This window comes from Pogona vitticeps, chromosome 1, assembly GCF_051106095.1.
Source record: "Pogona vitticeps strain Pit_001003342236 chromosome 1, PviZW2.1, whole genome shotgun sequence".
Lineage (NCBI taxonomy): Eukaryota > Metazoa > Chordata > Lepidosauria > Squamata > Agamidae > Pogona > Pogona vitticeps.
The window spans coordinates 98,206,363-98,333,390 of record NC_135783.1 but is presented as its reverse complement, the minus strand read 5'-3'; the positions used below and the strand labels follow the sequence as shown (position 1 = coordinate 98,333,390).

Here is a 127,028-nt window from a genome sequence, read left to right as displayed (position 1 = left end):
CTGTTGCTTGTTCAGCACACCTTGTGTACAGTATATATGTGTATTCATGCAACATTTACCTCCAGTCAAGAGTGGAAACTCTTTTTGTTTTTCTGCTTAGGATAGAACCATACACTGAACTATAGCTCAGGGATAGAGCTCATGCTTTGCCACTGTAGAAGGCTCCAGGTTCCTTGCATCTCTAGGGAAAAGGACAATGTAGTAAGTGATGGGAAGACCTTTGACTGGAATCCTTTAACGGTCACCTCTTGTCAGTGAATACAGTACTGGGATAGAGGGGCAAATAGTCAGAACTTGTAATGAGACAATACAAAATTGGCAATGGCATTTTGCTGCCTAGGGCAGAGAGGGAGATGGTGCCCCTGCAGACGAGTTGTGTCTTATGGAAGCCAGACATTTGACACAGAAAATTTCATGAATGTTTCCTCGCATACCAAGTATTAAAGACACATTAGTAACAAGTTAAACATTTAGTGATTTGTTGCCATGACATCCCAAATTTGCTGTCTGAGGCACTGATCTCAGTCTCCTTAATGTTAGGGTCAGCTCCGAGGGGCAGCTTTGTATGTGTCTTGTGCTCATGTCGACCAACTTGTTTTTGAAATGCCTGTCAGGGAATCCTGTTTGCCATTCAGAATAAATCATGAATACACAACAAAAGACTTAAACAAGAATGGGAATGTGATTAGACTTAACGTGGGTATTGGCAGCCTACCCTTAGAGCGCACTTCTTTGGCTGAAACTTTGGCGTACTCTCTGCAGGGAGAGAGAAGAAGCTCAATCAGATCAACCAGCTTGAAAAGACAATCAGACCCCCTGGTATCTCTCAGGCATGCACATCGTCACACCCTTTGACAGCCATCAAACATGTGCCTGAAAGAGATTGTTCTGAATGGCTTGATTGTGCACAGAATCTTCTGCAGAAGAGAGGAAAAAGTAGGAAGTTCTTGGTCCCCATGGTTACCCTATCTCCAAAGGCAGGGCTGGGAGAGAGGACTGCATTGGAAGAATTTCTAAGAATTCCAGTGTCAAAGAACTAACTCATTTTCATTTCAAAATTTGGGGTCATGGGAGGACAATAGTCCTGTGCAGGCAACGGCAGCCAATGCCCACAGGGACTGGGGGAGCAGGAGACTGACAGAGGCTGGGCAAAGGTCAGTATCCCCACTCTCATTCACTCACTCACCCACACAGAACACAATCGGGCCAGCAAAGATGTAGCCACATATATAGAGAGTGAGAGTGTGAGGAGATAAATGTACAAATGCCGTGTAGCTCTTTGCGTGTTGAGAGCAAAGAACTGATGGGGGTCTCTGTAACAGCTGCGCTTTTGTGACCAATATCCTGCTTTGATTTGACCAGAGCGTCCAGTAATGGGAAGTCTGATTTCATTCAGTCAAATGTTACAGAGTCTATTTAAATCTCTGGGCTAAGATCTTTGGGCAAAGATCTAAACAGCAGTTCCCCACATAGGGATGGGGAAGCTCACACATGCTCCCATGCCGTACTCACCACATTTGCATGGTGCTTATATAGCCAAACATCTACCTTGAATCTGTGCAGGCAACAAGAGGCTTCCCAAACTGGGACTGCAGTGTCACAAATGATGCTCATCTCCCACTTTTTTTGAGCACTGCTGGAATATCAAAGGGGGTGCCCCTGTGTTAATTGTCTTTGACAGCTGACATGGAGAAGTATGTATGTTAAACAGGAAAGCCTTCACAATTTTTAAGTGTTGTTCATGCACACCAAGCTGCATCCATGTAACAACGATACAAGGAAGGCCTAAAACAAAGGATTCCAATGGGTGTCACCACCATTTTGTGTGAACTTGACAATAAGTTAAATGTGTCTACCTTTTGTTTTTGAAACAGCAGCCAGGAACACAGGCTGTGTGATCAAGACAGGATCCCTTCCACTTAGCCCTGCAGCCCTAACAAAAATCAGTTTTCTTCACAGAGACTTTTCTTTCTAGCAGAAAAGATTTGGGGCATGCCACTTTCCCCCTGGTACTACAGTAAAGTGACACAATTAGCACCTGCCTTCTGTTGAAAAGTTTCACACAGTTAACAAAGTTGTCCATAAATGCTCATATCCACTACTAACCTCGACACCTATAATTGTTATTGTTGTGATTTTAGCATTCTCTTCAGAGTTAAAACTTAATATGAATTTTTCTACACAATAAAGATATCTACAGCAACAGAAATATAAAGAACTACTCCTCTTGAAGAGTTTCTTAGAATTTTATATATTGAGGAAATTAGGTATGTTTATTCTGTTATGGAGTGGGCCAAGTTACAATAATTCCTGAGAAAATAAGGCTGTCATGATTGTTCTGTTCAAATGTCTTAATCCCTATTTTTATCACAGTTGTAATATTTCTTACAGCTAACAGTACAATAATAAAATTGCTGAATTCTCTAATTCAGTTATACACTGTTAAATCTACCTACAGCACTGCATTTTGTTACTTGCCCTCAATATGGACAAGATGTCATCTCCCACTCAGGAGTAATGTCAAAGTTTAATGGAGTAGAAAGAATGGTTTACTTAAATGCTACCATCTGACCAACCAAAAAAAGAAGAAAAGCGGGGGGGGGGGGGGGGGAGAGAAAGGAAAGAAAGGAAAGAACAAAGAAAGGGGGGGGAAGGGAGTTCCACCAATATGAGGAAAGTAGCAGGAAAAAATAGCTAAGAATACTCTTCACAGTTGGCTAGCCCCTAGGTAGAAAATGACCATTTATCAAATTACTTCAGAGAAGATCTATTAAGCCCATACAAGATCAAAGGAGCTCAGGCTGAACTCTCTTACCTACTGCAACAGAGTCTTTGTCTCTGAAGATTAAAAATCAAACCCCAACCAAACCACATATTGACAAAGATTATGTTACTACACAGTGGGGCAAATATGTAGTAGCACTTGTGGTGGAATGGAGTTTAAAACAAGTGTGTGTGGGCTGCACAGCAACACCATTAACATAATTAATAGGCTATATTGTGACCATATGGTTCTTGAGAGGTCTAATGATTGACCTGGATATTCCAGCAAAGGAAAGACATTATTTTTTAAAGGATGCAGATACCCATGGATCCTTTGTCAGATTCTGCTGTGACAAAATATTATATTCATTTCTCCTTGGAGATAATCATCTGTGATTTTGAAAGAAAAGGGTCATGTCAATATATAAAAACAAAATCATTTAAAAACTATTGTGGCATTGTTGTTGGCTTTAAATGGAGCAATCCTACCATCAATTTTCTGCAACATTACTGTATCTATTGTACAGTATGCAGTAAATGCATAATCATTACTCGAGTAACAAAGAAGCCCTATTTCTATTTCTTAGATGGAAATTAGAAGATAATGGGCAGATCAATCCTATATTCCAATATACTATGAGAGAAAGACATAACTAGTGTTTGTCAGTTGGATATAGGAGAAGTAAGTCCATTCACACAGACAAGATAAATGAACCCCCCTCCTAAAGTCCTCCCCTGCCACTAGTATCCCCATTCAGAACTTGGAAAAGTTACCTTTTCGGCTACAGTTCTTGGAATGGCCTTGCTGGCTCTAGAATTTGAGTTGTATAGTAGTGCAAAAAACCTTCTGTAAGCTTTGTCCACACACATTATTAAGAATTCTATCTATTTAAGCACCACTTTCCAGGCAGATTTCAGAAAGTTTAGATAAGATGCTTAAAAATCGTAAAAAAAAAAAATCAGTGGGAAAATATGTGTTGAAAAGTAGAACAGACAGAAAGCCACGTGCCTCAAAGGAGGGACCACTGGCTCCAGTTGCTTCAAGCTCCCCATCCTCCATCCGCCCAAATTAGCATCCCATCCTGAGATCGGATGTTAAGCAGTGAGAGGGAAAAGGATCTATGTGGCAAGATCAAATGCCTCATTCTGGCAACCCAACAGGCAAACAGGAAAAATGGGTGCACTGTAGCTCCATCCCCTGCCTCACAGGTCCATAGGGAGTGTCAGCAACATCCTGTGAATCCTCTCTGTGTTCTGGAGGTGGTTGGTTTAGGCAAATTGCAAATTACTCACCTTCTGTGCAAAGTAACCTTTCTTTCTCCATCGCTTCCCATCATCAATTATTCCTTAGGTTAACAATCTGATGCCAGGGAGATACAGCCATGTGCCATATATGCTTATGATCGTGTCATTGGTGGCTTTATAGGCTGGAGGGGTTGTGCTGTGAATGAATACTTACTTGTTTGCCCTGTGTATCCTTTACCCTGCTGTGGGAACATGGGCAGAATGGCATGTGTGTCCAGGAGTTTTCTTTTTGGTGACAGGTAGGAGAGCCGATCACTTGTTCTGTGATCAGTGTAAAGTTCCATCACATAATAATAACATAATTTATTGTCATTTAATGGATATACACTGTATACACATACAACGAAAGTCACAAAGAACAGCCAGAAAACACACACACACTCATAACAATCCTAAAACCCAGAACCCCACCTACGAGCACACAGTATCCACATTGGGGGGAATCTTCAGGGTCTGACCAGAAGAGAGGCCTATAGTCCAGAGGTATCATCCTAAAATGGCTCAGTGAGGTGTGCCAACTGCGGGCCCCTGGGCCGCCAGTACTGAAGGGGCATAGGACTTAGATTTAAATCTACTTCGCCTATGTCCCAAAACAATGCCCAGAAAGGATGTGTTTTATTAGAGTACTTGTGAGTATTAAGCTTGTTCCATGTGGTTCAGAAACTCTTTCACCAAGGGCAATCTGAGCAATGGGTCTGCTTATTGCTGAAAATGATTTGAAGCAACCAGGTTTCTTAAAGTTTTTTCCAGCGTGGTTGAAATGCATAGGGGAAGTTTTAATGAACAATGGGAAAAAGAACAAAGAAAAGACCCATTTTGTTTGTTTCTAGTGCCAATGTTCTTCTTTACTTTTCATCAGTAGTTGTGTTTCAAGTCGTTGCTATTTTCTATCAGTAGTATATACATACATATCTGAAATACAGTATCTGACATTTTTTCCTCTGACATTTATTCCTACACTCTAATCCTGCTTTCCATATAATATGCATATAAACTGAGCAGACGGGGAGATAGAGTGCATCACTGTCAGGCATTTTCGCAATGGGAAACCACTGTTTCTCTATATTCTAACACTACCTTGTTCAGAGTACAAATTCACAGCCAGACAATCAAATTTTGTGGCACATCCATTTCTTTTGTAATGACCCCTTTTTTTGATTCACAGTTAAGTTTCATTGTCATCTGTAAAGCATGGGGAGGTTTTCTGAAATTCTTTTTCTGCACTTTTTACTTTTGCCTCCCGTTTTAAAAGTTTAACCAAATGTCCTCTGAGGTTTTTATTTTCTTTTGATTACAACCATCGTTTCTTTCACTGACAGTGTCTTTTGGTCCTTCCGCAAGCAGGTGAAGACCTTTCTCTTCAAGTAGGTTTTCCCTGAGTGGCTGGCTGGCTGCCTGAGTGGAGAATTTAAATGTGTTACTGCTTTGAAAGTGCTTTGGTGTTGCTTATGTTTTTGCATGTTATCTGTTTGATTTTTTTTTAGTATTTTTATACTCATTGTTGTTAGCTTTAATACTGTCTTTTAATGATGTAAGTCACTATGGGTCCTTTTAATGAGAAAGGTGGAGTAAAACTATTTTAAATACACACATACACACTGTTCTTCTAGCTCATGGTCAATTGGGTTTAGTAATACAAACATGTTCTTCACATAGTTTTTGAGTTCTTCAGGAAATCTTATTGGAATTGTTTTTGTTTTGTTTTTTCAGTTTATGCTGCCCACACTACCCAAAGGTCTCTGGGCGGCTTACAACACAACAAAAAGACAAAACAATTAAAATGAAATTGCCATCAGGACCCACAGCTGATATTATTTCAATTAAAAGCCTTCTGGAACAGGAAGGTTTTGACCTGGTGCCGAAATGTCATCAGCGTCGGCGCCAGACAAATCTCAGTCGGGAGGGCATTCCATAGTCTGGGGGCAGCTGCCGAAAAGGCCCTTTCTCTACAAGCCATCCCTCTCACCTCCTTGAGGGACGGCTTTTTCAAAAGGGCCCCCTGGCTAGATCTTAACTGCCAGGTAGGTTCATATGGAAGGAGGCGGTCCTTCAGGTATCCAGGGCCCAAGCCGTTTAGGGCTTTATATATCAAAACAAGCACTTTGAATTGGGCCCAGGCAGCAAGTGGTACCAATATAATTTAAAGAGAATTGGCTTGGTATGTTCCCTATTGGCCCCACCACTCACCATCCACGCAGCTCGATTCTGGACCAGCTGCAGTCGCCGGACCATCTTCAAAGGCAGCCCCACGCAGAGCACTGCATTACAGTACATTTTGGCACTATAATTATTTTAGTGTTCTTCATCTATTTCCACGTTAACATTGATGGCCTGCACCACCACCTGCTCCTGATCTTGTTTTTGCAGAGAGAGTATAGCTTCTCTAACTTCTGCTTATGATGTTGATTTCAGTATTGGCCATTTGGTGATATCAATGTGTACAATCACCTGTTAGGTTTCTTGAAACATACTACATCTGCAATAAACAAATTGATGGTTTCATGGCACTCTTTTGCTTCATTTCTAACTTCCATGCTGAATTGCTGATGTTTAGTTTGGCTTTATTTCTTACTTTTGTACTTTCCAACTTCTGTGATTATCAACATACCCTGTTTTGGTGTGCAACTGGTTTCCTTCTAGACACTTGCATAACAACTTTCGATTTCTTCTTCAGCATCTCTAACAGGAGCGTAGACTTGAATAATAGTTAGGCTGATAGGCTTCCCGTGAAAGAAAAACCGCTCCTTCTGAGTTTCTTGCCTGCAAAGTGTGTTATGTGCTGTTAAATTGCACCTGACTTCTAGTAACCCTAATAGGATTTTCAAGGCACATGAGATATTTAAGGAGTTGCTTGTCTAGTTCCATCTCCAGTGGGTTTCCATGAATGAGTGCGGATTCGAACCCGTCTTCTGAGTCCCAGTCTATCACTCTGCTCAATATAACATATTGGCTGTCTCCCTGATGGAACAATTCGTAATTGTCTGACTGAAAATATCCTACTCCAGTCCGCTTCAGTCCATTCGCCTTAATTATTATAAAACTTCTCACCACAGAAAGGGAAAAATATAGAACACTTCATGAAAATAAAAAGTTTGTGACTCTAATCAAGATATATTATCAGAGATTGATAATAATTCACATTATTAACATGAAACCCTGGTCTCCTTGGACATTTTCAAGCTTATTTTAAAAATAGTGCATTTGAGGGGAAAAATGGAACAATGAATCTGAGAGAAACATGGGTCCTTTCAGTTGGATCCTCCTTTTGTATTTCATTGCTCATTAAATACACCATTTAATTTAATCCCAGTATACACTTCTACCAAGCTACAGCGGAAGTATAAAAGTCTATTAGTGGCACTTTTAAAATGTATGTCAAGATGGTGGGTGTGCACATGCATGTACCTATAACATACTGCTTTGTTGCCTACTGATCTAAAGCAGGGCTGTAGAAAATCCTGAGCTTTGAAAAGAATGAAAACACAATCTGAAATTACTCAGCATTTGTAATATAGATTCTTTAATGGGGAAGTATTGGCAATAGTCCCAACACTTCTTGTGGCTGTAAAGAAAACACAACTTGACAAATTATACTGGAACAGTACTTACATTTAATTACATGTGAGCCAGATATGTCTGCAAGGAGAAATATTACATTAAAATTGTGTTGCATGATATAATCACCACCACCAACTGTGACTCTAACAATGCACATAACAGCATCATCTGTAATCCGCCTATTTATCGGAACATGCTATTTTAAACATATGCCAGAAACTAAAATGAGGAGCAAAGTAAACACTGAATTGAAACAGAAAGTTCATGGGGAGCTGGGAGTGGCCGTTCTTAAATGTAAGTACTACACCGAGTGCTCCTGTTGTTTTAAAATGGTGGTTAAAGCCCTTGATTTCTAATTCGGAGAGTAAAGAGCTATTCTATCCATTCAAGACTTAGGCATCTTGCTATAAAGGCATACATGTCAGATGCCTCCTCTATAACTTTGGCTGTTGGCTTTCCAGCACCATGGCCAGCCTTGGTGTCAACGTGAATTAGTAGCGGGTTGGTCTGTTTGGGGCTTCGTCCGACAACGTACTGCAGAGTAGCAATGAACTTTAGGGAATGAAGAGGCACCACACGGTCATCATGATCAGCTGTAAGGAGTAATGTGGCTGGATACTGGACTCCATCTCCTTCTGGCACTTTGATATTATGGAGAGGGGAATATCTGCAAGAGAGAGAGAGAGAGACACTTTTGTTTGGCTTGTGAAGCTGCCTTAGAGACTCACTTTGAAAAACTGCTACTGTTCCATCAGCAGAAGCAGAATTCTAGACTTGCGACATCTTAAGGAGGGGGTTAAGATACATGGGATGAAGAGGCTGGATCTAGAAACAGGAGATCTACATAGTCTTCTGCACCATACCACAGCTGTTAGCTCCACTATGTTGCCACCTAAGATGGGGTAGGCAAGCCTCTGGGGATCTGGGGTCTACTTTTTCAGTCCAGTGGACATTTCAAATCAAACTATAAGTGACTGGACATCTGATTTTGAAGGTGGGGGTGGGGAATGGCACCTTGTTTTAAAGGAGAATAAATAATCCCAGAAGGATTCCAGAAGTAGCAATTCTCCCTATATGCCAAACAAGTTTTGGGCAGTGGGGAAATGAATAGTGGTGCTGGGGCCATATTATATAAATGGTGGGAGGGCATCTGTGCCATGGGCCACATGATTCCCACCCCAGCTGATAAAGGGGGAAAGGGTGACAAGGACACTTTCATCCTGTGGAGATTTATCTTCCTCTTGTGTGCTCAGGCTGAGAATGGAAGGAGGATGAAAACGAGAACTCGGTGTAAACATGGCAAATTCTTTGCTGCAGATGATCAGGAAATGGGGGAGGGGAAAGGCCAGTACTAAAATACCCTTTAAAAATATGTGGTGGAGATAAATTCAGAATGAACACTGTTTTGGTTGTCACAGCTCACAAAAAGTTATAGAGTTGGAGAAGGTACAGAAAAGGATAATTAAACGAGTCAGGGAATTTGAACATATTTTATGCAAAGATAAACCACTTCAGGGCTGCTTGTTCATGGCCCAAATGACTAAGATGGACTTGTGGTAAAGCTTTATAACATTACACAAGATATGCAGAAACTAGAGTGAGAGAAGAGAGTGAGAAAGGTTTTCATAATGCTAGAGCAAATGTGGGAATTATGCCAGTCAGGATCCCTGCACCTCTCTAAATAAAGAGCAAAAGTGGCCAAACACACTGCCAGAGCTTTCGAGGGGGCGTAACTGGCCACTGAAAGATTACTCCAACTCATGTAGGCCACAAACAGCCCTTTAAGAAAGCAAAAACCACCTGAACATTTACAATTTTTGCAAAAGGGGAGAGTGTGGACTGATCAGTACTGGCTAGTACATTGGCTGACAAGATGTGCAACAGGTAATGCTTATTGCAATTTCCTAATTTCCTTCCAAAAGTTACTCCTTTTGCAAAACAGCACAACAGGATTATAGCCACTGCTTTGTACAGCCTACTGGATTTCTTAAAATAAGATGGCTTATTTGGGAAATGTACGATTATAACCATATTTTTAAAACACTTTGTTGTCTTTTACAGTTACTTAATATTACAGCTTTTATTACTTATTTATTGTTTTCAAAAATATTTTTACCCTGCATTTCTCCTTAAAAGGGACCCAAGGCTACTCAAATCATTCAAAGACAATATTAACAACCGTGAGAATACAAATACTAAAAAGGATGAAACAAATACCATATATAAGCAATACCAAAAAACCTCCAAAGCAATAAGGTACCATAATCCAATTAAAAACTCACTCAGGCTGCCAGCTACTCAGCAGAAAGCTTGCCTGAAGAGAAAGTGGTTTAGCTTTTATTTGCCTGTTTGTGGAAGGACAGTAAAGATGGAGCTAGCCTAGCTTCCTGTGGGAGGGAGTTCCAAAGTCTAGGAGCAGCAACAGAGGTGTACCCTTCTCTTCTGTACCCACCCAAAGCAGTCGTGAAAGTGGTAGAAACAAGATAAAAGCTTCTCTTGATGATCTTAACTCTCAAGCAGGCTTATAAAGGGGGACGAAGTCCTTGAGATAGCTCGGGCTATTTAGAAATACAGTGGTGCCCCGCTTGACGACGTTAATCTGTTCCGTTAAAATCGCTGTTAAGCTATATCGTCATCAAGCGAAATAAAAAAAAAAATTGAAATGCATTGAAAACCGCTTCAATGCGTTCCAGTGGGTGAAATACCTCATTTTTCAGCAAAGATCCTCCATAGGGGAAGCCATTTTTGATTGTTATCTTCCGGAAATAGGTCCGGAAAACAGCGGGCAGGCATTTTGAAAACCCGACGACCAGCTGTAAAGGTTGTCGTGAAGCGAAAAATTGGTTCCCGAAGCAAGGAACCGATCGTCATGAAGCGGATTTTCCCCATTGAAACATCATTTTGCAACCACAATAGCGATCACAAAGACCTCATTGTTAAGCAGTTTCGTTGTCTGCTGGGGTAATCGTCAAGCGGGGCACCACTGTATTCTTCCACTCAAAAGATCAGATAATAGAAATCTCAGTAGAATTCTGCTACTGACTGTTTTCCTAGAAACCACAAGAGCTGGCTGGGAGACGTACATTTGCTAGTCATACTTGTATGGGCTTGGAAAAAAAAAAAAACATTCAGCCTGAGATGCCTATGTGCAAGAAATAAGTAATGATGATGATTATGATGATGCATAAGTGAATGGCCTCTGGATCTCTAGTGTGACTTGAAAGACGGATGATTTTCATTTTTTTGCAGTCAGGTTCCCTATTATCGTCATCGGGCATCCAAGGACAATCCAATGTGTATAAACAAACAAGAGCACACTCTCCACTTACTTGTATAGCCATTCAAATTGTTCTTTATAATCAGAGCAGCCAAAGTCTGTTGTCCAGGCATGACCAATGGTGAATTTGTGGAACTTCAGCATGTCCATCACTCCGACTTGAGCAATCACGCAGCCAAATAGATCTGGACGCTGATTGGCGCAAGCAGCTTCACAAGGAGGGAAACCAACAAACCCACGTATTAATACTGATGTCTTAAATAGCTATTAGTACTGCAAATAGCTCTCCCTGATATCTGCAAATAACTCTTTACCAGATCAGTTTCTTGTTTTAGTACCAAACCAAAAGTACCTTGAAAAAAGTAGGCTATGACCCAGAAGCTCTTGCATCAACACTGGAGAGAGAGAGAAAGAGTGCATGCGCGCGACGCAGTTGCCCTGGAGCCTAACTAGACACGACAAAACTCCACTTCTGAATTTGAGAACAGGGAACGCTACGGCAATAGATATTTTGCTGCCTGAAACAAAGGGCAAGCACTCCACCCTCTATTTCATCTCTGTAAGGTGATGTTCAACACTGGCACTGGGATGGCAGGCAAGTTTATGGATACACATAGAGCCACATGACACAAATAGCTTTGTCCCTTAAGAGAGGGAAACACCCCCGGGGCTCAGATCAGTGCTTTACTCTGTGCCTAGCAATAGGGCCAGCCTTGCTAAACAAATAGTATAAACCTTAGAACAGAAGATAATTTCATGGCAACAATAAGCATCTGGGAGCAAGGGGAGGAAGAACATTGGTTTATTTTCACTGGGATGGGCAACAGGGGCCCTGCAGATGTTGTTGGCCTACAATACCCAACAGCCCCAACAAGCATAGTCAATACTGATGGATTACGGGAGTTGCAAACCAAGATCTGGGCAGCCACAGTAATCCACACTTTGCCTGAAAAATCCTGCCCTCACCAGGCCTTCAAATTGGTTTCTGTGGAAGGGAAGGGGGGGGGGAATGTTAAGAAAAAGGATGTTGTGGGGTACACAAGCTCCCTCCTCCCACCCAATAAATAGAGTATACCCATAGAATTAATGAGACCTGGCAAGTCAATACTAATGCAAGTCCACTAGCACATTGGTGCCACTCTAGTTATGACCAGAAATTGGATACAGTTGACTGGGACTTAAGTATAACTAAATGTGGATGTAAACTAGTATGCCTTCCGGAGGGGCTGGTCTTCCCCTGGCTCCCTTCATTTGCTTGAGGAGAACAAAACGGAGGCTAAGATATTTAAGGCCATCTTTCCTCATGCAACATTTTTTTTAAAATTAACTGAAGTCAAGCACCTCTAAGGATCTTTTGTGAATTCAAGCTAAAGTAAGTGAAAGTCATTTCTTTTAGTACAAGTATTACACATGGGTATTCATACATTGCTTTGAAAAAACTGGAAGAGCAGACTGAAGTCCTGCGGAGAGCAAGAAGGCCAAGATGATTCGTTATTTTTTTTTTTGCTGGTATGCACAGGGATAATTTCAGTATTGAAGCTGAAGAATTTATTCAGTTTTGAGACATTTCATGGCATGCCTGCTGCTTTCCCTTCAAAATACAAGTAATGCTACTCACTTTAAATCAGTGGATTTGATGAAATATGAACACTGCCAATTCTCTGTAACGACAAAATGGCTGGCACAGATCTTTTCTTTACAAAAGAAAGACCATGAACATATGTTCTTCTTCCAAACCCTTGATCATTCTGCTTTGCTTATCTATATCTATAATCTACATCTATACCTACAAGCATCTCTCTCTCTCTCTCTGTCTCTCATCCTTGAGGTTTTTTTTAAATGGCTGCGAGAATCATTCCTTGCTAGCTGTGCTGACAATGAGCTAGACAGATTTCTGCCCTCTCACCAGACGCTCCAGATGTATCTGGAAGACTATATACTTAGGCCATACAACAACTAATGTTTTTGGAACTAGTAGGAACACTTACATAATAGCTGTTCTAACGAAAAGCACATTGTCTTTCTCCTTTGGAGTGTTCTTTTTAAATGAACACTGTACTGATTAATCTTGCATGATATCACCGGACATGCCATTGTGCATAAAAGGACTGAAAGTTGATCATCTCCTATCAATGTCTTAGAGAAACCTTTGTTTTTAAATTATGGGCCATCAAATTGCTTCCAACTTAGAGAGACTCTATGAATGACTGATCTTTAGAAAGATCCGTAATTAGCAGCAGTGCTCAGATCTTGCAAACTAAAAGTTGACTCAAGGCCATGAGCTCCTTCTTTTCAGTCAAGAGATATCTTTAGCCATAGTTGATTGGGAAGCTTAAGAAAGCTTCACTTAAAAGGGGACGGCTTAGAGAAAACAATTAACAGCATCCTGAAATCAGTGCTGACTAGTTATTGATATATGCTGGCCCTCCTATCCCAAACCACTTTTTTTTTCTTCCAGTTATCCTCCACCTGATACTCTCCAGAGCAGGGTTTGATGAGTGTTGCTGTTCAGCATGTTCATATTCACATCTGCCCAGAGGGGGAAAGCTGATATAGTTTGCATATAGCTAGTCTGACCTTTCAGGAAGAACAGACAGGTGCCTCAGACTAGCAGTAAATAATGCAGTTCATAAGGGCTCCCTGAACTGGATGCCTGGTATTCTCCAAGTCTAGAGCACATGCGGGTGTAGAGCTTACTACCTGATTCTGTACACAAGTGTTGTGATGGTAATTGCCCCTCCCCCATGAAGGTCTTTAGAAAACAACTGTTTGAGCCTTCTACCCAAGTAAGTCACAAAACTTAGGCAAAAGGCACAACTCTGTTCTTACCAACTAAGAGGCCTCCATTTGAACCTCCATTAATAGTCAGCTTCTTTGGCGATGTATATCCTTCTTTGATAAGATACTCAGCCGCATGCTGGAAGTCATCAAAGCAGTTTTGCTTGTGGACCAAGATACCACCTGAATACACACCCACAAATAACAAGAATCCAGTTAAACCCTTTACACATAGAGACAGACATTCAGAATGGGTGCCCTTGTGTGCATGTAGAGACAAAAAGCACTGCCTGGGATGGGTTTTCAGCTCCACAAGCATTTTAATAATTGATGCCGTTGGGAACACAAAAAAACAATGAAGATCTTTTTCCAACAGAGAATTTGGGAGACAGTTCTGCCAATAACTTTAATGCTTTCAGAAGCTCTGAATAATACATACCTTTGCTGAATATTAACACCACAACATCAGGTAATAGTCCTACTAACTAATCCTAGCTAAAAGCTTCGTACTGCAGATGAACTACCCACATGCATTTTTATAGATGTTTATCTAGCTTCTTAATTAAAAAATTTAGTATTCAATTTGTCTGTGATCTTTTAAGAAGTACAGCTTCATAAACTAGTTCTTGCAAAAAAAAAAGTAAATGTGTACTGTTCAAAATAGGAAAACAAAAACTTGGTATCAGATATAGAACCAGTATATGCTGAGTTTCATTTGAATTGACCTGTGCCTAATAAATGCCAGATCATAATATGGAGATTGAAGAGCATGGCTGTTTCTTTGAAATGTGTCTCCATTTCTCTTTTTCTTTTTCCCTCTCCCTCTCCCAATTAGCTTTGTTTGTTCTGTTGCAGGAAAAACAAAAGACGCATGGCATTTTTAGCACTAAGAAATATGTTACAGCATAAGCTTCTGTGGCTTATCACCCACTTCGTCAGATTCAAAAAGCGTTAACCAGAATGTCAGTTGTACCTACCCTACGTACGGTTGGGAAGGACAGGCTGCTTACCTGTAACAATGGTCATCTTTGAACTCACACATGGGTCAGAGTGCCTGTGTGAGGTCCTGTTCTAGAATAGAAAGTTCTCTCTCTCTCTCTGTGTCATGACCATACTGGAAGACTTCACAGTTGCCTTTTCATTCCTGATTCTCTGTAAGGCAGTCATAGCTGGCCATGACCCTCAGGAGATGAGTGGGTTGTGTTAGTGTCACAGATGACCATCTGAAGAACCACAGTTACAGGTAAGCGACCTATCCTTCTTTGGTGTCATCAGAGTCCTTCAATGGCGAGAAAATTTGTTGCCACCATTATGCTATCTTTTGACAGGGTTTTGCAAATCGGGTTCAAGGGTGTTTTCAGCTGAAGACAGGCTAAGTAGGCAGCCTGAAGGGATTGCTTCCAGAGAAAGAGTTTTAATTTGGAAACTATTCTGGCAGGGCTACCTTGCGGACAGGGCTCCGAGCAGTAGTGGTCCCGGCCCAGGCAACAGAGGTATGTTCGTTGCAGGCGGTGCGTTTCTTAAAGAGGTGGCTGGGGCCATAAAAAGGGATGGGTGCTTATACTGCAATATAACATTTTTAAGTTTAACACAGGATCCTTTGCCATTTTACACATAGTAACTAAACGAGTTGCGCAGAGACGTCTGTGTATTGTTGGGCAAGCTCTGCACTACGAGCAAACAAGGGCATGCCCAGTTACATACCCAACCACACAGCAGATGGCAAGAAAAAGGGGGAAAACTACTTGCATGGCTCTCCCCAATAAAATGCTGATCATGTATGTCTCGTATGCATGTTGTCTGCTACAACCCTTTCACAATTATGCTATTCTCTCAAAATGGCTTCCCAATGGTTTAAGCAGTTTGTTTGATCTGTACTGCTTTACCTTCAGTGTACCAGTCTGGAGTTCATTTAGACTACTTCCTATGATGATCAAGCACAGGTCTTTGTTTTGTCCAAGCACAGTCAATAGGCTGGTTCCTGGTTATTTTATGTCTGCATTCTATTTATATGCATTTACATGGGAATTCAATATATCTCAGCTTGGATCCGAAGGTTAGAAGCAGCAATCTTCATTATAGCTGCTTGTAACTCTCCAAATTTCTTCTAAGGGTTGGATGATGATGCCCTGGAACAGGATAGCACAGGAGAAGGGAAGCCCTTTATGTGGAAGTGTCTTCTGCTCACCACCCAGAAGCACGGTGGATCCAAGGCTCAGTGCAGAGATATTTTCTTTTGAAGATGCTATGACCTTTTGGATTACACATGACTAACCTAATAATAGAAAACTACTGTTCCCATAACACTCTGAATGTCTCCTTCATCCCTCTGATAACAAGGCAAATCTCTCGTGAATGAAGTAACTGTTTGGCTTGACTAAATACTCTGATTGCCACCTATACAATTGTCATATGTCTGGTCTGCCATTCCATGCTAGCATGTGAAATATTTTTAAAAAGATCAAAAGTAGCAAAGGCTATCGGGAAAGCCTTGACATGCGTGACATTATTTAGCATAACTGGTTCTGAAAAATGCAAATGTGCTATTAGAGGAGAAAAAGGAACAGAGAGGAGATACACCTTATGCTTTATATGAAGCATCAAACACTCTTTCAAAAATATAGGGTCAGGTGCTTTTCAAGTGAACCAAGACCACTGTGCCGAACTCACTTGGCACCAGAAATAACTGTCTATGAAATTAACAAACAGCAGACTTCTAGCTAATGCCAATTTACAGTCTGCGGTGCAAATTAAACTTGGAAATAGGAAAACAGTCCTCTGACATAAAAGTAAATTTTATTAAAAACTCATTAAAGCTCTTCAGCTAATTTCCTGTTACAGAAGAACACTTTGTCTTTGGCAATAATGCTACAGACATCTTGGCATGTATGCTTTATCTTTTTGAAAATCGGTGGATCCCGTCTCTGAATTACTGGGAAACACTCTATAGTACAGAGAAACCATTAAAATAATATGAAACCAAATTGTAAAAAGGCAACCTGGAAAATGCAAGAAATAATTAATGGGACATTATTTAAAGATTATTCAAAAAGGCCCTTAGAAAAGGTACAATGGAAAACAAAAAGTTTACAAAAGATCTTTGAATTAAAAGTTATAACACTTTCAAATAAATGGGTGATGGAGTTACATGAAATTCAAATTAAGGTCATAACAATCAGAGCTACTCATTTGTTCAGTTTAGGTACCTAAAAACATTTTAGAACACTTCCTTTTGGTTCCTGCACCAAGAAACCCTTACCTTTGTGCCAAGTCTCTCCATATTCACCACCTCCTCGGATATTAGCCACAGCTAGAATACCACCCAGGTGTCTTATAAAAATTAGCCTTGAAACACTGGGGAAGGGGGGAAAAAGCAAAAAGGCAAATGAATATCTGAATCTTCAGGATCTGGCCTCTAGTGCTTTTCAGTGACAAAAATACAGGAAAAGTACATTTCTATTCTGGTGTAGATCTATGCTGATGGAGCTTCTAATGGGTGTATTGGAGGAGGGAGTGGTGATGGATATACCCCCAACTCAACAGCTAACAGGAAAATACTTTCCTCACATCCAGCTCCCTTCTGGTCAGCCATCCTGCAGCTTTAGATTTCAGTACTCTTTGGGTACAGGAAGGTACAGAGGTCTAGGGAAGGTTTTGTCAGCATCATAATCATTTGTTAGCATTGTATTTACTTGCTTGCTACTCACCCATCTTTAATTTCTGCTACCTGATTGCTCAGTATGCTTTTACCACAGATCAAAGTTAACACAATAGAGCAAAAGATCTACCACTACTGACAAAAGATGTCTGAGTTACCGATCATCCCTAAACACTGTTATTAACTAGGACCTTTACAGTTAGAATTCATGTTCTTGAAGGGAAATTGCCTTGACGAAGAAGCCCTGCTATCAAATGATGCTGGCAAATTAATGGAGTATGACATACACAGAGAAAGAACAGGGGGTGCTGATAAGTACTGAGCCTTTCCCAGAAAAAACTGAGCTAGGAAGCTGTAACTGCCACACTATTCTACATACGTATTCCCCCAGGAAGTCAATGCACTTGCGACATCTGTCCTGCAGCTTAAGTCCCTGCAAATAAAATTCTTCCAACCGCTGGTGTAACCACTCATTTGCAGCATTGGTTACCTCCAGAACACTCCCAAATCATTGCCCCTTTAGGTGTTATTTGAGTTTGGGAAACAGATAATAGTCAGAAGGAGCCAGGTCGGGAGAATAGGGTGGATGGGGCATCACCTGAAAGCCTAAAGATGTCAGTTTTGCCATTGTTTCACTTGCAGTGTGTGACGAGGTGTTGTCATGCAACAGGATGACACCTTTGGAGAGCTTTCATCAATGTTTTTCCTTGATGTTTTGCCTCACTTTTGTCAATAAAGCACAGTAATATTTTGCATTGATGGTTGAACCCTGTTGGAGGTAATCCACCAGCAGAACTCCCTTCTTAACCCAAAAGTGTTGCCATTTGCTTCTGCACTGACCTTTGCACTCGGAACCTCTTTGGCCTGCAACCACTATGCCTCCATTCCTTAGACTGTTCCTTTGTCTCAGGATTATAACAATAGATCCATGTCTCATCACCAACTACTAGTTTGCCCAGGAAATCTGACTCATTTCTTGCAAAATGTTCCAAAACAGCCATCTTTTGTTCGGTTGTCAAAAGTTTGGGGATCCACTTTGCTGCCAGCTTTCTCATTTCCAAGTCGTTGTGGATAATGGCACAAACTCTCTCATGTGATATTCTCAGATATATAGCAATACTTTTGGCTGATATTTGGTTGTCCTCCATGATCATGTCCTGGATGGCTTTCACATTTGCAGGCACAGAGACAGAAACAGGCCTTCCACAGGGTTTCTCACTTTTAACACCGAAATGGCCAGTTTTAAAATTTAAAATAGATAACACAGCATTTGTTGCATATAAAGGGCCACTGTCACCCATAGTTTCTGACATTTCATCATGGAATTGCTTTGCACTTTTCCCTTGGAGAAACAGGAACTTGATTATGGTCCTATGCTCTTCCACATTGAACTTTTCTGGAGGTGCTGCCATGTTCATTTTGGACCGGAAAATGAAGTTAAGTTAAAATCATAGGTAGTTGATTTTTGCACCACTGAATATAGACAAATTGGCCAATACACCCTGCAATTTATAGCTTCCTAGCTCATTTTTTCTGGGAAAGGTTCAATACTTATCAGCACCCCCTTGTATAAGAAGAATTCAGTTCTTAAAAAAAAAACCAACGGTTTATGAATGTGGGATATTGTGATTGTGATCATGTCTCAAAAACCCAAGAAATGGCGCTATATTGCTACGTAATATCATGCTCACAATGCCAGCAGAAAAATGGATGCCAAGCTTTACATAGTGAAGGGCAGCCTGAATGTTGACAACACCAATGGCAGCAGTCAAGTTCATCTACACAACACGCTCTTGAGCTCACTACCATAGATACAGTGACACCACATAAGGGAAAATCCCAGAAGGTGACTCCTCATCGGTTAGCCACTTCTCACCCAAACTAAAATGTCAGGGCTGTTTTCCAACAAGTATGAATGTCAGAGCTATTGAGCTAGCCCTTAGTTCTATACCCTTAGGCTACTTGTTAGCTTAAGTGTTAATTGTAAATTACCAGGCTTTTGTGTGTGTGTGTGTGTGTGTGTGTGTGTGTGTGTGTGTGTGTGTGTGTGTGTGTGTGTGTGTGTGTGTGTGTGTGTGTGTGTGTGTGTGTGTGTATTAACCACCAGATATGTTGCTACTGCAACCTTATTAAATAAAATCTGTTTAATGAATTATTATTAAATAGATTAGCCTGAAGAAATAAATTTGATTTTCTCAGTTGAATAATCTTTTATGGGAGAAAATAAGGTTTAAAATCACATACATCTTGATCAAGTGCTGAAAAATTATAATGATAAAAAAAGTAAAAATATACAAAAAAAGAAGAAAATTAGTTAAGCAGGCATTTTGGCCTTGCCCCTTGATACTGGAGCACAGCCCCTGAGTAGCCAAGCATTTTTTTAAAAAATGGTCCTCAGTCTTATTGAGGCTACCCACACTACCTTGAAGAAACAAAACCAAATAATTATAGCTCCATATAATTACTCTGCATTTTATGATAACATTACACAAATGTAAAAGTGGGTGATACCTTTTATTGGACCACTAAAAAAATCAAACAAATTGCAAACTTTCATAGAGGAAGCCTACTTCTTCAGTCTAAGCACCATGGATAGTGTAGAAAAATTGTAGACAAGAGTCTAAAAATTGATGGTAGATGAGAGGTGATCCCAGACTTGGCTTCTCACAGACTTCTACCATCAATCTCATCAATTTTTGGATTCTTGCCTATAATTTTTGTGCACTTTCCATGGTGCTTAGCCTGGAGACGTAGGATTCCTCCATGAACATTTGTGATGTGTTTGACTTATTTACTGGTCCAATAAAAGGTATCACCCACACTTACAACTGAGTAATCTTGAGGACCACATGGTCTTTTCCTTGCTCTTAAAATAACATGACATTTTGTTTACAGAAGCTACTCCAATTGTCAGAATTCTGGAATATACTAACCATGAAACACTGAAGCCGAACCATTTAAATAAGGTATTAATTGATGGTACAATGCCACAAAGAGGCTTACAGCCTCCACTTTAAACTTGATATGATTTACACTCTAATTTACACAAGAGGAAACAAAAGCACAGATGGCAAACACTGTTTGCCATGGGTATCAGTATCTAAGGGGACAACATGCAATAATGTTTTCTGGTTCTCCAGCTGAGCTCAGCATGAAGTTTGGAAAGTCTGAAGCCTAAATATTATGCTGGCGTTTTGAAGTCCATTTTACCACCATCTACAAATGACATGGTTGTTCTTTGCTTCTGGACTGATGACTCACTCATTTGGGTTTTATTGTCAGGTTGAATTTATAAACGCATGGCTGAGCTGCTAGTTAAGAGACAGACCAACAAAAATGGAAAAAGACACCAAACAAAGACAAAATCACTTGGGATACGGATAAGATCAAACTTTTTTTTCCCTTCTGGTAATGTGGTTCCAGGAATATTCTAAGGACTTTTTTTTGGTTTTTCTTTTGGTTATCCATAATGTAAGCATGCAAGCCTGTAGTAATACTGAGACCCTATGACAACCTGCTGGAGGACAGTGCCATGCCTCATCTAGGAGAGTCTTTCTTGGAATATAAAGGCCAGGATGACATGACTCAGGTGGATGGATAAGGGGCAGAAGAGCTCAAAAGCCCTGCTGGCAGCCCATCCCCACAGTCACAGGAGGTGGAGCCCGGTACTTCCAGAGTGCACCCATCCCTTCCAGATGAGGATGCCGTAGCCCCAGAGAACAAACATCTCTCATCAGGACCGCCAGGCAACTCTAAGAAGAAATGCTCATTTACATCAAAGACATCACAACTGTAGAAATCAATCGAGTAGCTGTGGCTATGGAAGAGAAACACACATGCCATGGCTAGATAAATCCACAGCCCCAAGACCAGCCCAACTGCTGAAAACAGTAGTAGTTGGATGTAGTCCTCAATTGTCTGGTGCCTCAAACAATGTATGTGAAACATTTTAGGGAAAAGAAGGAAAGGGGCTGGGGGGAAAAGCATGTGTTTCCTTCTTCCCATTAGCTGATTCTCATCTTCCTGGCATCGAACCCCATACTAGTTTGGTAAACCAAACAGGGAGCAGCCGGAATTAAGGGAAGCAGACATTTTGCTTCTGGCCAACAGAATATCAGAGAAGGAAGCTGAAAACTGTGAGCAAGAAATAAAACAGGCAAAACATACATTGTTTGAAGCACCAGACTATCAAGGACTACATCCGACTACTAATCCCAGTAAGAGGAGATACCTGAGGCCAGAAAATACTATTAAAAAACAAGCAAAGGAAGCCCCAAGTCTGAACTTAAGAGTGATGCAAATTAAACAAAAGACTTTTAAATATAATCAGAATTGTACAGACAATTTGAGGTGGTAAAGGATTAAAGACAAGTGAACCTACGAGAGGGTCAAGTAGGTAGGTAGCAGTAAGAGAAGCTGTACTCCTAAAATTTGCTCTCCGAAGGACTGAGCAGTGGAAGCCTATCCTTGACAACCTGAATAGCTGAGAACCCAAGTACCACAACTGTATATGAAGGTCCAGGGAAGGATTCAATCAGATTTAAGGCAATTTCTCCAGGACATTTTGAGAATATACACTGAGAGTTTACAACAACATTCACTTGTTGTTGGTTGTTGTGGGTTTTTCGGGCTCTTTAGCCGTGTTCTGAAGGTTGTTCTTCCTAACATTTTGCCAGTCTCTGTGGCCAGCATCTTCAGAGGATAGCACTCTGTGCTCTGGTGTAGTTGGCTTGGGAGTGCAGTATTTATGGCTGTGAGAACGGCTTTTGTCTTTTTCTATAGATGGGTGATTAGTGTGTATTGTTGTGGGTGTATTGTTGTGCTAAGGAGAAGAGATTATCTGTTCCTGTGGTTGATGGGTGTCATTAGCTGGTCTTTTGTGTGTAGTGATCCCCTGTCCTTGTGGCTGAGTAGAGTTCGTTGACCTTTTGCACACTGTATTTTTGAGAGCTGTATGTTTAGAGCTGTTGCTTGGAAAAGTAAAGCAGGATATTTGTTGACTCCAGTTATTTACCTATTATAAAAAATTCAACTTGTCATACGGCTGGAAGCAGCTCTCAAGGTCTTTTAGGGTTGGATGTAGCCCTCAATTTAGGGACTTCGAGGATTGTCTCAGCTTTGAGACTTTCCCTCATAGTTACACAAAGATTCACTGGCCAGAATACTGTTTGTCTAGGTGCAGTGTTAACTTTAGGCCTATGTAAATGTGCTGGGTATTGCCTAATGAGAGTTGTGCAATCAGCTGTCTGTTTCCAGTTTCAACCAATGGTGCAATGCAACTGCTGAGGTGCTTGGAGAATGGCACTTCTGTCTTGGTGCAATGAGCACTGCAGCAAGCTACTTAAGTGGAAAATGAAAGCTTCTGTTTTGGCTAGCTATTTCTACACATAAGAAGAGTTGTGCTGGATGAGACCACAGGCCCAATGTAGCCCAGCATTTAGTCTCCCATAGTTGATGATACAGATAGGAAGCCACCAGCAGGATTAAGGCAATAGCTTTCTCTTCTGCTGTTATATCCCAGCAGCTGCTATTTGGAGGGATACTACCTCTAAGACTGGAATAAATACACAGCTGTCTGTGACCACTGATGGCCCTGACATGAATTCGTCTTAGTTGTCTTTTAAAGACACCTAAGTTGGTCCCCATCACATCTTGAAGAACCAGGCTCCTTGGTTTAACTATGCTCTCTGTAAAGAATTACCTACTTTTATTTGTTCCAAATCTTCCACCAATCAGCTTCAGTAGGTGGCCCCAGATCACAGTATTATCGAATAGTTGTGCTATTATATGTGTATAATACAAAAACATGGACATCTCTGATGTGTCTTTTTTCTCTCTAAACTGATTGGTGATTAGCCTGATTACTTTAGCTAACAATTTATGCCACTTTTCTAGTTCTGTAAAATCCCTTTTAATATATGGCAACCTGAGAATACTGAGCAGAACAAACAGCATGAAGTGAAATTCAATTTTCTTTGAGGCTTTACTGCAGTACTCCTTAGTTTTAAATTCAACTTACATAACAAAGCAGGCAATCTCCTAGCACAAGATCCTGTGCACTTTTATTAGTTTACATATTTCATGAGCTCCCAACTCTCTGCTTACCTGTAGCTTGGTGTGATAGATATGTTGAAGCCACCATAACCGTAAAGAAAGGCAGGAGAGGACCCATCTAATTTGATTCCTTTTTTGTGGACAATAAACATGGGGATCTTTGTACCATCTTTGCTGGGGTAGAAAACCTAGGACATAGAGGGGAAATATGGAATATCACTAGAAGGGAATGCATTTGCAAGAATATTAGTGCTAGACAGCCATCATCCTGTACAAAGGGAAGTAAGAATGGAAGACAGTGAAATTATGCTGCAAGAAATCTTAATGTAAGAATCACATTACCTGACATTTGACAGTTACATTGCTAGAAAACATACTACCCCAAGTAAAATGAAACTGTAGCAGTTTATTAACCTGAAAGAGCGTTAGATTCCATCTCCAAAAGGCTATTGTAAAATAAATTAGGAGAAAAAACATCTTTGGTAGACAAAAGACTGGTTTTTTTTAAATTCATAATCTTTATACACAAAAAAGCCCCCAGGTTCCTTGTGACCTTTGGGTTAAAGGCTGCAAGGCCACTAGTCCATAACAAGAAGAGGCAGTAAAAGAGGACTGTATTTTGGCTTCCTCTTTATTTTTCAGTGATCAGGAAACACGGTTTAGATGATGGAAGGTCACTTGCCAAAGCCTTGCTTAAAGGATGCCTCACTCCTGTTGCGCTCAGGTTGTGCAGTGATCAGAAAGAGGGAGCATGATGAGCAAAATGCAGACCTACTCCTGCTCTTCTGAACTACTTGTACTGACCACCTTTCCCTATTATAGCCGCAATAGGAGACCAAAGTCACATTTTCATGTGTGAGATAGGGTCCCAGTTCTTCAGTTCTAAGATATATTATATATTCACTGAATGCCTACAGGAAAAGGATGGGACAGGATTTGCTCTCCAAAGCAGCTGTGAACCCTCTATGACCAGGGCTCCCAATTGGACTCATTCACTGTCTTTCATATGTAGAGCTCTCTCGTGCATTCCACTGAATAGTTACTATGATGATGCTCTTGTTCCAGGGCTCAGTCTTCTTAGGACAATGTGTGTGGTTACAGACATAGGAAGGTGAAGATGCTGTCGCACTCTGGCTGAAAATCTTGCTGCTCAAGATAGGAAGTCACAATAGACTTCACTGAACCAGTGGGGTTTTGGTCAGACCACATCTTTGTAAGCTCCAATGGACCGTCTCTACTTACTACACTAAAGTAAGTCACAGTTAGAGTAGCCCGCTTGATTCAGTGGAACATATGGAGCAGCTAACTCACCAAATCGCCCACTGATCCAATGGGCCAATACTAAGCAGCAGGATTCCCCTTAACCAACTCAGTCACACCTTTTGCTAATCCTTTCTCTGCCTCTTTTAAGTCTTCTACCTGTGCAAGATTCATGTGTTTCCTCAGCGTGTTTGATTTGGCTTTGATTTCAATGGCCAGTGTCCTGTGCAATATTTTCACACATGTGGAATTCCAACTGCATAAGCTACCATGGTGCTCTGACAACATGTGAGTCATATGTGACCAGGCACACACAATCTGCACCTTGTCCGATCACCATCACAACTTCCACAGATGGGAGTTTCACATGCATAAATACTGAACACGGATACTAGACAAAATGTTAACATTCTGTTTTCGAACCAGATCTTCTCTTTACTTCTTCATTCTATTTAAGTTTAAAGCTGCAAGATTTTTTAGTGGAATAAGTAAATGACTGAAACAGATCATGTATAATTTCCTACAGGAGACCAAAACCTCTGCCTGAACAAAAGTTTTTTTGACTTGCGTCTACAATCTAAGAGAAATGTGAGCAGTGACGTCCTTTTTTTGGTAGGGCACATAAACAGACCAGCAGAGCCTTCAATGCCAAGACCCTGCTATGACTTGTGGAAGCGGTTGCTTGAGCAGAAGCTCCCCTATTTCTGCAAACATGTGGGAATGCACACATGGGGAAAGGAACTTGCCTAAAACAGGTTAAACTCAGACTATGTTGAGCAACTTGAATAGTCATCTAAAGTTTCACAACAAATAAGAAACAGAATGCATTTTAAATGAAACTTCTTGTGCTCCTTTTAAATGTCTTTTCCTATGGAAACGGAAACACCTTCTATCTTTACTGGAATACAGCACCCACTGGTTACTATGCAAAAGTTAGTATGAGCCAGAGCTATTTCTGTAGCCAGTTGATAACTCCAGGGGGACTGCAGCCCTCTCTCCCTCCCCCTTGTGATATGAAGTTAATATATTTATCCTCACACCCACGGTTTGTAAAACTGAGTGCCAAACATCACTACTACGTTACGAATTAGCTTTTGCTGAACTGCAGCTACACATTTTAGAACTGGGAGTGGGGAAAAGGAATGCAGTGGGAGTGAAGGGAATTGCTAAAGCTGCTATGGCACACATTCCAAAATCACTTGCTATTTCTGGTCACACTGCACGCAGCAGGTGACAAGAAAAACTTCCAGGCCCGTCTTGAAAGCACTTCGCTTTATCTGGCCTTTAACAGAAAGTCTTGTACACAGAGTAAGCTGCAACACAACTGAGGCGTTCTGAAACATGAAGAGAGAACAAGCAAGGAATACACTGCCATCACCCTCTCTGTTGTCAGTTCCATCACCCTCTCACCCAGGGAAGGTGTGAGTTATGAACAGAACTGTTCTGTTTACTGTAGGTTTTCTGTGTAATTCTGCATAGCCTTCTCATCAGAAATTCAACTACTGTATAGGACAATCTGGGAACTGAGGAACCCTACTGCTGTCAATTGTTAATTTACAAATATTTGCTAGTGCTCAGTAGGCAAGATAGTTTGTTTTAGGAAAAAAATGGTTTTAGGAAAAAAATGGAATGATGAACTAGAAACCTGTTTCTCCTAATCAATGGACAGAAATTTTGGCTGCGTATCTGCCATATCAATGGATTTAAAATCGCAACTCATACAGCAAAACGTTTAGCTTTCTTTATACTGGACTCCATAATGTTCACTCAGTGAAGATTTTACTATGCTAGCTAGCTGCTTCCCTCATGTGCCTTTTATAGGCTTTGATTGGGAGACGAGCAACGGTAGCATCACGTTAATTTTTAAATTAAACTTGTTTTGGAGCAATTGTTGGATTTTACTGATTAGCATGTGCTTTTAAATTATTTGCTTGCATCTTAAAATTTCTTTTGGTTTTAGTACCACTAGAACCTTCATTACTTTTTTCACAATCATAAGACTTTCCCCCCCAGTAACATTATAGATGTTTGTCCTGCATCTTTGCTAGCACTGATGTCCAAAGATAGTAAACTTCTCCACACTTGTCTATCAAGAGCCACAGACAAGGATGTCCTCCAGAACAGTGGCCCCAACCTTTCTTGAGCCGTGGGTCGGTTGGGGGGGGGCAAGGTCCATGCGGGGGGGCAAGGTCCATGCGAGAGGGGCAGGGTGTGCTTGCGGCGGGGTGGGGTTTGCTTGTGCGCATGCATGGAGGGGTGCGGCGCACTTGCGTGCATGCGCAAAGGGAAAGGGCGTGCTTGTGGAGGGGTCGGGCATGTGGGTGGGCGGGCTGTGTGTGCATGTGGGATGCGTGGGGGTAGTGCATGTGGGGGGTGGGAGATCTATCTCTGCAGCCTGGTCCTGCCACGGCCACAGACTGGCACCGGGCAGAGGACTGGGGGTTGGGGACCCCTGCTCCAGAAGTCTATCACTCATTGAATTTTCAACTTCAATTTATTCCTGACCCCTAATACATTTCTTGAGAGGAGAAAAATTTACATAACATTCTACATAACTGTTCAATAAGCCAGTGCTGAGGAATGCTGTTACACTACAAGTCAATTACCTCTGGTTAACATAGCCAATCTCCACCTCTTCCTCCTTCTCCACCAGATGTTGCATGACATCATGGCTGCAGGCTACAGTACTGCTAAACAGAGCTGTTGCATCCAAATCAGTCCCCTAGGTTTTTAAAAAATTTTCTTTCCTGCACTTGTTTCCCCATGTAATTCAACTTGAACAGCTATAACAGTCTGTAATTATCTGTATTAAGTGAACAACGTATTCTAGCTTCCTGCTTCTTATGAGTTCTATTATTTCTTGTTCTTTATTTATTCATCTTAGTACATCTGCGCTGGTGACCAATTCCAGCCAATTCTTACCATCTTATGCTACAAACACTTTCAAGTGCTTCTTCCTTATTTTTATAACAGCCTGTGTTTATATCCACAGTATTGTACCAAGCAACAGAAATGAGAATACATAGCACCGTGCAACATAAATTCTCAAATTCAGTTCTTTATTGAAACAAAGCTGCTCCACTCCATCTCTCTTGTGATTTATTTTGCTTCCGGTGTTCATCTTACCAAATTCCAAGGTGCTCATCATATTTGTTAAAATGTCCACACTTTCATTTTGAATTTTTAAGTGCACTTCTGGGCTGCTTATTTTTTTCACTGACCACCACCAACTTAGTTTTCTTAACATTCATTTTTAGACGATGTTCCTTTCTTAATTCTTTGACTTCAATGAGTTACCTTTGAAGACCATTTGGTGTTGTTTACAGTATCAACCCATTAGAGCTGGAATATGATGTGGTTAATGGCCCATGTTATATCTTACTTAACAGGCTCCATTGCATTTGCAATTTTTAAAAGCAATTTTTAAAAAGGTCCTTCCAAACTTAAGACCCTAAGCTATAGCTTATTTAGCTTGCATGTAAACCCAGCACTGCAAGCAGCCTATCCCCATGGCTTTGCTAGGACCGACATTTCAATAAAAGAACAGCAACCTGGGCTAATTAGGCCTTACAGCCAAATACTAAGGCTTCATGAATGTGAGACTGTTATGTGCAGAGATAAATAAAACAAAGCTATTTTGGAAAAATCACAATATCATTATAAATAATCAAGGAAGCCTTTAGGAGAGTTCACTTCACCAGGTACCCATGGGAAAAGAAGCAAAGTCATGTTGACGGAGGCTAAGTACTGTACCAGAAGGCAACCATTTTTTTTGGGGGGGGGGGGTCCCTTATTAGTGAGCCTGGCAGTCTAGTAACAAATGGTTGCTGGAAATAAACACACCAGGTGGCTGACAGAAAAAGAGAGAAAAGGAAGAAAATGTTAAGGTTGAAAAAGGTTCAGTCAGAAATCCTGCAGTGAAGGCACAGAGTAAGTTTCTTTTTATTCTTGCCTACCAAGTAAAGAAAAGAGTTTAATTTGCCCACACAAATATCAAATGTCAAAAGTGGGTTTTGATGCAAAGTGGGTTAATAGGATGCTTCAGAAGTTGTCTTTTCTTCTTTTATATTCTTTTTGAGCTTTTCCTCAGCACAGCGAAGTTTGGCGAGCATTTCTTAAAATTTTAACTTTAAAAGTGTACTTCCTCATTTTGTGTATTTACTAAGAAAACTGAGAAATTAAAGTCAATTTCTTTTCATTAGTGTCTGAAACTCCAGGATACAGCTGAGAACTGGATGCAGGGGGAGAGGAGGTTAAAAGGGAACACATAAAGTTTTTACAATACAATGATGGACACCATTTATACTGTGGGCTATAAACTTAATCCCCTATGTTCCTCTCTGCCCCGGCATCTGCCCTTCTGACACAGAGCTCTCTTAAAAGACACTTCAACTGGTACACAACCAATATGGTAACATCATCTTATTCAAGCTATCATCATTATCTTTATACTACAACAAATCAAATCATCCATTTGGATTGCCAACAGCTGGATTCCAGGCTTTGAATTACCAGTATCGTTTGGAATTGTCTTCTAATCCTTTTTCCCCCCAAGCAGTATACAGACATGCTTTTGACTAGAGAATCCAAGATAGTAACTTAACTTGCCCAGAGTTATACTTAGGTCCAAAGCTGAGGTTAGAGGAGTCAAGTTCATCCTGTTTGGAATACCCACTGGTAACATTTAAGCTTCCAGTCTAACATTCTGGGTTGAAACAGTCTTTGCCTATTTTGTCTAATTCACAATGGCCCATTTGTCTAATCTTCTGTGACTTCTTGCTTAAAGATTTTGGATCATGACATTAGAAGCTACCTTTATGCTTGCCATGCTCTTTTAGATAAATAATATAGCACAGGGGCATGGCATTCTGTCTAAAAGACATTTAGACTTTTGGACAACACAAAACAAAAGCCCTACTTGCCAGAACAACTAGGCATGCATGCATATTTAACAGAATTAAAATATAATTTAAATATCTAATTACTGATCAACCTTAAGTCATTTTAAATAATTTAATTTAAAAAAACAATGATAATTAATAATTTAATATAAAAAAGTTTTGATTTTTCTTCAGTGACACACACACAAAAAAACCACAACAGGCTTTCTATGTTCAGCTTTATGCTCGAAACATACACCTGTTCATTTTACTAAGGTGAGTGCAATGCTGACAACTGCCTTACTTAAGATTTAGAAATCATATTATTTAAAAAAAATAAAAAGAAGATAGCTGTATTGGCCATATGAAAAGTTCCAAAATCTACTGTTGTGATTAAGACAATTATAAACTTCTGTTTTCAGTTTCCTAAAATGAACTTCACATTATAGTTCAGGCTCCGTCATAGTTTCAGGCTCATGGCTGGATTTTTGTCATGAACTTTCAGTTGCTCATCACAAGAATTTTACAATATAAAGAACCGAGCTTTTGGAAAGCAACTTCAATTTAGTCTTCCCTGTTTTGAAAGCCAGTTACTTTTCTCCAAAAAGTAGTTTAGTCAGGCCATCTATTAGATTTACTTGCTGCTTGGAAGAACATCAGTCTTTGACAATGGAGGCCATTTACTGCTTAAGATCATTCGTCTTAACAGTACAAAAGGACTACCTTGAGAATATTAACAACCTTTTATTTGCAGGGTGATACTGCTTTCAAAATTCCATGGAAAACGCCTCAAGGATGGACAATTAGTTCAAAAATAGTGATCTACTCTGGATACATATCACATTTTTCATACAGTAAAGCTAGAATCTACCATCCCTCTAATGCAGGGGTGGGCAATGTTGGTAGGCCTGCAGAGCAAACTTTTGTCCCCAGACTCTGCAGCAGGTCATATGAGGCCCAGAAATGTATGGAATCAGTCACCTGAAGCAAACCAGCTAACTGGCTGGAGGGCGCTTCCAGTTGGTTAGTGATTTACTCACTCTGCTAAAGCAAGTCACAATCAGAGTGGGATCCATTTGGATGAATGGGACTTTTGGAAGAGTTGACTCATGAATCCCTACTGATTCAATGGGCCTACTATATTGTGGCATGTTACACTGAGCAACAGATTTTCATCCTATGACTGACTGAATCCCTTATTAACATCCAAGATGCACCTTCAGTTTGCCTGTCAACACATATTTAAAAAGTTATACTAACCAGTGTGATGAAGCGGATCGAGTGACAGACTAGAAGAGACCTGGGTTCAAATCTTGCTTGGCTATGGAATCTCATTGGAGGCATCACATTTACCTTGGAAACCCTATTCAGGTTGCTATAAGTCTATGCCAACTTGATGGCACATAACACAGTCTACCACACTGTTTGAAGGAAGACACCAGTGTTGGCCAGACTACCTAAAGAGCCATATCTCAACATATGAGTCTTCTCAGCACTTAAGATAATCAGAGGAGGCCCTCCTCTAGGTCCCATTGCCAGGCAGAAATGATTGACGGGTACACGAGAGAGGGCCTTCTCTGCGGCGGCTGCTCCCAGGTTACTGAATGCAATCCCTCAGGAAGTTACCATACATTCGTTACATGCCTCTTCTCATTTTACCTTTCCATGGACAGCTTTTCAGTCAGACCCATGACTGAGTCCCTGAATCACCTTTTTTAATTAAAATACCTGTAGTTTGTAATGTTTTACATGTTTCTTACCTACTCAATGTACAGTGGTGCCTCGCTTAACGATTGCTTCGTACAACGAAAAATTCACTTAACGATTGCTTTTTCAGAGCGATCTTGTGCTTCACTTAACGATTTTCCCTATGGGTGATTTTTGCTTAACGATTTCGGGACCATGCTTCACTTAACGATGACAGTTTTAGGTCCCCTTGTTTCGCTTAACGTTTTTTTTACAGCCCCGTTTTTGCTATTTTTAAAATATTCTAAAATGTTTAAAAAATGTTTAAAATGCTTGGAATCGTTAGTGCACCTAATAAAACCTTCGTTAACTTAATTTGGCTTTGTTCTGAGTCTTTTTCATTTTTTTGTGAATTTTTTCCCCCATTGAAATAGGCTTCAATGCATTTCAATGGGTTTCGCTTACGTTTTTTCCTATGGGGATTTTCGCTTAAGGATGGTAATTCGTTCCAATTGGAACGGATTATCCGGTTTTCAATGCAACTCTATGGGAAATGGTGTTTCGCTTAACAATGTTTTCACATAGCAATTTTTTTTGGAACCAATTAAAATCGTTAAGCGAGGCACCACTGTATTTTAATCAATTTTATAGTTTAATTGCTTTCCAATGTATACTTTATTATGTTTTTAATTCTATTCTTTTTAATATTGTGAGCCACCCTGAGTTGCCTTATTGGGAGAAAGGTGACTTATAAATAAGACAAATAAATTAAATAAACAACAAAATAAGCATTCCAAAATACATAGTACTGTATGAACCGGGGTTTCCTGCAAACGGTTTGGTGCTTGGATGGCTACAGTGATTTAATCCACAGAAATCCTACTTGAGAAAAATGTGGATCATACGGGATCCAAGAATATTAAACCTGGATAAATTGTTTACAAATGTTACAGCTTCTACGGTACATAAAATCTTTCTTGGAGGAAGCCATCGGAGACCTCCTGGGGGTCCCCCGCTGCCGCGAAGGCAAAAGGGCAGGGGGAAAGGACAGGAAATTCGAATCTCCCATCCTTTCCCCCTGCCTCTTTGCCTTCGGAGGACTGCAAGGGCTCCCTCCGATGTCAGGGGAAAGCCCTTGGAGACGTCCAGGGGGTCCGACTGCGGTGGCGGGGGACCCCCAGGAGGTATCTGATGGTTTGGAGGAAGCCATAGGATACCACCTGGGAGTCCCCCGCCACCGTGATCAGACCCCCAGGAGGCTTCCAAGGGCTTTCCCCTGACATCGGAGGGAGCCCTTGCAGAAGTGTATTCGCTCCGTAAGACACACACACTCCCCCCCTTATACGTCTTATGGAGCAAAAAAATACGGTATTGAATTCTCTGTTATCTGTATTTTTTAAAAGTATGAGTTCCATGGGTGTAATGCTATAGCTGTGTTCCTTCAAGTTTTCCCTGTTCAGTGGATAGTAGTCTATAAACACACTCTGCAGGAATTTGGGACAAATGCTAGAAATCTGAGTCATTTTGCCAAACAAAGACTGTTACTCTGCAACTGAGATCTTATTTCAAAGCCAAAAGCCTTCCTTCATTTACTGTATCATGAATAAACAACCAACTACCACTTCCACTTGATCAAGATAGTATTGCTATCAGTAGAATCCAATGTTACTATTGTTGAAACCGCATTACACTCCTGACCAAAGTTCAAAGATAGCTATCTATAATTTAACTTCCGTTAAAGACAGATGCCTAATAGGTCTTGTTACAGAATGTATCTCCTTTCCTATTTGGGTTGGAGAACAGGATTTTGCACATCTTTTGCCAGATGGCATGCCACAATGACCTGGGCAGCTGACACAATCTCACCCAAATGCCCTCTCTGCTGCTGATCCTGTCCTGCCCCACAGTACTTTCAAGAACTATGGGCAATGAAGCAAAATAGGAGAAAGCTAGACAGCATGTGGAGGTGGTTCCCAAGGGTATTTAATTTGTTATTGTTGTTGCTTAGTCGTGTCTGACTCCTCGTGACCCCACGAACCAGAGCACGCCAGGCCCTCCTGTCTTCCACTGCCTCCCAGAGCTGGGTCAAATTCATGTTGGTAGCTTCGATGACACTGTCCAACCATCTCATCCCCTTTTCCTCTGTACTTAAATTAAGAGTTGCAAAAATCCCAACAATGCCTACTGAGCATCAGGGAAAGCTGCTCAAAATCTTTTCACACTGTCCAGATAAGCAAAGAGGCACAAAACCATCAAGAAGGATTTTTCACATTGTTTGCAATTTATACGGAGCTGTTCAAGGTTTGCGTCATTTTTTTAAAAAGAAGAGGTTATCCACCAGAACCTAAACCACCATATTTTGGCAATAGATCAGGTTGAGATGTCCATTGCACCAGCTTGTCCAGTTATATTACCGTATGTTTCTGTGTACAGTGGTGCCCCGCATGATGATGATAATCCGTTCCGGAAAAATCACTGTTAAGAGAAATCGCTGTCATGTGAAAAACAATTCCCCATTGGAATGCACTGAAACCAATTTAATGTTTTCCAATGGGGAAATTACCTCATCATCCAGCAAAGATCACCCATAGAGGAAGCCATTTTCCGAGCACTGATCAGTTGTTAAAATGGCTGCCCTGTGAAGCATGGGTCCGGAAAACACAGGGCAACCATTTTAGGAACCCGACAATCAGCTGTAAAGATCGTCGTCTTGCGAATAAACAGTTCGCAAAGCACGGACCAAATTGTCGTCGAGCAGAATTCCCCCATAGGAATGTTTTGCGAATCGCTATAGGAATCCCGAAAAGTCACCGTCCTGCAGATTCGTCGTAAAGTGGGGTTGTCATCTAGGGGTTGTACCATTGTATAAGATGATACTTTTGACTAAAATCTTTAGACTAAAACTTGAGGGTCGTCTTATACATGGAAATAAGCTGAGGAGAGAACAAAACAGCCCATACTTTGCCTCTGCAAACAAGCTTCCTTCAGTCATGAGGCTCCGCTTTGTATAGTCAGGATCCTGCAGTGCTTTGATCCCTTTCCCCCTCCCTTCGTGCTAAGTCCCGCGGGATTGCTTTGATCCCTTTCCCCCTCCTTTTGCTAAGCCCTGTGGGGCTTAGAAAGAAGAGAGAAAGCGGGGATCAAAGTGATTGGAATACATCTCCTTGGAGGTGAAGCCTGTAGGCAGTGCTCAGATTCAACAGGGACTCATAATGTCCAAGCGTTCTGAGCCTGGAGGCTGAATATTCAAAGCTAAGTTAAGATTTCTTAATTTTGGTTTAGAAATGTGGGGGAGGGAATCTTATACATGGGGGAGTCTTATACATGGAAAATATAGTACATCAATAACAGCCTGTTTCATCATCGGAGGTTGACAAGGTGCCAGATTGTTGTAGGTCCACCACAACCTCCCTAGTCCCTTGGCTGGCCTGGCTTTTAAAAGTTGCCAAGCTGATAACAACAGAATGGGCCCCTTCTATCATCAATGTGCCTCTCCCCGAAGGTCGGGTTCCGGAAACCCTCAAGGAGACACTTATCAGACGATCTGAAAAACAAAACAAAACACTGGGCGGTGGATCATTGTAATAACTATCGTCCTGTTGCTGATGTTCCTTTTAAAATCCAGCTAGTGGAGAGAACAGTGGTCGACCAGCTTCAAGCGCTCTTGGAATAAACCAATGCCCTCAACCCATTCCAGTCTGGGTCCAGGCTGCGTCATGGTACGAGATGGCATTGGTCGCCCTGCACAATGGCCTTTTGAGAGAGGCCAAGAGGGGTAAAACGTCTTTGCTGGTCCTCCTCAACCTCCCAGTGGCTTTTGATACCATCAACCACTGTCTCCTCCTGGGGAGGCTCTCTGGATTGGGGACTGGCGGACTAGCTTTGTCATGACTTCAGTCCTCCCTGAGAGTGCAGTTTGGGGAGATGGTCTCTGTCCTTTGTACTCTTGATTGTGGAGTCCCTCAGGGGTCAATCATTTCCGCATTGCTGTTTAATGAGGCCGCTGGGGGAGGTCATCCGGAGATTTGGAGTGGCGTGTTACCAATATGCTGATGACACACAGCTCTATCTCTCCTTCTACCTTTCTGCAGTGGATGCTGTCCTATCCCCTGCACTGTTCAGAGATGTACCGTATTTTTTGCACCATAAGACGCACTTTTCCCCCTCCAAAATGTGGGTGGGGAAGTCAGTGCGTCTAATGGTGTGAATGCAGCAATTTCGTCGCTGCTGGCCCCATGGGGGGGAGCGTCGCAAGGGTCCGGGTGAGCCTTCCAGGACCCTTGCGAGGCTCCCCCACCCCCCCACGGGGCCAGCACCGGCGAAATCGCCAGCTTCCAGGTGGGGGGAACGTCGCAAGGGTCCTGGAAGCTCACTCAGTTCCTTGCGACACTCCTCCCACCCACGCACCCGCCAGCACTGGCAAAATCGCCAGGTTCTGGGAGTGTTTGGAGGCTTCCCAAGCCTCAAAACACTCCCAGAACCTGGCGATTTTACCCCCCCTGGTCCCATGGGGGGGTGGGTGGAGGGTGGCAAGGGTCCAAGGGAGCCTCCCAGGACCCTTGCCACCCTCCCCCCACCCCCCCACGGGGCCAGCCCTGGCGAAATCGCCAGGTTCTGGGAGTGTTTGGAAGCTTGATAAGCCTCCAAACACTCTCAGAAGCTGGCGATTTTAAAAACCCCCCGCTCCGTGGGGGGTGGGTGGAGGGTGGGTGGAGGGTGGCAAGGGTCCTGGGAGGCTCCCTTGGACCCATGTCACCCTCCCCCGACCCATCCCCACGGGGCCAGGGGGGGTAAAATCGCCAGCTTCTGGGAGTGTTTGGAGGCTTGGGGAGCCTCCAAACACTCCCAGAACCTGGCGAATTTACCCCCCCTGGTCCCATGGGGGGGTGGGTGGAGGGTGGCAAGGGTCCAAGGGAGCCTCCTAGGACCCTTGCCACCCTCCACCCCCCCCCACGGGGCTAGCCCTGGCGAAATCGCCAGGTTCTGGGAGTGTTTGGAAGCTTGATAAGCCTCCAAACACACTCAGAAGCTGGCGATTTTAAACCCCCCCGCTCCGTGGGGGGTGGGTGGACGGTGGCAAGGGTCCAAGGGACCCTCCCTTGGACCCATGCCACCCTCCCCCCACCCACCCCCACGTGGCTAGGGGGGGTAAAATCGCCAGCTTCTGGGAGTGTTTGGAGGCTTGGGGAGCCTCCAAACACTCCCAGAAGCTGGCAATTTTACCCCCCCCGGGTCCCATGGGGTGGGTGGGTGGAGGGTGGCAAGGGTCCAAGGGAGCCTCCCAGGACCCTTGCCACCCTCCCCCCACCCCCCCACGGGGCCAGCCCTGGCGAAATCGCCAGGTTCTGGGAGTGTTTGGAAGCTTGATAAGCCTCCAAACACTCTCAGAAGCTGGTGATTTTAAACCCCCCCCCGCTCCGTGGGGGGTGGGTGGAGGGTGGCAAGGGTCCAGGGGACCCTCCCTTGGACCCATGCCACCCTCCCCCCACCCACCCCCACGTGGCCAGGGGGGGTAAAATCGGGAGCTGGCGATTTTACCCCCCCTGGTCCCATGGGGGGGTGGGAGGCTCCCTTGGACCCTTGCCAGGCTCCCACCCACTCACCCCCACGGGGACAGCGGGGGCAAAATCGGGAGCTTCCAGGACCTTTTCTGAGCCTGGAAAGGCTCAGAAAAGATCCTGGAAGCTGCCTATTTTGCCCCCTCTGTCGCCCGGGGGAGGCAGGGTGAGTCTCCAAAGGGTCCTAGGGTGTGTTCTAGGACTCTTTGGAGACTGACCCTGCCTCCCCTGGGGGCCAGAGGGGATGAAATCACCACCTTTGGGGGCTCTTCTGAGGCTTGGGAAACTTCAGAAGAGCCCCAGAAGGTGGCGATTTCACCCCCTCTCGCCCCCGAGGGAGGCAGGGGGAGGCTCCAAAGGGTCCTGGAACACACCCTAGGACCCTAGGGTGTGTTCCATAAGATGGACCTCTCCATAAGGCTCACCAAATTTTAGGAGAAGAAAGCAGATACTTTTTTCCTGTTTTCTTCTCCTAAAAATTTGGTGCGTCTTATGGAAAGGTGCGTCTTATGGAGCGAAAAATACGGTAACTGTTTCAGCCTGCCTTTAAAATCTGTCCTCTCCAACTAGGAAAAAATCCACACGCTTCATAACGCTAAGCTAGTTTTACGTCCATTTTTGCACCATTTCAACCATTTCATCCGTGCCTTCAAACAAGCTAGAATTATATCTCCATGGAAGTAAGAGAGTATGATTAGAGCCATAATAAGAACGGATGCCAAAATCTTTAATGAAACACAACCTAATTCTGAATATAACCTTCTCATGCTTGACTTACTCAGTGGCACTACAAAGTTACTGTCACTTTCTTCAAACTTTCTGCCCCTCCTCTACCTCAGACCTTAACCCAAGCTAGTAATGGTGCACATCCCACTGCAGCTCTCGGATCCCTGGAATGCTACCATGGCAGCACCCCAAGTACTTGAGAATCCGTGGACACCCTTTCCAAGATGCCAAACTAACAGAGCTGGCCCATGACTAGGGAGAATGAGGCAACTGCTGCAAGCAGCAAAGGTCAAGGGGCAATGGGGTAATCTTTAGGCTATTTCCTTCTCTTGTCAGACAAAGCTGCGGCTCCCCTACAAACCTGTTTCAGTCCCTCAGCTGTGGAAAGTTACTTTTTCGGACTATTGCTCTCAGAATTACTGGCTGTTGTGGCTCAGAGATTCTGGGAGTTGCTGTACAGAAATGTATTTCTTTCAGTTGGTCCAAGCTCATCAAATTCATCTACTACCTCAGGTGTGGTAGTGGTGAACAAGTATTTGAACAAGTATTGCAAATATTGAAGCAAGTTCCAACTTCCAGCAATAACGTAAGAGGGACGCATATCTTGCAGTGAAGGCACATCACGTGGAGAGTAGAATTCTCCTTTCTGGAGGTTTCCAACAGTCTGACTATACTTCAAAACAACCCAGGCATTTGCCACACACATTGTTTCACTGACACGCATGGAAGCAGTGGGCTTGCACTGGAGGGCAATCATCATAAGCTCTGCACTCTTTACCACATATGACTGAATCTTGATGCCCCAACACCAAACCAATGGCAGTAACATCTTTAAAAAACAGTAAGCATCTCTTCTATTCTTTAATGATGAGATAGATAACAACTTCACACTGAAGGGGAAATAAGGCCACCTTAAAGCCATTTATTTTGCCAAAGAACAGAACAAGAGACAGTGCAGCTGATATACAAACCGTCTGAATTGTATTAAGTATAATGCTCCTTAACAGGATGACAGAGTCACTGAATACTTATTCTTATCACTGGGGAACCATTTATTTATGCTTGGGAAGATACAGAGGAAAAAATAAACCTTGGGAAGTCCTTCTCTAAAAGCATCATCTGAACTTTTTTACTTTGTTTTCTGCAAAACCAATCATAAGCTTTACTAGCACACCATTTTAAAAAGCAATTTTCATTTTTTTAAAAAATATTAATCAGTACATTAACGGATTATTTATTTATTTTATTCTATTTGTATCCTGCCTATCTGGTCGTTGCGACCACTCTAAGCGGCTTACAGCACATAACACAACAATAAACATGTAAAAAAAAATTAGTACACTAAATAGCAATTCTTCAAGATGGAAAAATAAAAAATAAATCATAAAAGAAGAAGAAAAAGAGGGAGAGTCAGGAATTAACTGGAGCAAAGGCCTGCCTAAACATCCATGTTTTTAGTTGGTTTTTGAAAATACACAACGAGGGAGCCGCGCGAATCTCAGGAGGCAGATTATTCCAGAGGCGAGGAGCCACCGCCGAGAAGGCCTGGTTTCTTGTTTTTTCCTTTGGGGCCTCCCTCGGCATCAGCCCCTCAGCCTCACCTCCTGACTCACTCAAGTGACATGGGTAGAGCTTAGTGGGAGTAGGCGTTCTGCCAAATATCGAGGCCCTAAACCGTTTAGGGCTTTATATGTAAGCATCAAGACTTTGAAGTCAAGGATTATCTAGATCCATTTCAGTCAGATTTTGATTCAGCCGGGTTATGAGATGGAGACTGCCTTGGTCACCCTGTCTGACGACCTTTGCCGGGAGAGAGACAGGGGAATGCGTCCCTGTTGACAATTCTCCTGGACCTCTCAGTGATTTTGACACCTTCTGGACAGAATGGCTTGAATGGGAATGGGAGGCACTGTTTTACGGTGGTTCTGCTCCTACCTGGCTGATTGGATCCAAAAGGTGGTGCTGGAAGACAGTAGCTCTGATCCCTGGCGGTTGCATCATGGGGTTCCTCAAGGCTCTATACTGTCCCGCATGCTATTCAATATCTACATGAAACCACTGGGGGAGGTCATTAGGAGATTTGGGCTGAGGAGTCAGCAATATGCTGACGACACCCAGCTCTACCTCTCATTTTCTACCAATCCAGGTGTGGCAGTCACTGTTCTCAACTCGTGCCTGGACGCGATAATGAACTGGATGAGGGTCAATAAACTGAGGCTCAATCCAGACAAGTCAGAAGTGGTGCTGGTAGGTGCTCCACCAGATAGGTTAAAGGGCTATTTCCCTGCCTTAGACGGGGTTACACTCCTCCTAAAGGACAGGGTCTGCAGCTTGGGGGTGCCCCTTGACCCGGGTCTGACCTTGGAAGCCCAGGTGGACTTGGTGTCCAGGGGTGCCTTCTTACAGCTGTGGAGACTACATCAACTTCACCCTTACCTGGATGAGCGTAGCCTGGCAACAGTCACACATGCACTGTTAACAACTAGACTGAACTATTGCACTATGCTATACGTGGGGCAGCCTTTGAAGACAGTCCGGCAACTGCAACTGGCACAGAACCTGGCTGCACAGCTGTTAAATGGTGCCGCTGCGTGGACTCATATCACGCCGGTTCTGAAAAATTTACATTGGCTGCTGGTTGCTGCTCGGGCCCAATTCAAAGTGCTTACTTTGGCTTACTTTAGCCGCCTAGAGTGGTCCTCTCGGACCAGATAGGCGGGGTATAAATCAAACAAATAAATAAATAAATATAAAGCCCTAAACGGCTTAGGACCTGCTTACCTAAAGGACCGCCTTCTTCTATACGAGCCTGCCCATCCTCTAAGATCAGGCCCGGAGGTCCTTCTGAAGGTGCCATCCCTGAAAGAAGTGAGGGGGATGGCATGCCAAAATAGGGCCTCCCCCCCCCACTTTGGAACGCCCTCCTTATACTGTAGAGATCCACCTGTCTCAAACACCTTTGGCTTTTTGGCGCCAGGCAAAGACCTTTCTGTTTAGCCGGCATTTCAATTAAATAGTATCCTTTAGCTGGCCGTATGAGCAGCAGGATTTATTAATATTAATGTTTAATATTGGGTATTATTATGATGTTGCCTATTTTTAATGTTTTTTTTCTAAAGTTTTAATATTGTTGTACGCTGCTCAGAGACCACTGGTAATGGTGCAGCTAAAAAATCTTATACAGCGGTACCTCGACTTGAGAACGGAGCCTCAACTTAAGAACAAAACAAAACAAAAAAACCCTTTCCTGCCCATTTTTTGACCTAAGGTAAAAAGAAGAAAAAAAAAAAAATTCACCTCCTAGTGATAGACACGGATTAACCAGTTTTGCATTAGTTCCTATGGGAACTAATGCTTCGACTTAAGAACAGTGCCTTGATTTAAGAATGAAAAACAGCAGATATGGATTAAATGGTTTTCAATGCATTCCTATGGGAAATGGTGCTTCGACTTAAGAACGTTTTGATTTAACGCAATCCCAATACGGATTAAGTTCTTAAATTGAGGTACCACTGTAAATAAAAAATAAATACATAAATTCACAGGCATGGGATTTTTGGAATTTGTGGTCTTTAGTTCCCAGAACTCATCAGGAATTTTTCCAGCCAGACTTCTGGAGGCTTTTACTTCTGTGGGTGTTGCAAACAATTAATGGTGCTGCAACGGATTATCTGTTCATCAGACTCTGTGCCGCAAGTCTCTGCAATTAATGACCAGACCCACAATCGCCTGCAGCTGTCATGGAGCTTAGCCCCACCTACCAATTTCCCCTGTCTTCTGCACAGCATCAAAATGGCTCCTGGAGTCTGAATTCATTAGCTTAAGAACATGAAAACACCTGCCAGGCTTTTGATGCTAGCTTAAAGCTCCAGAGGTCAGCTCAGGGAATTCCTGCAGACTGTTGTCCATAAACTCATCACTAAGCTTGTCAAGATCAGCATTACTGACGTTAACTATCCAATATAAGAAATTACCTGTAAGTCACTGGGCAGAGTGTCCCTATGGCAGGATTATATGTCATGAAAAGGCAGAAAACTGTTGGCCTGTTATTACTGCATTGTGAAGGAGGGAAGCCTTTGGGGACTGTCTTTTAGGACTTGGTCAGACTTTGTATTACAGACCTTGATTTGATTGAAAAAGTTCCCATCTTAGATTAAAATCCTATTTAGCAAAATGGTGAAAATATGATGAAGAATCAGAGGCACCTACAGATCAGTGCGATAATGTTCTAAAGCAGTGGTTCCCAACCTTGGGTGACCCAGGTGTTCTTGGACTGCAATTCCCAGAAGCCTTCACCACCAGTTGTGCTGGCCAGGGTTTCAGGGTTGAAGTCCAAGAACAACTGGGTTACACAAGGTTGGGAACCACTGCTCTAGTTAGTTATGGCAATATGACTCTGTGAAGACAGGGAGATAGCTGTGTGTAGGCAGTTTTACCTCTGCTCCCTGATTGCAGGAAGGCTACATAGGTTCGGCAGCCTCTTGCTGTTCTGTGATTAATCTATAGGAAATTGGCTAGTGCTCTCTCCTCAATGCCCATGGACTCCACATGCTTGAAAACCCACCTGAATAGAGCTATAGGCAAAAAAGAAAGGATTACTCCACCACCAAAAGGCATAGTCTTTGTAATAAATACATAAAACAAGGGTGAAGAGTTTGTGGCCCCCAGCTACTGTTGGGAGTGCAAGTTATATCAGCCTGAGCCAATACAGCCCATGGTGATGGATCATGGGACATGAAGTCCAAAACATCTGGCAAAACACACTCTCCCAACACCTGACATGAAGCATCATCTGGATACTTTACTTGTCAAGCATAAGATTCATATATGAAGAGTTGTTCAAAAGTTTTTCTTTCCACACTGATTTTACAAGTATTAGGATACATAGGATGGAGAAACAATGCTTAACTGTTTTATCTTTTACAATATATTAATTGAAAATATGTCAGTCTGTTAAATCTGGCAACAGCACTTTTTTTAAAAAAAAAAACTATTGGCAAAAATTGCAGCCAACAGACCTCTTCTTAGCCTATTCCTTCAAACACCATCAAGTAATTCCCAATCTAAAGGCTACCATACGCTGCAACTTGCATAGGTATACTATAAAAACAAATATAAAGATGCTTTGTTCTTGACAATTTTAATTCAAATTTTATTCACCATTAATCCAGTTATAAATCAATTATGAAGATATAAACCATTACAGTGTAATTGCTTCCTCTCAATCAAACTATAATTTAATCCACACTTAATCAGTATTTATACTTAAGTGTTATAATCTTAAATTTATTTAAGAATAAGGTCCACTAAAAACCATGCACAGAGTACACATAGAAAGAATTCTGCATAAACATAAATGGACTGGAAAAAAGCCTTAATAAATATGTATTTCACATACTGATTAAGTGTGGGTTAAATTATAGTATACCGCATTTTTCGCTCCATAAGACGCACCTTTCCATAAGACACACCAATTTTTTAGGAGAAGAAAACAGGAAAATATAATCTGTTTTCTTCGCTCCATAAGACGCACAGACTTTCCACCACCCCTGTTTTGTGGGAAAAAAGTGCGTCTTATGGTGTGAAAAATACGGTAATTGAAATGAAGCCATTACACCGTTTGGGGTTTCTCACTGCACAAAGGCTACACACCTAGGATTTCCATGAGTGCAGTTTACTGTTATTCTAAAGAGAAGGATCCAACCAGGTGCCTCTTATGCACAAACAGCAAGTAAACAACAAACCCATATAATGCCATTTTTATTTTCTTTAAAAAATTTAAAACAGAAATGCAATTACACCAAATTAGGATTTATATTTAATCATAAAAGCATTTTATATCACTTTTCAGGACTGATAAAGGCTCCCAAAAGACCTTTCAGCAACAAAACAAACACATCAAATAAAATTAAAATAAAATTAAAAGTACATTTAAGACTTTCAGGATTAATAATAATTAGAAAGCAAGCTTCAGACAGTGTTCAAATGATTCTGCTACTGAAATGAGTAACTCTTCAAGGAATATACTTATTTTGAATAAAAAACACCATTCCAGGAATGACATTTAATTGTATTTATCAGAAATATGATGGCATCTTAAGTAATTATCCAACACTAGAGGTCTGTCAGCAGAACAGTGGATTCTAGCAAAACTGGGGCAACTCTTCTCCCCCATAGACTCCCAGATTAGCTCTGAAGGAGACCATTTTCAGGTGATTCCAAGCACTGCATGGGGGAAGGAGTGGAAGAAAGTTCTCTGGCAACAGCCACTGTTATGCAAGATTTAGCTCAACATATTTATTTATTTCTCATCTATATCCTCATCCTATATTTGCCATGCTGGTCTGTTGCAACAAAAATAAAGTCCTCCATCATTATAAAGACCACCAGATTTATTACAGCATGAACCTGCATGCCACAAAATGATTTGCAGTCCATGAATAGATTTTGCAATAATAAATAATGTAATAGATAGACTTGTACATCATATTTGGACTACCTACTGTAATGCAGTAAAAGCAAATCATTAGCCAAAATCCCGATGAGTAAATTATGCCTCCATAAGGGTGATGTCACCAGCAACTGAAGACAATCAGTACCGTATTTGCCGGCGTACAAGATGACTTTTTGGCCCTGAAAAACATGCCTCCAAGGGGGGGATCGTCTTGTACGCCGGGTGCATGCCTAGCAAACCCTCCCTCTCTCCCAGCGAAGTCACTTACCCGGTAGTAAGACCGAGTAGAGCCCTGCTCCTAGCCTGGGAACAGCCTGACTCTAGCGCCGAACAGCTGACTGTCAGAACAGCAGAGAGGAGGCAGCCATTTTGAGATGCGACCACGTGGCTGCTGCCTCTCAAAATGGCTGCTGCCTCTCCAAAATGGCTGCCGCCTCTCTGCTGTTCCTTCTTCCAACAAACCCTGGCTCTCTCCAAAAAGGAACCAAAAGGGACAAAAGGAACTCTCCCCATGATGCAGCCAAAGCAGAATCACGCAGGCGGAAGAGGGGGTAGTCTTTTACAGCAAGTATATAACAAACTCTATATTCTGAGTGGGAATGTTGGGGGATGGTCTTATACACCCAATCGCCTTATACACCGGTAAATACGGTAATTAAATAATTCCTGCTTCAATCCTGGTAATCACCCAACTCGCTTGCAACCAGGCTTATTTCAGTGAAACATAGTTTCAACATGACTTAATGAAACGACAAAAGTGATCCTAGATTCCACAAGTATTTTAACTTATGATATCCACATTAGCTTTCTCCTTCGACTGAAACTCTTTAATTATTACATGGGTATTTGAATTCAGTTATTGTCACCTCACTGAACATAGTGCTTATTAAAATGACAAATCTCACCCTTTTAAAAGCACACACGATGGAAATTCCCTCACCTCTGAAGGAAACAGAAATGTATGTTTATGATTGATTTGCGTTAAGCTGGGTGAAACGGAAGTCTATTGAAAAATGTTACAGTGTGCCGTGTTTCTCTTCAGAGGTGACCTCCAGACTGCAAACTAAATTCTTTGTGGTGAGAGTCACCCCCCCCAAAAGAGAGGAAGTTCCCAAAACCACTGACATTGGGCCCACCCACTCGCAGGACCTCCATCTTGTCCGGTTCAACCTTAGTACATTTGACTGTATCCACTGCAAAACGGCCTCCAGGCAGCGCCCAAAGGACGGAACGGTGTCCACTGCAGATGGAAAAAAGGAGATGTAGAGCTGGGTGTCATCAGCATATTGGTGACACGAAGGTCCACATCCCTGGATGCCCCCCCCCCACGGCCTCATATAGATGTTAAACAGTATTGGGGATATGATCAAAACCTGCAGGACCCCACAACTGAGGGACCACAGGGCCGATACATTCTCCCCAAGCCGAACTCTCTGGGGACGGCCCTCCAAGAAGGACAGGAGCCAAGTGAGAGCAAGGCCACCAATCCCCAACTCGGAGAGCCTCCCCAGGAGGATACTGTGGTCGACGGTATCAAAGGCAGCTGAGATATCAAGAAGGACAAGCAAGGACATTTTGCCCCTGTTGGCCTCCCTAAGTAGGTCATCCAGCAGGGCGACCAATGCTGTTTCTGTGCTGTGGCGCGGCCTGAAGCCCAACTGAAACGGATCCAGGGCATTTAAAATATTTCTTTACTAGAATCATGTAATTATTTTTTAATTCTAAATGAAATTATCAATGGGAACCTTTGTTAAAAAGGTGCTAAGATGATGATAGAAAAGAGGTGGGAAAGGATGAGATTTTCTCAAAAATTGAAAAGGGTGTGTGATGCCTGTTGGGTGTCTGGGGACCCACACTGGTTTCTTTTTGTGAAAGTTTCACAGAACTTCTCTTGATAGCAACAGAATGGTAAGGATGCCACCATACTCTCCAAAGTTCACAGACCATACCATATAGTGAATGCCAGCTACGGATTGTTAAAAAAAAAACAGTATGGCAAACTACACATCAAAGATACAATTTCAGGTGCCACAATATGTTTTCACATCAGTTGCTACCAAAATAAAAACTGCAAATTCCCATCCTCCAACAGATTGCATCTTGAAACTTATCATGGTACAAAATTAACTGAGATGTTAATTCTTAACCAAGAATTTTAACCAAGCACATTTTTGTAGTTGTTACAGAGGTCTTATGAGAAAAGAACATTTAAAAAATACACTTACTTGCACTGTTTGGTAAGCTGAAGGATCAAATCCTTTTACTGTGACCTCTCGGAAAACTCTTGGCTCTAGTTCATCTTTGGTCAGATCACAGTGGTAAATAATACCTAAACACATAATTCAGGTTTGTTAATAAATTAAATCAGTATCTGGCCACAAGATTCTATACCCCAAGGACAGGAGTTGAGTAGACTTCTGGTTGGTAGGATCCATGTTTATGTATTTTATTAGAATACTGATTTCCACCAGAATCCCAAGTTCTATCTCTACAGGTATACCTCCATTGGTCAGTGTACCTTGAGATCTCCTCTGTGCCTGCTAGCTGAGGGTCCAGCCAATATCACCTGGAGCATGTATGACTGATGGCATTAACTGCCTTGCCACCTGTGTGGCCATGGGCAAGCTGTGTAGTCCCAAAGCATCACCAGGAAGAGGGATTAGTTGTTTCTAGGTATGTTATGCCTAGAAAACCCTGAGAGCATTGTCCGAGTCAGAATCAATTTGATACACTGTTGATTGTTGTTGATCAATTCTACCAATCAATGCCCAGCACTAAAATGGTGTCTCAGCGCCACAGGCAGTTACTAATTGCACCTTATAAAGTTCATAAGAGATATAAACAAATTAGGGATTCTAACACATCACTTTGAAACTGAATAGTAAAGCTGACATGGGTCCTTTTAAGAAGAAAGGACTGGTAAAAATATTTTAGATAAATAAATAAAGAAACCGAACAAAGACCTATCTGAGAGCAACCAACTAGCTGCCTTATTGTAAGAGAAGTACCACTGAGGATGAGAAATAGGCACTTAGCACAAAGCCAACATGACAGATGCGCCAGCATGTTAATTTTTAATCCCCTTGCTCTAAAGTCAGAAACTCAGAGGTCTACCAGTGGATCCTACTCTACATTTTGCTCCGCTCACCGCTACCATAGTCTATTTTCTTAGCTGTTATATGTGGCCCACTTAGAAAATGCATATTAATGTGACTGGAAAATAATTCATCAAGTCTTGTTTTCAATCACCATAAAGCCTTCCCGCCTTTATACAGCTGATGAATTTACAGCCTGCTCTAATGAAAATGGTTGAAATAGCAGTTAAAGTGTCTTCCCTTTCTTCATGGCAGCTGAAATCCTCATATCCTCTAGAAAAATCCAAAACATTACCAACCATAAAACATTAGCATTTCTTCCTTCTAATTAAATTATACTTCAAAAACCACTTTTGCTATTCTTACTATTTGACAATAGTCACTATTCAATCATACTAGGCTCCAAATCATGAAGGTCTATGGAAAAGTAGAAAATATTTAATTAGAGAACCTGTAACAAGCTAGTAAAGCACATATTCTAAACAAGCTGATATACCATGAAATGCATTTTCATCAAGTGGTGAGTTTATTTTTGTTAAACCAGTCCCAGATTATTTATCTTCTCCTATTCCTTTTCCCACAAACACTACCAACAACAAAACTTGGTCTGAACTGTTTGTTTCTTTAAATTATTTTTACCCCACTTTTCTCCTTAAAAAGGACCCAAAGTGGCTTACATCCTCAAAAGACAATATTTAAAGATAAAAAGAGTAAATATACAAATACCAAAAAGAATCGAACAAAGGCCACACTACAAAAAAACAATAAACAAAAGCAACACCAAATACACCTTCAAAGCAGTAAAGTACCACCATCCATTGAAAAACCCCACTCAGGCAGCCCATCATTAAGAGAAATCTTGCCTGAACAGAAAGGGCTTCACCTGCTTGTAGAAGGACAGCAAAGATGAAGCCAGCCTGGCCTCCTGTGGGAGGGAGTTCCAGAGTCCGGGAGCAGTCACAGAGAAGGCTCTTTCCCATGTCCCAACCAAACACACCTATGAGGGTGGCAGGGCCAAGAGAAAGGCCTCTCCTGATGATCTTAACACCCATGCAGGCTCATAAAAGTAGACACAGTCCTTGAGATAGCTTGAGCCTCAGCCATCTAAGGCTTTATAGGTTAGAACCAGCACTTTTGCCCGGAGTCAGTGGAGCCACTGTAACGGGGGGGGGGGGGGGGTTATGCGATTCATGTAACCGGCTGCTGTGTTTTGGACCTGCTGTAGTTTCCAGATACTATCTAGAGACTATTGTAAACAGGTAGAGCGTGTTACAGTAATCCAGCTGAGATGTAACTAAGGCATATGCCACTGTGGCCAGATCAGATCTCTCCAGGAACAGGCGCAGCTGGCATACTTGTTTTAATTGCTCAAATGCACTGTTCCATTTCAAATCACACAATTTCATTCCAGAACAAAATTCCCGCTATACATGCAAGAGTTGCTTATGCCAATCTCTCAGTGTTGCCCAGGCCACACTCAAAGCTGATGAACTAGATGAGGAGTGTGTGTGTGTGTGTGGGGGGATATCTCATATTGAATTTTGTCTACGTACATAATATGAATTTGTTCGACTGACTCCACTTACATCTGAGCATTTAAAATCATTCGCAATGTAATTACATGGTACCTACCATCCTGCCTTACACCTTGTTTAACTGCTTGGGCAGTGATGTCCACATTAATCAGAAAAAGCTAAGTATAGTGAGGGTTTTTTGTTGTTGCCATTCTTAGTGAAAAACTAAGCCAAATGCACTGTGCTGTGCAGATCACTGAGTCACTCATCAAAATACACCAAATTTAACTAGAGGGAGAAAAAAAGGCACCAGTTAGCAAACTAGTCATTCCATTTAAAAGTAGGTTCAAACGTACACAGATTTTATCACTTGATTGTTACTGACCAAAAAATTCTTCACTAAATCCTTGTACAACCTTTTAGGATTATTCATGGCAAATGTAATCTCAGGCTCCTACTCTTTTTTTCTTAGTAATTTTAAATTTGTTGTAGACAGACATCTACTGGATGTAAATTCCATTTGCTTTCAAGGCTTTTGAAATCCATATGCTTAATACCAACTGACAAGCAGAAAGCCTTTACAAGAAAAGAAGAAAGAATGACACATCATTTCAGAGCAAGGTCAACTTTCTTACTGCTTTCCTTATTACTGCTTCTTCCTTAAACCACAGCAGAAAAGGAGGAAAGAATAGGTTGTTGAATAAGGAATTCCCATCATATACATTTGTTCTACTCTCCCCAACCTGTATGAATGAGGGACAATAAGGAAATACCTGTATCTAAACAAACATTATGGGAAGCCTCCTTTCAGAAATAATTAGTGAGAATTTTAGTTCCAAAGAAGACCCCAAATTACTGTTTAGAAATTACAACACTATCTCTTTACTCTGCTATTTCTAAAAAGTAACAAAATTAGTTACTTCTAAAAAGTAATTTTTTTTTTGCTTTCTAAGAAAAACGTATGAGCTACTGCCCTGGCGTCCATTTCCTTTTTCCCCTCAGAATGCACAAGAGGATACAAGACAAGAGTACAAGCCAACGCCTAAACCATGTGATATTGTTCTTACAGTTAGTAAAGCCATACTCCTATAACCATGAAAGTAAATAAAATGTTACAGTTATATCACAAAATGAATGCCTTTAACTCTCCTACAACTGATTTCCCCCTAAAGTGTAACACAGATATAGAAAGGCAATCATGTTGGGCACATAAGCATGTTGGTGGTCACTGGTGTTCTGAAATAGTGTCAAACCTGTTCTTAATGGAGTTGTAGTCCCACTTTTGGGTCACTTCTGTAGCATGAAGTATGTTATTTTTTAGACCCAGTGGTGCCATAGGATGTGCAAAGGAAAAACAGCCACTTTGTTATAAGATTATGTGTGGCACAGGCTAGCCAGTAGGAGCTTTGTGAAATTAAATATTGTATACATCCATAGGAGGGAGGGAGATATTTAGAGAGAAAGGTCAAACAAACTGAAAAGATTTTCTTTAAGGAGTAACAAAGAACAAAACAAAAACAAAGCATCCTTGCTTTAAAGAAAGTAACAGAATGACAGTCCTCCAGAAAGGGGAATATTTTGCTATGTATCTTCAGTCAACATCTTCTTAAGATTTCTGAGATCAAATAGTTTCCAAAGGTACATTTTCAAAGAGGAAATCAGCAGAGCATGGGCTTGGAAACTGGAAGAGAGCTTTCTAGCCTGCATTCTGTAGAGCGGGAAGCCAATGTTAGTTTACCCGAGAGGTTAAAAGGTGTCTATATTTCTCTGTTGTGTGTGTTGCACTCACTCACACTTTTGCTTCACCACTACATTAACTCTAAAACAGCCCTTCAAAATATTTTGACATAGAGGGACTGTAACCACATCCCAGCTGTTTTTGGGTCTGTCTTCTCCTACCATTCCTGAAAATCTCAGAAACTTACTCCTTGTTTCATCAATTAACCACTTCTCAGACAAACACAAAGCAATTGTCAGATATGTTTTTCAACAAGTTCTGTAGGTATTAAAATGCTTAAAAGAAATGTTAATGAGCACAAGAAAGTATCCTATAGACCAGTGGTTCCCAATCTTGGGACCCCAGATGTTCTTGGACTAAAACTTCCAGAAGCCTTTACTAGCAGCCATGCTGGCCCGGATTTCTGGGAGTTGTAATCCAGAAACATCTGGGGACCCACAGTTGGCAACCACTGCTGCCACTGGTGTTGCCAATATTCAGGACACCCTTTTCAGAGGTATTTCCTGCTGGCAATGTGGGCATGATATTGTGCAGCACTTCATGGCTTTTGGATACAAAGCACAATATCCCAGATTCATAAACTGAAGGTTTTCTGAAGAACTGAATTTAACAGCATGTGTTAAACACTGCCCATTATTTTCTCTTGTTCTTTATCCTCACAGCAATTTCCGTTTGCCTTTTTCACATAGCCTTATCTGTATTAATATATTTGGGCTTTTATCATGCCTCACCAACTCTGGAGATTTTACAAAATTGTTTTTGATCAGCTAACAGATTTTGAATATAGCTATCTGGAGAACGGAAGACTTGAGTTTCTCGGGATGCTAAAGAACAAAAGCTTTTCCCCAACTCTATAACAAGAGCTGCTGGTACTACTCTGCTAAGAAGCCAACCAGCTGTTCCCAAAAGACTCGCCCTAGTAAAGTGTTTCAGATACTGTCACACCTAGACTTCATGTGAAAAGAAAGTTTATCTGGTCATGTTTAAGACTCCAAAGAAAGCACTATAATTATCTGGCTAAAACATTTATACCCAATACTGCCCAAGCTTTCAAAACAATTAAAATCAGTGTGGCACCATAAGCCATAATTCTGTGAAACAGAAGAAGCCTCTAAACAATAAAGCCTGTCATGTTTCTGCAGGTGCCGAAAGGAAAAGCAGAATTCTCTTTCTGTGTGTCCTGCTGTTGTCGCTGTTGGAAGCGATGAATTTGCAAATATGAATGTTGCCAGCACCCATTTGGCTATGAGCAATTCCAGGACTCTCTTCACTTAGAAAGACAAGGAAACCACAACTTAAGGCTATCAACAGGAAGCAAACCGGTTGTCTAACAACAGCAGAATAACAGCAGAATAATGAAGACGTGCCTGATCTCTCTCTACCAATCAACTCTGTTGGCATATCTACTGATTTGTAAATTACACTGTAAAAGAATAAAATGAATTTACTAATACTGCTGAAACATGCAGAACATCAGTAATCATTGCCGACTACTGAGCAATGAAAATTATGCTTAGGAGCAGAAGTGATGACCTTTCAAAAGCTAGGCTCTTCTGGTTACTATGTTGCAAATTACTCATTATAGCTTAATCCAAGCTACATTTATCCTAAATAATACGGAACTGCTCCTTTAATCACTTACACTTTTGTTCCAGCAAACATTTTAAAAGAATCACCTTATTCTCTGGTCTTTAAACTTTTGCAGAAGACAACTCGGAGCTCAAAAGTAGCTCAAAAAGCAAATGTAGTTCAGAGGACAGAATATTAGGTAGTACTGTAATTTGTACTTTCAGCAGCATCAAAAGCTCTGTTTGTTCATTCTTCAACAGACATCAGGGTGCAACTTCTGGAGAGGGATCTGCATACTGACTTCCACCAAATGAAGAAAGAATGTGTGCCATGCCCTGCCCCTTTCTTTCCTAGCCTCACCACATGGAGGCGGCAAGGTCAGAAGTAGAATTCTACTCATATCCAGTTGAACAGAAGTAGAATTCTACTTCAGATGTTATTGCTCTGCTGGACATCACAAGATGGGGAGAGATGGGAGAGGTTTGGCTACATAGGCCTACATACAACAGTCTCATGGCCATAAGGAATTTGAGGCCATGTAGTCCAAAAACTAAACATTTGCCCATCTCTGGCCCAGACAGGGAGAGGCCATGAACCGTCATGCAAGAAGGTATTAAGCTGGGGGAAGCTTATACAGTTGCATTCCCAGACTGGGCTTTCATATTCTGAGGAACACATACACTATGATCTGCCAGGATTGTACCCTTCAAATGACATACGTCTTGTTTCAGCAGTCCTATGCAAAAAAGCCGACCTGCTTATAGAAAATACAATTTCAGTAAAACTGCTGAATGCTTGTCCATGGAAAGAGAAGTTTCGGGTTCTGCTTTTTAGAAGGGGAACAATCCAACTTAGATTTTGGATAAAACAGTATAATTGAAGAGAAACTCTGGAATATGATTCAACAGACTAGCCTTTTCAAAATACCTTCTTCCTCCCAAGTGATAACAGGTCAGAACAGACTGGGCAACTGTTCTCTATTATTTAGTGTCTGTTCACCTGTAAAGCATCAGTTGGTATTATCAACTAATTATAGCTTTAAAAAGAAAAAAGAGCAGCAATGGGGAATGCCTTTTAAGAATGTTATTAAAATAAAAGTTACACAAGGCAATTATCAGGGAATACTTATGAGATAAATACTAGAGGGCAAGCACAAATTATACATGGTTTCGGCACTTATCCTTCAGACTGAAAACATAAACTGTTCACAGTATAATCATTATACAACAGACTTATGAAGAACATTTCTAAATAAGACAAAAAAAATCCTACATTTTAATATGCGATTAATTCACAGCTCACATTAATATGTAATTAATTCATATATAATAAATTTGATCTGCAAACCAGACTGAATGAGAAGCCTGTTTAAAGTACACGTCTTTCACAATACCATTCAGCCTTTTTAAAGCATGACTTTTAAAAGCAATACAGATGCACGCACAAATAGTCAAGACAATGATAATGCTTCCAAAGCTCATTTACACATTACTTAAAATAATTATTCAATGTTACATGGCATACATCAATTTTTATTATATATATACATACTTATGTATTTATGTATAAATTAATAGCAGTGTGCCATCAAATAAATTCTGACTCGTGACTACCTTTTTGGGAGGTTTTCTACGTAGAAAAAACTCTGATGTGGTTTACCATGGGGATATCCTGGGACTGCGCAGTTTGCCCAAGGTCACACAGGCTGACTCTTCTGGGTTGCATATTGCTGAATTCAACTCACAATTTTTGGCTCTGCAGCCACATATCTAACTCATGTCTTAAAAATACATAATAAATTGCTCTTCTGCATACCATGGCTCGATACATACTACAGACACAAACACACTGCTATGCACTGAGAAGCATGTGACTAGATTACTACAAATATAGGCTCTCTTTGCATCTGATGTTGCAGATGTATTATTTTTCCCAGTACCAAGCTCTTATGAACATGCTTATGTCAGAAAAGTGTCATGTATGAAGAATGCAGAACACACTACAAAGGAAAAACAGCCTTACCTGGTGATAAGAAGGAAGTAAACTGATAAAATATTTCAGTGTCTTTCTTTTGGCCACTGTATCCTACAATACTGCCAACATCTAATGGAAATGTCTTGAGATGGGCACCAGTTGCTAGGTCATGGAGTTGCAGAACATTCTTCACATCATGGAGATAACACAAGACAAGGAAATTGGATCTAACACAAGCGACCCATTCTGTAAATGGGAAGAAAAAGAACCATTTGCAGAACATTACCTTAAAATGAATATTTTTAACAGAATTTTTTAAAAAGTATAACTGATTTGTCAAATATAGTCGCTGGGATTCTGAAAGTCTCATAGATTCAGAAATATGTGTTAGATATATTTTGGTTATCAAGCTAGCAAGTAACAATTCTTCTGCAGTTGACACTGTTTTTAATGCGTTTTTTTAAATAACCTATCTGGATTTGGCAAAGCAAGCAAAACTGCTGAGAAGATTCCAGTGTGAGATAACAGAGAAATGTAATCTATTCTCCCTGAACAAATCAACTGCTAATGCACTGAGCTTATACAAACATAATGTTGACCATTCTTTTACCCAGCTGAAGAGTGCAAAGATAGGCTGCCTCCACTCTTATGTACAAAATGTCACCTGCTAGTCGCATAAGTGAGGAAGCCTATTCAGAGGAATTTATCCATGGATCATTCACTCTTGGTATTTATAGTGAAACTCCAGAGAAGATATTTAACAACTTATCAGCCAGAATCTACTCAGGAATTTCTGCTGGCATAAATGTAATTTCATAAATCGGTGGTGCTGGTGAATTGCTGCTAATAGTGGTGTTACCACTCACATTCCTGGCTGTGTACCAAGTCATGGGAATTGAACCTTACCAGGAATGTGAATAGCAACTCACTGGCTGAAGTGTAACTATGCTTGCAAAACTCAGTGTTAGGCAAGCAGCAGTGTTCATTTCACCAAGGTGGAAGTGCTGTTCATAAAGCACTTCTGCAAGTGTATTGTGCAGTCAGTTGAAATGGGAACCACACAACCAATTCCACAATCAAATTGTGCAATCTTTGTTGCCAGGACAGAATTCCTGGCAGATGTAATGCTACACTGCACCTAGACAGGTGGGATTCCAGCTATTAATTAATGTCAAGTTACCACCACCATTTCTGAAAATTCAATATCTCCAAATTCAAAGGCAAGGGTGAGTGACACCTCTCTTACCTCTCTGAAAATTAAAAGGTATGAGCTAAAACACAACTTTCAAATGCTATTTTAAGTGCCTTAACATTCCTGCATATTTATAATATTATAACTTTGTGTGTTTACCCTTTCATTTGAGAGAACTGATTCCTAAATTTATCTGAATTAAGGCGAAGCCCCCCCCCCCCTTTTTTTTGTAATCCCACTCTATTTTAGTGCTTTGGAGTAGAAACATAAATGAGGGAACCATTAGGTCCTATTTAACATCAACTCTCCGGTCCCAAGGGAGGTGGTGGCGCTGTGGGTTAAAGCACAGAAGCCTCTGTGCTGTAAGGTCTGTAGATCTTCAGTTGTAAGATCGAATGCACGTGACGGAGTGAGCACCCATCGCTTGTCCCAGCTCCCGCCAACCTAGCTGTTCGAAAGCATGCAAATGCGAGTAGATAAATAGGGACCACCTCGGTGGGAAGGTAACAGCATTCCGTGTCTAAGTCGGACTGGCTATGTGACCACGGAAGATTGTCTTCAGACAAAACGCTGGCTCTATGGCTTGGAAACGGGGATGAGCACTGCCCCCTAGAGTCAAACACGACTGGACAAAAATTGTCAAGGGGAACCTTTACCTTTACCTCCAGTCCCAGTGTGGTCCTGAGATTCCTTAAACAGCCATATCCCCTTCCCAGGATCTCACCATTTGGTGGCTTCCCAGCTTTCATATTGATTTTTTTCTCATTCTAAATGTATCATCTGTATCATCTAAGATTAGTGGCTGTATCATCTAAGATTAAACTGTACCATCTAAGATTAGTGGCTGGCTGGAAGCTAAAATGTGCTAGCATTTTTAGCCCTCCTCTGTTGACATTAATCTTGTTCTCTATTGGAATGTCTCATGCCCAGAAGCGTCACTGAAACTGAATTTGGTCCTTGGGTTGATGAAGGTTCCACTCTTTTGCCTTAAAGAAACCTTGACCAGAGGGTGGTAAGGCTAGCATGTTTTCTTTCTCACACATTTATTTTGACTCAGCTACTGAACATCTGGGTAGGGCAACCGTCTGAGCTCATAGCTGCTGCATGGGAGATGGAATTCACCCTTGTGTGCTAATCATGAAAAATGTCTTACTGCTGTGAGACAGTGAGATGGCATTTTTGCCTGTTGTTAGTCTCAGATAGATTTTGCTCATTTGTGAAACCAATTTTTGTGTGTTTTTGTAAAAAGGAAAAAAAAATTAAATTCCAGTAACTTCTGCACTGTTGCAGAAGCTATAAAAAAGTGGAAATACAGTACTTGAGCACTTGTTCACATTTTTATGAATAATCTGTCTGTCATTTTGTGCCTGATGTGTGTGTGTGTGTGTGTGTGTGTGTGTTTGTATGTGTGTGTGTGAGAGAAATTGGGTTTGACAGTTTGCACAAGATCAAAATAGTTTACACAGTTTTGATCTTGTACTGAAGGCAGAAGTCTTCTTATGAATCTCTGACAAGCTTTCTTGACCATGAGACTTTGATGAACATTTTCTATGTATCTTTCTGTATCTGCAGAATTAAAACTGCATTAAATGTGGATTAAAAAATATATACTGAAACCAGCCATAAATTCCAAGTTCCCATCAGCCAATAATGTTTGATCATTTGACATCAACCATTATTATTTGTCATTTCATCCATCTGTTCATAAAAGAGGTGAGTGTGACTTTCTCTGATCCTCCTACCTCGGCAGCCCATGTGCTTTTTCCTGAAATGTTCCAGAGGTTTGAGAAAAGAACTGGAACAATGTGAGATGTAGCATGGTAAATGCAAGATCTTGACTTAGGAAAACATTTTAAAGAAAAATAAGCATTAGGACAATTTCAAAATAGTCAAAACATATATATTGATATTATTGATATGTACTACAGTGGCATTTTTGGTATCACCACAAGATAAATATGCTGAATGGATAAAGAACTTTGTTTAAATATTTTAATTTTTTTAAAGGACAGCAGGATACGTACAATTATTATACTTAGAAGTAATGTACAATAGTATCAGAGGCAAATTATTCTAGAAGTGAATCACTTGATGCTAAGCAACCGTTTCCTCACTGAATTTCTACATATCTTGCTTTCACACAAGACACTTCATTAGAATGTCATCATTGTATCAGGCAAAATCAAAAGTTCAATTGAATGTAAAACTGTCAGAGTGATAAATCATTAACTACCTTCTGTTATAATAATGTCTTTCGAAACTTAACCTTGGAAGTGACTAAAGCAACATGATATAATGGCAAGTTGCTTTTAACAATAAGACACCATCATCTTTAGAATAGCAAGAATTATGATCAAATGAATATTAAAATTTCTATGTTTCTTCTCAAATGCAAAAAAGTAGCTATTTCAAAATCCATTAATAGATATTTCATTCTCATATTCCTATATTCAAAAGATACCTTTTTGTAAATAACTATGGACTACATCTAGTATTAGAGTAGACTCATGACATAAGTTAGACTTGTTTGTCATGAGCAATATCTTTTCCATTCTTGTGTGTTGAGTGTAAAGGTAAAGGTTCCCCTTGACAATTTTTGTCCAGTCGTGTTCGACTCTAGGGGGCGGTGCTCATCCCCATTTCCAAGACATAGAGCCAGCGTTTGTCCTAAGACAATCTTCCGTGGTCACATGGCCAGTGCGACTTAGACACAGAACGCTGTTACCTTCCCACCAAGGTGGTCCCTATTTATCTACTCACATTTGCATGCTTTCGAACTGCTAGGTTGGCGGGAGCTGGGACAAGCAACGGGAGCTCACTCTGTCACGTGGATTCGATCTTACAGCTGAAGATCTACAGACCTTACAGACAGAGGCTTCTGCGGTTTAACCCACAGCACAGCCATGAACAAATTTTAAAGCCATCTCCAAAAGACATCCATCAAATGTCTTATGTGCCTTCAGGGGGAATAAAAACCATGCAGTGCATTGCTCAGTTCTATATTACAGTATATATTACGCACCATGGCTGCATGAAAATGTAAATACATACCATGCCATTTGCCACACAGAATGTTTCTTAAGTTCAGATGCTTTAGCTGCTGCAAAGTGAATAATTCAAGGCCTTCTCAGTTAACATCACAGGTAAACAGCTTTCCCTTCTTTCTACACAGCAGATTATGACTATTTTTGTTCTTACCCAGAACGTCCCTTCCATGTTCAGGAACCAACACTTTCCACTTGGATTCCTCCGGATCATTAAAATCAATATTAATTAATCGATAGTTTGGAGCATGGCGATTCGTCTTGAAGGTAAATATAGTTCCCTCATTCGTGACATATTCATATTCTGCATCAAAGTTGTCTATCAATTTCACCCACTGCAAAATACCTATGCAGATATTAAAGAAAGAGAAGAAAGGTCACTTAATATGCTAGAGAAAGTGTGCATAATCAGGAGATCAAGCTGTGATGTCCTTCATAAAGTCCATGAGACTGCTTTTGTTACGAGTCCCAAACTTCAGATGGTAAGGTTGGAGAAGGACAGAACTGCATTATGCAAGCTACTGGAATTATGAAACTAATCCTGAAATTAAAATACATCTAAATAAACACAGTACCACAAAAGATAACCAGTACATTATTATTTTCACATAGTTTCAGCATCTTCACACATTTTAATTAGAAAAACTATTCAGGACATAAGTCTTCAAATCCCAAAAAATGTCCAGCAATACCTTTTTATCTCAAAAGATAATCTGGTTCCCATTTTGTTCATAACTGTCTTGAGTAAGGGTCTCTCTCTCTCTCTTATTCCCAACAATGATGCCCCCCCCCAACCCAGAATGATGCTCTTCTCTACACTCTATGCCTTTTAAAAATGAAACTTGGCTATAATGAAAGACTGAACAGGTGTTTCTTTTAAATCTACAAACAATTGTTGCTGTCTGCTATGAGTTTTAAACATTTCCATGCTAACAACAAAAGGGAAAGATGGGAAAGGGAAAATACAAATGGTTGTATTTATAAAAAATGTTTTATATGAGACGGTAAATTTTAAAGCAGATGCTTGTACAGATTTTGTCTCCTGTCATTAGCTGCATGTTTAACTGATATATCAATATGCTTCAACAAAATATATTATGTACTAGCTAAATAGTTAAATCAATCAGTACTTTGCTGGTAATAAGGAATTCTTCCCTCCCCCCCCCCGTCAAAACCAATCAATTAGATGTGCTACATGTAATAACATAGAATTTGCCCACGTAAATTGGCAGGCTGGAACACACACACACACACACACACACACACACACACACACACACACACACAAACACACACACACGCTAAATTGCCTAGTCTCTGACCAGAAAGCATCTTCCCCAGATTACTAGCTACAACTTCCTTTTTAACCAGAAGACAACGAAAAGCCCCCCCCCCAACCCGGTACCATAAGCAGCCCCATATAATGTGATCTGCAGTTACCTGTATTTCACACACTTTGCAAGGATCTGAGTCCTCTTGCCCAACATCACAGAGATTAGTACATACTGCACAATGCCCAGATTAACCCCCCCCCCCGATACAATGTTATGGGCAACTACTCAAATGCATATTAGGGGGAAAGTAACACAAGAAGCGAAGACCTATAGATTTCTGATACATCCACTGCATGCAATAGTGATTTTGAGCCACTTAAATTCTATTCACTTTTTCAGTAAAGAGTTGTCCTTAACTCATTAGCAGAGAGGGAGCTCTGCCACCTCCATGCTCGCTCTCAGGTAGAACAGGATGAAGGAAAACAGACGGAAACTCATGGAAACTATGGCTGGTTCACTTGTCTTACCCACCCCATTTCATTTGCCCTGCACACAGCCCTTAAAACAAGTACATCTGAAAAGTAAACTCCTTTTAAGCTGATCTTTATAATCTACCAAAAAATATAAATAAATAAACATCTTGTTCCATAATCTAAAATCCAGGGCTAATTCCTTTATTTGGGCCAATTACAATGCTACAAAACAGCCTAAAACTTCATGTCGTCCATAACCCTACATCAGGCTAAATGATTTTAAAAACGGGAAGAGAGAAAGGCATTGAAGTAAAAAACAAAACAAAGCCTATAGACACGGTGTCTGCAGCAAAACGTAGTCCAAAAAACGGACAATGCAGGTTTGGTAAATCTCCAGTAGGTTTGCAGGAATCAGATTACAGCAAGCAATGCTTGCTGGGATGGAGAGAAAATGGTAAATCCCCACCACTGAAAACATAACATTTTGAGTTTCACAATCTGCTTACTGATGAACTGCTTCTGTTAATGGCTTTAATAAAAGCTTGCATTTAAGGGCTGAATTAATCCTATAACAATATCACTTGCTTTTAAAGCCAGAGGGAGACATGTGTGGGAGTTGACAATTTACCTTATTTACTTTTTTAATTCATTATTTGAAATTATATACTGCCCCACAGTACAAACTGAGAATTGTGTTCCAAGTGACAAAAAGACTCCAGGAAAAATACTGAAAAATACTGTCTATTCCAGCCTCCTTAAGATGAAACACGTGCTTCGATACAAGTATCGAGGTCCTAAACGGTTTAGGACCTCGATACTTGGCGGAACGCCTGCTTCCAGCAAGGTCTACCCGGATCACCCGCGCGAGTCAGGAGGTGAGGCTGAGGAGCCTGGCGCCGAGAGAGGCCTGGAAGGAGAAGACACGAAACTGGGCCTTCTCGGCGGTGGCTCCTCGCCTCTGGAACAATCTCCCTCCGGAGATTCGCGCGGCCCCTACGCTGGGCATTTTTAAAACCCAAATAAAAACATGGTTGTTCATTCAGGCCTTCCCTTCAGCCAATTCTTGATTTTCTTTTTCTTATTTTTTCCTATTCTTTATTTTATTGTAGTTGTTTTGTATTATTATGTATTTGTTTGTGTTTTTATTGTCTGGTTTTATATTGGAAGCCGCCTACAGTGGTCCGGTGGTCCAGATAGGTGGGGTATAAATCAAATAAATCAAATAAATAAATAAATAAATAAATAAATAAATAAATAAATAAATAAATAAATAAATAAATAAATAAATAAATAAATAAATAAATAAATAAATAAATAAATAAATAAATAAATAAATAAGAATTGGCTGGCTGGATAGGTCAGTGCTTTAGGTTATCTGGCTGTAGAGCCAGAGATTGGGAGTTCGATGCCCTCACTGTGCCTCCAAGGAGAAGATCCAGCCTGCATGGCCTTGGGCAAGCTGCACAGTCCCAAGGCACTCCCAGAAGAAGGGAATAGTAAACCCCAAGTATTCTCTACCTGAAAAACCCTGAAAAGGGTTGCTATAAGTCAGAACTGAATTGATGGCACATCATTATGATTATACTTAAGAATACTCTATACTGTAGATTCCTCCCCATTCATTTAAGCCTATACTTTGTAGGAGATACCGATGGGGAGGGTGAAACAGCAAATTATTAGGAACAGAATTTTATCAAATTTATATAAATCACAACAGCCTAATTCACATTAAGGCACAGATGAGGTTTAAGAGCCTTCCTTCCTTCTTGTAACTCTACATCAGCTCATGTACCGAAAGACACTGCTTCTGAAGCATCTTACTCCCAAGGCTGGAGGTTAAGAAACTACTGCAGAGCAGCAATAAATCCTGGCCACAGTGATTTTGCTTCCTTAGGGAAGGGAATAAATTAGAGATTAACAGGATAATTCCTAATTCTTCAAAATCTTTGTTGACCCAGTTGGGGCAAAAAAAGTTTCCTCTGTGTTATTAAAGAATTATCCATTCTGTCCAACAGTGAAAAGCACAAAGGCTTTAAGGGAAGGCAAGTTGAGTTTTCAGCACCTTAGGAACTAAACTCACACTCAGTAAGTCTTTTTTTGTTTGTTTGTTTGTTTTTGCTTCTAAACTGTTGCAAGTCTTAACAATCTTTTGATGTTATCTGTTTCATAGAATGTTTAATGTTTTAACTCATTTATTTGTTGTTTCCCCTTCTTGCCATTTTGGGCTCCTGAACGGGAGAGCAATGAAATGAAGTAAACAAAGAAAGCAGATATCAAATATGTTTTGCTAGGAGCTCTCTTTTTTTGGAGAGACACCAGATAGTACTCTGTAGTGAAGACGGCACTGGTTTCGCCTCTTCCCTGTCCCTCCCATAGTTGGGAATGAGAAACAAAGAATCCCAGATAGATGTTACATCCTGCTCCCTGGAAGAAATTTGAAGCCTCTGTTCCCCATGCACAACAAACCACTGTTTGTTCTTGCATAATTTTTTCACATTCAAAGCAACAACTTAATTATAGCCCCCCCCCCCAACAAGACATCACTCCTGCCAGGGGGAAGCCAGGAACAGAGCTTGACAAGACAAGAGTTAATACAGTGGTGCCTTGCTAGACAATGATAATCCGTTCCACTGAAATTGCTGTTTAGCGAAATCATCATCTCGTGAAAAGCATTTCCCCATTGGAATGCATTGAAACCTGTTTAATGCATTCCAATGGGGAAGAATCGTCATTGTCTAGCAAAGATCGGCCATAGGAAAGCCACTTTGCAAACTGCCGATCAGCTGTTTAAATAGCTGTCTTGCGAAGCTTAGGTCCCGAAAACACCCGTTTTGCGAGCACGGAGGGAGCTGTCAAAATCGTTGTCTAGTGAAAATTGGTTTGCGAAGCACGGACCAAACATTGTCCAGTGCAATTCCCCCATAGGAATCACTGTTTCGCGAAACGCTATAGCGATTGCAAAAAGCCAATGTCTAGCGAAAAAACTGTCATGCGGGGTAACTGTCTAGTGAGGCACCACTGTATGTCCTTCTCCAAGCTCTCCTGCCAAAGCTATAAGAGTAGTTGTTTAAATATTAAAGAAAATCCTCTTTAACCAAGTCAACTGTGCCTGCAGGAATTCCCATACTGCTGATCAGCTATTTACCCTTGATCCCATCCTGATGGCATCATGGGTGAGAAAGCTAGAAGGCACAGCTTTGAGAACTCTCTTCTGTAATCCCATTGGAAGGATGAGGCACTCAAGGTGTATGGAGGACAACAGATCTACTGTATGAAAGGAAGGGGTCTTACACTACAAAAGAACTTTCTTCTTCCCTAGAATGTCTTTCACACACCACACGACACCTGCAAGAGCAGCTTTCCCCACAATTAGAAAGTTACTATGCTATAGTGTCCAAAAGGAAAACTTGTTTTTTTGTTTTTAAGAAAGCTTTAAAATCACAACAAAAGTCGTCAATGCCACAGTGCGTGTTCTACCTATTGGAATACAACTTCTCTCCTCCCTCTCAATCTCTCTCTCTCTCTCTCTCCCTCCCTCTCTCTCTCACTCACTCACTCACTCACTCACTCACACACAAACACACACCTCCAGTCCACAACCCTGCTACTGTTAAGGGAAAGAACAACAGGAAACCTCATGGGGAATGCCTCTCAGAAAGTTAACCAGATAAGATTGCTCTGCCTTATAGTAGAAATTGTTCCCTAGGTATCGTAATTCAGAAAGTTGCCAAGATAACTCTCTTAAATCTGTTCAAAGAGAAAACACAGGGGGCTCTTGTATTGGAAAACAGTTGCTGCTTTAGGATTTCTCTGTGACAGGAGAATAGGAAAATCAGCGACAAAAGTGCAAGAACTGTCAGAAGCTTATTATGATGGGCACTGATAACAGAAAAAATGAAATGAAGAATTCCACCACATCACACACTTCTCAGTTCTGGACTATATGGTTAAAATTAGTTTAGCCACCCCAGAAACCTTGTTACTCCAAGTCAAACAGGTAGCAATGCCACCCCATTTGGCACAAGCTCTTGAAGGATTTATTTTCTATTCTCCAGCTTCTGATTTGAAGGGCTGAGGTGTTTCCTCTTCACTGGACTACAATTCTCTGAAACAAAAAGAAAGCTGCAGGGCAGATAACTTGTCAGCAGCCACTACAAAAACACCACAATGACAATAAAAGCTTGGTAAAATTATATTTTTGGATTACTACTCCTAGTATCCCTCAGACAGCACGTTGTTTGTTGGTGGGGGGGGGGGTCTGAGACCCACAGCCCCCTTAGGCTGTAGGGCAAATTTACTTTGCTAATCCACCTAAGGTATCCTATTAGATGCACAGAATTAATTTTAACATATTCTGAGATGCATAGTCTGACTACTGCACTTCAGTAGTTCAGGGTTGGAAACCAAAGCTTCTTCTATTCTTTTTTTAAAGGCAGATATCCTCAAATATCTTGTATATGGTTGAATTTTTTTTAAAAAAATTAATTTCAACATGTTATGAGATTAAAAAATGATACTAGCACACACTCTTCTTTCAGAAGTAAAATCTATTTTCTACCAGCAACAGAATGAGTTAACTTTAGAAAAATCCACAGACATCAAGAGATTTAAGAACAGCTGCCTTCTCTGCAGTAGAACTAATAATGTGTCACACTTGCCTAGAGTCTTTAGTGATGGACATCCTTCCCTTCACTTACAATTTTCAAGAGCAGAACGGACAAGACAAGCTTTACAACGCAGGCAAAGCATTGCATACAAAGACTGCAACAATTAAGCTGAAGGATAAAGCTGAGACAGGCTACAGAGAGGAGAAAGTGGAAGTCAAGCACTGCAACCAAGTTCAATGATGCCATTAAAAGAAAGTAATGGAACATTTTTCAAGCTTTCTGTTCAACTTCTGCTTAAGAGAATAACAATTTAACCCTCTGCTGCAGAGAGAACGGGCAGGCAAAAACTTCCTGCAGCTGCTCCAGCTGGACTGCCATTCCCTCCTCCAACAGGGTTATGACCACAAACTGCCCTTTGGGCAGAAACCTTATGTTTTGATGCTGTTCACTATAACATACCAATGCATTTTGTGTGAGTTATTTGTACCCATCATGGAAGAAATAATGTTCCATGAGTCAGTACATAAATAACCCTGGAAAACTTGTGGCCTTCCAGCATTTGTCTACAGCACACATCATCTCTCCTTATGGCTCTTCTTTTACCAAGTCTTCCAATCTAACAATACTTGGAACACTTTTGTTGTTGTTTAGTCATTAAGTCATACCCGACTCTTCATTGACCCCATGGACCAGAGCACGCCAGGCCCTCCTATCTTCCAGTGCCTCCCGGAGTTGGGTCAAATTCATGTTGGTAGCTTTGCAGACACTGTCCAGCCACCTCATCCTCTGTCGTCCCCTTCTCCTCTTGCCGTCACACTTTCCTAACATCAAGGTCTTTTCTAAGGAGTCTTCTCATGAGATGGCCAAAGTACTGGAGCCTCAGCTTCCGGATCTGTCCTTCCAGTGAGCACTCAGGGTTGATTTCCTTCAGAATGGATAGGTTTGTTCTCCTTGCAGTCCAGGGGACTCTCAAGAGTCTCCTCCAGCACCATAATTCAAAAGCATCAATTCTTCGGCGGTCAGCCTTCTTTATGGTCCAGCTCTCACTTCCATACATCGCTACTGGAAAAACCATAGCTTTGACTATGCAGACCTTTGTTGGCAAGGTGATGTCTCTGCTTTTTAAGATGCTACCTAGGTTTGTCATCGCTTTCCTCCTAAGAAGCAGGTGTCTTTTAATTTCATGGCTGCTGTCACCATCTGCAGTGATCATGGAGCCCAAGAAGGTAAAATCTGTCACTCCTAGACTGCTACTTGGAAAGCTACAAACTCCCTATCCGAACTGAAACAAGCCATGGGAAGAGAGGGAATATCGGGTGGGCCTGAAATCAACAAATGCGGCTCAGAATCAAAAGAAAACATAGGCACATAGAGATGAAGCTGCTTTGCATGGAACCAACCGAATAGTCTTGTTCACCTATGCTAACATTGACCAGCCATAACTCTCCAGAGTTTCACACAATAGCTTTCACCTCTGCTGGGCATTCAACCTGGCACCTTCTGTATGTAAAGCATGTGCCCTGGCACTAAGCTACTGTGCGAACTGGAATAGGATACAACACACCATGCATTAGATAATTTTTAATGTCCAAAAGTTTAGAAAAGCAGATAAAATTATCAACTTGTTAAATGCCAGTGCAACAGCAAAAAGTCAATTAAAAACACTGAAAAGTCTGTTAAGCAGCTTAAGGGTTTGCAAGAACTGGATGTAACATCTAGAACAGGGCAAAGGTGATTTGTGTTTTAAGGAGCCAGTGCTGTAATTTCAGTAACAACAACATAAAGAGCCCCCTTTGCTCCTGCATAACCTTCAAGGGAAGAGATATCTCAGGAAGGGCTGGCAGCTAAGTATGAAATAAGGCACTGTCCCAGATGTTTATGTCCCAGATCATATAGGGCTTTAGTAACTATGAAAAATAGTTTGAATTTCACCCAGAAATGAGTTTAGCAAAGTGTGGAGATCTCTGGCATCAAAGTTAACTGGCATTTACTACTTAGAACAGTTGAGCAGTCAGATTATAGAATCGTAGAATAATTGAGTTGGAAGGGGCCTATAAGGTTATCAAGTCCAATCCCCTGCTCAATGCAGGAATCCAAATCAAAGCAGGTCTGACAGAAGGTTGACCAATTTTCTCTTGAAAATTACATGTCAACGTAAGTTTTTCTATGCTTTTCAGAAGTGCTTTTACATATAATACCAGAGATTATAATAATTTAAGATGGGTGTTACTAGAACACAGATAACTATGGTGAGACTGTCCCTCAACATAAATACCATGCCGGAAGCAGAACTTGGTAAAAGGTCCTACAAGCTACAGAGGCCACATACATATCCACTGGGTCGAAAAGTAAAGTACCTCATGCCACAGAACTGACCCTCAAGAGGGAGTACAACTCCATCAAGAACGGACTTGATGTCATTTACCTATAGTGAGAACATCAATGGCCACCATCTCATTTAGACTGAACTTCTATTTCACAGACCCGCCCACACACATTTTGCATATTTTGAGAATATCGATAACTATGCAAAAGCTTAAATATCTTATCATATGGTTGATGTAGCTCTTAATTTGAATTTAAAATTGCCCAACATTCTGTTAATTGATCCATGGTTATTTTTAAAGATCACCATTGTTCTTTGTTCTCTAAAAGGTAAAAACAATCCTAACCAAGTCATTATACTGATTAGATTTATGTCCCTTTCTTTGTTTTCTACCTTTATAACATATCCTTGCTTTTAATATGAACTTAATTTGCATAAGCCTTATATAAAGCAAAATACCTTAGGAATGACAAGATGCCATCAGTAATTACAAAGTTTTAACACATTGAAGGAAAATCAGGTCACTCTAGTGTACAAGAAAAATAATTACAGATTTTGTAATGGTTTGAAATTATTAGCATGCAACAAAGATTCTCCAATAAAGCTATATGTATTGCACACAATGGACTCCTTGATAAATGTAGATAAGCCCTGACAAAGAATGATATAAAGAAATTAGTGTTAATTATGGAACCGAAAATCCTTTTCACTTTCTTAGAATCATTGTAACATATACTTCTATTATTGCTGACTCTAAGAAATGGTGCAATGTGCAGAACTAAGATAACAATCTGGTATTTCCTTCAAAAATATGCAAGCTAACATGGGAGCAATTCAAATACAGTGGTGCCTCGCTTAACAATGTTAATTGGTTGCCCAATTAACAAACCCAGACCTACTGGGATCTATCACACAGTTACTAAGCTGCCACCAACCATTCCCTATAATAAGTCACACAGACCAGGGATGGATTTTTAACAATAAAAGAATAAGGTTTATTTTACATACAAACAGGGTAAATAAAACAATCAGGTGAATAAAATAAAGTAACGTGGCTTATTCTCACACACACAAGCATACAGTTTGGTTCACCTAGAACCTTTAACTTAAAGCACAGACCCTGAACCCATCAGTTCTGGCTAACCCACAGACACCTGAACTTATCAGGTTGGTACTCTGACACACAGTAGTACCCTGTCAGACACCCAGACTCCCACAACAGCTTCTTCTTCCCCAGCTGCTGCTTCGTCCCAACCCAGTGTCTCACAGTCTGTCTCAGCATCCCTCTTCACCACACAGGCATCACATATTTATACAGTACAGCCCCTCCTCCTGATGTCCCGCCTTCCACTCCCCATAGGATGGAACTTTCCCTCCAAACCCATGACAGACAGGTAACATCAGTGCTGTTATGTAACACCTCCCCTCTTTAAAAGTTGTTTTGTAGGGGGAAAGCTAAAAGTGCTTTTCACCAAAAAAACAACCTGCATAAAATACACAACAACATTTATACATACCAGATTATACTTACATAACCTTACACTCTAAGTTAACCATAGCAATTATGCATTTAAACATTTACCATTAACATTACATCAATTTACCTTTATTAATACAAACCAAATTCAAAACCAGGTACATTTAACTTTTTGTTTTCATTATATACATATAGTCCATGTTCTTTCGCCGTCTTCAGTCTTCAGGTCTTCTTGATAAGGCGTCAGCAACACAGTTCACTGACCCTCTGACCACCTTCACTTCAAAGTCATAGTCCTGTAAGTTCAAAGCCCACCTCATAAGTTTGCTATTGTGGGTTTTCATTGTCTTTAACCATTGCAATGGTGAATGGTCAGTACACAGAACAAAATGTCTTCCCCAGATGTAAGGCTTGGCCTTCTGGATCGCGTAGACTATGGCCAAACACTCCTTCTCCACGGTTGCCAAATGTCTCTCACCTTTTTGAAGTTTCCTACTCAGGTAGGACACCGGATGTTGGTCACCATTCTCATCCTCCTGGCACAGAACTGCTCCTACCCCGCTGTTAGACGCATCGGTGTAGATGATGAACTCCCGGTCGAAGTCTGGAGCACGCAGGACAGGATAGTTGATTAACGCCTCCTTCAACCTCTGGAACGCCGCCTCACAGTCGCTGGTCCACGGGATGCGGTCATCAGCCTTCTTCCTCGTCAGATCGGTCAGCGGAGCCGCAATCTCGCTAAACCTCGGGATGAACTTTCTGTAGTAGCCCACCAACCCAAGAAATGATTTGACTTTTCTCTTGGTGGTGGGTCTAGGCCAATCACGAACTGCTTCTATTTTGGCCTCCAGGGGTTTTATCACTCCTCCCCCTACTATGTGACCCAAGTCTTTTATTTTTGGGCTACCCAGCTGCAGTTTGTTCTCTTTGCAGGGCCTAGGCCAAAGCACTTCCTCCCCTGGGTTAAAGTGCCTCTCCCTGCCTTCCTGGTCATCCCAAGCTTTCTTTCTGACCTTTTGAGCTTGCAGGGTCTCTGCTGCTAGCTCTAGGTTTCTCTTTAGGTCATTCCTTAAAGAGTCTATGTATGTCACAACGTCTTGTGGGTCATCCTGGGTGATCTGCTCCCAATTTTGTTTGATCAAATCAAGGGGCCCTTTCACCCTTCTCCCAAATAAAAGTTCAAACGGACTGAACCCGGTACTGGCTTGTGGCACTGATCGATAAGCAAACAAAAGGGATTGCAGCTTCTGGTCCCAATTGTTTGGATTCTCTGCCAAGTAAGCCCTAATCATGCGCATTAGAGTCCCATTGAACTTCTCAGTTAACCCATTACTTTCCGGATGATAAGCAGTGGTTTCCTTGTGCTTAATTCCACAGATTTGCCATAAGCGTTTCATGAGCTTTGACGTGAACGATGCGCCCAAATCTGTGATTATCTCTGAGGCAAACCCCATCCTGGACATGTACCCCACCAAAGCATCGGCCACTGTGTTAGTTTCGATGTTAGTCAAGGGTATGGCTTCAGGATACCTTGTGGCATGGTCCACAATTGTTAGGATGAACCTATTCCCCCTCTTTGTGGCCTTGGGCAAAGGTCCCACAATATCCACCCCTATGCATTTGAACGGAGTGTCAATCACAGGCAAAGGGCACAACTTTGCTTTGGTCCTGTCGCGGTTATTCCCCTGCCTTTGACACACATCACACTGTTTACAGAATTCCCTGATCTGCTTCCCTATGTCAGGCCAGTAGAAATTCTGTGTGATTCTCTGCTGTGTTTTGTTCACTCCTAAGTGTGCAGCAAACATGTCAGAGTGACCCCTTTGTAAGATCATGGGGCGATACTTTTCAGGTACCACTAGCTGACTCCTGATCCCATCTCCCCCTTTTGAGATATTCCTCAGGGTCTCTCTATACAGAATCCCCTTTTTCTCCAGAAATCTCACTGGGGTTTCAGGTGTTAGCTGGGCGTCAGTCACCTGTTCAAAACACTTTTGGAGAGTGGCGTCTGCCTTTTGCTCCTGTCCAAATCTGCTGTCTGTGGTTAAGGTTTCCACCACAGCTTCTGAACTCCCCCCACCTGCTTCCGTCTCTGGCTCATCATTACCCCCCTGAACTGTCCCTGTGGTGGCTTGTGAGCGTGTAATCACTAGCACCCGTTTCACATGTTCAGCCAGGTCATTTCCCACGAGCACGGCTGCTGGCAGAGTCGATGAAATCGCTATCCGCCAATCTCCCCTCCAGCCTTGAAAGTTGACAGGTACCTCTGCTACTGGCAGAGAGATTATCTGCCCCTCAATCCCTGCCACCTTCATGCTCTCATTTGGGATTATAAACTCCCTAGGGATGATATCTGGATGGCACAGGGTTACCTGGGAACAAGTGTCCCGCAGCCCCCTATACTGACGGTCAAGTATTCCTACGTCCACCCCTGCTGTCTCAAACAACTGAGAATCTGTTTTTATCAGCAAGCAGCGCTTTACCTCCAGAAGAGGACCATTTTCCTCAGCCTGATCAGCAGAGGCAGCTGTCCCAGACTGAGTAGCCATGGCAACAGGCTCCCTCTGTGACACTGAGCCTTGCTCTTTCTGGACACAGAACACAGCTTTTGGCTTGGTCCCACTAGAATTCTGAGGCACCATTCCTTTTAGCTGCTTTAATTTTTCACACTCTGAGATTAGATGACCCTTTCCCTGACAGAAATAACATTTTCTAGTGTATTTGGATTCTCTCTCCTCTTGTTTCGGTTTTCCCTCCAAATTCTGAGGGCTTGGTTTCATGCCTGAGGGCTTCCCTTCACCATGGGCCCCTCCCCCTTGCTGGCTTTTCCCTGGTCCCTGAGAGTACTTGCTGTAGGTTTCTTTGGGTTTACCTACAGATTTCCCCTCACCCAAGGGCTTTCTTATTTGGGAGATAAAATCCGCGATTTCTGCGGCTGCTGCCACAGATTTCGGTTTCCTTTCCCTCACCTGGAATTTCAATTCCCCCTGCAGGACTGAATAGAACTGTTCCAGGGCTATCAAGTCTTTAAGCTGCTCATAGGTCTCTATTCCCTCCTGCGATAGCCATTTCTCAAGCAGCCTCACCAATTGGGCCCCCACTTGGGTAAAAGTCTGTTCTGGTTTCTTGGTGAGGGACCTGAATCTTTGTCTCAGCTGCTCTGCATTTATCCCATGTCTGGCAAACACCAGTTTTTTAAACTCTGCAAAATCTTTCATCAATTCCTCAGGCATCTCGGCATAAACCTCAGCCAGGCTACCACTGATTAAAGACCGCATGATGGTCATCTTCTCAGTTTCCCTCACTGAGAAGTCCACAAACGCTCTTTCCACTAAGGAAAAGAACACCTCAGGACAATCTCCCTTGTGGTACACAGGGAATTTCTTCAGGTCAGCCTTAGACAGTTGGCCTCCCTCAGAATCCCTATTATTATTATTGTTCTGGTTCATCAGTTCCAGTTTTCTTAATTCAAACGCCATCTTCTCTCTCTCCATTCTTTCTTCTCTCTCCATTCTCTCTCTCTCTCGCTCTAATTCAAATTGCCTTTGTTTCTCCCTTTCCTCCCTTCTTTCTCTCTCTAATCTTTCCTCCATTTCCCTCACCCTCAGTTCATGCTGTTGGGCTAGGAGTATTTTCCTGAGTTCTGGGTCCTGCTCTCCTGTGCTGTCACCCTGCACTGAGCCAAATTCATCCTCAGAACCTTGGTCAATCTGGGGGTCTTTCACTTCACTCATGTCTGCTACTTGGCTTCGAGTCAAGGGCATAACCCCCCTCAGAACAGGCTGCTTTAAAAAGTCAAGCCTCAAAATAAAACGACCACTTTTTTCCTTTTTGCCTCAGAACCAGCTCTCCCCAGAGATTGCTGCTGTTCTTCAGCACTAAATTTGCAACAGTATCGAGTCAGAGCCTACCCCCCTCTGCTGGGCCTCTCAGCTGGCAAGCTAGCTCACTGTTGCTACGCAGTTTTGCCTCAGCGTTTTCCCGCCAAAATCAGGCTGCCTCAGAGCACCTTAATCTAAGTCTCCCCAGTTGGCACGTTCTTCTACTAGTGCACCTCCCCGTGAGGTACACCTAGAAGATTACCTACGCGCCTCAGACTGTCCCTGACTAGACCCCCCTTGCTCTGGGCACACTTGCCAAGGCTTTGCTGGACCGCTGGACAACTGGACCAGTCGTATCCCACACGCTGGACACCAATCAATGTGACAAACCCAGACCTACTGGGATCTATCACACAGTTACTAAGCTGCCACCAACCATTCCCTATAATAAGTCACACAGACCAGGGATGGATTTTTAACAATAAAAGAATAAGGTTTATTTTACATACAAACAGGGTAAATAAAACAATCAGGTGAATAAAATAAAGTAACGTGGCTTATTCTCACACACACAAGCATACAGTTTGGTTCACCTAGAACCTTTAACTTAAAGCACAGACCCTGAACCCATCAGTTCTGGCTAACCCACAGACACCTGAACTTATCAGGTTGGTACTCTGACACACAGTAGTACCCTGTCAGACACCCAGACTCCCACAACAGCTTCTTCTTCCCCAGCTGCTGCTTCGTCCCAACCCAGTGTCTCACAGTCTGTCTCAGCATCCCTCTTCACCACACAGGCATCACATATTTATACAGTACAGCCCCTCCTCCTGATGTCCCGCCTTCCACTCCCCATAGGATGGAACTTTCCCTCCAAACCCATGACAGACAGGTAACATCAGTGCTGTTATGTAACATGGGAGCAATTCAAATACAGTGGTGCCTCGCTTAACAATGTTAATTGGTTGCCCAAAAAAATCACTATGAGAAAACATCGCTAAGCGAAACACCATTTCCCATAGGAATGCATTGAAAACCGGTTAATCCGTTCCAATGGGAATGGATTACAGTCCTTAAGCAAAAATCGCCATAGGAAACATCGCTAAGCTATACCATGTTTCCCCCATTGGAATGCATTGAAGCCTATTCAATGCATTCCAATAGTATTGCGATGTCCGTTTTCGCTATTTTTAAAGTGTCTTACAATGTTCAAAAACGGTTTTAAATGCTTGGGATCATTAGTGCACCTTGCAAAACCTGTGCAAACTTAATTTGGCTTTGTTCTGAGTCTTCGTTAATTTTTGGTGAATTTTTTTCTCCCCCATTGGAATGCATTGAACTGTCGGTTTGACAGCTGTTTTAAAAACAGCTGATCGGCAGTTCCAAAATGGCAGCCGGGAAAAAAAAGGCCACCCGCAGTGTTTTCGCGCCCTTTTCTCGCATACCGGGCAGCGAAAATGGCTGCCGCATGGAGGATTTCCGCATAACGGTGAGTTTTTTGCTTATAGGCTTTTTTGCCCCGCATAGTGACGAATCCACATAGGAACGATTTTTTCGGAACGGATTATCGTCGCTATGCGGGGCACCACTGTACATACATACCACTCTTGACACTATGAAGTCATCCATTCAAAGTAAACCTATTTATCTAGGTCGCTAATGACTGAATTCCCATTTACAAAGATAACACTCCCAGGGCTATATTCTGGGCGCATTCATGGCCCAAAAGATAAATTCTTTCCAAGAGATCATTCCCTACTGCCTCAATGCACTGACCTACTTCTCCAAAACTCTTTCTCCATATCAGTACTGGAACTGGCAGCATGGAAGTGGGAACTCATTACAGTGTCCCTGAAGGTCTCCTCTGGACACACTCTCAGCTTCCCTTGGCTTCTGCAGTTCAGCAACTTTGGCCTCCAGGGAATCTGCCTCCTGACAGCTGAGCGTTTAATGCACCAAGCATATTATGATAATGTCCTTCTAACAGCCAGACATGTACAGTACAAAAAGACTGGATACCCTCCGCCCTATAAAGAGAAGCACATCTACTGTCTTTCTCCTTTGTTTATGAAAGATTGGTTTGTTTGTTTTTAAACTACATCAGCAACTCTCTCTCTCTTTCTCTCTCTCATCTTAGCCTCCCCTCTACACAGCCAAACTCTCCCAGAGGACATGGCATATGGCATGTGTGCTCTTTATGATTGAAGTGGGAGGTTTGTAGATGCTGATTATGCACTACAGTGCTCAAACAGAGCACAGCATCATCATCTCCATTGTTTCAGGTCAAATCATATACCATGAGCACTGACAGCAACCGTGAAATCTTCAGCAAATCATCAGCAAACCACTGACTATAAAATCAAGCCTACCTACACTCACAGCCTATAGCACTTTTTACTGTAGAACCACCACTCAAAATGCTAAAATGAAGCTGAGAAAGTAGGTGCAAGGCACATACATTCTACACAGTGGCTCCCAACCTTTTTTTTTAGTTGTGACCCCCTTTTATAATAGCCAAGTAACCTGTGACACTGCCTTATTTGCATTAAAAGGGCATTTTAATGGGGCAAATATTCATCCCCTTTCAGAAAGCAGAAGTTTCTTTCTCTCCGAAAGGTCCTGTTTCTCATACACATGCATTAACTTTAATATCCCACTCTGAAAGGTCAAGGAAGAAATGATTTAACACGGGCTATACAGTAATGCATACAATGAGACCCATGACCCCTAGAAAACATTTCGCAACCCCCTGGATGGGAAACACCTGCTCTAGTGTGTTGCATTTCTCATACACAGTCCTCAGTGGGATTCACCCATGAATTTAGACATCAGCTCAAATCATGGGCATCATAGTGAGCTGCAATTAGGGAAACAGGGGAAGCAAAAGGTATTCAGACTTACACTGCACTCAAGCATAAATAAAATACACTTACAATCTTGGTATGAAGCTGCCAACAAATGAAAACTCTAGGGAGAAGGGCACAGAGAAGATAACAAAATATCTGACAGGCCCCGTTTCCCCAACTAGCACTCATGGCAAGGAGAGACAGAAATGAAACCTTATATTAGAAATGAATTTTAATCCCCCATTTAAAGAGGGGAAAGAGAAACAGATTGTGGAAATGGCTTGGATAATATCCCACATTCTCCTCCCACATCTTCTTCATGTAGTCCTATCGAAAGTTAGACATGTACTTAGGATGAAATCATATTAAGATATGAAAATATAGCGATGCAACAGAGGCTCACTAATTCTATGTCATATATCAAGCAAACTGTCTTATACTTTTCAAGACTAACATTCATATATGCTCTAAATATGATTTGTAAGATCATCAGAGTGGAAAAACATTTGGTCGTCCAGCTATCTTGGGCTACCACATGTTTCCGTTAGCCCTACCAGCTGAGATTTCCCACAGTTGTAACCCAAAGCAGCTGGAAGGCCCAAGGTTCTTTGACCTTGTCTTAGATGCTTCCCAGGAGTAGAGCCAGGCTGTGTAGCCTTGGTCAAGCTGCATAGTCCCAGGGCATCCACAGAAGAAGGGAATGGCAGACCATTTCTGAGTACTATAAACCTAGAAAACCCTGGAAAGAATTGGCATAAGACAAAACTGCACACCATTATTATTAATGTATAACGCTTCTATTTTTTACGCGACAAGCTGGTTTTAGTTGGTAAACCTTTTATCATAATTCAATGTGCATGCATACAAATCTGTTTTAATTTTGCTAATTTGTATGTGTGTTAAATTGGATAATGAAGTAATTAAAAACTAGAAAAAGTTCCTGAATAACATAGGCATTTTCATTTTGTTTAGTTTTTGTTTCAGCACAAGCCATACATATATATTACTCTGTCCACAGTGCCAAACTTCCTTCCTCCATACAAGACAAAAGATGTGGGCAGGGTACTCCATCCTTCAGGTTTTTAAAGGATATGTTTATTTTTCTAAAATCACCTGTTCTTTGTGTATATAGCACCAAAACTGGGCATGTAATTGCTTTGTGGGTCAAGTCACTGACAAAACTTCCATTTACACATCTAAAACTACAACCTAAACCATGCTGACAGGCACTACTGCCAAAGAAAGCCAGCTCAGATATCTCCACTCAGCCCTTTACTGTAAATGTGCCTCTACTTCTTGAGGAGACAAACACGCTTAAAGATTTTAAGTGCCAGTTCCGTATACTGAGAACAAATTGATGTATATTTCTCTTCAAAATTATATTTATTAATTGAAAGAGAAATTACATTTCTGAGGATCTGTATATAGTATATCCTATATAGTATCTTCAAATGCTCAATGAACTATTATTAGGGCAGGTTAATACTACCATCCTTCACATGAATCCTAAAAGAAACTGGTTTTCCTAAAGCTTAATAACAAATTCATGGAAACTGATGTTTGAACTATTGATTTCCTGATTTGTAATAAACAAATCAGTACAAATGCATGTCGACTCAGACGTTTATATCCCACTGAATTCACCAGAACAAGTGGGTAAAGAACAGTTACAGGATTGTACTCTTAGACTCCTCATCAACTCTGCTATGGAGATTTAGGCAAAGACTGAGATTTGATTAGCAGTAAAGAGATAATAATGTGTTTCTATTTAAGAACTGCTATCATCTATGCAAAGAAACTGGGCCTCATTGACTCATGCCTGAATCAAACTGTCAGAAAACTTTATTTTGATATACAAATGATCCAATATTACAAACAATTACAAACAATTATAAAGCCTGAAATGGTTTTATACAAACAATTATAAAGCCTGAAATTACAAACAATTATAAAGCCTGAAATGGGGCTTTTTGGCAGTCACAGAACAAAACAAGGCAACGGGCACAGCTGTTGTCATGGGCTACTTGAGTGACCCAGAGGAGGCTGGGAAACCATTGCACCGCTCCAGATTTTCCCAGCGCCCTTACCACAGACCCACCTGTCAAATAAGGCGTACCTCAGTTTACGTATGCCTTGGTTTACATACTTATCGGTTTATGAACCGAAATTCGTAAGAAATTATGCCTCGGTTTACATTTTTTACAGGTAGGGCCGCTGTACGAAAAGGAGGCATTGTATCTGGAGGTTTCTAGCATCGCCCCTGTTGTTACGGCAATCCGTGTTCTGGTTTACATCATTTCCGCATTATGTAAAGTCCCGGATGACGGATTAATTTCATAAACGGAGGTACTACTGTATCAAAAGGAATGAAAAAGCCTTAAGAAAGGCTTCCCCAGAAACATTTGTGACCATATCCTGGCTGCTCATCACAAGAACCTCAACCAGCCACTTTGTGCCTGTTACCAAAGCCTTTCATAGGACCTACTGCCCAAAAAGAACAAGCCAAACATCACATGGGACAGAATGCCAGTATGTACACATTTTTCTTTCCCACCTGAATGAGCTTTGCATCATGGAAGTGAAATTCAGGGTGGAAACCCAGAACATAACTAACCTTGGGGCAATGGACACAAATTCAACTTAACAGATGAATGCATGATTTTCCCTTCACTCCATTTAACAGAAATTGACTGGAGGAGAGAGAGAATCCATGAAGCAGCAAGGAAAGTATCACTCTTTAAAAAATACCAGGATTATACAAAATATACTGTTATATACGTATTTCAAGAATTTAGCCAAAGACCCATCCAACCTTTGAACACAAGCAGAGGTGCTTACCTGCAATACCATTTGATTCCTTCTGTAGATTACAGTACCACAATCTGTTCACAGGATCACATCCTTCCCGTATGGATAGCAGAGCATATTGGCCATCATCAGATATCTAAAATATAGCATAAATAGGAACTCAGATGTAAAAGTTAATAGAACTTAATGTGTCTCTTTATTTTTCAGAAAAGCATTTTTTTCCAGAACAAAACTAATCTGTAGATATGCTTGATCAAAGTACTGAACACTTAAGATTGCTAATGTCTGAATGACACATAGGAGTTGCCCCTTCTAACCCACCAGGTCATTTCCACTGTTCAGTTACAAGGAAAATATAATACAGAAACGTAAGGCAGTTGTGTATGCTGATAAGCCTTATTTGTCTGAAATTAAAATCAGTAATTCCACCCATCTAGACAGCTAACATTTTACAGATAGTCATGCCTAGCTGCAGTCATTAAGCTAAATACAAAGTGACAGTAAAGCGTGTCAGAAATTACACTAACAGGTCTTTACTGAATGTAATTAAAAGACAGAAAAGCATTCCAAATTTGCAATTTTCTCAAAGATCAGCCAAGTGCAGATATTTTAAAATTCTACTCTATAACCCCTGATCCAGGGTTTTTTTGGGGGGGGGGGCACACATGCACTTATATACATATATGTTTGTTTTTTTTAAAAAAATGGCTTACCCTGACTACTCAAGAGGTAAAGATTACATTTTCCTTCTCCTCCTACTGTTATCCCCATAATGATCACTCAGCCCACTCCTGAGTTGCTACTTCAATCCTTTAAATGTTCACGTTAGATGCAAAGATGATTTGATGTCACCTCTTATTTGGCCCTCAGTTTACAGAGTATTCACAAAGGCATTCAAAAAAGAGTATTCAAAAAGGCAAGACGCTTATTAATGCAGCCTTCTTACTTTTTATTTGCTGGCCAAATAACTCAGTGAGTGAGGTATCGACTGGGGGTTCAATTCCCCATTGTGCTTCCAGGGAAAAGAGCCAGTCTGTGTGGTCTTGGGAAGTTGCACAGTCCCAGCGCGACCCCGGCAGAAGGGGAAAGTCTGAGTATCCTGAACATGGGAAACCCTGAAAAGGGTTGCCATAAGTCAGAATGGACTTGAAGGCAAACAATCATTAAATTATTCTTTCTTTATTGGTCTGGGATCAAGCAAATTAATATGTGGTTTACTAACACCCACTATAATCCCTAGATGTTTTTAATGACACTACCAATCAGTTGTGAAATAATACAGTTAAAATGAGCACAAAGCCATAATAGCCCTATACCTTGGTATAGGTAGGCCCATGCTTTGTAGTTCTGAGTTCAATTAAGCCTCTTGTACATTCGCAAAAAAAAAAAACAAAGAAAAGAAAAACATTTTGTAAATCATCCAGAATCTCCAGACTTCTCTGCCTTTGAAAACAGCTGGCCTGAAAAGAATGCAGAAAAATTAGGTTTATAAGCCTACTGTGATGTAGTGAATGGAAAAGAAAAAGCCAGCAATATTGCAAGCGTTGATTCCAAATGCTATGGGCCATATTGTTCTGAGATAGGCTAAGAGCAGCCCTCCAGAGGTTGCTGGCCTGCAACTGCTGCCAGCTCCAAGCCAGTAGAGTCAATTGCACTGAATACTGGAAGTTGCAGCCAAATAATGCCAGAATTAAAAGCTGTTTGCCCTTGCTTTTAGAGTAATAGATAATTCAACATTAACCAAATGGTCAAATTATCCAAGAAGAGACTAATGGAGACATCTGTATTACATGGTACAACTAGTATGTGTGCACAGCACTGAAAAGCTAGGGAAAAGTGATTTTTTAAAATCTAGTTAAGTGCTGCTGCAGGGATGGCGGATGTGTTCAACTGCTGGTAGATGTCAGGTCCCATACATCAATTCACCATTGGCTGTGCTGCCTGGGGCTGGCTGGTGCTATAGTCCAAGAGGGTCACCCATTTCCCTCTTCTTCACTATTATGACATCTAAGGCTTTGAATAAAGTAGGACCTCCATGTCTGCAGGATCAATACCTACCTTTTATATTAAATTTAAAAAAAGTTTCCAATGTGAATTACGATAACTAGTCACTAGAGGGAAACAGGAGCTATGTATGTATGTATGTATGTATGTATGTACGTACGTACGTACGTACGTATGTACATACGTACATATGAATAATAAAATACAAATAAGCAATAAACACAAAGCATAAACATACATCAAATAAAACATTTAAAAACATTCAAGGCATTAAAACATTTAAAATATTGGGCATCAAAGATAGCAAAGAAAACTGACAGGAAAAAAATGATTCATTGGAAATGGAGTGCTGTGCCCTAGAGAGTTTGCATATCTGCAGTTTTCAGCATTTATTTATATATTTAAACTATTCTAACCTCCCTTTCTCCTTAAAAAGGACTCAAGGTGGCTTACAACAATTAAAGGGCAGTATTTAAGTTAGCAACAATAAAAGTACAACATTAAAGGATCAATAAATGCAATATCAAAAAACATACACATAACACCAAAACACATTCAATGCAGTAAGGTACAACAATCCATTTAAAAACAACAACAACAACAACAACAACAACAACAATAGCCATTCACTCAGGGAAAGCTTGCCTGAAGACAAAGGTCATCCATGGGTGTATGTGTGTGTGTGTGTGTGTATGGGGGCACCGATCCTCCATGGATATTGCCATCCTACTGTCTTTTCTGGCAGATTATGCTCACCAGGGACTAGAAGAAGCCAAAAAGGCAGTGCTACCCTTCAGCTTTGGTTGCCTGGATCAGTATGAAATATTTAATAATAATACCGTGAGCCATGCCCCTGAAGCCAAATACCAGCTGTACAGGGAAAGGCCGCGCAAAACCTACATAAGCTTTCAAGTCGATTTTCTAAAAGCCTGCGGCTACAGACAGCTAGCTGCACACTTTATAAAGCAAGCTTAGTACACATTGCTGGGGTTTTTGGCAAGCAACAAAGTTCTGCCTTTTAGCAAACTGGAACCCAAAGCAGTCAATGATACCACAGCACTTGCAGATATGAAGCCGCTCAAGATTACGAATCCATCTACAGGCCCTGAAAAGTAAAAAGTAGCAGGCCTTGAAAAGTGTATTGTTGTCAGGGTTTCCCAACACTGCCTCCGAATTGTGCCTGTTATTCAACCTGGGGTATTTTGTATGCAAACCTTTACCTCTGCCTCAGAGGTATGGCCTTTCTTCTTCTTTTTACTGATGTGTTCAATCTATATACTGCCTACTTTAGCTATAAATCATAAAGTGGTAATATAACCATTACAAAGGATGGATGTATCTAATATCCAGCTTTTGGAGGCATTCCTGCTGAATATTTATATTGTCTTCTGTCAATCAAAGCAAAATAAAACTTTGAAACTTTTTTTTTGGTGCAGTGGTGAACAAGAGCCCTTGACAGCAGTAATTTTGGGCATATGTAATGAGCGTTTACTACAGCATCTCCCACTGGGCTGGTGAGCAGTTGATAGCAGTTTGCAAAATGAAATTCCCCGAACACATTTTTAATCTAATTCCCTGACACACATTGCTTGTGGGGTGCCAATTAAATCTCTCTTTTTCACTTCGGCCACCTTTGCATCAACGTGTTTGGAAACTCAACAGAATGCAAGACCACTGAAACAAGACAATGTTGACTGCTGCTTTTCAAAGTTGCCTTTTCAGATATTTTAGTGGTGTTTCTGTGACAGAGAAGAAAGGGGGAGTGAGAAAGAGCCAAAATATGCAGAAAATTTTGGGTTCAACTGAGAAATCAGCCTAGGAGGGAACAGTGATTACTAAGCAAGAACTTTTCCATAACTGAAATAAATGTCTTCTTTTGTTCAACAAGTCACTGAAACAGAAAGCAAGTAAGCAAGCAAGCAAGCAGAGGTGGTTCATACTGTTACATATATAAACCAAAACTTAATTTTTCCCATGAAGGAACACAAAATTCCCTCTATCAGACCTACAGCTTTTATCCTGAACATTTCAAGACTGAGGATAAAATAGACCATCTGAGGTAACAATGCATAAATGAACCTCATCAATATCCTTACAAGTACACTAAGGCCTGAAAACAATCTGCATTTCATTTCCAACAGAAAGCCTTGCTCCCTAGGTTTCAGAATCAATCAGAGTTCAAATTAAATGTAATTTGATTGAGATCGAGGATGAAATTACCCAGGATATTTAATTTAACACGAGAATTGTGATTAGTTGTGCTGTTTTCTCTAGTCCTGTTTTCAAAGCTTATAACTGCAGTCTCTTGAGGCTTAAGATGTAGCGAGCAACTCTGTTCCCTAATAAGCAAGCCAATATGCATCTATATTTTAAGGTGTTATTGAGGGGAAAAGGAGTGACAAGAAAGGGGAAATGGCACAAAAAAGGAAGACAATAAACTCCTTTGCATCTGTTTAAACACAGACACCATTAAATCCGAATATACACAGATACATCAACAACCTGTGTACTGTCCAATTGTGGTGCAAGAATAAAACATGGCACCAGCCCTAACAGCACTGCACATTTCAGTCTGATGCTGTCTCTCCTCAAGAGAGCAAGGTAGCCAAGGAGACCACCTCTGACGACAAGACCCCCTTACCCAAAATGTCTAAGGGCCCTTCAGACCATGGCATCAGGTAGATGCTGCTCTCAGGAGACAAAACACTCTCCAAATGTGGAAGTACGTAGCTGGGTCAGTCCTGCTACCTTAAGCCCCATATGTCTGTCTATATCCTTTATTTAATACTTCCCATTCCAAAATCCTCCCTTGGGTCAATTAGCATTTCCTGGCATCTCGTCATGGCACACATACTCTAATACCATGTTCTCTGTTTTTCTCAGTTGTCCAACTACTCTACATGCTGTGTTTTCTTCCAAGAACCTTCCTCATGGTGTACTGACCCAGATAATCTTCTTCATTTACTCCTGCTTCTCACACTTCCAGTCTTCTTGGCAAGACGGTTATTACTGGTTTTTATGAAACCTACTGTAACCTCTAAGTTTCAGCACAACTGTCCTCTGTCCTTCCTCAATAGGATGTTTGTGAAGATTCCATGTTGCCCATTTTCAGAAAGTTTGTGAAGGTTCTTAAGCATCATTATCAGCCCATACCATCGAAGACTGAGGCTTCAAAAACTAAAAGATTCTAGCATATCACACCAAAAAAAGAGGAAAAAATAAAAACAAAGAAGACAAAACCATCTTAAAGACTAACTTATATGTTTTAATGTGGCCTTTTGTGGATACGTCCACTTCCTCAGGGACTTGTCCACAAATCTTGTTCAGTGCTAAATCTAGGGAAGTCTGAGCAAAGGGTTTTCAAGTTATGATTTTTGTTAAGTAAAATTGTCCCCTCCCTGCTCAGAACCAGGCAACCCTAAACATTCTCAGGTTAAAAACAGATCACACAAATTTAAAACACCAATCATCCTTATCCTGAAACAGAATGGTCAGCCCCACCCACTTTTTTTTTTTGCTTGGAAACAGTCCAAGCTGCAGGGGCTGAAATACTAATCGTCAAAAAAGATCTTTCAAAAGGGAAAAACAGCCACTGTTATATGACAGAGTTAGCCAGCAGGAGCTTTGTGAAATGACATACTGTATACAGTGGTGCCTCGCTCAACGAGGATAATCCGTTCCAGCGAAATCAATATAGAGCGAAATCCTTGTTAAGCAAAATAAAAAATCCCATTGAAATGCATTGAAAACCTGTTCAATGCGTTTCAATGGGCTGAATAACTCACTGTCCAGCGAAGATCCTCCATGGGGCGGCCATTTTTTGTGCTTGTAAAGCGAGGAATCTGTCCAAAAACACAGTGGGGAGCCATTTTACACAGTGGGCGGCCTTTTTGATCAGCTTTTTAAAAGCATCGTCTAGCGAAAAATTTGTTCCCGAAGCAGGGAACCGATAATCAGGAAGCGAATTTTGCCTATTAAAACATCGTTCTGCGATCGCAAAAACGATCGCAAAACAGTCATCGTATAGGGGTTTCGTTGTTTAACGATGTAATCGTTAAGCGAGGCACTACTGTATATCCGTAGGTGGGAGAGGAAGATATTTAAAGAGAAAGGTGACAAAAACAAACTGAAAAGCCAGGTTTTATTTAAAGAGTAAAAACAAACACCAGTTCTGCTTTAAAGAAAGTAATGGAGTGAGAGTCTTCCAGAAAGAGTAATATTTTGCTATGTATATTCAGAAAACATTCTCTTAAGGTTTCGAAGACAAGTCTCTTAACATATATTTTCAAAGGGGAATACTGCTCCATGTCTGATTTGAAATGAAACACTGTATGCATATTGTCATTTCTAGGTCCTGCAAACTAACAGCTGAGGTTTCCTTTATTGAGACCATCTGTCTCATGTTAGGTCTTCCTCTCCATGTCCTGTGCTCCCCCCCCTCCTTTTCCCAGCAATATTGTCTTTTCTGATCATTTCTGTATTTCCATTATAGGTAAATAGTAGGATATCCTCAGTATACGCATTTCTGTTCTAGTGAGAGTTCAGGCTTGATTGAGCAGCTTTTCTGCTGATCTGTAGTATTTATTAAGGCTCTTCTCTAACATCACATTTCAAATGGGTTTATTCCCCCCCTTTTCTTCACTGTCTTTCTTTTACATAGAATAGATAATTTTGAACTTGGTTTCAAACAACAATCTTTGCTAACTCAGAGTCCTCCTCTTTTTTATTATTTCAAAAGTCAAAGGGACAATTTTTAAAAAACATGCACACAACATGTTCATTGAGCTTTCTGGCTGTTTATTTTCTTCCTCGGGTTGCCTACTCCAAGGAAAAGGTTTGGAAGTTGGAAGACAGCTTTCTGCTCTGCATTCTGCAGAGTGGGCATGGCCACATGAGTTCTCCTGAAAGGTTAAAGGGTGTACAGTGGTGCCTCGCAAGACGATGTTAATTCATTCCGCGAAAATCGCTGTTAAGCAAAAACATTGTCTTGCAAAACACGTTTTCCCATTGAAATGCATTGAAAACCTAATAATCCATTCCAATGGGAACGGATTGTCATCATAAAGCGAAAATTGCCATAGGAAACATCATTAAGCGAAACATGGTTCCCAAGCGAAGACAGCCGTATAACGAAACAGAGACCATTAAAAGACTCATATAGCGAAGCAAGACCAAGCTGTCAAAAACATCGTAAAGCTAAAAACAGGGCCCTAAAATTTAACCGTCTTGCGAGGCAAGGTCCCTAACATCGTAAAGCGAAAATCGCCCATAGGAAACATCATTAAACAAAGCGCAAGATCATTCCGAAAACCTCATCGTAAAGCGAATTCGTCGTTATGCAAAGCAATTGTCTTGCAAGGCACCAGTGTATATGTTTCCACTCATTTACACCTTTGCTTCACCATTAAAATATTTTGGCACAGAGGGACTTTCTTAGTCTTTTTTATTTTGGATACAGAAGCACAATATCCCACATTCGTAAATCAGAGGGGTTTTTTCAAGAGCTGAAATCTACAATATTATCAATGAAATCACACTATTCATACTGTCCCTATTCCGACTGCTTCAGTGTTACCTTAAAAAAATGGGCGAGTGGAGAGCTGGCGCAATCTCTCATACATACCTGATGCTTTTCTGGGTTTTATTCTACTCTGTTCTCAGGATATGAAGCTGACTGAAACACCAACAAGTACTCTTCAAGTTTTGAGCACACTGTTTAACTCATATTTTCTGGCAGGTTAGTAACTAAACTTCATTCTGTGGTGCCCTCTACTGGAAAGTGTCTCAAATGCACTGCCTGCTTTTCAATCTCAATTCTGTCCATGCGAGGAGAGGAAAATCAGGATGGCTGTTTTTCTCTCAATGGGTATATTACATATATTGTGGATATGACATTTAACTCAGAAGGGAAGTTAAGTTGAATATTTGGATGGAAATACCTTAGGTAAAGGAGAACATAATGTAATATAAATCATTTAGCTGTGGTTCCTCTTACATCACCAATTTACACACAAACATTAAAGGAAAAGAGTACAGAGGTAGAGGTAGCATTTAGATATATTCCTCCATCTTACTTTCATCCTCATAGCAACCTTAATTAAATCAGTCAGGTTGAAAGACTGTCATCTTGGCTCAAATCCTTACTCAAGGAGCTTCACAGCTGAGCAGGGATTTGGGTCTGAATCAACTCAACGCTACAGCACACTGTCCAGTCTAAACATGGTTGGTATATGGAATAGCATTGGAAAGGGAGAAGAGATTTCTACTCAGAACCCTACGTCACCCACCTAACAACAGGGATCCAGTGCACACAGGATGCACCCCTCCCTTCCATATGCACAAGAATCGGATGTAGTTGGGGGATAGAAATACCCAAAGGAAAAGCTATAAATATGGGGTAAAATTGTGAATACCTCCCAGTAAGTACAACTGGCTGACTACGGTTGGGCATGGGAATGGGAACCTTGTGCAGAGAGACAGAAGGCCTAAAAACCCACTTCAGCCCACCTGACCATCTGCCGAGCTTACACCATTCATGTGTACAAGTCTGCCTTCAGACAAGGTGAAGGGCATCTTACCTCGACTCCACCCATCCATTTTGGCTCATGGGGAAATTCTGCGCATAAAACATCTGTGGACTGGTCAGTTCCCAAGACATGATAGTACAGCTTTTGGTACAAGTTGGTTGATGTTTCAGTGCCTGGAAGAGTTAGCAGATTACATATTTATGAGGCAAGAGCCAAAATCAGTCATTAGTAGTTCCAACAGTCTACAGGTTTCACACTTTTGTATTATGTATTTCATAAAGATCCCTGGATTCCTTCACCGAGATGAAGAGCATGACTTGAGAAGCCAGAGGCTGGAAATTTGATTTCCCACAATGCCTTGTAGGAGAAGAGCCAGCCTCTCTGGCTTTTGGCCTGTTACATGGTGCCAGAACATGCCCAGGAGGACATGGCAAACCACTTTGGAGTACTTAACACCTAGAAAACCCTAGACGGCTCACCATAAGTTGGAAGCAACCTAATGGCACACAATTATTTTTTTGTATTTCATAACACTTAGCAATTGCCAGTTCTCACGTCCGAGAAGCTGCTTTATTTTGTCTTCTACGTGATTTTCTTTGTGTTACCCACTTTCTTCAAAATATTTATCACACACTTTATTAATTTTATTTATGCTACTTTAATCAGTACCCTATTGGTGATTTATGCACGTATTATAAGTGAAATCATGTATTTCTAACATGGAGTTGCTGCTAATTAACAAGACACAGCCCATGTTCCTGGCTACATGCACAACAAAGAACATCACCAATAAATGTCATCCTTAGATTTCATCAAAGATAAAAAGAATATAAAGAAGTCACACAGGATACTCCCTGTCAGAGAGACTTCTGCTGGAAAGTAAAAGCTCATAATGGTTTACTTTTTTAAAAAAAAAGCAGAATGAAAAGTCTCAGGAACCAGAGAAACTGGGGCTAAGCAAGGCAGGATATCTAAAAGATGGGAGCAGAGTTAGCAGCAAAAAGAAACCTGAAGAGAAGCAAATGAAGGAAACAAGCCTACAGATATGAAGGGCTGGGACAAGGAACAAAGCTGAAATCACTCACCATCACTTTTGCCATCTTGCTTTGGGTAGCAGTTGTAGAACATGCCCTTGCCATCGTGGGTCCAGGCCATACAACTAAACTTCACCATTTCCAGAGTGTCTGGAAGTTCCTCAGCTCCATCCACCTTCATAAATTTGATTGTTACCCAGTCTGACCCACTGGAACTTAAACCATATGCAAAATATTCGCCATCTTCACTGAATGCGTAACCTACAGATTAAAAACACGGCATGAACTAATTGTTCATATTTTAAAAACTGATGTTCTCTTTTTGATTATTCTCCAGGACACGCATGGGGATGTTCTGGCATAGCCACATAGGCCTATATATTGACCCATCTCTTCTTAAATTGTTTTTTAAACCAACGTGGCTCTAAAACTTTATTCATGGGCTGACATCTAGTAGTAAGTTATGACTAGAGCAGGCCCATTGAATCAACTGAATCTACAGATTCACCAAATCTCCAATGATTCATTGTTCCCACTCTAGTTCTGACTTATTACCAGATTTTGGCCATTGTGTTTTAACATTATACATTTTTGCCTGCTTTATCAGAACCTATTTTCAACCTTAGTATCCAAACAAGTAAATGTCCCTCATCCCTATTGTTGTGCTTATCTTCAACACACGGGCAACAGTTCAATGTAAAAGGTGCACATCTTCAAACGATTCTAAACACACCATAGGTACATATCCATATCTATTGCTGCAGACATGTTTACAAATAAGAGACAAATGGTGGCCACCCCTACAAAATATTTTGAAAAATCTATTGCACTGACCTCGCAAAGCCACAGTACCATCATCAGAAAGTTTATTTGGGTCTAGAAATACTTTGGCATCAACGTCCAAGGAGTCTTGCACGTATAATACTCGCTGATTCTGAAGTCCAGAATTGTAAAAATGAAAATACCTGGAACACATTTTTGAAAGGAGATATATGAACTTGTTTTAGTTTTAAACACAGCTCAAATTTGAATACAGAATCATATGGGCAAACAGGCTCAGGAATGGGGGTAGATTTAAGCAACAAGAAAATGGCCCTAACATTTTGGATGGAAAAAATACAATCTCTATCATTCAAAAGTTAGCATAGAATTCACTAGTCCCTATGAGAACCAACGTTGCAAAGTCACTTTATGCAGTATGTGCTTCACAGGTACCACACATCTCCTCAACTCAACATGGTGTCAAAATTAGTGCTATAACGCCCAAACGCAGCACAACAGTAGCATAGCAGTGGATGAAAAAAAAAAACAGAAGTCCCTTCCCCCATTTCTGTGTTGCCCTTAAAAGTAAAGCACAGCTTTTTCATCCATTTAGAAACGTTTTTCCTTAATTTCCGTGGCCCAGCAGCAACTTTTCCTCCTGCCACAGTAATTTGGAGGGCAAATGAGTCTTGCCTCCAGTCCTTTACCTACTCAGATTTAACAACTGTTTGTTAGAGGGCACCACCTTTTTTCCTAAAGAAAGTCCTACTGTATTCCCTTAATAGCTCTGGCAACTGCTTCTAAAATATGTTTTCGAACTGCTTCCTTACCTGCTGGCTTAATTGCTGGAGCATCTGGTGTACAATAATTTACAAGGGGAGGGGTTTTGCTTAGGGGCAACCTAAGGCAGGGAAAGCAGACTTTATATTGCAGGACCTACTTTGTTTTTCATCAGATTTTTCAAGATCCGCCAGCCATAGTACTAAATTATAGCTTAGGAAGGCGAACATAGAATCATGAAACAGAGTCATGAAACAGGTGCATATAATCAGCCCAGGAGTTTGTTTTTACCACTAAAAAGGTGCTCATATATGGCTTCTTTTATTCACAAATATAATCCACTTTTCTCACAAGCCCCTTCTCCTTTTGGTAATCTAATTTAAGAAGAAAGACTTTTGTCATCACTATTATTAAACCATTTTGAGTGGGAAGGCCTTCCTGCCACACTGCAAACCACCCAGAAATCATGTATTGCACCATGATTTACCCCCCCTTCCCCTTGATGTTCAGTTTCCATTTAAAAACAAAAACAAACAAACAAAATCATTTCTAGAAAAATCAGGAAAAGGACTTATGGTCATTGAAACTGCCCAGAGTAGACCTTTGGTCTAGATGGGTGGGATAGAAATCTAATAAATAAATAAATAAATGAAACAATACAAAATAATATAAAACCTTTTCTGACTGTCACACTTCCATCCAAACTACAGAATACACTTAATGTGCAACTTTATCTCTCTTTTGACTGTCAATAATTACAGGAGTGGAAAACAGACCTTATCCTTCCCAATCAAAATGAAAAACCCTCCCAGCACAGCCATAATTTTTAGGAGACAGGGAAAAAAATCCATCTGGGAATTTTTCCCGAAGCATTCAGACAGAGCTGAAGCACCTGTAATTTAAGTTCTAATCATGCCAGGAAGGGACTTCCCTCCCCTCCGGAGGCACTTCCTCTGACGATTCCCCTTCTTGTGCACACATGTCATTGAAGTATAATGGGAGCTCTAACTACATGTTGCACATTAAACAGAATACATAGTTTGGTCTTTAGAGACACAAGAGAAAATATAAGCACAAGCTGTAAGTAACTGCATTGTTAAAAAAAAAGGTAAGCCTCTTCACACTTCCAGTTGTTTCAAAGGGAACAGCAGCATTGTAAAGGCTCCGCAGCAGCAATATCTTTCTTTAGTTCATTCATTAACCAATAAAAAGGAGGGCAAGCTGCCGGCTTGTACTTTTCTTCATTGTGAGCTACAGCAGCTACCGTTCCTCCTCAAGTCCCATGCACCAATTTTTCAGACTTAGGATTTAATTGACAAACACACAGTATACAGTGGTGCCTCGCACAACGGGCGCCTCGTAGAGCGATGAATTCACTCTACGAGGCCGGTTTTGCGATCGCAAATGCGATCGCAAAACGGTGCCTGCATAGGGCGAAAATCGCAGAGCGAAGGTCGGTAAGCGGTTCGCTTACCGACCTTCGCTTTGCGACCCGCCGATCAGCTGTTAGGCGGCTTCAAATGGCCGCCGGAAGCCACAAAATGGCCGCACGCAGCGTTTTCGCGCCCTTGTTAAGCGAGGGGAGGGTGCGAAAATGGCTGCCAGCCATGGGAGAAACATCGCTGTATGGTGAGTAAAGCTGCTATTCGAATGGCTTTTTTTGATCTGTACAGCGATGTTTTCACACAGCAAGGGTTAATCTGGAACGGATTAACCTCGTTGTGCGAGGCACCACTGTACATTATTCTGACTTAAAAATCAGCACAAAACTTATTATTCTCTCTCTCTCTCTCTCTCTCTCTCTCTCTCTCTGTGTGTGTGTGTGTGTGTGTGTGTGTGAGAGAGAGAGAGAGAGTCACTTGATCTACTAGCTGATATATTTGTGCAAAGTCCTTACAGACCTTTTCCCTTTCCGGAAATGACAACTGTACTTGGGGTAGTCATACAGTTCAGTCATCCGCTCCTTAAACTGTCCTCGGATAGCACACTGCTCAAGAAAGGGCACCGTTATCTTGTTTTGTGCCTCCACGAAAGCCTAAAAGGGAAGGAATAAAGCATATCAACAGTAAAATAAAAATCTCATAAACAACACTGGCTGTTCTACTGGTCTTCTACTTTGATAGTAAAGGAAAAATATTGGGCAATCATTGGGTGTTACTTCAGAATCACTGTTTGAAAACAGACCAAAAGGAACTATGTACATATACTTTTTTCAGGAATATTGCATCTAATGCCATTAAGAGAAAATGATGCTCCATTAGAAATTTAAAAATATCACATCGACATTAAATTGGCTAGGTCAGGATAACAGCCTGCCACTTTTCCCCATTACACATTTTGAACTCCACCAGAGTTTGCAAAAATACTTGGAAGTTTAAGACGGATTCTCGTGGTGAGATGAGCAGGCTAGCAAAAGCAATTTAGTCACTTCTCATCCACAACTTATTGCTTGTAAACCTGCTTTTCAACACCACAGAAAAGGACAACTGGTAAAGAACAGAAAATGGCTACACTATTTTCTTAACTAGAAGCAATTCACTTGAAGCAATTCACCAACCAGATTTATACTAACTGCATTCGTTAGTTAGCCATGTGGTCAGAACTGACTTACAGCAACACTAATAGGGTTTTCAGGGTGAGGTATTTAAGGAGAGGTTTTAACCATTCTACCCTCCTCAGTGTGTTTCCTTGGTCAAGCAGAGATTTGCATCCTGGTCTCCAAAGTCCTAATCCATCACTCTATCTACTGCATCACACTGAGTACCAACTGCATTATACCAGCACAAAGTGTAGTAGGATTTTCGCCATATATTCTGAAATACTGTAGGCATGTTTTACTACTTCTCTACCAGACCCAAACAGAGCCATCAAAAATGTGGGTAAAGAAGTTTAAAAGGTCTTAATCTATATTTAGCCATCGCAGATATGAACCATGATTTGTTTTATTAGACCTATTTGATCTAAAGTCAGCTGAAAATTCCAAAAATTGCTTCCTGTATATTGCACCAATTACTTGGGGCCAAGAACAGAAATGTTTTTATCACCACTGAAGTGAGAGCAAAGACTCTGAACCACGTTCCTGACAATGCACATGTGAAGACAGAATATGAGACTCCATAAAAATATACTTATTGCCTTATCAATATATTCTCCACATAGAGATCCTTAACTATCACCACTTTCTCTGCAAAATTTATAAATACAGTGAACAAAATCTAAGCAGACAACAATACGGTCAGGAAGACACATAATATATTAGCTCCCCTATAAAAGTAAGTGGCAGTTTCTACAACCCAGTTTATGCCATTAAAAGAGTTCCCTTGAGAATACAATACCATTCCGTTCCAACTCAACTGACAGAATAAGGAAAAACAACTTGTACAACAGCAAGACATAAAATGAAGATTCATGTCTCAATCAGTCAAATGAAAATGATGAACAGTCAAATGCTCAGTACTTACAGAGGGAAGGGCTTGCTTTCTTTGTTTTACATTAAATAAGTAATCCTATTTTAATAGCAGTTTGATAGTGCAACTGAATTTAATTCTATTGCAATATTTGATCTTTAATTGTATTTTATTCGGTTGTGGTTTTAAATTGTCTTATAAGCCACCTTGGGTTTCAATTCTGGAAAAAAATACAGCATAATAATGAAACAAACAAAGAAGAAATAAAGAAGACATAACTAATAGCTGACACAGGGAGTTGCAACATAGCTATAAAGCGCCAGCTGATATCCTGTCTCTTTAGACAAGAGCAGTAAGGGCAGTAATGGCCAGCATGGTTGGCAAACACCAGGATAGTCTCTCTCTTTATTGCTGTAGTGCTTTCTTAATCCATGATGGATGTTATCATCTACAAAGGTCATTGGTGTTTATTTTGTTAATTACTTCTATGCTGGTAAACAAACTTGTTTCGTAGTTTCCCATTCTAGCACAAAATGTTGTACCAAAACTGATCCTTGAAGAACAACTACAAATACTTAAGGAACCCTTTTCTGATATAGTAATACAGACAGGTCTTAAAGACTACTGAAATTCAGCAGCACCCCTTCACTGGATGAAACATTTTACTAGATATACTATAGGCCGAGGTTTTGCACGCTGCTTATAAAATATTATGTATCAATTCAAGAGGCAGCAGGTAAGCCTGAAACAAACTACAGTATAAGCCACTTCAGATGTAACAATTTCAGTTTAATAAAGCATGGTTTATGTGGCAAAAGGCAATGTGGCATCCACCTGGATCTCCTCCAAGTTTTCCTTGTAGTCTAATTAAGTCACTGTGTCTCCCTCTGTATTCTTTAATAAAAGATTTAATAGAGGTTTGGGTTTTGTTTTTGTTTTTTTACAAATTTTACAAATTCTTTGATGGATCCCTTAACACAGCAGGAGTAGGTTTCCCACCCTAACCTTAAACTCAGTAAGATCTGATCATGGTTGCAGTCTGCAGATTTCTTAGGCAGGGGACACTGAAATGTCACACATGAAAAGGTCACCACAGTCAACAGACAGAGACTTAACTGGAAGTACACCCCCATACAGTCCTGACCATTCAATTATAGCTCAATGGTTTAGGTATCTGTCTGTGGAGCCAAAGGTTGGGAGTTCAATTCCTCACTGTGCCTCCTGTGAGTAAAGCCAGCCTGATTTCCCCAGAAGGGAATGGGAAACCACTTCTGAGTACAGTGGTGCCCCGCATAGCGAGGTTAATCCGTTCCGGATTAACCTTCGCTATGTGAAAACTTCACTAAACGGAACGGGGAAGCCCATTGGAATGGGCACAAAACTCACAGTTTAGCAAAGTTTCCAGGGTCCGGCAGCCATTTTCGCACCCTCGGTAAGCGAAGGGAGGGCGCGAAAACGCTACGCGCTGCCATTTTGGGCGTCCGGCGGCCATTTTGAAACCGCCGAACAGCTGATCTGCGGGCGTCGCAAAGCGAAGATCGGTAAGCGAAACGTTTACCGATCTTCGCTATGCGAGTTTTGCCCATTGTGGGCGACGCTATGCCTCCGCATTAGCGATCCCGAAAACAGGATCGCTATGCGGATACGTCGTTATATGGTGCGCTCGTTAAGCGAGGCACTACTATATCCTCAACCTAGAAAATCCTAAAAAGTATCACCATAAATGAGAATTGACTTGACAGCACATGACTATTATTACTATAATGGCAGAGCAGATTCCCGATCAGACTCGTTATCCATATTATTTCAAGAGTACTGTGTCTAGTTCTAGGCAGTGCAGTTTAAGAAGGATATCAAGAAGCTAGAACATGTTCAGAGAAGGACAACCAGGATAGTAAGAGGTTTAAAAAGCAAGCCCTAAGAGGTTGAGGGAACTTGAGATACTTAGTCTTGTGGCTGATCATGGAACAAAGGAAGGCTAATTGCCTTAGAGAAAGAACAAAGGAGTCGACAACAGATGTCCAATGTCCAAGTCAGCTGAGCCTACAGGCAACGCCCTGAGAGCTCTTTTATTTACTTAGCATGATTTACAAATTATGTTGTGAGAGAGACAGATAGGATACTAGTTACCTAATCATAATCAGGATTGGCTGAAATAATCCTTTGATCTTATGCACTACTTCTAAGCGAAAGGGCAGAATAAGGGGTTCTTCTGCCCTTTCTGCCAGGAGTGCATGCACATCACTGGAACAGAATGCAGCTACAACCTTTAAACAGAAGTATCCCAAATAGTCTGGAGAAGAGTAGGCTGAGAAGTGATATGATGGCCATCTTCAAGAATCTGAAACGTTGTCATGTGGAAGATGGCTTGTTTTTCTAGTGGTTCAAAAGGACAGGAGCAAAATGGCAATGCATTTATATTCTGAGAAAAACAGATTTCAACAAAACTTTTAAGAATCTACTAAAGACCTGGATGTTTCGGCAGGCCTTCTCACCAGATTACTTCTGATTTTCTTATCTTTTATTGTTTTTTACTTTTATCTGTTTTGTAATTTGTTGTTTTATTTTTATTGTATTCTTCCCTGTTGTAAGCCGCCTAGAGTAGTCCTTCGCGACTAGATAGGCGGGATATAAATAAAATAAATAAATAAAATAAAATAAAACGTTAGGAGGAACTTCCTAACAATGTGAGCTATTGGACAATGGAACTGACTGCTTCGGAAAGAAGACTCTCCTTCCTTGAAGATTTTTAAGGACAGGTTGGAAGGCCACCTATCCGGAATGCTTTAGCTGTAAATTTCCTGTCCTGGCAGGGGGCTGGACTGAATAAGCCTCGGGGTTCCATTTAACATTTTCTCTTCCTAAGCTATTCCTGCTTAAGACCTTGACTCAACCTACACTGTCTTTAATGACTGAGAGCTCAGCTCAGCTGTCTCATTTGATTAAATCTTTCTTTGTCCAACGAGTAATTCTAGTACAACACACATTAAATCATCTTATATAGAGGGTAGGATGCACCTATTTGCATTGCAGCATTGTATTTTCCCATCTGTGTTAGAAGAAGAAATTAGGAGAATCTGAACAGTAAGGATGAATATACAGTGGACCCTCGACTTACGAAGGTCCCTACTTATGAAAATTTTGAGGTACGAAAAGCTCTGGCCGCAAAATTTTAGTTCGACTTGTTGCCGGAGCTTCGACCTAAGAAAGTCAGGGGGAAAGGGCAGGAAATTCAAAGCCGCCACCGCTGCCCTCTGCCTACTGTCCCTGCTACCCTCTGCCATCTGTCCCCACAGCAGAGGGGGTTTTGAAGCCTGGGAAGCCGAAAGCCGGCAGCGGGTGCAAAGTGGCTCCGACAGCCGGCAGCAGGCGCGGAGCAGCTTTTGCCTTCCTAGGCTTCCAAAGCTGCACCGGCTGCCCTCTGTCTCCCATCCTGGTGCCCTCTGCCTTCTGTCCACACAGGGACAGAAGGCAGAGGGCACCAGGGATGGGAGACAGAGGGTAGCAGGTGCAGCTTTGGAAGCCCGGGAATTTTTTTTCTTTCTTTGCCTGGAACGGATTAAATGGTTTTCAATGCATTCCTATGGGAAATGGACCCTCGACCTACGGACTTTTCGACCTGCGGCCACCGTTCCAATACAGATTAATTCTGTAAGTTGAGGGTCTACTGTAGCCATTGTACAGATACTGGCATGTCAGTTCTTATTGCCAAATGAAGAATTATAGAAGTATTTTTATTATATTATATTATATTATATTATATTATATTATATTATATTATATTATATTATATTATATTATATTATATTATATTATTTATTTATTTATTTATTTATTTTATATCCCGCCTATCTAATCAATTAAGATTACTCTAGGCAGCTGACAACAATAAAACAACAACACTATAGTTAAAACAATTTTACAAAGGAAAAGTTGCAGCAAGATGGGACAGAACTAGGGAGTGGAAGGAAGGGGGATCAGGAACTGACAAAGGGGAAGGCCTGCCAATACATCAATGTTTTTAGTTGTTTTTTAAAAATGCCCAGCAAGGGAGCCGCGCGAATATTAGGAGGGAGGTTATTCCAGAGGCGAGGAGCCACCGCCGAGAAGGCCCGATTTCTCGTCTTCTCCTTCCGGGCCTCCCTCGGCGTTAGGCTCCTCAGCCTCACCTCCTGGCTCGCGCGAGTGGCACGAATAGATCTTGGCGGGAGAAGGCGTTCCACCAAGTATCGAGGCCCTAAGCCATTTAGGGCTTTATATGTAAGCATCAACACTTTGAAGTCGATGCGGAAACGGATGGGCAGCCAATGCAATGCGGCCAGAGTGGGTGAAATATGTTGGTATTTTTTCACACCACTAAGACATCTGGCCACTGCATTCTGCACCACCTGTAGTTTCCGCACAAGTAATCTGTTTCAATACCAAAGGCATGCCCTGCTCCAAATACAGAGTAAATGTGGAAAAGAGCTGCAAAATAACCTGGCCAAACAATAACCCCAAACAAACAAAAAAGACAACAAAAAAACAAACAAACAAACAAACTGGGAGAGAACACCAGTCATTTTTTTTTTTTTTTTTTAGAAATTAAACATTTCCACCTCCTATTCTGAAGCCTTAATGGGACCTGAGCAATCCCTTTCATCATTGGGAAGCTGTGGAGCCACAGGACAGGATGGGGAAGTCTTTAATTATTGGAAATGGCTGGTGAAACTCCATGGGTTCCCAACAATGAAAAACTTTACTTAGGACCTGCTAGGGCCTCAAGACAATGGGAAATATTTAAATTTCCAAAAACTGCCCCCAATGATGGAATTTGCATGAATGTGATTTCTGCCAACATTCAGGCTGAAACTGATCATTCATTCAACATGGCCATACATTTCTTCTAAAGACGTACTCCGAGACAAATACTACATTTGAACAGTATGTTGCATTTCTAGTTTGCCAAGCCAGCTCCTTTCAAATGTCCAGAATCACAAAGGTTTACCTTTGTTTGTTCACTGTCAGGATCTTCAAGCCAGCTATATGGATCACATACTTTGCAGCCATGATAGTCTTGCACCTGTGGGATTTTTTTGTAACAAAAGACATATTTAAATTTTTAATGCACTTTATAATCACTTGGCATTAGAAGATGTACATACAGCATTATATTTCATAAGAAGTGGAGGATGTAATTAAAGCAAAAAGCAATTTCATTTAGCTATCTGAAAGCAAAGCAATAGCACTATTTTGCATGTAGCCACACTACAAGCACTTCTGTAGGATCTGTAAAAAGGAAAAAGAAGAAGCATGGGACTTTTGCACACTGTTCATGTATCACAACATTAATCACTCTGAAGAAAGCAGGAGTTTACACTATTTTAATTTTAAAAGATTAACAAGCTGCAAGTCTGAAGCAAAACTATTAAACATTAATGGCCAAAATCCTATTGCTTAGAATATTAAATGGCACCAGAGTGCAAATTTAGTGAGTCAACTCCTCCGTAAGTTCCACTGATTCAAATAAACCTACTCTAACTGTGACTTTATTTAGCACAGTAAGTCAAAGTAGCCCCATTTGAATCAAAGGAATTTACACAGGTATTGATATTAATCCCCATTAATTCAATGGCCCTACTCTGGTGCAATTTACTACACTAAGCTATAGGATTTTGGCTATTATCTACTGGTGTTTTTGTCTATTTATTAATGTTGTCCAACCCGTAGTCTCTGTTTAATTCCATTTTCTCATCACTCAAAGGGAGAAAAGATCTTTGAGCATATTGCTAGATCATGCAAGTGATTTGCATTCTAAATTGAGGGGCAATCTCTAACCAAATCAAATCTTCTAAGAGGCATTCTACGCCTTGACACTCACACAGCAGCCCAAAACGCAAAGGTGGAGAGATGCTGCTAAGAGCATGTAAGAATGTTTAAGCCACAATGCTCTGTCAGCAGAATTGCAAAGGTTTGTTCTGTAAATTCCCATGCACTGAATGGGACTTACTCCCACTTAGATTTGCAGTCTTACTCTGTTAGGAGGTGATCTGATAAACTGACTTAGTAGTGATAGTGATCACAAAGGAAAAACTAGAATGCCTTTATTAAAGCAGGTGTGGCCAAAGTATAGCTCCATGGTTGCTCTATTGAACCACCGCTCCCATCAAGTTGTAGTCTGCATAATTCTGTTGCAAACCACCCAGAGATGCTCTAGCATTATGGGGCAGAAGATAAATGGAAACAACAACAGCTGTGACCAGCATAGCAATAGTGAGAAATCCTGGGAGCTGCGAGCCAATATCTGGAGAGCCATACTTTGTCCATTCCATCATTAAAGTGAGAATTTTTCACTGTTGAGAAGCCTACAACCATTTTAATGGCCTCCAAAAGACTGTCCAAATCGTAGAATAATCTTAGAACTGAAGAGCTGAAAGGGACCCTATGGATCATCGAGTCCAGCCCCTGACAGGCACTGGGAAATCACAACCTCTGGCCCTGCAGATACCCAAGCCACAGAGATATCCAGTGGTTTTAATGCTGTAATCTAACTGAATCCCCAATGACTATGGCAATAAAATGCTGAGGGAAAACTAGTTTGCAAGCTTTCACAAACCCTCACTTCAGCATTTTTCCCTAGGTTTTCAGGTGGAGTTCCAAGGCAGAGATTGCCAGGCTTTAAAGACAAGACACCTGTCTGCTCAAATGTGGCCAGTAATTTTCCACGGTTGACCAAGTGGGAAAGCTTTTGCAAAATGGAAAAGTTTGTTTATTCAAGTTGTCAAATCCTCAGTGAAGGATTTTCACTGGGGAGTCTGTTGCCTACATCTCTGTCAATGTTGTGGGCTGACAATTTTTTGTACAGTTATTTGCAGAAGTCAAACTAAGGACCTGTTCTGATGCTGTGGTGTGTATTACCCGTATTTTTCGCTCCATAAGACGCACCTTTCCATAAGACGCACCAAATTTTTAGGAGAAGAAAACAGGAAAATATAATCTGTTTTCTTCACTCCATAAGACGCACAGACTTTTCACCCCCCTGTTTTGTGGGGGGAAAGTGCGTCTTATGGTGCGAAAAATACGGTATATCTTCCACATCTCTGCTGAACACAAGATGCTAAAAACATCCGCTACAGTTAATAACTGAAGTTTTGCAACTCAAGACTTCCCATTTCTCAGACTCCTTGTGTCAAAGAAACAAGGCTACAAGTGTTAGAAACTTTTAAAAAATGAGCACATTCACATAAGTATGAGATTGCCACAGGGAGTGGAAAACAAGGACTGCTTCAAAATAATACAGGAGAAGGAGGCACCAAAAATACCTCAATGGCTTCTGCAGAATGGATTTGATTTGATTTGATTGCCTGGTATGTTCTTTAGTATCTCTCATAGTCATAGGTCAGGCGCTAAGTATTTCAGATATCTAGCTATCTGGGCAAGCAGGTAAGTTGACAGATCTAATGTGCAATGTGTAAGAATTCTTCAAGATGTCATGCTCTTACTGAAAGGAATATATAATTCCTCAGTTTTAAACATAAGGTGGCACAAAGCAAGATCACAAATTTTATGCACAAACTGGAAACATTTGGAACAGCCGGTAGCAATGGTGGGCAAAAGCGGCCTTCCAGATGTTTGTAGACTACATAATCCCTCACCATTGCCTAAGATGGCTAGGGCAGTTGGGAGCTGTTCCCCCATTCAATGAGGGTGGGTGGGTTACAATAGCTCAACTCTGATCTACAGAGACCTGTCCCTCAAATAATAGAATTGAAGCTGAAAGGGATCATGAGGTAATCTGGACTCTATTCCTCAAGGCTGGCCAAAGACATTTCAGTTGAGGCCATGGGAGCTAACCAGTCATGCATACTGTTCTTACTTCACGGCTTACTTCAGCCCCACAATGTGTACTAAAGAAGATCTATTAAATGGCTAAGGTCATGCTATTGAAGTGACCTGCTTCTGGTCTACTTTAACATTTCAAATCTGTTTGAAGTATTTCATATCTGTTCATAATTTTATATTGTGCATTGCTCTGATATGAATAAAGAAAGTAAGACTTCAGCACTGGCAACAGGATAATGTCCTCCACACCCTTGAGGGGTGCACATTAGTTTAGGAAGGCTGCTGTTCAAAGCTTTGTCCCCCAAAGTAAAGGAACAGGTGAAGGAATGGGTAACCAGATGGGCTTTCAACAGTAGTGGCTGTTTCAGCCTATCTAATGGCTGAGCTGGCGCAAGCCAGGATTCCCCTGTTATAAAGAACTACCATTTACCCAAACACCATCCCCAGCATCACAACCCAGGGCGCTGTGAGCCACAAGCAGCAAACCACCACCACCACCACCACCACCCAAAGGTGCTTAGAAAGCATGGCCACTCACATCCTGAAAGAAGCCCCAGGGTTGCTAGGTGATGAAAGCATCCCTCCACCCTTGAACAACAGGTTTGCTTCACTTCAGGGCTTGACAAGATTACAAGGTGGCAAAGCCAGACTTCTAAGACTAGTTTCCCTACTTTTTTTTTCCTTTTTGCAAATGCAGCAAACTTTCCCAGATCAAAGAACATAACATACGAATCACAGTGTGTCACTCTTGCCAAACAGATGCCACTTCCATGCTTTAGTCAACCAGAGTAGATAATAAGTACAGAGCAGATAATAAGTACATCTAAATATCAAGACTAGTGTGAAGATATAAGCACCCTATCCTTTAGGGTCCAAAGAGTATCTCTATTATACTAAAATCTCAAGACACTACTCATTCACCATCTTGGTCATATTGGGACTGTGTTCAGCGGCAGAGCTCAGGGCCACCACACCTGCCCTAATTTTTTAACTGTGCTTCTCTCGCCCCCCCCCTTTCCATTTTCCTGTTTCTTCACCCATCTCTCTCCATTTTTCCGTCAAAACGTTCTGCGGCGCCCCAAAGGCTGCCCACTCTGGGGGACCTTCTGACAGGTCCAAACGAAGGCACTGCCCTGTTTGCGCGACCCCCCCCCCCCCGCGCGCGCCCAGGACTGTCATGTTGCAAAAGATCCGCGCGCCTGAAGAGGGCGCTAGGGGCAGAAAGCCGGACGCGAAGAGCGGTCCCACCGAAGGAGGGAGGGAGGGAAGGAAGGAAGGAGAGGGAGAGAGAGAGGAAGCAGCCCCGAAGCCCCCGGGGCAGAGCAGGCACGGGGGGGAGACCAAAGGGGCGAGTGGAGGGGAGCTGCTCCCGAGAAAGCGGGGGCGCAGCGGGGCGGCTGGGAGGCAGGAGGACCCCGGGGATCGGGACTCACGGAGGTCTCTTCGCGGTACACCTCGGGATACTGGAAGACCTGCATGCTTGCTGGCGCTGCCGGTGGATGGCCAGGAAAGGCAGGCGCTTTGGGCGGACGGCGAAGGGGCGGGAGGCAGGAAGAGGAGGGCCCGGGCAGGGCGAGGCGAGGCGCGGCCCAGCGCCGCTCGGCTCCCCTCCTTTCCAGCGCGCCCGAGCTGCGGCAGCGCCGCGCCAAGGCCCTCCCACTCGGCGACGAGGAGCCGCCGCCGCCGCCGCCACCTCCGGCAGGAAGGCAAGAGAGGAGGCGGAAGAGGCGCGGCGCGGCTCCCCCTACAGCCGGGCACTCTCCTCGCTCTCTCTCTCTCTCGTCCCTCGTCCCTCCACCACATCTCGCGCTTTCATTTCGGGAGGGGAGGGGAAGGGAGGGGGGGTGTCAATGAATGTTACCAGTTCAACAAGGCCGCGAGTCAAGCGGAAGCTAGCCGGGCAAGGCTTGGGCAGGGACCGAAGAGCTCTCGGCTCTTTGGAAGGGAGTCCGCTTTCGGCGAGGTCGGAGAGCCTTATGCCCTCCCAGGCATCTCGATTTACAATTCCCCCATAATAATCGCCCACCATTGAGCACGTTGGGTGAGGCGGGAGGGGCCGTTCTCCCCCACAGACTTGAGCCCCTGCAGGATGATGTTCAGGCGTGGGCTGCATTTCCTTCTGATTTCTTCTCATATGAATGCGCCAAGGCTGGCAACCGGAGAGTCCTGTGTGGTTTTAAGGGGACTGTGTTCATGGATCAGCTGCCTTGGACACCCCTCTCCCCCCCCCTCCCGAGTGGGTAACTGTGACTCTTCAGGTGGTTTTTGGTCTACAGGACTCACCAGCTGGGCACTAAGGAGAGAGTGGGAATTGGCATCCAAAAATATTTGGAAGGATACAGTTGGTCACTGTTGCTTTAGAGGCCAGCCCCATGGACACCTTGTTGTGGCACTTAACTTGGTCAAGTACAGTGACTTTTCTAAGTAGCGTCTCCAGAATGTCTGTCCTAATCCTAGCTAGGAGCAAAGCTGTCACATCCCAGTAGGACCGCCTTTTTCTCGTCAGAGCTCCTGTCTTTTTCTTTTAACATATGTTCCCAACCTTGGGTTCCCAGATGCTGTTAAAGTGTAACTCCTGCCATCTCTGCTTAGTATGTCCAAGTATAAAGGGTGATGGCAATGGCAGCTGCTGCCTATTGGGGCCAATGGAGCAAAGAACTGCCGCTATCTGTGGATTAAGCCGTGTGTAACCAGGAATCACAGCAGGCAGAGCAACTTTAAGATGATGACCTTTCAAACTCAGTGGAACCTTCCAGTGGAACCTTCCACCAGCATTGTCATGGAGGACATAGTGATCTCATAATGAGTGATGATCTCATAAACAAAACCCATGTTCTGCTTGCACATTGACAATGCTTGTGCGAGCAGTGCAGTGCCAATTTACTATAGCGGCAGGACTTCCTTTCCAGTGGAAAGATACAAGGGATGGGGGGTTTTTTGGACTATAAATCCCATAATTCCCCATTCTGGGAGTTCTGTTTGACAGACAGACACCTAAATGTGGCTCGCCTGGAGAAAGGCTGAGCTCCATGAAGCTTCTTGTTCAGAAAGAAAGCTGCCAGCTTAGCACAGGAACAGGAAACCTGGATAGGTTTCTCCCAGGTGAGCCACATTTAGGTGTCTGTCAGGTGAAAGTCCCAGAAAGGAGAATGATGGGGTTTGTAGTTCAAAAATCCCATTCCTAGAGCATACTGGGCCATGAGTGCCAAATTAGGCAACAGTTTCTGTCTTGGCACTCCAGTAAACCCATATTTTTGTTCCTTTCAAGTAGCAACCAGTAGGACAGGAAGGGAAACTGAAGTAGGCATTTTCTCTCTCTCACTTACCAGTGCAAAAATAAATTTCAGAACACCACATGAAGCATCCCTCCCTACACGGCACACCAAGCTCATAAACACCTGAATGGAGAGACCTTTACCTCAGTCATTTGATTTCCTCAGTCCTGTAATCACTGCTGGCAGCCCTCCCAACACCCCATCTTAAAAATCATCCTCCCACCAGTTATGGCCCTCTTCCCTATAGCATGAAGAAGGCAAGGATTAAGGAGAAATAGTTTGCATAATAAATTGGTGCTGAAAATTATCCAGATGTCTCTTTCCTTACAGTAACTATGATTGAATGAGAACAGCTTTAGTGTTCTCTTCTGCAATACCTCAGGCAGTTCCATAGCTACAAATAAAATTCTTTGTTCTTGTGCCACAGAAGATTTTATAGTATTTGATACAACAAGCTAATATGGCTAAAGCTCCAGGAAAAAGAAAAAAGAAAATCCATGTAATACTGTGCCCTAGTTTTCCTTCCAAAAGCAAGCCAACAGCAGGTGACAGAGTGGAAAAATTCTGGCAGGTGTAATGAGAAGGAGGGATGTGGTAGCTCAGGCATAAAGGGCAAAGATTTCACATGTGCTCAGACAAAATGATGATTTATCACAGCACATAATATAGGGTGGAGGGGGCTTGACTCCCCACCCTGTCCACCCAGGTAGGCTGTAGTTCAACAGGGCATATGGACAAGTGTACATGATGAAGACTACCCATATTGGATTTCTGTATCAGCAGGAGATGGAAAGAGAAGAAGAAAGGACAACTCTGTCCTACAGAGTAGTATAATAAAGGCTTCATGGGAGGTCTTGCTAAATCCTGCATTCGATTCAGGCCTATAGAAAGCATTATTCATGTATACCCTCCTTTCCTTTATGCTGCAGAAAACTATAGCAGCTATATTTAGGGATGTATGAAAAATTCTCAAGATTATTTTACACTAGGTTTTACCTAGTAGTGTATAACTTTCAGACCAAATAGGTATGGACATAGTTTGTGACTGGAAATGTATATATTTCTGTACCTGCTGCACAGTATTGTAGAAGGGAAAAAAACTTTTGACAACACACATTCCCTTTTGAAAAACGCTCAGAAAATATTGTCTATTTCTGAAATGTACACAATTGTGCCTTAATGATAAAATACCTCTGCAAATATGAGAAATCCACACAAACATAAATACAGACTTTTATCCATTAATACAAAAAATACTGTGTCTTTTAATATGAAACTGACTCAGAACAGGATTGAAAGTAGCAGAAGAAGGAAGTATGCAGAAATGGACTGAACACACATTCATGAGGCATTTTACTGATTTATTTAAGATGTCATATACTGTAGTGGCTTTTAATATTTTTAATATTTCTGAGTTTAATAGCTGTAGTGCAGTTTATGTTATCCTGAGGACCTAAAGGGTATTTGAACTAAGAAATACCTCAGATTTTATGGACAGGGATTCAAAGTCAAATGTTGTCACTGCCAGAAACATCTTTTTTTGAAGAATTAAGCCCTGCTGGGAGGAAGAACTTGGACAGTTGATTCTGTTTATTTAATTGCATTTTTACCCTATTATTGTAACACCATTTGTCCGTGTTAGATGTACTATATATGTGCAGGCATGAGCGTGTGCGCACATGCACGGATTTTGAAGTAATTTGGTCTAGAATATCTAATCCTCAGCAGGTGGATTATGGCTCATGGGAATGATGATGTAATTTACCGTATGTTTTCCCTTACACTCTGTTAAATATGTAAAGTAATGTAAGGTGTTTTGTATCCATAGCATTCCCCTGTAACTCTGGTGAGATCGAATCTATCTCCCATGTGTTACTTCATTGTGCTTTTTATTTTGGCATTCGAGAAGTCCTTGTTAACCCTTACGTAAGGGCATTTCGTGGAGATCAGAGGCACATTGCACACTGCTTTTGCTGACAGGGTGATGCCCTGGCAGATATACTGGGCTAAACCAAAATTCAGATATGCTGACAAAAGTAGCTAAATTCTATGCTGCTGCAATCAAAATCTGTGAAGGAAAAGTTCCACCTAAAGCACAGCTTTAATATCTGTAAATTGGTGTATACATGTAGAGGCTTTAATGATCACACTGAGCTTCAAAGTATCACTATATGCAAGCTGCAATAGTCTATAGATAAGGCCTATGATAGGGAGGCAGGAAATATTTAATAAGATGTATGAATGTAGTTTTATACACATATGTATATAGATGTTTTAGTGTTTTACGTTGATTTTATGTCTCCTTATTTAAATAATGTTCCTTACTTTTGCTGGTCAATGACCGTAATAAAACATTATTATTATCTGTAGCATTGGGAAAATGTTGACTTCATCCTCTCTTCCCTTTTCAATAAGGAGACAAAATTAGCAACCTAGGAAGAGGCAAGATAGTAGGAGGGGTGTAGCCAGTTTCAATTTCAGTTGTAGGTAAATCATAAACGTACAGCCTTATTTGATACAATCATAGAATTAAAAAATAAATAAACAGACCTAGATATATGTACAGTATTTAAAAACAATGCTTAATATGATTATTTAAATAATGTAAATGAACACAATTGAATAAGATTTGAGAAGAGAAAAGCAGCAACATTTGAATTTGTGAACATAAATCGTCAGATAAATAAACTTCTCAAGGTTGCAGACATTTTGATCAGTATGAATCAATCAATATTATTCTGTTTCACAGTCTACCAAAGGGAGGATTCCCTTAGTTTCCCCCTCCCCTTTTGAAAGCTACTAACTTTTCCAAATTTTCTTTCTTTTTTATTCCTACTCTGTTTTTAACAGACCAGTCAGTTTTAGTTCCACAGGACATAGTCATAAATAATGTTCACATATATAGGCAGATCCCAAGTCTGAAAGAGTTGAGGACTCCTGTGCTAGAAGATACTGCTGCAGGATTGGGTCGTGGACTAAGCTGCCTATATACTGTTATACATCTCATAGGATTCAGTCAGTAAAATGTGACAACTATTAAACGTGTGTAGAGAATATTTCTTTACTGCCCTAGTTTGTCCATGTTTAGAGGCAGGGCTTTAATATCAGAGTATGTTACTGCCAGATAGATTTAAGATGATGAGATTTCTTGTTAGAATTTTTATTTATTTAATACACTTATATACTGTGCTGATTAGTACTGGGCACTACTCTGGGTAATTTAAATAGAAAGTAACATAAACATAGAAACACACAAATAATATCTTAAAAAACAAACCACACATGCAGTATATAACAGAAGTGAGTACAGTGGTGCCTCGCTTAACGACGTTAATTCATTCCAGCAAAATTGCTGTAGAGCGAAAACGTAAAGCGAAAATAAAAAACCCATTGGAACGCATTAAAACCCCGTTAATGCGTTCCAGTGGGCTAAAAACTCACCGTCCAGCGAAGATCCTCCATACGGTGGCCATTTTCGGTGCCTGTATAGCAAGGAATCCATCCCTAAGCACAGAAGGGAGCCATTTTGAGCACCCGGTGGCCATTTTGAAAACCCAATGATCAGCTGTTTTGATCCTGGTAATGTGAAGAATCACTTCCCGAAGCAGGGAACTGATCTTCACAAAGCAAAAAAACCCCATTTAAAACATTGTTTTGCAATCGCAATTGTGGTCTCAAAAACATCGTTGTAAAGCAGATTCGTCATAATGCAGGGTAATCGTTAAGCGGGGCACAACTGTACACCCTCTCACATTTTATAAATATTTTAGTATATCTTTTCATGTGACAACACTTAAGAAATGACATTTGGCTGCAATGTAAAACAGTGAGTATACAGCTTGTACAACAGTGTAAATATGCTGTTCCCTCAAAATCCAGGTAAGGCTGTTTCTGTGCTGAATTCGTGTCTGGACCTGATAATGGACTGGATGCGGGTTAATAAATTGAAACTCAATCCAGACAAGACGGAAGTGCTGTTAGTGGGTGCTTCACGGGACAGGCTTGGGGGCCATTTCCCTGCCCCGAATGGGGTTACACTCCCCCTAAGGGACAGGGTCTGCAGCTTGGGGGTGCTCCTGGACCCCAGTCTAACACTGGAAGCCCAGGTGGACTCGGTGGCCAGGGGCGCCTTCCTTCAGCTGTGGAAATTATACCAGCTACGGCCCTACCTGGACGAGCGGAGTCTCATGACAGTTACACACACACTGGTTACATCTCTCATAGATTACTGCAATGCGCTCTACGTGAGATTGCCTTTGACGATGGTCCGGTGACTGCAACAGGTCCAGAATTGAGCTGCGCAGCTGATGAGTGGTGGGGCCACTAGGGAACATATCAAGCCGATTTAAGTTACATTGGCTACCAGTTGCTGCCCGGACCCAATTCAAAGTGCGTGTTTTGACATATAAAGCCCTAAACGGCTTGGGCCCTGGATACCTGAAGGACCACCTCCTTCCATATGAACCTACCCGGCAGTTAAGATCTAGCCAGGGGCCCTTTTGAAAGAGCCGTCCCTTAAGGAGGTAAGGGGGATGGCTTGTAGACAAAGGGCCTTTTCGGCAGCTGCCCTCAGACTATGGAATGCCCTCCAAACTGAGATTAGTCTGGTTCCGACGCTGATGACATTTCGGTGGGAGGTCAAAACCTTCCTGTTCCAGAAGGCTTTTAATTGAAATAATATCAGCTGTGAGTCCAATGGCAATTTTTAGTATATATTTTCATTGTATTTTAATTGTTTTGACTTTGTATTGTATTTTAAATGTTGTAAGCCACCCAGAGACCTTTGGGTAGTGTGGCATATAAGTCAAATAAATAAATAAATAAATAAATAGATAGATAGATAGATAGATAGATAGATAGATAGATAGATAGATAGATAGATAGATAGATAGATAGATAGATAGATAGATAGATAGATAGATAGATAGATAGATAGATAGATAGATAGATAGATAGATAAAATAAGACAACACAGAGCCATTAATGTCTAAACTGCTGGCAACAAAAGTGAGTATTCCCCTAAGTGACAATGTCCAAATTGGGCCTAAGTAGTGTCATGAGACCTGCTTGTGTCACAAGTCTCAGGTGTGAAGGGGAGCAGGTGTTATCGGTCACTCTCTCAGACTGGTCACTGGAAGCTCGATATGGTACCTCATGGTAATGAACTATGAGGATCTGAAAAAACAAATTGTTGCTCTACATAAAGATGGTCTAGGCTATAAGAAGACTGCCAAAATCCTGAAACTGAGCTGCAGCGCGGTGGCGAAGACCATACAGCAGTTTAACAGGACAGGTTCCACTCAGAACAGGCCTTGCCATAGCCAACCAAAGAAGCTGAGTACCCGTGGTCAGCGTCATATCCATAGGTTGGCTTTGGGAAACAGATGTATGAGTGCTTCCAGCATTGCTGCAGAGGTTGAAGGGGTGGGGTCAGCCTGTTAGTGCTCAGACCATACACCGCACACTGCATCAATTTGGTCTCCAGGGTTGTCGTCCCAGAAGGAAGCCTCTTCTAAAGATGATGCACAAGAAAGCCCGCATACAATTTGCCGCAGACAAGCAGACTAAGGACATGGATTTCTGGAATCATGTCTTGTGGTCCGATGAGACCAAGATAAACTTACTGTATTTGGTTCAGATGGCATCAAGCGTGTGTGGCGGCAACCAGATGAGGAGTACAAAGACAATCATGTTGTGTCTACAGTCAAGCATGGTGGTGGGAGTGTCATGGTCTGGGACTGCATGAGTGCTGCCAGTGCTGGGGAGCTACAGTTCATTGAGGGAACTGTGGCGTTTACCCCATGGGCCCTGCTTGTTTCACCAAACAGAGCTCATGAAGGTATCTCAATACGCCTTTTAACACGCTGCCACCAGTTGATCTCTTTATCAACCTATATTTCCTATGAAAGACTAAGGTCCATTCAGTACTGGACTTTAAAACAGAAACAGGTTTATTCATTACAAGTTGTTTCAGGATAATTCTTAAACACATTCTTAGAGTTACACAAAGCTTCTGTACTTAACCTCTTCTATCTTAATTAATACAGGTCACACTCTGACTAATCACTACTTAAACACTCTGTCTCCAACTCCAAACTCTCTCTTCAAACTCTGTCTCTGAGTGAACTAACTAGACCAGCGATGGCAAACCTTTTTGAGCCTGAGTGCCCAAACTGCAACATAAAATCAGCTTATTTATTTCAAAGTGCCAATACTGCAATTAAACCCTGAATGCTGAGGTTTTAGTTTAGAAAAAACAGCAGCTCCTGCGCTGCAAGGGTTAAATGCTTATTCCCCCCCCCCCCCATGGGCGGTATTAACAAATAAATACTTACTGGTGGGGCAAATCTGCCTTCCAGTGGGAGGGAGTTCCAAAGGCTGGGAGAGTCTTTGAAACACAGCTGCATCTTTGATAGTGCAGGGATGGTGTTAAAATACTCGTATGTGTTTCAAACACTTAGGTTTTTTTTCTTAACAGGTTTCTTATAATATCTTTTTCATGGCAAGGGCAAAAAAAGTCCAAAAAGAGGCATAAAAAGGGAGTCAAAGGCTTCATTGTGTGACTATGCCCATTCTTAATCATTTATTATTTTCATTTTTCCTCCAGCTCAGGGCTTAGGAAAGTTCCGGTGAATCACATGATCAGAGGGACTGTTGACATCATCTCCAGGACTCAGCCAATCCCGAGGGTGCTGCTGCTGCTGCCTTGGGAACCCAACCCCGCTCACCTGGGTCTTTGTGACCTCACAGGGGCCCCACCTCTCTGCTGGCAGATAAAAGGGGCTTGCTGGGCAGGGCAGGAGACCAGAAGGGAGGCCAGTGGCCAGAGGGCAGTCCGGCAGAGAGAGAGTGTCAGTGGCTGCAGGGGACCCAGCCCTTCTGCCCAAGGCAAATTCTCTTGTGAAAGCAGAGGAACTTGCTAAGTGGGCTGGTGAGTTGACAGCTCGAGGCTGGCAGAGATCTATGGCTTGAAGCTGGCTGATGTCAGCAATGGACTGGGGGGGGAAGTCAGTGGACATTGGCAGACAGAAGCTGGTGGAATCTCCCTGCAGAAGCTGGTTGAGGCCACAAGGCGGAGGCCGGCAGAGGATGGCGGATGAAGCCGAGGGACATTAGCCTCCTGAAACTAGCTGGCGGAAGCTTGGTGAATATCAGTGGATGGAAGCCCGTGTGTGTGTGTGTGTGTGAATGGCTGGTGGAGTGAAGGTGTGTGTGTGTCGGGGGTGGCTTGTGTGTGTGAGTGTGTGTGGGTGGGTGTGAATGGGTTGGCTGGCATTCTGTGGGGATGTTGCCAGGTCGTGTGTGTGACCAAAGCATTTGGGAGCTGGTGGAGGCTGGCTTCAGAAGCAGAGTGGATGAGATGAACGGGTGGATATTCCTAGTGGAAGCCAGTGGATGTTGGCAGGCAGAATTTTGGGACGAAGTTGCCAGAACATTGGTAGGTGGATACGCCTGGGTTGAAGCCGGTTGATAGCAGTGGATGAGCTCGCCCCTTAATTGTTGTAATTTCTCTCTCTCTCTCTCTTGTAGGCCCCAAAGTGCCCTCTTCCCCAGGGGGATGCGAGGGAGCAGAAGGCAGGCATCCTGCTGGAGCTGAACCAGGCCCTTGTCTCCGCTGAGGATACCTGTTTAGCCTCTTTTCCAAAACCGATAAAAGAATTTTCCAGAATGGTTTTGAAGTATTGTCTTGTTTGTCAGGGACTGTCACGGGATTATCTTCCCTGTCCCCTCATATCTGGGGCCCAATGCCTGGGGTGGGTCTTTGTGAAGTCATGATGTGGGGCCTTGTGATGTCACAGGAATTGGGAACATAATATTTCTCCATGCATGTGTGAGGGAGTGAGTTAAGCATTGTTTGAGCCCCTAAGCAAGTATACTATATTATGTGTCGTGTTGGACAGACACAGGAAGCCAGTGAGCCCTGGTGTCATTTGGAGAGGGTTGGCGTTGGGTACCCAAACACCATGGCCACCCAGTAACAATAAATGAGACTCTCCTTTCCTTCCACCACTGCTCCTCACATTTGTTTGCCTGGCCTGGAGATTCAGGGGAGCCCAGCCATTTCCTGGCACAGCAGCTCATTCTCTGAGACCTGGCAAGCCTCATCTTCATCATCAACACCATGAGCGCTCCATGGACAGCTCCTTGCAGAGTACAAGTGGGGAGAAAATATGCCACTTCAAAGAAGCTTCCAGTCCAACCTCTCACGCCAGTGCCACAACCGAGGAAATGGAGATCGATAATGATTTGGAGATGAGCGTACAGTAAAATTCATGTGGATCTATGCCATGGATAGATGGCAAAAATACACTGATACTGCAGAATCTGCTGCTTGAGGGCGGTGGCTACCTCTGAGTGCCTAGTGCAGTGATTGTGAACCTTTTTTCAACCCGAGTGCCCAAACTGCAAAATAACATCAACTTATTTATTTCAAAGTGACAATACTGCAATTAAAACCTGAATGCTGAAGTTTTAGTTTAGAAAAAACAACTGCTCCTGTACTGCAAGGGTTAAATGCTTGCCCCGCCCCCAGGGTGGTATTAACAAATACTTACTTGTCCTCCAATCCCCCATTGGGCTAGGCCGGTAATGGTCGCCATTGCACTCCTCCGCTGGACCACTGCACCAGCAGAGGGCAGTGCCGAAATCCAGGATTGGAGGCCGGGTAAGTATTTTTCTATGGCAACTTATGGCTCATGTGCCAATAGAGAGGGCTCTGTGTGCCAACTGTGGCATGTGTGCCATAGGTTCGCCATCACTGAACTAGACTCTGACTCACCCCTCCCTTCTAGTTTCTCTGGCTCCGCCTCCCAACAGCTCTCATTGGTACACGCCAACAATCTTCTACTTGAGCCAAAGCAGGGTGATTGCTACAGGAACCATGAATGCCAACATGTATTGTAACATACTGAAGTAGAGCACGATCCTCTCTCTTTGGACACTGAGCCGCAAGGCAGCATTCCAACATGATAACAATCCCAAACAGACTTCCAAAACGACCACTGCCTTGCTAACAAAGCTGAAGGTAAAAGTGATAGACTAGCCAGTCATGTCTCCAGACTTAAACCCTATTGAGCATCTGTGGGGCATCCTGAAACGGAAGCTGGTAGTGCACAAGGTCTCTAACATCCACCAGCTCTGTGATGTCCTCATGGAGGAGTGGAAGAAGACTCCAGTGGCAACCAGTGAAGCTCTGGTGAACTCTATGCCCAAGAAGGTTAAGGCAGTGCCGGAAAATAATTGTGGCCACACAAAAGATTGACACTTTGTGCCCAATTTGGACATTGTCACTTAGGGGTGTACTCACTTTTGTTGCCAGCAGTTTAGACATTAATGGCTATGTGTTGCGTTATTTTGAGTGGACAGCACATTTATGCTGTTATACAAGCTGTGTACTCACTGCTTTACATTGTAGCCAAGTGCCATTTCTTCAGCGTTGTCACATGAAAAGATATACTAAAATATTTATGAAATGTGAGGGGGTGTACTCACTTCTGTGATAGATTGTATATACAAATGTGAGGGGGTGTACTCACTTCTGTGATAGATTGTATATACAGTGGTGCCCCGCATAGCGAGCACCCCATTTAACGATGAATCTGCATAGCGATGCGGATTTTGCGATGGCAAAAGCGATCGCATTGTGATGTTTTTAATAGCTAAATATTGCATTGTGATGATCGGTAAGTGTTTCACTTACCGTTTTTCGCATTGCGATGTTTAGAAAACAGCTGATTGGCGGTTCCAAAATGGCCACCAGAAAAAATGGCCACCAGCAGCGTTTTCGCGCAGTTTCCTCGCATACCGGGTGGCGAAAATGGCGGTCGTATGAAGGATTTCTGCATAGCGGTGAGTTTTTCCCTCATAGGAACGCAGTTCAGGGTTTTCTGGGCTGGATGTTTGTAGGGAAAGACACTCCGACAGGTAGCGAGGTCCCAAACCATGAATGGCTTTATAGATAAGAACCAATACCTTGAATATGGCGTGGTACAACACAAGTAGCTAGTGCAAGCAGGTTAGTACTGGGGAAATGTGATTGAACATGTTCACATTTGACACCAGCCTGGCTGCTGCATTTTGCAACTGTTGAAGTTTCTGTGTCAGCTTCAAGGGAAGTCCCAAGTACAGAGCATTGCAGTAGTCAATCCTTGCGCTCACCAGCACATGCAACAATGTCTTCAAAGTATCCCCATCCAGGTATGGGTACAACTGGGCAATCAGCCTGAGCTGGTTAAAGAGTGACCTGGTCATGTCTGCAATCTGGGATTTCCATGAAAGGCCCAGCTCCAGGAATATGCCCAAATTGTGCACTTGATGCCGAAGAGGAGGTATTATACCATCCAAGGAGACAACCCCTAACATGTCTGGAAGACCCCCAGAAGGATCTCCATGTTTTCTGGATTCAGTCTCAGCCTATTAGCCTTTATCCATTCCAGAACTGAGGCCAGGCAGCACTCAAGAACCTGGATAGCATCCACTACAGAGCATATAAAAGAGAGATAAAGATCTGTGCCATCAGCATACTGGTGGAGATATACTTCCAGTCTCCAGATGACTTCTCCCAGTGGCTTAACATTAATGTTAAAAAGCATTGGGGAGACTGAAATTCAGTTCTGTGCCATCTGCAACAATTGCCACATGCTTTTTTCTTGGCCAGATCTACCTGTTAGAAAAAGGCCATGTCAGACTGAGAGGCTTCCAAACTGGCTGCACAAAGCATCTTCCCAGTCTTTTTCTTTGAAGTTAAAACAGAATCCGACATTGCTGCAGAGAGAAAAAAAACAGCCCAAACCAGTGGCCCTTTTAATTTAAAGACGGGGGGGAGGGATTGCTGTGGAAAAGAACAGAACTGCAGATTGAGGAAGGATTGCAGGCACTATGTAGGTCTAGCCACTGGAGTATATCCCTGATTCTAGATATCCAAGAGTCTTTGATAAATCTCAGCTGTTGATTTTAAAATATGTAGATGCAGAAGATAATCATTCCAATTTATTTGTCACTCAGAACAAGGGCTTTCTTATCCAATCCTGTTTTTCTTCTCTGATGGTAGAAATGCCCATAGGAGTTAAAAGGGCCTCTTTCACTTCACTATCTCTTCTCCATCTTCCAAGCAGTGTTAATTAATAAGGAAGGATGGAATAATGAAGGAAATAGAGCTTCTCCCCATCAGGTTGGAACACTTAGCATCACTCTGTATGAATTGCAGAACAACAAGTAGTCAACAGAAGTCCCAGTTTAGCTTGTCTGGTGGAAAAATAGATTTAGGGAGGGTAATTTGGAGCAATAAATAGTAGGGGTTATAAGGGCAGATACCTACTTAATCATTCCAAACCCATCCCGCTTTCCATGCTGCAAACCAACTGGCTTAAGCCGTAGTTCCTTTTTTCCCCCAAGGTTCCACAGGGCCTCTTTGCCTTTTCAAACATGGGTGTGTAACCTTGAAAGTTGAAAAACAGGTGAGATGTTGGTGCAGAGAAACCTTGCTGTGGAAGGGGCCTACAAGGCCATCAAGTCCAACATTCTGCATTGAGCAAGGGGTTGGACTTGATGGCCTCGTAGGCCCTTTTCAACTTCACTTTTCTATGATTCTATGATATGATATGAACACCTGCATCCTTCATTTCACGTATTATCAGCTCCACATTGACTTTCCTGTAGGGATGTCCAGTGGCCTCAGAAAAAAGTGTCCAGATGACTCAGAGCACAGATATTTGTACATTAATGTTATGCCTCACATTGATCAGTTATCTTCAAGAGGGGAAAAGGATATTCTGCAGCCAGAAAGGGCCAGTGAAGAGGAGGAAGTAAGTGGTCCAGTTGACAGCATCCTTGGGGAGAAGGATAGAAGCATATGAGTTGTTGTACTGCAAAGGGAGCCTAATAAATGTGGCACCTATTTGCTCAAGAGAAAGACAGGAGCTAAGAAGATTTGAGCCAAGGTAGCAGCAACATTTCAAGGTGAATTAGAAGCAGCTAGAGACTGAGAGAGGCATGCTGAGAGCTGTAAATTCTGTTAGTTTGTGGGAAACATTAAAGCCTATCAGTTCCTGCTGCCTTTGCTTTGCTTGAAATCATTTCGATTTACAACTTGGGCTGTCCAACATCTACTCCTGCCTGCCCCCACAATTTAAGGTGATGAAATACTCACTTTTCATCTTGGCTTCTGGATACCAAGGACAATTCTTTTGGAAACACACAACCCTGGCTGCCCACAAACATAGGCATAGGGTTAGTTTGCACACCTTTATAAGTCACTGATGTTTAATCTATCTTGATTTGGGTTGAGGTTCTGAGATTTGAAGAATGCCAGTTACTGTAGCAAAAGGAGGCAACATCAAAGCAGAAAGAGGTTGAAGACTGAAGCTGCAGTGAAAACCAAAACTTCTCCTGGAAATTGCAGTTACTGATCCCTGGGGATGGTTTGACTAATTATTCCTCATCTGCTTAAGTAAGCAGCTGTTTTGTGCCCAGGCTTGGCAGATAGGAGGAGGCTAGTAAAACACTTATTAGGCTGGCCAAACTAAAAAAAACTGTCCTTAAAAAAATAAAGTTAGGAACAATGAGATTTCATTACACTTAGGATTGAAACTGAAGGTGGGATGTATGTTGGACTCTCTTGTGCAGACTTTGATTGGTTAGGTCAAAGTAACATTAGGGACTGTCTTCCTTACATCACTGTCATTGTCTTGTAAACATTTTAAATACCTTTTGCTGACCTTTATTTACAAAAGCAGTTTTTCCTTGTGTTGGTGTTTGTATATGCCTCTGAGTGGGTGGATGCCACAAGTGCACTACTTTGATTTCAGCCAGGCAGTGAGTGGGCACACTTGGGCAAGACACACTACTGTCTGGGGAGTAAGGGCATATCTTCCACACTCGCAACAAACTTTTCCCCTTAGTGCGGGGCTGGGAGTGGGTGGAATGATGGAAAAAGCTGGTTGGAACTTTGCCTACAAACTCAAGATCCACCACATTCCCAAAGTTGGTGGCATTCTCATTCCAGATTACAGCCCTTTATTTTCCATATTTTCAAAAATGTGGAAAAATAAATGTGGAAATTTTGTTTCTGCTCCCTATGTGGAAACATATATCTGCAGAAACCAAAGAACACATTGGTTCAGATTAACTTGTGGGGTTGGGTGTTGATCCCAATTTGTACAAGAAATGTTTGGGTACAAATCATATTGGATGATATTCATACACACCCTACTTTCCAGTTCTGTTTATCCCCAGAAAAGCACATGTATTGTATTAAAATGCAGTTTCCTCCCATGTATAAATAATCAATCTATGTACTTGTTTGGCTCTTCTTAGAATATTTAACCACCAGTTCAGGAGTTTGTGCCAGTTCAGTGGTTGACTGAACAGGTGTTATGTGGCTCAGCACCCCACCCTCTCCAATGGGTGCCCACTTGGAAGCAGTGACCCAGCTTCTTAGCCCTGCTTCCTCCAGGTGCTGCCTCTGAGAGGGCGCCCACTGGAGGGGGCGGGGCAACAAACTGCAGAACACCTGTTCAGCCATCTGCTGAACTGGCACAAACATCCAAAATACGTAATTGTTTATGCTCATCTCTAATGGCAAATTATTTATTCAATGTAAAATAGTTTCACCAATAAAGTCTGAGGTATTCAGCTATTTTCTTCTGATAAAATGGTCTAAACTTATTTACACCAAGTAGTCTATGGAACTCACAATGGCTCTATGTCCTCCTGAAGACCATTGATTTATAAGGAACATAACTAGTTGAGCATCTCACAGATCCGTGTGTCCTCAAGGGAATCTGTAATCCATCAAAACTCATACTAAAATGAATCTGTTAGGCCAGTACCCAATTGCCAGTTTTAACTAAAGGAGAACTATTGACTTAGTGGCATTTACACAAGTGCTGATTTACCATCAAGCAACTGATCCAGAGTGCAGTCAGACAGCTGGAAAGGATGCATACCTGATGGTAACGGAAAAGGGTATGCTTTTAAAGGAAACACTCTTCCATAAAAGCCACCATTTCATCTATCTTGCCCTTCAAAAACAGTAGCCCTTCATTTGATCAATAAGTTCCAGTTTGGGTACAAGTAAAGCTGTCACATGCTTTTGTTTGGGTTTTTTTGGTTTGGTTTAGAAAGGATTAGTGAACCAAGCAGGCTATGCCCATCCATTCCTTTCCACCGACAATTCAATGCATGTTCAAATTCTTTAGTACATCCAGATCAGATCCCTCTTTTAAGATGAAAGGAGACTTTGGAATGGATGGCAGATCTTTTTCTGGTTAAGACAAAGGGAACTGTGAAAAATCCGTCAACCAGTTTTCTTGTTTCATTTGATAGTTTTGATATGTACCAGACACTCTTTTTAGAATACATTTCCTCAGTTTTGTTTTATTCACATTTCCTCTGCATTATTCAATTACTAAAGCTGTGCTCCTTGAATATATCAAGAGGTGGCAGCAAAATCACACCATTTCTCTGTCATGCAGATGGAAAAGTAAAGAATTTTAATTGTGCTCCCTTTTCATATATGATCTTTCATGTGGTATTCTAGATCCAAGATAACATAACTGAAGGGTACTTTAACTTATGACTGTTTTGGAGAGAACAGATAATATAGTACTTGATGGTTCACAAAGAGCTTCCATGTCAGCTATAAATATCTTGTTAAAGGGGCTGTTCGATTTAATTCATTTTATTCTCTCTGTTATTGTTGACTTCCAACTTATATAAGCACATAATTTACTGAATAAAATAAGTTTTGTCTGGGATGTTATTTTTTCATACCATTATCTTTAGAAAATATTTTTTCTGGTTATGGTATATGTGTGTGTCCATGCATACACATGCTCACATGTTAAATCTAAAAAACAACTGAAGAGTTGTTGTTGTTTAGTCGTCAAGCCGTGTCCAACTCTTCGTGACCCCATGGACCACAGCACGGCAGGTCCTCCTGTCTTCCACTGCCTTCCAGAGTTGGATCAAATTCATGTTGGTAGCTTCGATGACACTGTCCAACCCCTTCTCCTCTTGCTTTCATACTTTCCCAACATCAGGATCTTTTCCAGGGAGTCTTCTCTTCTCATGAGATGGCCAAAGTATTGGAGCCTCAGCTTCAGGATCTGTCCTTCCAGTGAGCACTCAGGGTTGATTTCCTTCAAAATAGAGAGGTTTGTTCTCTTTGCAGTCCAGGGGACTCTCAAGAGCCTCCTCCAGCACCACAATTCAAAAGCGTCAATTCTTCTGCAGTCAGCCTTCTTTATGGTCCAGCTCTCACTTCCATACATCGCTACTGGAAAAACCATAGCTTTGACTATGTGGACCTTTGTCGGCAAGGTGATGTCCCTGCTTTTTAAGATGCTGCCTAGGTTTGTCATTGCTTTCCTCCCAACTGAAGAGTGCTGCACTCAAATAACCTCTAGATCCTAACATGGTTTAGTCAATCCAAACATTTATAGGTAAGTAATACAGGAAGTCTATTTTCTAATTGGGCCATGTATGCGCTCAAAGAACAGCAGTGATTGGCCCAAGATCAGCCAGTAAAGCTGAATAAGGGGGCTGAACCAGGTCTCTCTGCCATTAGACATTTGACCACAATGTAGAGGGTCATTAATAATCTAAGAATAAATGCATGAAAATAGCTAAGGATAGGGATTTCTTAGGAACAGGCTCTCTTGTATATAAGGGTAAGATGGGTGTAAAAATCAAGCAGAAAGTATAGGTAAACCTTAAATGATATTCTAAAGTTAAAGGTATAATGTATTATGCAAAAACAAAACAAAACCAATAAAGAAGACAAAAACATTGTGGCACCTTAAAGACTAACTGCTATATTTTAATGTGAGTTTTCATAGCCAAATCCACTTCCTCAGACATAAGAGTAGGATGTAAGAGCCTCACTCTTTTGTCTGCCTGTTATGCCAGCACAAACTAACACGATTCCCTCTTCTAGAATGAACATGTGTTGACTTTGAGTCCCTGCAGTTGATGCACCCTGTTCTTTTACCTCATGCTGAGGTGCTTCTGTCATGAGGACAATGCCATCCATGGTGTTGGCTTGGGGAAAAAGTCATCGATTCAGTCTTCTTCCCATTTTGCTCTTTCAGATATGGATTTAGAACCATAGGCAAGGCGGGAAGAAGAAACCATTTGGGCAGGAGTGGAAAGGAAAGATTGTGGAGAATTAACTGGTGAAAGAGGTAAGGATTAACGATCAAACTCTGTTTTTCACAGCCACTCCTTTTCCTCAGAATTCTTGCCTCCTCAGGCATCTTTTTATTAATGAAAATTAAGAATGTGTCTGCTGTTATTCTATCATTTTCTTCTTCCACTCCTGAGATGAATAATTTTCCAATCCATTTATACAGAGTTTGCACTTCTGACTGTGGTTAGTTCTCTCTGTAATCAGCAGGACTTTACACAAGTTCATGCAGGCAGGTTTCTGTGCTCAAGACCAAAACAGGTTAATGATTTTGGCTGCAGACTGACCAAGTTTTGCCTTTGTTGTTGTGAATTATACAATATTTGCTGAAGTGCAATATTGGGTGTTTTAGATGAACTTGCAACAGAATGCAATCCATTTAAAAGATAAAAGCTATCTAAAACTCTGTGTGACATATACTGATTGTGTAAAGAAACAGGCCTTTCTTCTCTGACGATGTATGACATTTGTATGTGTACGCAGTTGTTGGATGGTTTTGCAAGAGACAAAAGTATGACAAACAAGAGTGAACACGTTTTTTCCCTTGGTCTTAACACATGCGTCTTGCTGTTACTGATTCCTGACGGCAGTGTTAAAAATGAATTACGGAGGTAGCATAGAAATATGAGCTATTAAATCTGCACCAGTGTGTCATTTCAATATCTATCACTAACCCATTTTAAACAAGCATTAGTGAAATGCCCCTGTGCTGTATTGCTCTTGCTAGAGGTTCACTTGTGTGCATGAATTCATACTGAGTTTCTGTAAAGTTTTTGTTGTTTAGTCGTTAAGTTGTGTCCGACTCTTCGTGACCCCGTGGACCAGAGCACGCGAGGCCCTCCTGTCTTCCACTGCCTCCCAGTGTTTAGTCAAATTCATGTTGGTCGCTTCGATGACCTCTGTAAAGTTACCTGGAAAAATCCAGATTAGTCCAAGATGGGAAAGCTTTTTCCCATCTGAGAGGGTGGTGGCTGACCAGCTTCAGGCTCTCTTGGATGAAACTGATGCCCTGGATCTATTTCAGTCAGACTTCAGGCCGTGCCACGGCATGGAAATGCCATTGGTTGCCCTGCTTGATGACCTACTTAGGGAGGCCGCTAGGGGCAAAGTGTCCTTGCTCCTCCTTGATATCTCAGCCACCTTTGATACCGTTGACCAAGGTATCCTCCTGGGGAGGCTCTCCGAGTTGGGGATTGGTGGCCTTCCTCTAACTTCTGGGTGCACAAAGGACTAGATGATGTACTGAGGTAAAAGGAGAAGCAATAACCTGTTTGGAATCATTATTTGCTGCCATAGCCTTGAGGCCTTTTACCCAGCCCATTTTATATCTCTCCTGATATAAATCTTACGAAGATATTCCTGGGAGGAAATGTAATTAGAGTAGACACGCTCTAGATGGGCAGTATATAAATCTAATAAATAAATAAATAAATAAATTTCCCTATCTTTTTATCATAAGTTCACAACTCAGTATTATGCAAGTAAAAACAAACCCCTATTGAAACCAAAGGTATTCAAACCTGAGCACAAAATTCTTATCCTTTACCAAACAATGGAAGCATTCCAATTGACACTAATGGCTCTCTTATATCTCCTCCTCTACCACCTATATCCATCCTGAAACCTGGAAATGTGTATTAATACAGTAACTTGTGCTGAAGGCAAGCCATTTGCCAAATAACTATCCCAGTTCTTACAACAATGTCATAATATTAAGCCACTAATGTAATTTTGAGACGCAATTTTTAGAACCAATGACTTCGGGAGGTGATGGGCACTCCAACACTGGAGGAATTCAAACGATAATTGACCAACCCTCTGTCAGATCTGCTTTGCCTTGGATTCCTGCACTGAGCAGGGGGTTGGACTTTATGGCCTTATAGGCCCCGACCAACTCAATTATTTGATGATTCTATGGCTCCAGGCAAATTTATTTATGTGGAAATCATTTGTTATATGGGCCTCTTGTTCCTGTATGAGACTCCTGGTGATTTCCCAACCAAGAGATTGCTCCCATCCATACCTTTTTAACTTCTGCAACCTTGTAGGATCAAGGGTTCTGGGGCCATAGCACTTAAGTATGTATAGACATCTCAAATGGCACCAAGTGCTGGAAAATAAAATAATCAACTGCAAAATGTTTAGATCTATAACTTGTAATATTTGCTGTTGGTCTACAGTGCAAAAAAAAAAAAAAAAACCCAGGCAAGGAACAGATAATAGTTGTTCAGAATGTAGACTTCGGGCAAAGCAGAGAGAGAGAGAGAGAGAGAGAGAGAGAGAGAGAATTGGGGTCCACTTATGCACCCATTCTGGAAAAGACAATAAAACATAGTACAGTCAAGCAAGGCATGAGTGACTTCTTATCAGTCTATAGCAGATTCTCAAACTTGAGTAACTCAGATGGACTGGAACTCTCAGAAGCATTCACCACTAGCTGTGCTACCTGGGGTTTCTAGGTTACCCAAGGTTGAGAAATGCTCATCTATAGAGATGTGGGTAGTGCTATAAAATAACTGCTGAACTGTGTATAGGGATGTATACCTCATGTAATATGCACACACCTACCCCTATTTGTCAGAAGTGTTAAAGAGCGTTTAAAAAATGCACCCAAATCTGATTCTTTTTCTATAATCTAACATGTTACAAAATGTTTCATATCTTATAATGAAATGGGGCAAAAAAAGGAATGTGAGAACAAAAATCAGTACCACCAAGACAAAAAATTCAAGGGCTATAACAGAAAAAAGTCTACATCAAGGAAGGGAAAAAATGTATTTCATGAATCATAGAATAATCTGGCCTCTTCATTTGATCTGCTGCAAATTATACATTCTAAAATTTCCAATAGGCATTACAGTAGGACCCCTTTATCAGTGGGATCAATATCTGCTAATTCACTTATCCATGGTCTAAAAATATTAAAAATATTAAAAGAAAAATCTTAGAAATATATATTTCTAAAGATGACATTACCAGAACTGGCCATTAGAAGGGGCCAGATACCATGCTATGTATAGCATTTGCTATCAAAATACTGTTCAATATAATCTGTGTTTTTCAGCATCTGTGGGATGGGGGCTTCGATCCCCTGAGGATATGAGGATTCTACTGTATATTCTGAAACAGAAGCAAAAGAGATGCAAATAAAAGATTACCCTGAAAGATAGAAACAGAAGGAGAAGACACTTATGAAAACACATAGATGAAACAAACAAGTACACATGATTACCATCAAGTAAATTCAGTACTTGTGCATTTGTTGTATATATGTGTGATTTTCTTATCTGTAAGTGATCTTTGTGCAAGAAATAATCTTCTGTGATTTGGTCCCCAAACAACACATCTGTCAACATGACATTTCTCATGTGGTCAACGTTTTCCTCCAACCTATCAGTTAACTGTTGTCTTTATGCCAGTTTGATTGTTCAGAATTTTGTGCAATTAATATGAAAGGGTGAATGATTATTTGTATTAAAGCACTACTTTTGAAATGTTTAGTGTATGTTCCCAGTTTGGGAAATGCTCTTTTGCTGTTTGAATCCATTTCCTACATTAAAAAAAAAAAAAAAACCGAACCACTAAATCTTCAGCAGGGAAATACTGCACAGTAGACAAGAACCAAGAATCAAATATCATCATTTGCAGATGGGAAGCTGGTGTTTCACTAGAATCCTATTTCCCTATTTCCCAATGAGATTTATATTGTATTCTCATTGCATACAGTTTGATTTAATTAGAAGAATTCTGGAAATTATACTTAACTGGTTAACTATAGTTAAGCATTCGATGGCCATCTTGAATCATCTAAGAGTTCCTGGTAGGAGAGAATGATGGTGCTGTAGACATGTCCTAAAAAGTTTAGTCCCCCCCCCCCCCAAAAAATGCATTTTTAAACTGTTGCTGATTTGGAAAATTCTTGAGGAAAAAAAACAATAGCAATTTTTGTTTCATTGATATTTGGGAATTCTTCACTGAGTAAGCCTTTGGTTTCTGAGGGGAAATTAAGCATTCTGTCATTTACCTCAAGGAAAAGAGGGAAGAGCTGGCGATAGAATTCTTCTGTTTTTCCTTTCTATTCCATGCCATCAATGGAACAGATAAATCCTATTGTAGAGCCACAATCCAATTCCCAGTCTTTCATCCCAACGATCAGTTATAGCAGGAGGAAGCTGTCCTTTCATTCCAAATGAGCTATTGGTATGGCTGCCCTGTCTCCTATGGGGATGGTTTCCCCTTTGTGTCTTTTGTTGGATACCTTAAAACAAACAACTCCCTTTCTCTCCCCATAGACACTACAAGGAATATTAATGGATCTCTACCTGTGATAAGCTCTACAGTCTCATTTTACACAACTTGAAAGGGTCATCAGTATCGTCAAGGCCAATTAACCTGTCTTTCTGGCACAAAACTGGGTTACTAACAGGCTATACCTTATCACATAGCTCAGAAAACATTTCCGACACAGCAGGTTGATCAAAGGGTAGTATTTTCAAACATAGACTCCCCCAAACAAACAGGACACACACTTGTGTTTAGCATACTGGTGCCTGGTTTGGACTTCTCTCAGTCAGATTACAATAGGCAGTAAGGATATTTATTGGCCATAATCTACAAAAGGACAAATAATATTACAGGATCACATTTCATTCATTCTTTTCTCCTCAAAGGGGAAAACATTGAAATATTTTTATTAAGGGCCTGTCTATTTTAAAAAAATTAGGTCTGATGATCTGCTTCAGAACCAAGAACAGAAGACATTTGTTTAGTTCCAATGTTTTAGTTGATTCTTCCACACTAGCTCAAGGTGATGAATAATATGAAACACACTAACAACAAAAGACTAAATTCAACAGCTAGTTGCCACCTGAGTACGCCTTCATTCTGTCACTCCCCTGCCACCTCCCCCTGCATCTCGATTCTCTCCTTTCTTCCTTTTCAAGTACTCTGGCTTGCTCAACATTCTGCAAGTGTACAGGTCATAATCTCCACTAGGCAAAGGATCCCCTTGACATTGAGTCCAGTCATGTCTGACTCTAGGGCGCAGTGCTCATCCCCATCTCCAAGCCATAGAGCCAGCGTTTGTCCGTAGACAGTTTCTGTGGTCATGTGGCCAGCGCAACTAGACACTGAACACCGTTACCATCCCCCCAAGGTGGTACCGATTTACTCGCATTTACATGCTTTCGAACTGCTACGTTGGCAGGAGCTGGGACAAGCGACGGGAGCTCACTTGTGGATTCAATCTTACGATTGCTGGTCTTCTGACCTTGTAGCACAGAGGCTTCTGTGGTTTAATCCGCAGTGCCACCACGTCCCAGTACCTCCACTACATAGCTTTTAAATCATCACATAATTTCATCCTTACTCATTTATTTCTTCTTAGAGTATGTTGCCAAACTCTGGAATGTAATGAAACAGCAAATGTGTGTGTATATATGTATATTATTTTTCAGCAGCATTTTGGGATGTGATTAGCATGAAGGTGTCATACATATATAATAACAGTTTTAGAAGACAAGTGATTAAATTATACATGAACCAGATATTTATTATCTAGTCCATGTTCTCCTTTGTCCCTACCATAGAGCAATGGTGTTCAAACTTTGGTCTCTGCAGATATTTTGCATGTCACCTCTCAGTGTTGCTGAGCACCAGCCATGCTGGCTAGGGCTTCTGGTAGTTGGAATCCAAAACACTGGAGGGCCAAAAGGTGAAAACAATTGCCATGATAGACTACCATGACAGACCACCCTAACCAGCAAGTTCATGTGCGCTCAGCACAGAATTAACGGCAGCGTGAAATGAACTAAAGCCCTAAATGGTTTCTCCTAATTCTTCTCTTGATTTTTGTTGGTTCTTTCAATGGGAAGTCTTTTGCAGGTGGTTTGTTGCTTGCTGGAGTAAGGAAAGAATATGTAATTTGGCTAAAATATGTCTTGTATTTCATTATTCCTTTCTTTACTGAGGCACTGCTTATGAATTTAGGATTAATCAATTTATTGTTACAGAAGCATTGGACTCATCTTTTTGTGTGTGCTGCTAAGTTCTTTCCATGTTGCTTACATTTTGATATTGCTGCATTTTTATGATGATGTTAGACATGTTAAAGGATGAATGAGGGAATTAAACATGCACATCCTTTTTAATACCTCTTTAAGTTTAAATACTTTCCTACACAGAGCCGTATAATTGTAAAATGATTCACTTCAAGTATCAAAACGTAACTGCCTGTGCATACTGTTCTCCCACAAACCACAGAGCAGTGCTGCTCCAACTATTTTTAAAAGCTAGGACCCACAAAGCTCAATGTTTTCACCATTTCTACTCCATGTCCAGATACAGAATTTACATGAACTGGTAAAATGAGGCAAGTTGGGTGGCTTCCAGTGTGCCCAAAGCAGATATTTCCAAAGCCCAGATTCCTTATCATGGTTTACTTCTATACTCCTGTACTTTCATGATTTAGCAGAATTCTGTTATAAGAAATAACTGTATTATACCTGACAACAAGCCCTTTTCTCAAAGCACAACTTTCATGATTTAGCAGAATTCTGTTATAAGAAATAACTGTATTATACCTGACAACAAGCCCCTTTCTCAAAGCACAACTTGTGGCTAATTTGCTTGATTGTATATACAGTATTTTGATGTCAGTCTGTATGCACATACAAAATGAAATGTGTTCCAGATAACCTTGGTGTTTGCTGTGGAAACTCCAAATGGCCTGCTTTACAAATATGAAAAGTGCAATTAAGAATAGAGGGCCCTGAAAAATAGTAATATTTAAATATGCCTCTGAACATCTACATGTTCTGTGTTGTGATACCCAGATTATGAAACAATAGGGTCTTGTGACATCTCAAAGATTAGAAAGTTTTATTACACTTTTGAGGACGTGGGTTACTATCCATGAAAGCTTGTGCCAACTAAAATCTGTCAGCTGTCAAGTTGCAATGAGGCCTTTCCTTATTTTTACTGCAACAGACTAATATGGCTGCCTCCTTGGAAAAATATACTGTGACTGAGCCTCAAATTATATTTCTAGCATTAGGTCAAAACTTGCACCTTTACTTATGAAATCTGAATTTTAAAATGGTTTATGGCTGTCTATTTCATGTAATATCAGTGCTGTTGTTGTTGCCTGCTGTTAGGGCTATTCTTAACAACATTTTGTTAAAAAGCCACTCTGCAGTCATAAGATAAAAGATGGTGTAAACCTCTTTTAAAGAAGTAAAAACCATGTAGTTCTCAGTCTCACTCTATAAAGCATTATATTCTTCAGAACTGTATGGCCATAGCCCAATTTCACATTGAGGAAATGTTTCAACTGGATTGCCTTGAAAGCTGGCTACTCACCACCTCTCTTTTAGGAATAAAAAGCAAGAACAAAGCACAGTGTGTCTGGAATTTATTATCTTTCTATAGCATCTCTCTGCTTGTTCTCATCCACTTGACAGTTATATTCCTCACATTAAAGCGTTCCACTTTCTCTTATTGGCTGTGATCCAGAA

General features: G+C 41.5%; 1 protein-coding gene across 1 annotated transcript; it reads right to left on the bottom strand.

Annotated features, from left to right (window-relative positions):
- Positions 1 to 7,561: 7,561 nt before the first annotated feature.
- Positions 7,562 to 101,672, bottom strand: PREP (prolyl endopeptidase). Its single transcript, XM_020779911.3, has 15 exons — positions 101,487 to 101,672; positions 97,220 to 97,294; positions 90,727 to 90,860; positions 88,118 to 88,248; positions 87,335 to 87,544; positions 86,301 to 86,422; positions 77,749 to 77,854; positions 58,238 to 58,429; positions 53,896 to 54,093; positions 46,183 to 46,286; positions 23,445 to 23,581; positions 16,941 to 17,035; positions 13,733 to 13,864; positions 10,956 to 11,112; positions 7,562 to 8,293 (listed from the first exon to the last, which is right to left on the bottom strand). The coding sequence occupies exons 1-15, from the start codon at positions 101,529 to 101,531 to the stop codon at positions 7,999 to 8,001; spliced, it is 2,133 nt and encodes a 710-aa protein (XP_020635570.2). The 5' UTR covers positions 101,532 to 101,672; the 3' UTR covers positions 7,562 to 7,998.
- Positions 101,673 to 127,028: the final 25,356 nt, after the last annotated feature.

Excerpts from the sequence above, each read along its gene's own strand:
- PREP (XM_020779911.3), bottom strand. The coding sequence starts at position 101,531 with ATGCAGGTCTTCCAGTATCCCGAGGTGTACCGCGAAGAGACCTCC. Across the intron at positions 97,295-101,486 it reads TGTACCGCGAAGAGACCTCC|GTGCAAGACTATCATGGCTG; the intron begins GTGAGTCCCGAT and ends AAAATCCCACAG. Across the intron at positions 8,294-10,955 it reads CAATTTGAATGGCTATACAA|ATATTCCCCTCTCCATAATA; the intron begins GTAAGTGGAGAG and ends TCTCTCTTGCAG.